At 36.2% G+C, this 141543-nt stretch overlaps 11 protein-coding genes, 1 long non-coding RNA gene and 4 other non-coding genes across 24 annotated transcripts; 10 read left to right on the top strand and 6 right to left on the bottom strand.

Annotated features, from left to right (window-relative positions):
• Window positions 1-6301: 6301 nt before the first annotated feature.
• On the bottom strand, window positions 6302-9435 carry LOC140012954 (uncharacterized). The gene is made up of 2 exons (XR_011819985.1): window positions 8999-9435; window positions 6302-6839 (listed from the first exon to the last, which is right to left on the bottom strand). It is a non-coding gene; the product is annotated as an uncharacterized lncRNA (long non-coding RNA).
• A 7408-nt stretch (window positions 9436-16843) lies between these two features.
• LOC140013004 (uncharacterized) lies at window positions 16844-22075 on the top strand. The gene is made up of 5 exons (XM_072061864.1): window positions 16844-18608; window positions 18783-19275; window positions 19723-19985; window positions 20541-20608; window positions 20984-22075. Exons 1-5 carry the CDS (start codon window positions 16844-16846, stop codon window positions 22073-22075), a joined length of 3681 nt encoding a protein of 1226 aa, XP_071917965.1.
• On the bottom strand, window positions 17216-17322 carry LOC140013143 (small nucleolar RNA R71). The gene has a single exon (XR_011820213.1). It is a non-coding gene; the product is annotated as a small nucleolar RNA R71 (small nucleolar RNA).
• Window positions 22076-26579: 4504 nt separating the features above from the next.
• On the top strand, window positions 26580-31811 carry LOC140013003 (uncharacterized). The gene is made up of 5 exons (XM_072061863.1): window positions 26580-28344; window positions 28519-29011; window positions 29459-29721; window positions 30277-30344; window positions 30720-31811. The coding sequence occupies exons 1-5, from the start codon at window positions 26580-26582 to the stop codon at window positions 31809-31811; spliced, it is 3681 nt and encodes a 1226-aa protein (XP_071917964.1).
• On the bottom strand, window positions 26952-27058 carry LOC113705095 (small nucleolar RNA R71). Its single transcript, XR_003451743.1, has one exon. It is a non-coding gene; the product is annotated as a small nucleolar RNA R71 (small nucleolar RNA).
• A 12488-nt stretch (window positions 31812-44299) lies between the features above and the next one.
• On the top strand, window positions 44300-49762 carry LOC113703100 (protein NRT1/ PTR FAMILY 7.3). Its single transcript, XM_027224338.2, has 5 exons — window positions 44300-44442; window positions 44744-44861; window positions 47462-47679; window positions 47767-48329; window positions 48446-49762. Exons 1-5 carry the CDS (start codon window positions 44416-44418, stop codon window positions 49338-49340), a joined length of 1821 nt encoding a protein of 606 aa, XP_027080139.2. The 5' UTR covers window positions 44300-44415; the 3' UTR covers window positions 49341-49762.
• A 1945-nt stretch (window positions 49763-51707) lies between these two features.
• LOC113705051 (pyruvate kinase isozyme G, chloroplastic) lies at window positions 51708-62125 on the bottom strand. Its single transcript, XM_027226918.2, has 12 exons — window positions 61641-62125; window positions 60277-60528; window positions 58476-58641; window positions 58170-58304; window positions 57948-58058; window positions 57757-57845; window positions 56287-56349; window positions 55749-55924; window positions 54536-54638; window positions 53189-53337; window positions 52146-52254; window positions 51708-52069 (listed from the first exon to the last, which is right to left on the bottom strand). The coding sequence occupies exons 1-12, from the start codon at window positions 61911-61913 to the stop codon at window positions 51956-51958; spliced, it is 1740 nt and encodes a 579-aa protein (XP_027082719.2). The 5' UTR covers window positions 61914-62125; the 3' UTR covers window positions 51708-51955.
• Window positions 62126-71321: 9196 nt separating this feature from the next.
• LOC113705377 (tobamovirus multiplication protein 2B-like) lies at window positions 71322-75930 on the top strand. 7 transcript variants are annotated; one of them, XR_011820179.1, is made up of 7 exons: window positions 71322-71486; window positions 71683-71920; window positions 72898-72963; window positions 73052-73116; window positions 74055-74118; window positions 74369-74459; window positions 75418-75930. XR_011820179.1 is itself a non-coding variant. In XM_027227219.2 (6 exons), exons 1-6 carry the CDS (start codon window positions 71437-71439, stop codon window positions 75424-75426), a joined length of 519 nt encoding a protein of 172 aa, XP_027083020.1. In that variant the 5' UTR covers window positions 71326-71436; the 3' UTR covers window positions 75427-75930. The 7 variants fall into 7 exon arrangements, 5 of the variants coding, with proteins under 5 accessions (XP_027083023.1, XP_071918294.1, XP_027083020.1 ...); XR_011820180.1 differs by having other exon boundaries at window positions 71323-71486; window positions 73981-74118; XM_027227219.2 differs by lacking the exon at window positions 74055-74118 and having other exon boundaries at window positions 71326-71486.
• Window positions 75931-81287: 5357 nt separating this feature from the next.
• Window positions 81288-86811, top strand: LOC113704183 (ribose-phosphate pyrophosphokinase 1-like). The gene is made up of 8 exons (XM_027225906.2): window positions 81288-81739; window positions 82361-82525; window positions 82884-83132; window positions 83427-83570; window positions 83645-83812; window positions 84663-84732; window positions 85190-85271; window positions 85982-86811. The coding sequence occupies exons 1-8, from the start codon at window positions 81593-81595 to the stop codon at window positions 86160-86162; spliced, it is 1206 nt and encodes a 401-aa protein (XP_027081707.2). The 5' UTR covers window positions 81288-81592; the 3' UTR covers window positions 86163-86811.
• A 1352-nt stretch (window positions 86812-88163) lies between these two features.
• LOC113703223 (disease resistance protein RPM1-like) lies at window positions 88164-98148 on the top strand. Of its 3 annotated transcripts, XM_072061407.1 has the most exons (3): window positions 88164-88365; window positions 91761-93219; window positions 94574-98148. In XM_072061407.1, exon 3 carries the CDS (start codon window positions 95096-95098, stop codon window positions 97970-97972), a length of 2877 nt encoding a protein of 958 aa, XP_071917508.1. In that variant the 5' UTR covers window positions 88164-88365; window positions 91761-93219; window positions 94574-95095; the 3' UTR covers window positions 97973-98148. The 3 variants fall into 3 exon arrangements, with proteins under 3 accessions (XP_071917508.1, XP_071917510.1, XP_071917509.1); XM_072061409.1 differs by lacking the exons at window positions 88164-88365; window positions 91761-93219 and having other exon boundaries at window positions 94357-96700; window positions 96929-98148; XM_072061408.1 differs by lacking the exons at window positions 88164-88365; window positions 91761-93219 and having other exon boundaries at window positions 94363-94826; window positions 94965-98148.
• Window positions 88605-88693, top strand: LOC113705135 (small nucleolar RNA snoR14). The gene has a single exon (XR_003451783.1). It is a non-coding gene; the product is annotated as a small nucleolar RNA snoR14 (small nucleolar RNA).
• Window positions 88787-88883, top strand: LOC113705130 (small nucleolar RNA Z101). The gene has a single exon (XR_003451778.1). It is a non-coding gene; the product is annotated as a small nucleolar RNA Z101 (small nucleolar RNA).
• A 15829-nt stretch (window positions 98149-113977) lies between the features above and the next one.
• Window positions 113978-116851, top strand: LOC113703805 (disease resistance protein RPM1-like). Its single transcript, XM_027225286.1, has one exon. It carries the CDS (start codon window positions 113978-113980, stop codon window positions 116849-116851), a length of 2874 nt encoding a protein of 957 aa, XP_027081087.1.
• A 9961-nt stretch (window positions 116852-126812) lies between these two features.
• On the top strand, window positions 126813-127501 carry LOC140013001 (probable LRR receptor-like serine/threonine-protein kinase At3g47570). Its single transcript, XM_072061862.1, has 2 exons — window positions 126813-127028; window positions 127259-127501. Exons 1-2 carry the CDS (start codon window positions 126813-126815, stop codon window positions 127499-127501), a joined length of 459 nt encoding a protein of 152 aa, XP_071917963.1.
• A 994-nt stretch (window positions 127502-128495) lies between these two features.
• Window positions 128496-129048, bottom strand: LOC140004383 (protein SRG1-like). The gene is made up of 2 exons (XM_072061861.1): window positions 128731-129048; window positions 128496-128642 (listed from the first exon to the last, which is right to left on the bottom strand). Exons 1-2 carry the CDS (start codon window positions 129046-129048, stop codon window positions 128496-128498), a joined length of 465 nt encoding a protein of 154 aa, XP_071917962.1.
• A 156-nt stretch (window positions 129049-129204) lies between these two features.
• On the bottom strand, window positions 129205-130036 carry LOC113703803 (S-norcoclaurine synthase 1-like). The gene is made up of 3 exons (XM_072061860.1): window positions 129734-130036; window positions 129473-129610; window positions 129205-129312 (listed from the first exon to the last, which is right to left on the bottom strand). Exons 1-3 carry the CDS (start codon window positions 130034-130036, stop codon window positions 129205-129207), a joined length of 549 nt encoding a protein of 182 aa, XP_071917961.1.
• Window positions 130037-141543: the final 11507 nt, after the last annotated feature.

Raw genomic sequence — 141543 nt, 5'->3', positions numbered from 1 at the left:
AGAAACCGATTGTAGTAACCATATATGTGGAGATAAGAAGGCATTTTCTAAATTGGACAAATTATTCCGTAATACTGTCAAATTTGGTGATAACTCTACAATTTTTGTGATGAAAAAAGGAAGGGTAACTATTCAAACTAAAAAAAATTCTAGTCATACTATCACTGATGTTCATTTTGTTTCAAACTTAAAGACAAACTTACGTAGTGTGAGCCAATTGCTAGAAAAGGGATACGAGATTTCTATCAAATATGGAGTATGTCAGGTTCAAAATGCAAAGTTGAGTTTAATTGCTCAAGTTAAGATGATAGCAAATCGTATGTTCCCATTCTATTTACAGAACTCAACTCATTTATATTTCTCAGCAAAATCGAAAGATGTGGCTTTGTTATGGCATTTTTGTTATGGCACCTAAATTTTAGTAGATTAAAGACTTTGCAACAGAAAAATATGGTGGCTCGTCTACCTCAAATTACAATTCTTTCAGAAGTTTCTGAAAAGTGTGTCGTTGGCAAATAATATCGGGATAGCTTTTCCAAAGGAAAATCGTGGACAACAAAGAATGTATTGGAGTTGGTTCACTCTAATTTATGCAGACCTATAAATCCGTCATCTAATGATGAAAAATGTTATTTTATGACATTTATTGATAATTATAGTGTTTTTATGATATTTATTGATGATTATAGTCAAAAAATTTGGGTCTATTTTTTCCAGAAAAAATCTGAACCATTTTCAATTTTTAAAAATTTATGACTCTTGTCGAAAAGGAAGCAAGCAAATTCATAAAGATTCTTTGCATTGATCGTAGTGGAGAATTTAACTCACAAGAATTTGTAAATTGCCGTAAGGAATATGAAATTCAGAAGTAATTTACAGCAACTTATACGCCATAGTAGAATTGTGTTTCAGAAAGGAAGAGTCATATAATCTTGAACATGGTAAAAACCATTTTGAAAAGAAATGGTGTTCTAAAAATATTTTGACCTGAAACTATTAATTGGAGCATTCATAAACTAAATAGAAGTTTCACATTTGCTATTAAAAATATAACGCCTGAAGAAGTATGCAATGCATGGAAACCAATAGTGGATTAATCAGAATTTTGTATGCATTACCTATACTCATATTCCAGAACAAAAGAGGACAAAACTAAATAATAAGGGAAAGAAATGCATTTTTCTTAGTGTTAGTGATCAATCAAAGGTTTATAAGTTTTATAATTCTATTACAAAGAAAATTGTCATTAACCGAGATGTAATTTTTTATTAAAAAAAAAAAAGATTTTTACCATGGAATAGCAATGTTATTAAACAACAAATACCTACTAATTTCGATGGAATTGATGAAGAGAACAGACAACAATTGACAAAATAAATTCCATCAGATGTTCAGATAATATTCCAAGTTCCCAGACAGTAGCAGAAGATAAAGGACGGCTTCAACATATTAAAAAAAGACCTGTATGAATGATCGATTATGAAGTAACTGGAATTGACCAATCTGAGAACTCACTTACATACTTTGCTATATTTTTGGATTCTGATCCTACAGGTTTTGAAGAGGCTATCAAAGATTCAAAGTAACAAAAGGCAATGGATGAAGAAATTGCAACTATTGAATGAAACAACACATGGGAGTTAACTGATCTTTCCGAAGGATAAAAGTCAATTGGTGTCAAGTGGGTGTATAAAACGAAATTGAAGGAGAATGAAGAAATTGACAAGTACAAATCATGTTTAGTAGCTCAAGGCCATAAGCAAGAATTTGGAATGGATTATGGAGAAGTCTTTGCTCCAGTAACAAGGCATGACACGATCAGAATAGTGATAGTACTGGAAGCAAAACATTCATGGCCTATCTTTCAATTGAACGTGAAATCAGTATTTTTATTTGGTGATCTACAGAAACAGGTATTTATTAATCAATCTCCTGATTATGTGAAAGTTGGAAGTGAACATAAGGTATAGACAAACTAAAAAAGGCATTGTATAAATTAAAACAAGCCCCACGTGCTTGGTATATTCGTATAGATTTTTTTTTTTAAGGAGAGATTTAAAAAGTATCCATATGATTATACACTTTATATAAAGATTGAAGATGGAGGTAAATTACTCATTATTTGATTATATGTTGACGATTTTATTTTTATTGAAAATGATAGTGCCATATTTGAGAAATTTAAAAAATTTATGATGGCTGAATTTGATATATCTGACCTTGAAAAGATGCATTATTTTTTGAACATTGAAGTGTTGCAATCTGTTGCTGAAATTTTTGTCTCTCAAAGAAAATGTGTAAGAAATTTTGAACAGGTTTCGAATGAAGAATTATAATTTTGTTAATATGCCAGTTAAAATGGATTTAAAACTCATCAAAGAATCTAAAAAAAAGAGGGTTGATAGCACCCTTTACAAGCAAATTGTAGGAAATCTCATGTATTTGACAGACACAATGCCGGATATTATGCATGCAGTAAGTCTTATTAGTAGATACATGAAAAATCGAAGGGAGATATATCTTCTAACTACCAAAAGGATTCTTCGATACTTGCAGGGAACCATTGAATATGGATTGTTCTACAAGAATGATGAAAAATCAAATTTATTTGGTTTTACTGATAATGACCATGCAGACAATCTTGATGATAGAAAGAGTATGTTTGGTATATATTTATGATGAGTTCAGCTACTATTTCATGGTGTTGAAAAAAACAACCAATTATTACTTTATCAACAATTGAAACAGAGTACGTAATTGTAATGGTTTGTACCTATCAAGCAATTTGGTTAAAGAATGTCCTTCAAGAATTGCATTTTCAGCAAGAATGATCTACTATAATTTATTGTAACAATAGTTCTGTCATCAAACTCTCTAAAAATTCAGTTTTATATAGAAAAACTATGCACATAGTCATGAAGTTTCACTTTCTAACGGAGCTCACAAGAGATAGAATAATTGATTTTCTTTACTACAAAAGTGAATATCAGATTGCTGACATAATGACTAAGCCATTGAAGTTATCCACATTTCAAAAATTAAGAAAAGCTGCTTGGAATTTATGCAATTGATAAGTCCTATTAAACTGACTATTTGAAGAACTTTCAGTTTAAGAGAGAGATTGTTAGAAATATTTACTATTGTTAGTTAATCATGTTTGTTTGTTTTGTTCTACCTAATTGGTAGAGTTAGTGGAATAACTAGTGAAATTAGTGAAATTAGTGGAATAGCTAGTGGAGTTAGTGAAGTTAGTGGGATAGATAATGGAGTTGTTTTGAACTTTATAAATAGAGCAATTTCATATTGTGAGTTAAATATCAGCTTTACAAAGAAATAAACTCTAGTCCTTTACTTCTCTTATTATTTTTCTCAGTCATTGTAACAAAAACTAGAGAGGTAATCCAAAATCGAACTAATAGATTGGGAACAAAGATCATTAATCACTCCAATTACATTTAAATCCTTATATTGTTCCCTAATCATCGGTTATGAGGGTTAAGTTTGAGCATCAGTTTGATTCAATTAATGAATTACTCAAAATGGACATCCTTAATTATTGGTTCATAGGACATCCTCAACTATTGTTCTATGTTAGGCTATCAAGCTTGGATATTTAAACTAGAGGGGAAAAAAAAAGTTACAGAGGTCTACTAGCTGGTGTTGATTAACTATCATCGGACCAATTGTCAATTGTGGAATCTTCAATGAATTTTTAGGGAGATTTGGCTTTTAAGTTTAGAAAAAAAAAAAAGAATTGAAAAGAATTGTTTAATGTATAAATACCCTGTCATATATAGAGTGCTGGCGAATCGAGCTACTTGCAAGCGGTTCGGTCAAACCGCTCAAGCTCAGTTTGACCAAGTTCAAGTAATTCAATACAAAAATTAAATCGAGTTCGAGCCTGTCTCGGTGCTATTTGAGTGCTTGTCGAGTAGCTCGATTAATTTTATTATTTATATAATATATTTATTTTGATTATGAAATGACCAATACAGGTTTATGTTTTAAATAATTTACATGAAGTTTTGTATTTCAAGTTTTCAAGTATTCGAGTTTAATAAGGGTTGAGAATAGTATTAAACTTATCAAATCGAGTTCGAGCTTTAATTGCTCTTTGCTCAAGTCGAGTTGAGCTACATAAATTTTTGCTCATTCAAATCGAGTTCGAGTTTGAATAGACTTGCTTATCGTCAAATTCGAAATTGAATATAGCATTACCCGAGCTCGACTCGACTCATTATCACCCCTAGTCATACATACTCATACTGTACAAAAATGGAAAAACTTATTTACAAGTGTATAATGTTTGATGGTAAGTAGTTAAGCTTGGTATCCTTAGTTATGATTAGAGGCATCCCATTCCTCATCATTAGACATGTTAGTGATTAGGGTTTGGTTTAGATTACTGATTTAGATTTACACTCACTAAATTTATTCATATTCAAACTCTGATCCAAATCCTCACAATAGATAGAAAAAAGAACTAGATCGAAACTATCGTGAGCATGAATACTCAATGCCTATCCATACTACAATTTGATTAGTATGTTCAAATAATAAAATTAATATTCGACAATGTGCATTAAAAAAGTATGACTAATAATATGAAATCATATCAACCAATTATATTTTCTTGGATTATATGTATCTTGACTTTATCTAGACTCACGAATCAATTTTGATAGAATCTAATTTGAGCTTTAGGAGTAGGATGGTGATTTCACAGATGAATTCAAGGAACTGCTCCTCTCTCTTTATTTGAGAAAAATGTAGTTCTGGTACCCAAATTTTGACACATGAGTAGTTTTAATCCCCCAACTTTGGATAAAATAAATCTGATTCTCAAACTTTCAATGTTTGAGCACATTTAGTACCCTTGACAATTTTTTTTTTCCAAAATACTACCGAAAAGAGTCACATGATAGTAGCATGTCCAACAACTATTGCATAAAAAAAATGCCAAAGAAACGTAAAATATTTTTCTGACACTAAGTACCAAGAAAGATATTTTAAAAACTTTAATCATTTGCCCAACTCTAGTCATTTTATTCCTTTTCTCCTTCTTTTGCTGTATTTCATCTTCACCTTAGTGTCAGAAAAATATTTGACGTTGTTGTGGCATTTTTTATACAATATTTGCCGAACATATGACTATCACGTGAAAGTAATTTGGAAAAAAACCACTAGGGTTACTAATTGTGCTCAAATATTGAAAGTTTGGTAGTTCCCACAAGGCATACTCGCAGCTCGAAAACACCCACAAAGCACAAGACTGCGATACCATTGTCACCTCTTTACCAAGAACAGGCACAATTTGGCTGAAAGCATCAGCATATGCAATCGTAAACCGTAAAAATCTCGTGGGCATCGATTGCCAGAATCTCATCTCATCAGATCCTCATGCACTTGTGCCTATCTTTGAGTACAAGGTATACGGAACCAGCCAGCTTCCTGACTTCTCTGGTCTTCCATCTCCTCGACCTTTTACCACTCATGTTCCATATTCACTGTTGCCAGAATCCATCGAGAGCAGCAAGTGTCGAGTTGTCTATATTTGCCATAATCCAGGAGATAATTTTGTCTCCTTGTGGCGAATGCAAGAAAAATTAGGCCTAAATTGCTTGAAGACGCATTTGACATGTATTGCAAAGGAGTCATGGCATGTGGTCCATACTGGAAGCATGTGCTGGGATACCGGAAACAAAGCTTAGAGAATCCAGAAAAGGTAATGTTTATGAAGACATGAAAGAAAACATTATACCCCAATTGAAAAGACTAGCAGACTTCTAGGGCTTGCCATTTAGCTGGGAAGAGGAGAAAGCAGGTGTAATAGAAGAAATATCAAAGATCTGCAGTTCGATAACTTGGAGGAGTTTAAAGTGAGTGTAACGGACAATAAAAGCATAGAAATCTCAGAAATGGAAAGGTCGGTGATTGGATAAATCATCTCACACCATCCATGGTGAAGCAACTATCTAGAATAACTGAAGAGAAGCTAAGTGGAACAGGTCTGTCATTTAAGTTTAACCTCCAGGACAAGAGTGTAAAGGGTGACAACCTGAGTCCAAATTAACCCAGTAATTGATTGAATTGATCCTGAAAGATGATAATCTTTGCAAAGAAAAAAAAATCGTTTGAAAAGGATCAGCTAATCTGCTCTAATAGCATGTTGATTCACTATTATTTCGATGCCTAAGTGTAAAAACTCTCTCTGCTAAAGACACATATTGTCTTACTGATAGCTTTTGCAAATATTTACGTACTTTATGACCTGAGATGGGAATATAATAGAAATGAAGCATGGCCAAATCATCAACATTTTATTCATCAATAGTTCAGCAATATACCTCCTATATTTAGAAATTAAGAGAAAATTTTCATGTCTTACTTTCACAAAGAAGGAAAGGTTTCTGCCAGAGGAATCTGAAAGCATAACTTCACAAAGAGTTTACACACTGTACATTTCACACTGCAGAAGCATAGACCACACCACACACTATTTTGATAGGGCACACAAAGCAAAGCAAACTAAATAAGTTGTTTTAAACTATCAACCATGTCTCACATATGATCACAGCTAATCTCATGATGCCCATTGCATCTGATAATTCCAATATCTGGAGACCGGAGGTCAGAAATGGAGATCAGTTTGGACCTGAATTTGTCAGCTCCGTCACTGTTAGTTGCCACCACTTGGTGTCCAGTGTTCAAAGTTTCCACTACAACTGAACTGAGAATTGTATCTGGAACAGAGTACGAGATGGCAATAAGCGATTCACGTGCGACCTCCAAAGAAGCCTCCTTTTCCAGAGCACTGGGATCCATAAAAAGCAAATCTCCTGACAATGAAAGGTCCTCAGTAAAAAATGCCAAAAATCAAAACCACAAGATTTCCAAAATAGTTGTCAATTATCTTCTCCAACAACCCCCCCCCCCAAAAAAAAAAAAGTACAAAAATAAATTCTAGGAAAATTTGCTAACATATGACAGACAGGCATCATTAGAGAAAATATGCTTAGATAACAAAAATAAGTACCAGAAAGCAAATTGATAAACAGGGAACTTATCATTTAGTACATAGTCATGCAGTCAGACATCTTTGAGACATATATCTCAGAAGTTCAGAAAAACTAAACTCACATTTACTGCTCTAGTCAAGTCCCATCTGACAGGCAAATTAGAAAGCCAATACATATCAACAACAACTAATTTTCTCTTGCCAGAATTGACTTGATGTAATTACAGAGATGTAAGAGTAACAAACAAGTAGGATTCAACATGAAACACTTTCCGCAAAAGTCACATAAGTAAAAATAGGAATAATAAAGCCAGCACATGCTAAAAGAAAAGGAAAGAAATGAAAATTATAACCAATCTCTACTCAGGCACATAAAATTGTTCCAACTGAGATATGATTCTTGTACGAATCAACTCTCCACCTTTTACTCTCTTCAGCATCTATGATGCACCCTTGACTTCATTTGAAGTGTCACATAAAAATCCAGTACCAATAACAGAGCCGTTTCATGTCTGCAAATCATACAGCTAAGGAAAGAAAAGTCCAAGTAACATAGGTATGATCAAACTGGGCACTGGACGCAATTAGCGCGTGGTGGAATGGCAGTATCCAATATGAAAGATAAATCAATCACCTCAATACATATATCTAACTGTGCTATCTCTACCAAATATTGGAAGCAATCAAAATTTTTTGCCTTATAGGATGATTTTCACAAATTGGAAAACAACATTCTCTACTCCTAAGAAACTTGGAACCGAGCTTCAATTGAGCAAATCTTGCTACTAATATTTGTCAAAAGCAATTGATTATTGGGCTGATCATCATCGTCGTATAAACTAAGTTTGCAAGTAAAAAGAGTTACAGGATCCAGAAGGTAAGGATAAAGCATTAGCTACAGAAGATTTCAGCTCATCGGGACAAAGTCTGAAATCCTAAGTCAGAAGTATATGACTTCAACAGTATACTAGCAAGCAAAATTACATCCTTTTATCTGACAGAAAGAAGCCAAAGATACGATTGTGTTGAATGAAGATCTTGAAATACTTATTTATGAAAGAAAATACTGTTTAACTCTTATGGTTTCGATCGTTATCTCCCTTACAACTTATAACTTCTAGTCTTGCCCTACCACTCAACTCCGTCCTTATTTTTCCCAAACAGCTTCTGCATCGCAATTCCTCCTACTCTCACACTCATCATAGCTAACAGAAGCAAATGTTCCTGAAATCCTGCTAAAACATATCACCTGCACCTTCCATTACTCTTTAGAATTAAACAATATCCATTATTAATTTTATCTCCATATGTTCCAATAAATTACAGGACAACAAACACTCACTAAACTTGTTGATTTTCCCTAAACTAAATAAGTCAACTTTTTAATGATCTAATTAACAACTTAGATTTCAGCTAAGGCCGCTACAACAAATATCTCTATTAACAGCTAGTATTACACAAGCTGCACTCTTACTCTGCTTAAGACTTCTTCTTTATCATAATCTGTTCTGCAATTCACTGCAGTTTCAAGCATCTTGACCCACGCGTGTAAAAAATCCTTCGTCTGACAAACGGTGACGATTTATACAAGATTAATCCGTAAACAAAAAACACTTTATATCAATCTAAAAAAGCACTAACCTTCAAGAATCCTACACAACCTGCAAATTTTCCTGATTCGTTTCCTTATATTTTTCCAATAAATAATAACCCGCAACTGCTCAGCTGAAAAACAATCAACCACAAAACCCAATTTACAAGTTTTTAAGTTTCTGAATTTCCATCCACAGATTATCCATCTTATCACTATATCCATAAACAATTCTACAAATAAACCAAATATTGGCATCAAATTAAACAGATAAGCTCCAACATAGATCAGAAATCAAAATTCAAGCAAATTGAAACATAAATTTTTGTTCAATTCACAACAAAAACCCCGAGATTTGGGATAGGAAGTGGGAGACAGAGAGAACAGACCTTGTTGGAATTTGTTGCGGCCGTTCAAGAATTCTGAATTCTGAATCTGACGTGGCAATTTAGTCGCTTATGTAGGAGTTGGAAGTCAAGACTCGACAGCATTAAAACCCAACCCCGAACCGTCAACCGGCCGGTTTTCTGGTCTGGATTAGCTTCAAAAACCAAATAGCATCAATTTTACATTAAATTAGTTGAATCGTCCGATTCAACTACTAAACCATTGAACCGAAATGGTTTTGTGAGGTTTGGTTCAATATCCAACCTTAATTAAGTCGACAATTTTGAATTTGATCAACCAATCTCATTAATGACATTTCAAATTTAATATCTTACTAATTATCCATTCATAATTATCTCTAACTAATTAGACAATAACAATTATAGTCTTATTCTACTCATTTCTCTTGTCTCCTCCATAATTACATACTAACTCTTGTCTAACATTTATAACATAGGGTCTTTATAATGAGTGCCCACTGGATACTCGTTAAAATATATTGCGGGTGCTACATTTTTAGAAATGTAAGATTAATTAGAAAAAAATAAATACAAGGGAAGATAAGTAAAATTAAATAAGAAAAGTACATAAATGCAATAATAGGTCATAATTATTAGTATATATATATATATATGATAAGTTAGGTCAATTTTAGATTTGTTAACGAGTGCCTAATAGACACCCATTAAAAAAATTTTATAACATATACAACTGTATTATTTTTTCTTTTAATCTTGAATGCATTTCATTTATTTGTTAATGCCTTTTATATTTTTAATTTTTATCATATAAACTAGTGCTCATATAATTTAGGAAAATTACAAATACATGAAATAATATGATTTAAACCTCTAACTTATAAAGGCTATTTTTGAGTTTCAAACAAATAATACTATTTAGAAAAATAGAATGAGAATTGAAGTGATCATATTTAACAATATGACTTAAGTTTCTACAAATATCTAATTTTTTTTTTATATTTAATATTTATTAATAATATTTATAATGTAATTATGACATCACAAGTTAATAATGATAAGTCCAACGGTTGATCCAATGACCTTTGACCCATTCATTTTTGGGTTAATGAGTGGTCTGGGTTTTAGAACCTTGCTCAAGAGTCCAAGTTCCAACCGCTTCTGACCCTTCCCTCTCACATAATCAGAACTCATTGATGACGTATAGGATGATGAAATGGTACTTTGGAAAATAACATTTCGGTCTTAAATTTTCTCAATTTGCATTGCCCTCCTCATCCTATATGGTTATTGAAACATTGAGGACTCCCAAAGTTTCAATGTGAGCAAAAATTGGTCCTAATAGCACACTCGAGGTCTGTTACATGACAAAATTTTACTAGTAATATTTGTAGTATTAGTAGTTACTTGAAGGAATAATAATGTTAGTAATTAATAGTCATATTAGTAGTTAGTAACAGTATTAATAGCTAATGGTAACATCATTAGTCACTAGAAATATTGAAATTAGTAACAACATTTAGTATTACAAGGATTGATTTGGCTAGAAATTGACTAAAAAAAAATCAAAATTAGTTAAATTTTAGATATTTAATAAATTGAAATTTTGGGAAATCATATTCAATTGAATCAATGGTTCCTAATGAATATGATATTTAGTGGGCCAAATTCAATCGAAATTAAGAATTTGTACTAAAATTTCACTTTTTCAAAATCCATTCAATTAAAATGTAAGAGTCTCTCTCTCTCTATATATATATATATATATATATATATATATATATGAAAGTTCCTAATTTGATTACCTATTTTCTCTCTCTCCTAGGTGGCATGCCTAATTAGAAAGAATTGATGAGTAATTTGAATACTTGGATTTTACCCACATTTGTATCCAACTATTCTTAAACTAATTCTTTTTGTAATTTCTCTATCTTTTAACAACTTAATCATTTTAAATAAATTTTAATTATATTTTGTTATGGTTTTCTTCTCTCTTCTAACAAACTTTTATTTTTATTTATATATTTATTTAATTTAATTTATCCATACATATCATTTTTATGTGCTGTTGTTTTAATTGTTACTTTATTAAAGTTGCTAGAAACTTAATATTTGTTTATGGAGAAAATATGTTTTTTGCATCTTTGATTTTTAGTTGAATACACACATATAGTTTTAGGTTTTTAATCATATTAAAATTTAATGATTGATTCAAAAATTAATATGGTACCTGAACACTTAGATACATTAATTTGCTAAAACAAATATTCATGAATATGTAAGAATATTATTTTATTTTTAAAATTTATATAAAATCATAACTAATTCTAATATAAAAAGAAACCATGCTAATGCATGGATTAAAATGCTTGTTTAAATTGAATGTGGCCTTTTGGAAATCAAATTCAATTAAACCTAAGAGTTTCTATAGTGTTAATTTCATGAAATTTAATTTAGTTAAATTTAAGAGTCTGCACTAAATTCAACTTTCAACAAAAGAAATGTGGCTTTGGGAGTTTGACAGGATCTTATGGTTGACATTAATACTAGTAGCTAGTACTAGTTATATTAAAAACAGTCCCAATTACTTGTAATATAGGTAATATTTATAATTACTAGTAAAATTATCAATATGCAGTTGCTTGTAATGTTAATAATAGTAGTAATTAAAAGTAATATTCGTTTTTACTCGAAATATTAGCAGTATTAGTAGTGACTAGTAGCATTGGCAATTACTAATATATATTATTAGTTAATACTAAAATGAGTTATTACTAGTAACATTACGAATTATAAGGTTTGTTAGTAAATTACTAGTAACATTAGTCGTGTTCACTTAATTGACTTATAGAAAATCAAAGTTATATTAAACTTAAGAGGTTGTAAAGAATTTTCAGCAAAATATAGAAGTTTTTTTTACTGGTTATGATTTTTAGCAAATCAAATTTAGTTAAACTCAAGAGGTGGTACTCAATTTGACCTTAAGGAGGAAATCAACCTTAACTAAACTTAGAGATCCTAGAGTAAGGACGTGGTTTTTATGAGTTCGATAGTGTCTTAATATGAGTAGCTGCCATTACTACTAGCGTGATTACTAGTTATATTAGCAATAATAGTAAGTACTAGTCCAATGGCCATTACGTCAATTCGGTAGTCATAATAAAATTGTCTTGAAATGTTTGGGCTTTGGCAGCCAACAACCCACATATTCGAGCAGCTTAAAAACAATATCCAATGGCCTCAAGTTCGATAGTGTCACTTGAAATGTTCAATCGATTCTTTCTAGATCACTGATTTTTTTCTTTTTTTGTCGCAACGATAACATTTGTATAACCTACTCTAACCTAATTTAAGGGGAAGGGGAGCAACAGGAAATCCCGTCGGAGGAAGCCACTTGAAAGTGGCAGTCACAATTAAGTGGCAAGATGGGAGACAAGGGTTGAACGCTTAACCCCTCACCCCCATCAAGACTTGGTGGTATAACAGCCCAAGAGGTTGTTGGCAGATCACTGGTTTAATTAATGTTAAAATCTTTTAGGTTCAAAAGAAAACTTTAACCCTTTTTTTTTTTTGTAGGATAAGTGAACCGAGACCCCTCACTTCCCGCATATCACCTAACCCATCGCTTCTCGAAAACAAAACTTTAGAAACATAATGCTGAATGCAAAAGCTAGTGATTTTCCACTACCTTCAAATTTATGCATATTCAAAAGAAAAGTTATGTTGTACATCTGAGGAATGCGTATCTAGGAACTTAGGATTCATCTCTAACAATAATGTTTAGAGCTCCAACTTAGGGAGGTAACAACTTAACTCACGAAAGCATTTAGAAAAAAAAAATTGACCAAACCATTAAGAAAAGTAATATCCAATGGCCCCAAGTTCGATAGTGTCACTTCAAATGTTCAATCGATTCTTTCTAGATCACTGATTTTTTTTTTTTGTTGCAACGATAACATTTGTATAACCTATTCTATCCTAGTTTAAGGGGAAAGGGAGCCGACGGGATTTTCCATCGGAGGAAGCTACTTAAAAGTGGCAGTTACAATTAAGTGGCAAGGTGGGAGACAAGGGTTGAACGCTTAACCTCTCACCCCCATCAAGACTTGGTGGTACAACAGCCCAAGAGGTTGTTGGCAGATCATTGGTTTAATTAATGTTAAAATCTTTTAGGTTCAAAAGAGAACTTTAACCCCTTGTTTTTGTAGTATAAGTGAACCGAGACTCCTCACTTCCCGCATATCACCTAACCCATCCCTTCCCGAAAACAAAACTTTAGAAACATAATGCTGAATGCAAAAGCTAGTGATTTTCCACTACCTTCAAATTTATGCATATTCAAAAGAAAAGTTATGTTGTACATCTGAGGAATGCGTATCTAGGAACTTAGGATTTATCTCTAACAATAATGTTTAGAGCTCCAACTGAGGGAGGTAACAACTTAACTCACGAAAGCATTTAGAAAAAAAAAAATTGACCAAACCATTAAGCAAAGTAATATCCAATGGCCCCAAGTTCAATAGTGTAACTTGAAATGTTCAATCGATTCTTTCTAGATCACTGATTTTTTTTTTTTGTTGCAACGAAAACATTTGTATAACCTATTCTAGCCTAGTTTAAGGGGAAGGGGAGTCGACGGGAAATCCCGTCGGAAGAATCCACTTGAAAGTTACAGTCACAATTAAGTGGTAAGGTGGGAGACAAGGGTTGAACGCTTAACTCTCACCCCCATTAAGACATGGTGGTACAACATCCCAAGAGGTTGTTGACAGATCACTGGTTTAATTAATGTTAAAATCTTTTAGGTTCAAAAGAAAACTTTAACCCTTTTTTTTTTGTAGGATAAGTGAACCGAGACCCCTCACTTCCCGCACATCACCTAACCCATCGTTTCCCGAAAACAAAACTTTAGAAACATAATGCTGAATGCAAAAGCTGGTGATTTTCCACTACCTTCAAATTTATGCATATTCAAAAGAAAAGTTATGTTGTACATCTGAGGAATGCGTATCTAGGAACTTAGGATTTATCTCTAACAATAATGTTTAGAGTTCCAACTTAGGGAGGTAACAACTTAACTCACGAAAGCATTTAGAAAAAAAAAAATTGACCAAACCATTAAGAAAAGTTGGTCTTCTTGGGATTCAGCCCAACAAAATTTCCCTCCGATTAGAATGCTTCATATAGATACTAATGTAATCCCGCAGATGGACGACAGATCAATCTTTTTCTTTATTGTGCGATTTTTTTCGTTTGTTTTCTCTTCTATTGAAAGTAGATAATGAGTGGAGTATTCTTATCCTGCAATTTTATATACTGTGGAAACAGTCTTAACATACCTGACCTAAAGCATTATCTGCTCCTTGCGAATGACAAAAGAACATTCGGGTGCATATATATATCAATCAAGAACCCTGATAGATCATCTTTTTAATGTGCTAAAAACATTTAAAAAGAAGCACGGGATATTCGTAAAACCACTAATAAAGAAGCAAATGACTTGATTTGACTTATTAGTAAACCAAATTTGAACATTCTTATCAAGTCATACTCGATTCAAGTATCGAATAATTTAATTTATCTTTTAGTCACATTAAAAGTAACAAGACCTTTTTGATACGTAGAATGCAAACAAGAGAATTTCGGACGAACAATGTAGTATTTACGCAAAACGCAGGGGGGTAGAGTCTACCCCTCTACCCTGTGGAATAGTTATAGATGTTTCCCGCTTTTATGTATGACCAATATTGTTAAATTTCAAATTCTCATTATTACATTTTTCGTTTCATGTTTTTGCAATTGGCTAGTGATGTGAGATAGCTGTCCCTACGCCCTAGAAATACTCTTGAAAAACCTCACTGGCAAGAGGAACTCTAAATATTAGGGAGCTAAAGGAACTCTCAACCGACCGAACATACATTATATTGCCTCCAGGCACTATAATCATTTTTTCCTAGGTGATTAGGAATATATATATGTATATGTCAAGAAAGATTTTAAATTTGTACCATGCACAATCCTAATATTTAGAGAATTTAAAATGGATTCAAATAATTTTGTCCTTGAGCTTCATCTGTTTTACTGCATGGACAGTAGTGATAGGGTATTAATTGTTAGTAATTTTATCATTAATTTTCCTCTTTATCCGTGCCAAATATTGTTTTAATTGTCAATATATATTTATATTTGGTATTTGGATATAATTTCAGAAAGTGGAGCAGAAAAGTGCTAAAAGGGGACCTTCTTGAGAAGATTTCTCCACACGTGAAAGTTTCTAAAAGCTTTCCACAATCAGCCCAAATTGTGCAAACCAACGGAATTGCTGATGAAGAGTTGCCTTCCTATTATTAAGTCCTGGCAAGTCCACTAGCAATAAGAAATCAAAAGGAGAGAATTCTGCGGGGACCACGTAACATTGATTTAGAAAATGTGTTCTTATTGTGGGAGATATACTCATTAGTCAAGATGGACTTTGATGATGAAAGGAGCTTTTCCAATTTGATTCCTACGTCACTAGTTCTCTTAGGAAACTAGTGCTAAAGATAAAAGGAGGAAAAGGCACTAGAGGAGGGCTGGCAGAAGACATTAGATTAGTTTTCTCTCTACGGAGAGGAAGAGAGGTAGTTTTTGGTTCTCAGAGGAGTTCTTCCTTTCCTTGTTTGTAGTGTGCAACTTTGGTTCAAAGAGTCTACGGAGACTCAAGTTTCTTCCTAAATTCTTAGTTAGTTATTTATGTATTTGATTCCATTTAAATTGCGTGGGAATTTTCTTATGAGGCGTGGCTAATTTTCTCCTCTAGTCAAGGATCAACGCGAAGACGCAGTCCCAAATATCTGTGAGATCTAATTAATTTTACGTGTTCCTTAATTTATTAATATTTGCATGTTTTCTATTTTAATTTCCATGGGATTATTTTGTTAATTGGATATCAAGGGCCCGATGTGCAATTTGACTTATTAATCTCTTGTCAAATTAATCAATTAAATCCGTAATTGTTTAGTTGGTTAATATTAGTGACAACTAGTATTTTCACATACTAGGAGGACATGCAATCTGATTTAAATAACCCTCGTAGCGTGTTATTAATTTGGGTTAGGCTTTTCTAGTTTTTAATGCAATTAGGAAATTAATTCCTACGGTCGTACCTAGGAGTATTTCCTGGTTAGGGGTAATCAACGGTCGTACCTTGGTTATCAATAAATTAAGGAAAAGCTGGTCGTTAGATTTTATCGGCGACTATAACTAACCTATTAATAAAATTAAGTGAACCTTCTTTGCATCAATGATCGGATGAATGGACTGTGTCTGCGTAGTTGTATCCTTGGCTAGAATTTATTTATCATTTATTTAATTGCTATTTACAATTGTATTAATTAATTATTTATTTTTGGTTAATTATTTTTTAGTTAAATTGTTTAATTATTTACTTTTAATTTCATTTTGATAAAAATCCCCCGTGTCTCGAATTTAAAAAGAATCAAATTTTTTCCAGTCCCTGTGGATTCGACCCTACTCACTACTATACACAGAAAATTCATTTTTCTCGAGTAGGTATTTATTATTGCACAGGCTCGACACCTGTCAATTTTTGGCGCCGTTGCCGGGGACTGGCGTTAATTATTTGTTTCTTTTTAAGTTCATTTTTGTTCTAATTTTCTGGTATTTTTCTAGTTTATGCCTCGTTCTTCTCGTACAGGCGAATTAATTTTTGACCCTGAAGTAGAGAAGACCGCGCGTAGAACGAGGAAAGAAACCAGGCGGCTCAGAGAAGAGCAATACGGTATTGCACCTCAGGGACTTGATCCAGAGGTTGAGCCGACAAATTTGTCTGGTGACGATTCAAGTGATTCAGACCAAGAGGAAGTCACTATGGCAAATGCGCGAACACTAAGGGAGTTGGCTGCTCCTGATTTAAATCAGCAGCCCTTGTGCATTACTTTTCCACATTTAAATGATGACACTCCCTTTGAACTTAAATCTGGTCTAATTCATCTCTTGCCATCTTTTCATGGTCTACCAGGTGAGGAGCCCTACAAGCACTTGCAAGAGTTTGACGTCGTTTGCAACAGTATGAAGCCTCCGGGAATTACTGAAGAGCAAATAAAGATGAGGGCCTTCCCCTTCTCTTTGAAGGATTCCGCAAAAGACTGGCTCTACTACCTACCGCCTGGTAGTATCACCACGTGGGATCAACTGAAGAAAAAATTCTTGGACAAGTACTTTCCGGCATCTCGAGCTGCAAGCCTAAGGAAGGAGATATGTGGCATCAAACAACACCCAGGCGAGTCACTCTATGAGTACTGGGAGAGGTTTAAGAAACTGTGCACCAAATGCCCTCAGCATCAGATAAGTGAGCAACTGCTCATTCAATATTTCTATGAGGGGTTGCTTTTCAGGGACAGAAGCATAATCGATGCTGCAAGTGGAGGGGCATTGGTGAACAAAACCCCTCGAGGAGCATGGGAGTTGATTGAAGGGATGGCTGAGAACTCACAGCAGTTTGGTTCAAGAGAGGACATCCCGACGCGTAGGGTGAATGAGGTGGAAACGTCCTCTATCCAACAGCAGATCTCCGAATTAACATCTTTCGTAAGACAATTAGCTGTGGGGAGTAATTCACAAGTCAAAGTGTGTGGGGTGTGCACTGCCGTGGGTCATCCTACGGAAATGTGTCCACTGGTTCAAGAAGAAACTGCAGAACAGGTGAACATGGCTGGCCACGCGCCCGCGCCAAGAAAGCAGTACGACCCGTACTCAAACACCTACAATCCTGGTTGGAGGGATCACCCCAACCTTAGCTATGGAGGAAATAGGCAGTCTAACTTTGTGCCAAATAGACAGCAAGGGCACCAACAGCAGTATCATCCTCGCCTACCACCACCACCACCCCCTTCAAACTCAAGTCCGTCCATGGAAGAGATGATGAAGCAATTACTTGCTAATCAACAAAAGACGGATTCAGACCTGCAAAGCATGAGAAATCAACTGGGACAAGTGCAATCATTGCAAAATCAAATGAATCAAATGGCTATAACAATCAACCGTTTGGAGTCTCAAGTTCAAGGAAAGTTGCCATCTCAACCTGAGGCGAATCCAAAGAATGTAAGCGCAATGACCTTAAGGAGTGGGAAGGAAGTTCAAGGACCCGAACCCGTGATTCCTAAAGATAAGGACGAGGAACGGATTGAGAAAGAATTGGAAGAGGAGGGCACAGACAACAAAAATGCAAAGGTAACCTCGAACCCAATTCCTACAACTAAAACTAATCCACCTCCCTTTCCTAGCAGGTTAGAGAAACCAAAGAAGCAAGACAAGGAAAAAGAGGTCTTGGAGATTTTTCGCAAGGTGGAGATCAACATACCCCTGCTGGATGCGATTAAACAAGTACCCAGGTACGCAAAATTTTTGAGGGACTTGTGTGCCAACCGCAAGCGGTTGAAGGGGGATGAACGAGTTATAGTTGGGGAGAATGTTTCAGCAATTCTACAAAGGAAACTTCCACCAAAATGCGGAGATCCAGGTATGTTTACTATTCCTTGTAGGATAGGTAATACTTTGATTGGGAAGGCCATGTTAGACCTGGGAGCCTCAATTAATGTCATGCCAAAGTCCATTTATGCTTCCTTAAACTTAGGCCCTTTGAAAGAGACTGGGATACTAATTCAATTAGCTGACAGGACCAATGCATACCCTGACGGGTTGATTGAAGATGTTTTGGTAAAAATTAATGAATTGGTTTTTCCAGCTGATTTTTATGTGCTCGACATGGAGGATGAACACTCCCGTGATCCGTCACCTTTGTTGTTAGGTAGACCCTTTTTGAGCACAGCCCGAACCAAAATTGATGTTAATAAGGGTACTTTGTCTATGGAATTTAATGGTGAGATTGTTCACTTTAACGTCTTTGAGACCATGAAATATCCATCCGATTCAAATATTGGCTCTGTTTTCTCGGTAAATGTTATTGACCCTGCTATACAGGAGGTTTTTGAAATTGAAGGCAGGGATGAACTAGAGGTCGTCCTGACCAGGCACTTTGAATCCGAAACGACCTCTAGGGTAGAGTTGAGTGAAGAGCTTAAATGCGTGATTGGATCGTTGCAAACGTTACCAACCACGAAGACAAGGTATGATCTTGCACCGATTTTCATACCCGAACCTCACCAAAGGTTACTTCCATCTGTGGTGCAGGCACCTGTCTTGGAACTAAAACCACTGCCGAAACACCTAAAGTATGTATACTTAGGTGAAGGGGAGACACTTCCAGTGATCATCTCCGCGGGTTTATCAAAGGTTCAAGAAGAGAAACTACTTCGAGTTCTTAGGGAACATAAGCAGGCGATAGGATGGACCATCGCCGACATCAAGGGAATTAGCCCTGCGGTGTGTATGCACCGAATTCGACTCGAGGAGAATGCTAAACCCGTACGGCAAGCTCAACGGAGATTAAATCCTCTCATGATGGAGGTCGTAAAGAAAGAGATTTTAAAACTGCTGGACGTTGGAATTATATTTGCAATATCAGATAGCCCGTGGGTAAGTCCAGTACAGGTGGTCCCGAAGAAGGCAGGGGTGACAGTGGAATCAAACCAAGAGGGTGAGCTCGTACCAATTCGAAAGCCCACCGGATGGCGACAGTGTATCGATTACCGAAAGCTAAATGCCGTCACGAAAAAGGACCATTTTCCCCTCCCTTTCATTGACCAGATGGTGGAGCGATTAGCATGTCGAGCTTACTATTGTTTCTTGGATGGATTTTCAGGTTATTTTCAAATTGCCATCGCACCCGAGGACCAAGAGAAGACTACTTTCACCTGCCCATTTGGAACATTTGCATACCGAAGGATGCCATTTGGATTGTGTAATGCACCTGCTACCTTTCAAAGATGCATGGTAAGTATCTTTTCAGAATATGTTGAGAAGATTATTGAGGTTTTCATGGACGATTTTAGTGTATATGGTGAAAGTTTTGAAAACTGTCTAGATAACCTGAAATTGATCTTAGTAAGGTGTATAGAAACTAATCTCGTGCTTAATTGGGAAAAATGTCATTTTATGGTTGAACACGGGATAGTTTTGGGTCATGTTGTATCATCTACAGGTATTGAGGTTGATAAGGCAAAAATAGATGTTATATCTACTTTACCTTACCCAGCGAGTGTGCGGGAAGTTCGTTCTTTCTTGGGTCACGCAGGTTTCTATAGAAGATTCATCAAGGATTTCTCAAAAATTGGAGCACCCTTGTTCCAACTTTTGCAAAAAGATGTATCCTTCGAATTTGATGAAACATGTAAGGGGGCATTCAATAAGTTAAAGGAGTTATTGATCACCTCACCTATTATCCAACCCCCTGACTGGAACCTCCCATTCGAGATCATGTGCGACGCCAGTGACTATGCAGTTGGTGCGGTATTGGGTCAAAGAGTAGGAAAAGCAGCTCATGCTATCTACTACGCATCTCGAGCCTTGAACGGAGCTCAATTGAACTATTCAACCACCGAAAAGGAGCTTTTAGCAGTTGTTTTTGCCTTAGAAAAATTTCGGTCTTATTTACTTGGTGCTAAAGTTATTATTTTTTCTGATCATGCAGCTTTGCGGTATTTGTTGACCAAAAAAGAGGCAAAACCGCGATTGATACGGTGGATATTATTGCTACAGGAGTTCAACCTGGAGATCCGAGATAAGAAAGGGGCGGAGAATCTGGTAGCAGATCACTTGAGTCGAGTACAAGTCGTCGAAGATGACATCCCATTGAGAGAAGCATTCCCCGAGGAGCATTTATTTTCCATTAACTCATCTTTGCCTTGGTATGCAGATACTGTTAATTTTCTAGTCACTGACAAATTTCCTACAGGATGGCCTAAGGCAAAGAGAGACAAGTTGAGAAGCGATGCAAAGTTCTACATTTTGGATGATCCTTACCTCTGGAAGCGGGGTGCTGATCAAATCATCCGTAGATGTGTAAGTGAATTTGAATTTCAATCTATTCTAGCCTATTGTCACTCTTTTGCATGTGGAGGTCACTTTGGACCGAAGAGAACGGCTCGCAAGGTGCTAGAGAGTGGATTCTATTGGCCAACTCTATTCAAGGATGCCTACTCATTTTGTAAGTCATGTGATAAGTGTCAAAGAGTGGGTAATATCTCTCGTAGGGATCAAATGACTCAAACCCCAATGATTTTTGTTGAAATTTTTGACGTTTGGGGCATTGATTTTATGGGTCCTTTTCCTTCTTCCTTTGGTTTTTTTTATATATTGCTTGCTGTAGATTATGTTTCGAAGTGGGTAGAAGCAAAGGCCACCCGCACTAATGATTCCAAAGTGGTTGCAGAATTCGTTAAGTCTAATATTTTTGTTCGTTTTGGGATGCCGCGAGCAATTGTAAGTGATCGGGGTACTCATTTCTGCAACAAAACGATCGCTGCAATTTTCAGGAGGTACGGTGTCTTGCACAAAGTCTCCACTTCTTACCATCCTCAGACAAACGGTCAGGCGGAGGCATCGAACCGAGAGATCAAGTCAATTTTGGAGAAGATGGTTCGACCCGATAGGAAGGATTGGAGTATAAGACTTGAAGATGCCTTGTGGGCATATAGAACGGCGTACAAGACGCCAATCGACATGTCCCCTTACCGTTTGGTATTTGGGAAGCCATGCCACCTCCCTGTCGAGTTCGAGCATAGAGCATTTTGGGCAGTCAAGCAATGCAACATGGATATCGAAGAGGGCGGAATTCAAAGAAAACTGCAGTTACAAGAATTGGAGGAGATTCGCAATGAAGCCTACGAGAATGCTGTGATTTATAAGGAGAAAAACAAGATTTTTCATGACCAGCAGGTCTCTAGGAAGACATTTGAATGTGGACAAAAAGTTCTACTGTATCACTCCAAATTGAAGTTATTTCCAGGTAAGCTACGTTCTCGTTGGATTGGTCCCTTTGTGGTAACTAATGTCTTTGATTATGGTGCAGTGGAGATCCAGAGTCTAAGGACAGAGAAGAAATTTGTGGTGAATGGACATCGTCTTAAGCCGTATTATGAAGGGGTTCCAGTTGAGCGGGTAGAGATGATGCATTTGGAGGACCCAATTTGCTTAGTTTAAGCAAATTACGGGTTATGTCTAGCCAAAGACACTAAAGAAAGGCGCTAGTTTGGGAGGCAACCCGAATATTAGTCTTGTTATTTCTAGTTGTTCTTCTTTTGCATTGGGTCATTTACTCGTTGGGTAGTATCTGTATTAATATTTCCTTCACTGCAATCAGGAAGACCAATCTTGGCGTGCCCGCGCGGTGTTTGAGTTTTCTGAGACCAGAGGACGAAGACCAATCTTGGCGTGCCCGCGCGGTGTTTGAGTTTTCTGAGACCAGAGGACGAAGACCAATCTTGGCATGCCCGCGCGGTGTTTGAGTTTTCTGAGACCAGAGGACGAAGACCAATCTTGGCGTGCCCGCGCGGTGTTGGACGACCCAAACCATGTTTTTGCAATAAAAAAAAAAAAAAAAAAAACCAACTTTTATTATTATTATTATTATTATTACTATTCCTATTCTTATGAGTATTATTATTATTATTCTTATTATTCCTATCTTTAACAGAAAAAGAAAAGATTATTTTCTTTCTATAAAAAAATAAAAATAAAAAAAAATAAAAAAAAATATATAAAAAAAAAATTAAATAAAAAAAAAAAATTTTTCCTCTTCTCTTTTCTTTTTCTTCTTACCTTCTTTTCTTCTTTCTTTCTTCTTTTCTTCCCCGCTGCTTGCCCTTTTTCCCCCTTTTCTTTTCTTCTTCATTCGCCGCCGCCAGAAGCTCCGCTGACCCACGGCAGCTGCGGCAACTGGCTCGCGCGCCGCTCCTCCCTGCCACTCGTCGACGCTGCCCACGCCGGACGCCGCTGCCGCAGGCGCCACCCCCCCCCAGCTCTTCTCGCCGCTGCCTCGGCTCTCCTCGCCAAGGGTGACCACCAGCTCATCTCACCTCCTTCACCCTTGTCATAGCCACCGCCTCCAAAATTCGCCTGAAGCCCCGAAAGCCGCGCACCACCAGATCCAGCTGCCGGAAACTCTTCTCTCTCACAGCCAGCACCTTCATCGCACCACTGGCTTCGTATGCACGTTCCTGTCTCAATCTCTTTCTATTTTTTTTTTTTATTTTCTTATTTTATTATTGCAGTATGTTTTTATTATTTTTAGTACAGTACGTTTTTGAAAATTTTGCGCGTTTGGACTACCTGACATTTCTATTCCTCCTTAGTTGGGTACTTCTGTGTTACTTTGCTTGTTTCTTTTTACTTTGCTTGATTTTTATTTATTTAGTAGATTGACTTGTGGTTAGTCGTGTGATTTTTAGAATTGAATGTCCAATCGTTAATCATTATATATATATATATATTTTAGGTCGAATTGTGTTTAATCTGCTGTACTTTGTGTCTAACTGTGGGTAATTTGCTACAGTTGTTTGTTCAATTGGGAGGTGCCTTTAACACTTAAATTTACTTATTGAAGTAGATTGCCTTCAATTGCCTTAAATGAGAGCCTTTTGTCTGTTTGCATTTCAATTACTACATTGATTGGGGTGATTTTGAGGTACATTATTATTACATTTAGATAAGTTTGGAACCACGAGTGTTTATTGATTGCATTTGTTATAAGTGTTGAGATATCTGTATAACTTGTGAGTGAATGAAGTGTGCATTTTGTTCATTGAATTGATTTTTCATTTGTTAGTGCTTTGAATTTCTTGTTTCCATTATTCGTTAGCAACTGTTGTCTATTGTGGTTTGGAGTGCAATTTGGAAAGAATGGTGAAACCACGATCCCGACCCTTTGACCTCCGCTCCGCCTCCTCCAACTACGAGTGCTAATAGCTGGCACAAGATTCAGGGGAGTTTCGTTGTCCTTCTTCTTATTTTTACTGTTTCATTATCACATTGAGGGCAATGTGTGATTTAAGTGTGGGGGGGATTTGGATTTAGTTTTGATTGGTGTTTCTTTAATTTGCTGCCTTTCTTACTAGTGTTTTGATGAATAAATATGGCAATTCATTCGTTTATTGCTGGTTGTGATTTATCTTATGAATTTTGTTTAAGTGGCAAGTAAAAGTATGTTATCTTGGTGAATACCATGAGTTTTATGACTTGGTGCAAATTGTGGTTAAATTGTTTAGGCAATATAAATATTTTACTAGCAATTGTTGTGTGAATTGGGCAATTTTTAATCTTAGTTCTCCATATTAGGAGATGATGTGGGTCATGATCTTTAATTATATGGTATTCTGATGCCTTAATTGTGGTTAATAATGACTCTACTCCGCTAGTGCCGTCACCCAGTAATCGGGAGTCTTCACCACAAGTGTCGACTCTCGCGTCAAAAAGTGGCGATATCTATGAGTAGTTAGTCCTGAAGCTGTGAAAAGTTGAGTAACTGGGCTCTTTCATCTAAAAATGTCAGAGTTCACGTCAAAAGACTTGAATAGCTTGGGACTGAGCATTTATTCATTTAAAAAAAAAAAGAAAAGAAAAGAAAATAATAAGTAAGCTTATGATCATGTTGGCCTGCCGATCCTTGTTCTTCAATGTTGAGATTTTGATTTTCAGTTGACCCAATTGCTAACTTTTGCTAGTTTAATATTTTAATTTCTTAGACGAGTTAGCCATGAATTGGACGAGTCTATGATTTCAGGAGCTAACCGGGAGAAATATGTTTTGACACTTAGCCACTAAAACTTGATTTTGGGATAAGCGTAGCTTGGCAGTAAATGAAATGAGAGTTAGCCATTGTTGAGTTTAGTGTTCCCATACTTGAGGACAAGCATGATTTAAGTGTGGGGGGAATTGATAGGGTATTAATTGTTAGTAATTTTATCATTAATTTTCCTCTTTATCCGTGCCAAATATTGTTTTAATTGTCAATATATATTTATATTTGGTATTTGGATATAATTTCAGAAAGTGGAGCAGAAAAGTGCTAAAAGGGGACCTTCTTGAGAAGATTTCTCCACACGTGAAAGTTTCTAAAAGCTTTCCACAATCAGCCCAAATTGTGCAAACCAACGGAATTGCTGATGAAGAGTTGCCTTCCTATTATTAAGTCCTGGCAAGTCCACTAGCAATAAGAAATCAAAAGGAGAGAATTCTGCGGGGACCACGTAACATTGATTTAGAAAATGTGTTCTTATTGTGGGAGATATACTCATTAGTCAAGATGGACTTTGATGATGAAAGGAGCTTTTCCAATTTGATTCCTACGTCACTAGTTCTCTTAGGAAACTAGTGCTAAAGATAAAAGGAGGAAAAGGCACTAGAGGAGGGCTGGCAGAAGACATTAGATTAGTTTTCTCTCTACGGAGAGGAAGAGAGGTAGTTTTTGGTTTTCAGAGGAGTTCTTCCTTTCCTTGTTTGTAGTGTGCAACTTTGGTTCAAAGAGTCTACGGAGACTCAAGTTTCTTCCTAAATTCTTAGTTAGTTATTTATGTATTTGATTCCATTTAAATTGCGTGGGAATTTTCTTATGAGGCGTGGCTAATTTTCTCCTTTAGTCAAGGATCAACGCGAAGACGCAGTCCCAAATATCTGTGAGATCTAATTAATTTTACGTGTTCCTTAATTTATTAATATTTGCATGTTTTCTATTTTAATTTCCATGGGATTATTTTGTTAATTGGATATCAAGGGCCCGATGTGCAATTTGACTTATTAATCTCTTGTCAAATTAATCAATTAAATCCGTAATTGTTTAGTTGGTTAATATTAGTGACAACTAGTATTTTCACATACTAGGAGGACATGCAATCTGATTTAAATAACCCTCGTAGCGTGTTATTAATTTGGGTTAGGCTTTTCTAGTTTTTAATGCAATTAGGAAATTAATTCCTACGGTCGTACCTAGGAGTATTTCCTGGTTAGGGGTAATCAACGGTCGTACCTTGGTTATCAATAAATTAAGGAAAAGCTGGTCGTTAGATTTTATCGGCGACTATAACTAACCTATTAATAAAATTAAGTGAACCTTCTTTGCATCAATGATCGGATGAATGGACTGTGTCTGCGTAGTTGTATCCTTGGCTAGAATTTATTTATCATTTATTTAATTGCTATTTACAATTGTATTAATTAATTATTTATTTTTGGTTAATTATTTTTTAGTTAAATTGTTTAATTATTTACTTTTAATTTCATTTTGATAAAAATCCCCCGTGTCTCGAATTTAAAAAGAATCAAATTTTTTCCAGTCCCTGTGGATTCGACCCTACTCACTACTATACACAGAAAATTCATTTTTCTCGAGTAGGTATTTATTATTGCACAGGCTCGACACCTGTCAATTTTTGGCGCCGTTGCCGGGGACTGGCGTTAATTATTTGTTTCTTTTTAAGTTCATTTTTGTTCTAATTTTCTGGTATTTTTCTAGTTTATGCCTCGTTCTTCTCGTACAGGCGAATTAATTTTTGACCCTGAAGTAGAGAAGACCGCGCGTAGAACGAGGAAAGAAACCAGGCGGCTCAGAGAAGAGCAATACGGTATTGCACCTCAGGGACTTGATCCAGAGGTTGAGCCGACAAATTTGTCTGGTGACGATTCAAGTGATTCAGACCAAGAGGAAGTCACTATGGCAAATGCGCGAACACTAAGGGAGTTGGCTGCTCCTGATTTAAATCAGCAGCCCTTGTGCATTACTTTTCCACATTTAAATGATGACACTCCCTTTGAACTTAAATCTGGTCTAATTCATCTCTTGCCATCTTTTCATGGTCTACCAGGTGAGGAGCCCTACAAGCACTTGCAAGAGTTTGACGTCGTTTGCAACAGTATGAAGCCTCCGGGAATTACTGAAGAGCAAATAAAGATGAGGGCCTTCCCCTTCTCTTTGAAGGATTCCGCAAAAGACTGGCTCTACTACCTACCGCCTGGTAGTATCACCACGTGGGATCAACTGAAGAAAAAATTCTTGGACAAGTACTTTCCGGCATCTCGAGCTGCAAGCCTAAGGAAGGAGATATGTGGCATCAAACAACACCCAGGCGAGTCACTCTATGAGTACTGGGAGAGGTTTAAGAAACTGTGCACCAAATGCCCTCAGCATCAGATAAGTGAGCAACTGCTCATTCAATATTTCTATGAGGGGTTGCTTTTCAGGGACAGAAGCATAATCGATGCTGCAAGTGGAGGGGCATTGGTGAACAAAACCCCTCGAGGAGCATGGGAGTTGATTGAAGGGATGGCTGAGAACTCACAGCAGTTTGGTTCAAGAGAGGACATCCCGACGCGTAGGGTGAATGAGGTGGAAACGTCCTCTATCCAACAGCAGATCTCCGAATTAACATCTTTCGTAAGACAATTAGCTGTGGGGAGTAATTCACAAGTCAAAGTGTGTGGGGTGTGCACTGCCGTGGGTCATCCTACGGAAATGTGTCCACTGGTTCAAGAAGAAACTGCAGAACAGGTGAACATGGCTGGCCACGCGCCCGCGCCAAGAAAGCAGTACGACCCGTACTCAAACACCTACAATCCTGCTTGGAGGGATCACCCCAACCTTAGCTATGGAGGAAATAGGCAGTCTAACTTTGTGCCAAATAGACAGCAAGGGCACCAACAGCAGTATCATCCTCGCCTACCACCACCACCACCCCCTTCAAACTCAAGTCCGTCCATGGAAGAGATGATGAAGCAATTACTTGCTAATCAACAAAAGACGGATTCAGACCTGCAAAGCATGAGAAATCAACTGGGACAAGTGCAATCATTGCAAAATCAAATGAATCAAATGGCTATAACAATCAACCGTTTGGAGTCTCAAGTTCAAGGAAAGTTGCCATCTCAACCTGAGGCGAATCCAAAGAATGTAAGCGCAATGACCTTAAGGAGTGGGAAGGAAGTTCAAGGACCCGAACCCGTGATTCCTAAAGATAAGGACGAGGAACGGATTGAGAAAGAATTGGAAGAGGAGGGCACAGACAACAAAAATGCAAAGGTAACCTCGAACCCAATTCCTACAACTAAAACTAATCCACCTCCCTTTCCTAGCAGGTTAGAGAAACCAAAGAAGCAAGACAAGGAAAAAGAGGTCTTGGAGATTTTTCGCAAGGTGGAGATCAACATACCCCTGCTGGATGCGATTAAACAAGTACCCAGGTACGCAAAATTTTTGAGGGACTTGTGTGCCAACCGCAAGCGGTTGAAGGGGGATGAACGAGTTATAGTTGGGGAGAATGTTTCAGCAATTCTACAAAGGAAACTTCCACCAAAATGCGGAGATCCAGGTATGTTTACTATTCCTTGTAGGATAGGTAATACTTTGATTGGGAAGGCCATGTTAGACCTGGGAGCCTCAATTAATGTCATGCCAAAGTCCATTTATGCTTCCTTAAACTTAGGCCCTTTGAAAGAGACTGGGATACTAATTCAATTAGCTGACAGGACCAATGCATACCCTGACGGGTTGATTGAAGATGTTTTGGTAAAAATTAATGAATTGGTTTTTCCAGCTGATTTTTATGTGCTCGACATGGAGGATGAACACTCCCGTGATCCGTCACCTTTGTTGTTAGGTAGACCCTTTTTGAGCACAGCCCGAACCAAAATTGATGTTAATAAGGGTACTTTGTCTATGGAATTTAATGGTGAGATTGTTCACTTTAACGTCTTTGAGACCATGAAATATCCATCCGATTCAAATATTGGCTCTGTTTTCTCGGTAAATGTTATTGACCCTGCTATACAGGAGGTTTTTGAAATTGAAGGCAGGGATGAACTAGAGGTCGTCCTGACCAGGCACTTTGAATCCGAAACGACCTCTAGGGTAGAGTTGAGTGAAGAGCTTAAATGCGTGATTGGATCGTTGCAAACGTTACCAACCACGAAGACAAGGTATGATCTTGCACCGATTTTCATACCCGAACCTCACCAAAGGTTACTTCCATCTGTGGTGCAGGCACCTGTCTTGGAACTAAAACCACTGCCGAAACACCTAAAGTATGTATACTTAGGTGAAGGGGAGACACTTCCAGTGATCATCTCCGCGGGTTTATCAAAGGTTCAAGAAGAGAAACTACTTCGAGTTCTTAGGGAACATAAGCAGGCGATAGGATGGACCATCGCCGACATCAAGGGAATTAGCCCTGCGGTGTGTATGCACCGAATTCGACTCGAGGAGAATGCTAAACCCGTACGGCAAGCTCAACGGAGATTAAATCCTCTCATGATGGAGGTCGTAAAGAAAGAGATTTTAAAACTGCTGGACGTTGGAATTATATTTGCAATATCAGATAGCCCGTGGGTAAGTCCAGTACAGGTGGTCCCGAAGAAGGCAGGGGTGACAGTGGAATCAAACCAAGAGGGTGAGCTCGTACCAATTCGAAAGCCCACCGGATGGCGACAGTGTATCGATTACCGAAAGCTAAATGCCGTCACGAAAAAGGACCATTTTCCCCTCCCTTTCATTGACCAGATGGTGGAGCGATTAGCATGTCGAGCTTACTATTGTTTCTTGGATGGATTTTCAGGTTATTTTCAAATTGCCATCGCACCCGAGGACCAAGAGAAGACTACTTTCACCTGCCCATTTGGAACATTTGCATACCGAAGGATGCCATTTGGATTGTGTAATGCACCTGCTACCTTTCAAAGATGCATGGTAAGTATCTTTTCAGAATATGTTGAGAAGATTATTGAGGTTTTCATGGACGATTTTAGTGTATATGGTGAAAGTTTTGAAAACTGTCTAGATAACCTGAAATTGATCTTAGTAAGGTGTATAGAAACTAATCTCGTGCTTAATTGGGAAAAATGTCATTTTATGGTTGAACACGGGATAGTTTTGGGTCATGTTGTATCATCTACAGGTATTGAGGTTGATAAGGCAAAAATAGATGTTATATCTACTTTACCTTACCCAGCGAGTGTGCGGGAAGTTCGTTCTTTCTTGGGTCACGCAGGTTTCTATAGAAGATTCATCAAGGATTTCTCAAAAATTGGAGCACCCTTGTTCCAACTTTTGCAAAAAGATGTATCCTTCGAATTTGATGAAACATGTAAGGGGGCATTCAATAAGTTAAAGGAGTTATTGATCACCTCACCTATTATCCAACCCCCTGACTGGAACCTCCCATTCGAGATCATGTGCGACGCCAGTGACTATGCAGTTGGTGCGGTATTGGGTCAAAGAGTAGGAAAAGCAGCTCATGCTATCTACTACGCATCTCGAGCCTTGAACGGAGCTCAATTGAACTATTCAACCACCGAAAAGGAGCTTTTAGCAGTTGTTTTTGCCTTAGAAAAATTTCGGTCTTATTTACTTGGTGCTAAAGTTATTATTTTTTCTGATCATGCAGCTTTGCGGTATTTGTTGACCAAAAAAGAGGCAAAACCGCGATTGATACGGTGGATATTATTGCTACAGGAGTTCAACCTGGAGATCCGAGATAAGAAAGGGGCGGAGAATCTGGTAGCAGATCACTTGAGTCGAGTACAAGTCGTCGAAGATGACATCCCATTGAGAGAAGCATTCCCCGAGGAGCATTTATTTTCCATTAACTCATCTTTGCCTTGGTATGCAGATACTGTTAATTTTCTAGTCACTGACAAATTTCCTACAGGATGGCCTAAGGCAAAGAGAGACAAGTTGAGAAGCGATGCAAAGTTCTACATTTTGGATGATCCTTACCTCTGGAAGCGGGGTGCTGATCAAATCATCCGTAGATGTGTAAGTGAATTTGAATTTCAATCTATTCTAGCCTATTGTCACTCTTTTGCATGTGGAGGTCACTTTGGACCGAAGAGAACGGCTCGCAAGGTGCTAGAGAGTGGATTCTATTGGCCAACTCTATTCAAGGATGCCTACTCATTTTGTAAGTCATGTGATAAGTGTCAAAGAGTGGGTAATATCTCTCGTAGGGATCAAATGACTCAAACCCCAATGATTTTTGTTGAAATTTTTGACGTTTGGGGCATTGATTTTATGGGTCCTTTTCCTTCTTCCTTTGGTTTTTTTTATATATTGCTTGCTGTAGATTATGTTTCGAAGTGGGTAGAAGCAAAGGCCACCCGCACTAATGATTCCAAAGTGGTTGCAGAATTCGTTAAGTCTAATATTTTTGTTCGTTTTGGGATGCCGCGAGCAATTGTAAGTGATCGGGGTACTCATTTCTGCAACAAAACGATCGCTGCAATTTTCAGGAGGTACGGTGTCTTGCACAAAGTCTCCACTTCTTACCATCCTCAGACAAACGGTCAGGCGGAGGCATCGAACCGAGAGATCAAGTCAATTTTGGAGAAGATGGTTCGACCCGATAGGAAGGATTGGAGTATAAGACTTGAAGATGCCTTGTGGGCATATAGAACGGCGTACAAGACGCCAATCGACATGTCCCCTTACCGTTTGGTATTTGGGAAGCCATGCCACCTCCCTGTCGAGTTCGAGCATAGAGCATTTTGGGCAGTCAAGCAATGCAACATGGATATCGAAGAGGGCGGAATTCAAAGAAAACTGCAGTTACAAGAATTGGAGGAGATTCGCAATGAAGCCTACGAGAATGCTGTGATTTATAAGGAGAAAAACAAGATTTTTCATGACCAGCAGGTCTCTAGGAAGACATTTGAATGTGGACAAAAAGTTCTACTGTATCACTCCAAATTGAAGTTATTTCCAGGTAAGCTACGTTCTCGTTGGATTGGTCCCTTTGTGGTAACTAATGTCTTTGATTATGGTGCAGTGGAGATCCAGAGTCTAAGGACAGAGAAGAAATTTGTGGTGAATGGACATCGTCTTAAGCCGTATTATGAAGGGGTTCCAGTTGAGCGGGTAGAGATGATGCATTTGGAGGACCCAATTTGCTTAGTTTAAGCAAATTACGGGTTATGTCTAGCCAAAGACACTAAAGAAAGGCGCTAGTTTGGGAGGCAACCCGAATATTAGTCTTGTTATTTCTAGTTGTTCTTCTTTTGCATTGGGTCATTTACTCGTTGGGTAGTATCTGTATTAATATTTCCTTCACTGCAATCAGGAAGACCAATCTTGGCGTGCCCGCGCGGTGTTTGAGTTTTCTGAGACCAGAGGACGAAGACCAATCTTGGCGTGCCCGCGCGGTGTTTGAGTTTTCTGAGACCAGAGGACGAAGACCAATCTTGGCATGCCCGCGCGGTGTTTGAGTTTTCTGAGACCAGAGGACGAAGACCAATCTTGGCGTGCCCGCGCGGTGTTGGACGACCCAAACCATGTTTTTGCAATAAAAAAAAAAAAAAAAAAAACCAACTTTTATTATTATTATTATTATTATTACTATTCCTATTCTTATGAGTATTATTATTATTATTCTTATTATTCCTATCTTTAACAGAAAAAGAAAAGATTATTTTCTTTCTATAAAAAAAAAAATAAAAAAAAATAAAAAAAAATATATAAAAAAAAATTAAATAAAAAAAAAAAATTTTCCTCTTCTCTTTTCTTTTTCTTCTTACCTTCTTTTCTTCTTTCTTTCTTCTTTTCTTCCCCGCTGCTTGCCCTTTTTCCCCCTTTTCTTTTCTTCTTCATTCGCCGCCGCCAGAAGCTCCGCTGACCCACGGCAGCTGCGGCAACTGGCTCGCGCGCCGCTCCTCCCTGCCACTCGTCGACGCTGCCCACGCCGGACGCCGCTGCCGCAGGCGCCACCCCCCCCAGCTCTTCTCGCCGCTGCCTCGGCTCTCCTCGCCAAGGGTGACCACCAGCTCATCTCACCTCCTTCACCCTTGTCATAGCCACCGCCTCCAAAATTCGCCTGAAGCCCCGAAAGCCGCGCACCACCAGATCCAGCTGCCGGAAACTCTTCTCTCTCACAGCCACCACCTTCATCGCACCACTGGCTTCGTATGCACGTTCCTGTCTCAATCTCTTTCTATTTTTTTTTTTATTTTCTTATTTTATTATTGCAGTATGTTTTTATTATTTTTAGTACAGTACGTTTTTGAAAATTTTGCGTGTTTGGACTACCTGACATTTCTATTCCTCCTTAGTTGGGTACTTCTGTGTTACTTTGCTTGTTTCTTTTTACTTTGCTTGATTTTTATTTATTTAGTAGATTGACTTGTGGTTAGTCGTGTGATTTTTAGAATTGAATGTCCAATCGTTAATCATTATATATATATATATATTTTAGGTCGAATTGTGTTTAATCTGCTGTACTTTGTGTCTAACTGTGGGTAATTTGCTACAGTTGTTTGTTCAATTGGGAGGTGCCTTTAACACTTAAATTTACTTATTGAAGTAGATTGCCTTCAATTGCCTTAAATGAGAGCCTTTTGTCTGTTTGCATTTCAATTACTACATTGATTGGGGTGATTTTGAGGTACATTATTATTACATTTAGATAAGTTTGGAACCACGAGTGTTTATTGATTGCATTTGTTATAAGTGTTGAGATATCTGTATAACTTGTGAGTGAATGAAGTGTGCATTTTGTTCATTGAATTGATTTTTCATTTGTTAGTGCTTTGAATTTCTTGTTTCCATTATTCGTTAGCAACTGTTGTCTATTGTGGTTTGGAGTGCAATTTGGAAAGAATGGTGAAACCACGATCCCGACCCTTTGACCTCCGCTCCGCCTCCTCCAACTACGAGTGCTAATAGCTGGCACAAGATTCAGGGGAGTTTCGTTGTCCTTCTTCTTATTTTTACTGTTTCATTATCACATTGAGGGCAATGTGTGATTTAAGTGTGGGGGGGATTTGGATTTAGTTTTGATTGGTGTTTCTTTAATTTGCTGCCTTTCTTACTAGTGTTTTGATGAATAAATATGGCAATTCATTCGTTTATTGCTGGTTGTGATTTATCTTATGAATTTTGTTTAAGTGGCAAGTAAAAGTATGTTATCTTGGTGAATACCATGAGTTTTATGACTTGGTGCAAATTGTGGTTAAATTGTTTAGGCAATATAAATATTTTACTAGCAATTGTTGTGTGAATTGGGCAATTTTTAATCTTAGTTCTCCATATTAGGAGATGATGTGGGTCATGATCTTTAATTATATGGTATTCTGATGCCTTAATTGTGGTTAATAATGACTCTACTCCGCTAGTGCCGTCACCCAGTAATCGGGAGTCTTCACCACAAGTGTCGACTCTCGCGTCAAAAAGTGGCGATATCTATGAGTAGTTAGTCCTGAAGCTGTGAAAAGTTGAGTAACTGGGCTCTTTCATCTAAAAATGTCAGAGTTCACGTCAAAAGACTTGAATAGCTTGGGACTGAGCATTTATTCATTTAAAAAAAAAAAGAAAAGAAAAGAAAATAATAAGTAAGCTTATGATCATGTTGGCCTGCCGATCCTTGTTCTTCAATGTTGAGATTTTGATTTTCAGTTGACCCAATTGCTAACTTTTGCTAGTTTAATATTTTAATTTCTTAGACGAGTTAGCCATGAATTGGACGAGTCTATGATTTCAGGAGCTAACCGGGAGAAATATGTTTTGACACTTAGCCACTAAAACTTGATTTTGGGATAAGCGTAGCTTGGCAGTAAATGAAATGAGAGTTAGCCATTGTTGAGTTTAGTGTTCCCATACTTGAGGACAAGCATGATTTAAGTGTGGGGGGAATTGATAGGGTATTAATTGTTAGTAATTTTATCATTAATTTTCCTCTTTATCCGTGCCAAATATTGTTTTAATTGTCAATATATATTTATATTTGGTATTTGGATATAATTTCAGAAAGTGGAGCAGAAAAGTGCTAAAAGGGGACCTTCTTGAGAAGATTTCTCCACACGTGAAAGTTTCTAAAAGCTTTCCACAATCAGCCCAAATTGTGCAAACCAACGGAATTGCTGATGAAGAGTTGCCTTCCTATTATTAAGTCCTGGCAAGTCCACTAGCAATAAGAAATCAAAAGGAGAGAATTCTGCGGGGACCACGTAACATTGATTTAGAAAATGTGTTCTTATTGTGGGAGATATACTCATTAGTCAAGATGGACTTTGATGATGAAAGGAGCTTTTCCAATTTGATTCCTACGTCACTAGTTCTCTTAGGAAACTAGTGCTAAAGATAAAAGGAGGAAAAGGCACTAGAGGAGGGCTGGCAGAAGACATTAGATTAGTTTTCTCTCTACGGAGAGGAAGAGAGGTAGTTTTTGGTTTTCAGAGGAGTTCTTCCTTTCCTTGTTTGTAGTGTGCAACTTTGGTTCAAAGAGTCTACGGAGACTCAAGTTTCTTCCTAAATTCTTAGTTAGTTATTTATGTATTTGATTCCATTTAAATTGCGTGGGAATTTTCTTATGAGGCGTGGCTAATTTTCTCCTCTAGTCAAGGATCAACGCGAAGACGCAGTCCCAAATATCTGTGAGATCTAATTAATTTTACGTGTTCCTTAATTTATTAATATTTGCATGTTTTCTATTTTAATTTCCATGGGATTATTTTGTTAATTGGATATCAAGGGCCCGATGTGCAATTTGACTTATTAATCTCTTGTCAAATTAATCAATTAAATCCGTAATTGTTTAGTTGGTTAATATTAGTGACAACTAGTATTTTCACATACTAGGAGGACATGCAATCTGATTTAAATAACCCTCGTAGCGTGTTATTAATTTGGGTTAGGCTTTTCTAGTTTTTAATGCAATTAGGAAATTAATTCCTACGGTCGTACCTAGGAGTATTTCCTGGTTAGGGGTAATCAACGGTCGTACCTTGGTTATCAATAAATTAAGGAAAAGCTGGTCGTTAGATTTTATCGGCGACTATAACTAACCTATTAATAAAATTAAGTGAACCTTCTTTGCATCAATGATCGGATGAATGGACTGTGTCTGCGTAGTTGTATCCTTGGCTAGAATTTATTTATCATTTATTTAATTGCTATTTACAATTGTATTAATTAATTATTTATTTTTGGTTAATTATTTTTTAGTTAAATTGTTTAATTATTTACTTTTAATTTCATTTTGATAAAAATCCCCCGTGTCTCGAATTTAAAAAGAATCAAATTTTTTCCAGTCCCTGTGGATTCGACCCTACTCACTACTATACACAGAAAATTCATTTTTCTCGAGTAGGTATTTATTATTGCACAGGCTCGACACCTGTCAATTTTTGGCGCCGTTGCCGGGGACTGGCGTTAATTATTTGTTTCTTTTTAAGTTCATTTTTGTTCTAATTTTCTGGTATTTTTCTAGTTTATGCCTCGTTCTTCTCGTACAGGCGAATTAATTTTTGACCCTGAAGTAGAGAAGACCGCGCGTAGAACGAGGAAAGAAACCAGGCGGTGGCCTAGCCTCAGAGAGTGACAAGAATCTAAAGTGAGGAATATTATTCCCTTACGTTATAGACCCTAATAGAAGGTATTTGCAAAGCATCCAGAGTCATAGTAGCTTTTGCAGAAGGTGGGAGCACAGACACGGAATGGAAGAACGTATCCGTAGATAGATCAAGCGCGGCTAGTTTGTCAGCGACGGAATTTGCCTCACGGAAAATATGGGCAAGAGATGCCTTGGCCAAAGCCAGGGATCGCCTCACCCGACACAGAATGTTACATAAGGGCCACGAGGCCGTGGCATTGGAGTTTGCCAGTTGGACCAGAGCCTACGAATCCGTTTTCACCTGAAAAGATACCACATTTCTCCGGAGTCACAGCTGTAGTCCATGAAGCTAAGATAGGCACTCGGCCATAAGCACCCCCTTCCTTCCCGAGCACCTTAAAGAACTTAGAGTGCAAAACCGTGTTCCATTAAAGCAAATTCAGGCATCAAATTAGCAGGGCTAGCTATTTCATCTAACCAGTAACTCAGCAGCTTACCAGTTACCACTACAAAGAAGAAGTCAAAGATTTATGATTTTTTTGTTTATTGGAAAACATCATCATAAATCCACCTTCCAAGCTATTATCGTATTTTTCCCATACTGACATAACATCCTCAAACTACATAATATTTATTTGGTCTTGTTTTAGTAATTTCGAACGTAAGAGTTTCTTGCTCAAAGGGCTGCAAAAGCAGTATTACTATGCTAATCATATTAGTAGGAATAATAAGAAGAGGAATGAGGAGAAGTACGTTTCATTGCCAAATAAAAATTTTGAGGGATTTGCTTTCAAATACTGTAATCGTGAAGGACTAATTATTGACACTTATTAGTCTTTGACAAATTCCGTCATTTCTCCAAATTATATTAAAATCATTAGATACTAACATTAAAACCTTCTTGAAAAAAAAAATCTTTTCAACAAGAAAGGGATAGGATTTAAGAAGCGAAAAGGTGCACAGATATTTGAACTAACGTTAAAACCTTCTCTATGAGTTTTGGATGAAACTTGGATGTCAAACAACAATTGATCTCATGAGCAAGCAAAAATATATGGCAAAAGTTGTAGGATTAAAACATGCAGTTCTTCAATCAAGATGAAAGTTGAGGAGGCAAGATGTTTGGAGTACAGGATAGTCTAAATCTGGATTTCTGAAAATTCACGTTGAAATAATTTCCTCTCTTGGAGAAGTCGGAATATTAGAAATTAGGAAAAATAAAGCCAATTGCCAATAGGGAGTTTAACTGGCATATTTGGACATTTTATCAATGAATTTTTGCCCAAAAAGATAAAGTATTATATGTATAATAGCTTTTCATATCAGTAAAAGTTTTAATTGTCCTACAAAAAAGAGGAAAGAAAAAGGTCTGAGCACCTATTTTAAAGTGGTTTTGTATCGTCATAACAAATTAAGAATTAAGAATATTGATACTCTAATGTCCACCCTGGTAATTGTCGCATCATGACCTAAATTTGTGTAATCATTGGACTCATCCGTGGACTTTGAACTTCTAACATTGATTACTTTGACAAAACATGTGGATACTATGTCAGGAAAATTCACAACCCAGCTGCACCAGTGGATGCTGAAAATTTTCTTTATTTTTCTTTCTTTTATTCCTTCTAATAGATTTTGCATCACGCTAGACCCTTATAGTAAAAAGTTCAACTCCTTGTAGACTACAAAATTAATGTTATCCTTAGCTAAAATTGCAAAAAGAATTTGAGAGCTTGCTGATCATTCTTGAACTTCATGACGACAGAATCCATGGAAAAATGTACTGAGGACTTCATCCAACAAAGTTGGCTGGAGATTTTTATGTAATATAGAGAGAAAGAAGACAGAGAAAAATGCTAAAGAACAAAGGGGACGTGGTCACTTTGCTTCTTTTATGGATGTACAAAAGCAAGTATGCTGATTTATCAAAGGCGTGCGCAGTCTATTTAGCACTAAATCCACTACTAAACTAGCTTCAAGCAATACATTTTACACATGGAGGGATGTTATTTAGTCAAGTAGCTCCTACTAAAATGGCAATTACATACTAGTGGTCCTCAATTAATTGCTGAAAATAAGATCAAATGGTAATGGAGTGGGATACTGTTTATAGTGGCTCACACGACCCCAGCGATCCCCACAATCACGTCTTATGATACATAAGCTGAAATCTTTTCATTCCCTCACCATGATAACTACTTGCATGACATAATGAACCATTAATGCGAAAAAGGAAGATGATAATTTGCTTTTGGACTTCTATTAACCGATTCATAAATCCTACTGTTTCCATCATTATAACCGGATTGAAATCTTATAGTCAAATTAGTGTATCTAATAGATCACCACCATAGCCAAAATTTGAGGGTTTTGATAGCACATTCTAGTAGTTGGACGTGTGTTTTATGAATTCGTGATAAGTTGCTAGGAATATTTAGATGGTTTATAGCATGCAAGAAAATGGAGAATGGAACATAATTCCTTGAGGTTAAAAGTTGATACAGGAGAAATGACCTAACTTATTCAAACAGACAGACAGAAAATGTAACTTTGGATGGCTCCACCATCAAGAAACGAAACAGCCAATGAGCCCTTGCCAGTGTGCTCGTGAATATGGAAGAAAATTGGTCATTGTCTGCCTGGGTCAGGTGAATGACAAATCAAGTTGGGATGAATCGAATTGCTTAATACTTTCAATGCAACAAACTGATGCTGACAATTTTTGTAAATAGAAACAGAAGTGGGATCTGACTCGTGAGTGCAAAGGCGAATTTCATTATATAAAACTTTGCTTGTAGACATGCGCAGGTGCTAAGATGGGTCCTTAGGATACATACCAAATCATTCATGTATCAATTTTTGTAACTGTACATTTTTAGTAGCTTATCATTATTTAACTCCTGCTTGGTGTATTATGAGTAAGTAAATCCAATTGGGTTCCCATTCAATTCACTATAGATGATAAGTTAGCGCGCGGGACTCAATACGAGCAATTGCATTTCAGAGTCACAATTAGGTGAGTTTTAAGGGAAAAAAGTGAGTGGGGAATGCAACTTCCTAACTCAATTAGGTCCTTCTGTTTCTAGACAGCCCAAGAAAATTGAAATCTAAACCCCCTCCTCCCCCACGTTCCTCCCAACCCACCCAAACAACCCTACATTATATTGAAGGGAAGTACAGAAAATGACATGTGATCATGTTATAGATTTGTATCCCTTTTGGGGTTAAGCCCCAAATGACCTAATTAGAAATCCAACCTGCATTAATGAACCCTCAAGGGATAACTAAAAAAACTACAAGCATCAAATATTCAAAAAATAAAAATAAAAAGCTGCTCAAATTAAGAAAATTTCTCCATACGGCCACTAGGCCACGCCCTAGAGCAAGATTGCTGGTAGACGATGTTTACACGTTAATTTGATTACTCTTGGCTTGTCTGTATCTCCGTGTAATGGGGGGTGACGACCCTGGCCACACACGAGTGGTACTAGTCTCTCTTTTCTCTTTCATCCAATATCTCCTCTCTAATTTCTGTCTGTCTTTCTTTCTAGGGCATATGCTGGTCCATACGAAAAAATACACTAGTCCAGTTCCTGGTAACAAACAATTTCTGTGTAGCTTTCAAGGAAATAAAGTGTCCAATAGTCTTCAATTTAAGGTTAAATAGTGGTATATAAAGAAAGTGATGAAGGAGGATTGTATGGTCAAATTTTTAGTGATCATGAGAAGCAGATCTCACCATCACAACATGCAATAATTTTCTCTAGAAGAGGACAAATTTGGTGACATTTGGTTGGTTGATCAAGTGAAAATGACCGCACCGATCCACCAAATGCTCCTGTAGGATCTAAATCTTGAATGCATCAGATTGAGAATGCATACACGAATTTGTTTTGTCAAAGAGGGGATGTATCCTCAGGGAGTAAGACAAAGCTGCAGAAACCGAGTTGGTTTGTAATTGGTATAAAAAGGGATTGAAAGAAATCCCATCTTTAAATACAAAAAAAAACCCCCCAAAAAGAAGTGGAATTGCTTGCTTGCTGCAGAATTTCAAACTAACTATGACTTGCTATTTAATTCTGACCAATACTGTTAATAGTTGTGAAGTCCATATGCCAAATGGCATACCTTATCCAACGTTAAATAGTTGTGAAGTGCCACATGTAGAATGGCATACCATTTGGAGAAATCTAGGTCACTGCAAATAGTAATTTTAGAAGAACACTCAACCAGTAAATAAATTAGATCACAAATTTAGGAGCCAAAAAAAAAAAAAATTTCTCAGGTACTCCTTCCTTACCAAAGGTTTGTTTCTTTTTTCCTTGTGAACTGATTATAGCTAGGTTTACTGTTTTGATTTTCATCTTTGCAATATTGGGTGGTCAAAATTTAAAAATGGTTGAACGAATCATAGCTAGGTTTAGTGTTTCAAAATTTTCGATTACACCATTCAGAAACGGTTGAATTGGCAGCTGTTACCATCCACTCCCTCATACTGATGTGTCTTACTGCTTCAATCTATAAATTTTTCCTCCCTTTTCTATGCTGTACAATCAGGATAGACATGCACCAGAAAATGCTGCTAACTGTTATTGCACAGAAAAGAGGAATTCCAAAACTAAAACAGTGCAGTTCATCCCGAGTTGGAAAAGTGTCGCCTCCAAAACCAGTATAGCCCAAGCAGACTCTTCAATTATTAGTTTCTTTGGAAGTGGATTGTTAATTTAACACTTAACATCTTGGATGTATGGTCAATTTGGTTAATAGTAATAATGGTATTTCCATTTAATTTGCATGCCATTGGCCTTGTCTTCATTACTCCTTTAGCTAAGATGAAGACCTATATTGATTTGAAGCTCAATTTACCTTGCAGGCTAGGCAATCCATCCAAGTGTTCCAGAAATCGTACTCTCATTTATTTTTATCTAGTGTACTTTTCCTCTTTTTGCTTTATGTTTCAATATTTTTTAGGGTCTCTATCCAAAATTTAAAAAACCAAAGGGAATTTGTTAGGGTCATCAAAACATCCATTTTAGTGGCTGAATGACGTTTAGAGTATATGCTAATTGTGATACCAACCATTTGATGATTCCTTTTCCATATTACTGTGATTTTGCACAATAAAACTGTTACTACAGCTATTTCACTGCAAAAATTCATTTATTAATCAACTTCCTATTTATATTTTATATAGTTCTAGATAATGAGGTTTCAAAGGAAATCAATAAAAATTGAAACTCGTCATCTTTGTTTTCCCAATCTATCATACAAGCAACTAAATTAAATTGCATCAAGCTGCGATGACATTTTATTTCTTATCATCCAGGAAAATAAATTGTGGTGAGGCATTAATCAGTGTGACTTCTACCAAGATTCTTGCATATGCATACACAGGGTTTCTAAATTTCTAGACTGATAGGAGAATCAATGAAAATATTCAAGTCGAAGATTCACAAATAATGACTGGTATTGATATATATGAGGTCTGCATCTTCGAAAATAAGCATAAAAAGTCACTTATGGTAGATAGCAATAAAAAGGAACATGAAAATGCACGTCTAAGATGGATGAAACTAACACATATATATTACTCTGTCAAGGAAAACATGAGGTAAACCTAATTTACTAGCATATTTTATAGAGGATGCAACATATATGTGTGTAACATTAGTTTTCTTGCATCATCATATATCACTCACTGCTTTTTTTTTTTAATATCATTACGTATTTTCATGACCATGTGATTCTTAAATATATTAAACAGTAGACATTTAAGTTGAGTGTACATGCATATTTTGAATAGAATCCACTAACAGAAAGCGATCGAAAATTATGATATTCTTAAACGATAAATAAAAATATGGGAATCTTAAAAATCAAGGAAATGGATAATTCTTTAGCTTATTTCTATCATTTAAATCGTACGCCGTTTACTGTAGAATTTTCCTTTTGAATGTGGCTAATCAAAGACGCACTATTTTGATGTGTTTTCGTTTCTTCCAACTGATTAATTATGTTTTTTAATGGAACAAAATGCAGTAAATCTTATATAAACCTTACAAATACCTGAGTCATGCGTCCTTTATTAATTAATCACCCGAGAAATTTCTCTTTCTTTCAAATTTCTTTGCTCCTAGTTTGAAGAGTAAAATTGAAGTTTTAGATAGGTCATAGGTACAAGACATGGATAATCAGCGCCAGTCTCATGTATTAAAAAATGTGGGATTTAGATTAATCCTAATCATGGAATTAGGACATGTTCTTTTAGGATTGTCCTGCAGATAACTTCAAATTCGGCAAATAATTATGTGATGCTTTATGCTTCTCCCAAGCCTAATACTCGCACACGCAAAGAACACCTTAAATGGGACTGGACGTTTCATACTCGGAAAAAAAAACAAAAGAAAAACAAAAAAGTGAGAGGGATATATAGAGAGAAATTTGTTTCGAAAATTAACTTTCTTTACAAATCCAACTATATTGAATCGAATCAAGACTGATTCAGCTATAACAACTATGCTATCTTTTTTCCCCTGAATGCTCTTTCTTTTGAGGGAAAAAAAAATATATAGATACTAGTACCTTTCTCAGTATAAAGAATGACAATCACAAATAAGGGAAAAAAATTTACTTATCATGTTTGTCATGAACTAGTTATGTATGCAGTGCATTTTAGTATCAAAACCAAATTAACAAAGAAAACTATCTTCACTAAATGATATACGACACAAGGATTAAAGGTTTCCAGATAACTTGTATTTTGCTGCTAGAAATAGGAAATGTAGAGCATATAGTGTCAGAATATGCGGGAGACAAAAAAATTTGGTAAAATAGGTATAAAACCCTGAAAGATTGTGCTCTTTGTTTACTCTTGTCAACATTCACTCGACTCTCATCTTTAGTTTCAGATGCTTGTTTCCACCCAGGGAGTAAAAGATACCATAATTTTCAAGAAATGAAACCTACAAATCTAGAAAATTTTTGGTACCTTCTCTGTTCTTTTTCTTTTCTTCCCCCCCCCCCCCCTCTTTGATGAAACGAGAGTTTGTGGCATCTTTAGTTGTGCTAAATGCTCCTATTATTAGCCGACTGGTTCAAGAATGTCAAACAAAAGTGTTCTAGAGCATAGAAGGTGATGATAATTGATGCATTTATTCCATTAGATAACTTCAATTATGAATAGCTAGAATCACTTCTTATTCTACCATGAGATGAGATTATGGACAGTTTTATTACAATCATGAATACCTTTTTCCTCCTAGTTGTTGATATCCAAATGGGCATGCATATGAGCAGGTATATATCTTGCTTGCCGTCATGGACTGATCACCTTTGGAATCCCATCTTATTACTAGTTTGATCTTTTGTTATCTTTGGCAAATAATAAATGGTTTGAGAAAGGTAGAAATAATCTTCTGCAATTTGAGTAAACCTTTGCTCCAAAAGGTCAAACTTGGGTAAATCTTTGGTCCTCTCACGTATTTCCAATTCAAAAATATCAATATGCATAATATAGCTTAAGTACAAAATTTTTCAATTAGATATTTATGAAGCCCTAATAATCAAACTTGGGAATTTGTGGTTACTTATTAAGTCACAGTAAGTATAGGGACGAAAGAAAGTAATGGCTTATGTAAATTAAGGATCACAAGGATGATCTCATCATTCTGGTTACAAAGAGAATAATAAAAAAATGCACAAAACTTTTATCATCTTTCTTTGAATTTAACCTCAGCCTCAAAATGGCTAAAGGGACCTCCAAAATGTCATGTCACAAATCTCACTTTTCTACCAACGCCTCTCAAAAACCTCAGCCAAGATTTAATAGGGATTGTCCAATGTCAAAATCCATTTTAGCCAAATGTGAGACAGCATAAATATTTCGAAGGACCCCATTTGAGAAAAAAAAAAAAAAACTCCCATCATTTTCAATATTCAAACAAGTAGTACATAATTGTAACATGTTTTGGAATTCTGGCAATCTGGTTGTCTTCCCATTTTTCATCATCTAATCTCGACCGTCCATATCTTTCCTCATTTTCTATATATAACCCACCCCCCTACATCTCCCTTTTAATCCCAACCTTTCCTGTATCCATTTTGTTCATCTTCCAATACCAACTAATTTCTCTCTTCCATCAACTTAGATTGTAGCTACCAAAATTTCCTCTCTCCTCATCAATGGCTTCTTTTCAAGTTTCTAAAGAGGTCAGTCATGATCTTCACTGCTCCACCTTCTATGTTCCTCCCCATTTTGAAGAGAAATCTAGATCACGAAGACACAAATTTCCATTCTCACACACACACTGTCACGACACAAGCACACACACACACACACAAATATATTTCTTAGCTTGTCTCAGTTTCTCTATGGATCCTCATTTAAGTCATGGAGCCTCATTTGAGCCATGGATAAGTTTATCCATGGCGCCTTATTTAAGCCTTACTTTTGCTTCACATGCAAGAAGCAAAATACAGAAAAATGACATGCATGGACTAATTTTTGCAGGAGAAGCTGAAAGAAAATCAAGAAGAAAGGTACACTCTTGATGGTACTGTTGATATGCATGGCAGGCCAGCAATCCGGGGCAAGACTGGAAGATGGATTGCTGGAAATATCATTCTCTGTAAGCACAGAAAAGCCCTGCAATCCAATTCTTTCTTCTTTTCGGAAAAATAAAATAAAGATATGTTTGTGATATTGTACACTCCTTATCTGTTTTTTTAGTAATATGATATGCTATTGTGTGTATCCCTATCTGTAAACAAATATGTGAACATTGTCTTTTCCGTCCACCTCTCTAGTTTGCAGTACTGTTGTATTTTAGGAGTATAATATTTGTATGGTTTGCAATTTTAGATTTTCTTTTGAAATGGGTTTTTGGGAATTCTAAAGTTTTCGACGTCTGACAAAGTGACCGCCGCCTCAGAATCAGTACAGAGGTCATGATACCAAAAACTCACCATTTTCAAGAATGCCCAACTATTGTCCACCCACACACTCGAAGAAATTAATTATTGTTAATTACTTCTCAATCCGTATTTAATTTACCCTTTTTTATATAATCAAACAAAACATTTGAATTGTGCATCCTTTTCTTGATCAGACCTCAAAACCTTTAAATCATCACATTGATAACATCCCATCTCTTTTTGGTTTAGTACCTACACATCCCTCAAAAATTGAAGACAGTGTTTCTACCTATAAAGCCAAAGAGAAAAAATAATTAAGGAAAGGGAAGAAGAAGAGGAGGAGGAAAGGATAGTTTCCATCTGAGCAAGAAGTTAATTTCCTTTTTATTGTGTGGAAAACCTTTTTTTCACGGGGTGTTTGGAGGTGGAGAAATGGAGATATCCCTCACTATCTTTGAAAATGACAAAGAAGGTTAACAGAGGAACGTGTAACTTTTCCCTAGTGAAAGAAACAGCCAAAATCCAAGTGTCAAGGGCGTCTTGTAATCTGTTGGGATCCTCTGAGATATCCAGCTATGGTAGACGCAAAAGCAGTAAAAGGAACCCATGAAAATTAATTCTTGCTGGAAATTGGAGCTACCAAAATCATCTGCTACATGACATACACAAAAATGGGGAGAGAGAGAGAGATAGAGATCTATTGTGGGGTGTGGAAACGCATCCAGAAATTGTAGTTGATGACACTACTGTAACTTAAGACTTTTGTGACACGTTGTCACTGAAACTCCCTGCATGAATTGGGCGGTCTTCCAGGTGTCACTGCTGTAGAATTTTCTTGTAGGTTGGGTCCTCTTGATGCTGATCTGGGATTTTCTTTAGTTCAGTATTGATAATGCTGATGTTATTTGATTACGCCATCTCTCTTTTTCTTTTTCTTTTTCTTTTTTTAATTACCAATCTTCAGTTTTTGTAGTTCTTGAACAATAAGTCCAGCCATACTAAGGGGAAGGGAAGAAAAAAAAAACTAACATTAAAAAAAAATAATAAAAGGAAAGGAGGGCTCAAGCCGGAAGTTCTTGTATATGTCAGCAGGTCCGAGGCCGAATCTGTAAAGTAATGAATGAATTAGAAAATGGAAATATAATATACCCTTTTGTCATCAAAATTTTATGTGGGATAGTTAGTTGTTGATGACAGCTTTCGAGTCATCTGCATGTACGAAAAACGTCTCAGACTTGATAGCTAACTTGTCCAAGCTTCTTTGGTTAGCATACCTCAGTCAATAGTTATGGGTTCAATCACGAGATTTTTGAGGTTGAGACTGCCAACTGAACAAACAAGGTTTTGAGGCAAAGTAGGATTACATTACCAGCATGACTGGCTTTACAGAGACATTGAACATCTAGAATGACGAGATACTAGTGAAGAAATTAAAGAGAGTGAACCTTTTTAAAACAGAACTATCCAAATGGTGGAACCAGATAGTGAATTCCTAAGCTTGACTTCTAGTTGTGAAGACAGCATTTTTCTGGTTCTCCATTTCTGCTACGTTAGGAGCAAGCTGCTAATGGCTTCTCAATTTGCAAATGAAAGTTTATGCTGCACATGAATCATTAATGACATGGATATTTCTTGTCTATCATTGTAATACGCATATTAGACAATCATAAACCAACAGTTGAACCATCATGCATGTGCACATGCTCTAATTATTCCCCATCAAAACCATGCTGAGCCACTGGATAAGTTTCATTAAACTGTAGTACCTCTTTCTGATCAGCGTTTAACATTTAGCCTGTCAATCAGTCTGTGAAGTCTCTCTATAGCAGGTATATAGTTGCAAGGTTGCTGACCATTGTTTCTTATTTCAGTAGTGGATTGCTATCTCAACACGTATGGTATTTGAAAAGAAAATTTAGATTCATATCTCAGATGTCTTCCTAACTGGAGTTTTCCGTTTCCCAAAAAGATCTTACTACTAAATTCAGAAGTGTGTGTCAATAATATGTCATATAACGTAGCAATTACTGTCTGCCCGGAACTTGCTAGGAAAAGCAGCTGTTGAAAAGTAAGGATAAATAATGAATGTAGAATGGAACTTGATTGATAATATTTATTATGTTCTCATTTTCAGCATTAACAACAAAAGAACTGTTCATTTAGTACATCTATTATAACATCCGGAATATTTGGCAAAATCATGACAATGAGCATGTTGTTATGCTACATGCATATCTAATAATTCTCTTAGACCTCACAGCATGTCAAGTCTCTAACCCTTCTACATTTCTGTTTTACTGACTCACTTTCATAGTAAACCAAGGTCTGGCTACTCTAGCATTCTTTGGTGTTGGGGTCAACTTGGTTCTCTTCCTTACAAGAGTCCTGCAACAAAACAATGCTGATGCTGCCAACAGTGTCAGCAAATGGACTGGAACTGTTTACATCTTCTCTCTCGTTGGAGCTTTCCTCAGCGACTCTTACTGGGGAAGATACAGAACCTGTGCCATCTTCCAGGTTATCTTTGTCATTGTAAGTATTCTCACATCATGCTTCTAAAATGTACAAGGCTTTTACAACCTAGAGCACTCTAATGGCATCTACTCTACTATGTTTCAGGGTTTGGCAGCTCTATCACTATCATCACACCTTTTCTTGATGAAACCTAAAGGGTGTGGAGATGAGACAACCGCTTGTGCACAACACTCAAGCTGGGAGATTGGTCTATTTTACATCTCCATCTACCTGGTCGCCTTAGGAAATGGAGGGTACCAACCGAACATTGCTACCTTTGGTGCTGACCAATTTGATGAAGAGGATCCAAAAGAAGGGCATTCCAAAGTTGCCTTCTTCAGCTATTTCTACCTGGCTTTAAACCTTGGCTCACTCTTCTCAAACACCATTTTGGGCTACTATGAGAATTCAGGAATGTGGGCAATAGGGTTTTGGGCATCTACTGCATTTGCCTTGGCAGCATTGGTACTCTTCCTCGCAGGCACCACAAGATACAGGCATTTCAGACCCTGTGGAAATCCTATTTCCAGGTTTACCCAAGTAATAGTAGCAGCAATAAGGAACTGGAGAGTGGAGGGGCCACAAAGTGATTATGAATTATTTGAAGTTGAAGGAAAGGAAAGTTCTGTAACTGGTTCGAGAAAGATGCTCCACACCCATGGTTTCAAGTAAGTTCTAAAAGCTTTTGATGCCCAATAGAAGCCAATCTAAATACAAGTCTGCTCCTAGCTTTATAGAATTTGTTTGATCAAATCCTAAGTCAAGATTGCCTTGTGTACCACAGGTTCTTGGATAGAGCTGCATTCATTGCTTCAAGAGATTTCAACGAGAAACAGGGATATTATAACCGGTGGCGTCTATGCCCTATTTCTCAAGTTGAAGAAGTTAAGTGCATACTGAGACTATTGCCAATTTGGCTATGCACTATAATTTATTCAGTGGTATTTACTCAGATGGCATCCATATTTGTTGAGCAAGGTGCAGCCATGAAAACAAAGATGTGGAACTTCGAGATCCCTCCTGCAAGCATGTCTAGCTTTGACATACTGAGCGTGGCAGTTGTCATATTTTTCTACAGGAGAGTCCTCGATCCAATGGTAACCAAGATTAAGAAGAGTGGTGCTAAAGACCTCACTGAGACTAAAGATTCCAAAGGGCTCACAGAGCTTCAAAGGATGGGGATTGGATACGTAATAGCAGTAATGGCAATGCTTTCGGCAGGAATTGTGGAGAATTATAGGCGAAAATATGCTAGAATAGATTGCACAAACTGTGAAGGCTCAAGCTCATTGAGCATCGTCTGGCAGGTGCCTCAATATGCTTTAATAGGTGCTTCAGAAGTTTTCATGTACGTAGGCCAACTGGAGTTCTTTAACGATCAAGCTCCTGATGGGCTTAAAAGCTTTGGCAGTGCACTTTGCATGACCTCAATTTCCCTGGGAAACTATGTTAGCAGCTTGATAGTGAGCATGGTCATGAGAATATCTGCCAGAGATGACATGCCTGGTTGGATCCCAATAAACCTTAACAACGGTCATTTAGACAGGTTTTACTTCCTCTTGGCTGGTCTAACCATAATAGATTTGGCAGTCTACATGGCCTGTGCTAAGTGGTACAAGAGTGCCAAGATTGAAGGGAAGTATGTGGAAGACACTGAGAAAGAGGACTGTGGAGTTTGATGCCAGTGACAAATATAATGCCTTACAGGCATCCAATGGTAAAATTATCTAAATAAGACTGGGAAATTGTGGTCGCAACAGAAGTTTTGTACAGATTTTGTCATCCATTAGGTCTCAGACCCCGAATGGCCTTCTCACCATTGCCCTCACAGCACCCAGGCTATTTGATTCTTGAAAGCCTAGCTCATTGAAGTTTTAGTTAGCCCATAGGGCATCCAGGGAGATTGTTTATGTGCTAGTTAGGGGTCTTTCAGAGAGTCACATGAAAAATACCGGTATTTCTTGTCCTATTTTACTGGTCTCCTAAAGACCATAAATCTTGAGTCCAACCTGAGTCAGTCGGTCTACGGTTCAGAGAAACATTTATGTACAATGTAGTAGACAACTAGTCTATGGATGCCAGTACAGAAATGTTTCTTGCACATCTCTTATGCCAGGTGATAATCAAGCAGCCAAGTCTGCACCATGTAAAGTAGAAATGGAGAAGAAATGAACAATACACTGACTGCCAAGAGGTCAAAACAAGCAGGAAGTTGTAGTTCAATATTCTCTAAGAACTAGATGGCTAAAATATCTTCTACCAATAGTTTTACATAACATGCATAAAAGAGTAGAGGGTCATCACTCAAAGTATAGTCAGATACAAACAATTTGTTGCTACTTAGTTTTCTCAGGTTACTGGTGAATCTGTTAATGGTGGTCATATACATACATAAATAGCAGATGTGATCACACAATTACTGTCAGATTTTCAGGCTAAAATGCTCAAAACTAAGAAGCAGTTTAAAGTGGTGGAGGCTTCGCACTACCATCAGATTTTTTATGCTGCTTGCGAACAAACCAAGAAAAGTAGCATTATCAATTAAAAGCATTCCATTCTAAGTAACTCCACGAAATCTACCTGGAAGCTATACATGCCCTTTGCATTAAGGCTAGCTTGACCTATTTTGCAGCATCACCTTATGCAGGGCAAGACTGAGAAATGAGGACCATGTTCAGAATGACGGGCTAAAAACTGAGAAATGTAAAATCTCAAAATAAAAATAAAGAATGTGAAATGCATAGACATAGAAGGGCAGGACAATATGTTGAAAAGGGAAGCAAGACGAAACGCATGGAAGAAACGACAACAGTGCAATATAAATTGTTGGAGAAGAGAAGACAAAGGAAACAAAAGAAGAAAGTGCTCTATTTAGTTCTCAAGGACAAGGTGCAAATTATTTTAATTGATGCCACATTTAAGCTATTACTTTTGACATTTTGATGCACCTATGAGCAGTCGAGGATAACTTAGAGAGTGTGTGCAATGTAGGCAAGAAAATGAGAGGATGAGATCTTGCACTAGAAAGAAAAGAGCGGAAAGTATTACCCATAAAGGCGCAGAAAAGGAAGGCTATATTAGTTGTGTGGAAAGATAAGAGAAATGAAAGCAAAACAAAAATTCAACGCCACATTTTTTTATGCAAAGGACAAGGTTAATGTTGCTAATTTATGAAATCCATTAGTTAGCCCCTTTCCTTTCTTTTAGTCCATTACCTACTCTTCTTTACTCTCTTCCCCTCAGATGCAATAATGCAAACATGATGGATGCAATACGTCAAAGTTTACATGATGGATGCAAATGTAAGAAGAAAGTGAGCAGGTGCATATAAAAGGGTTTGGTAGTTTTGATGAAGATCTAGAAGGATGAGCATGAGTAACTTAGCTCCATTTTCCATGTTAAAACATTTCCACAGACTGCAGACGTCCTCATCTTTTACCTTTTTGATTCTTAGGATCACATATTGCCACGATCATGAAGCTCGGAATAACTAGATGTAAAAGATTTGGCAACAACACAAGGAACTGGTCCACATGATTCCAAGCAGTTGATGTGCGAAAAGCATCGCATTTAGCTCAGAAACTTCAATCAATATGCATGGTATAAGAAATATGATGAACAACCCCAGATAAACTCCGTATGCCCTAAATCTAGAAAATTGTTACTTTTCTCATTGAGGAAACTACTCATGAACCATCAGATTACCTCTTTCTAAACTATTCATAAAAATTGATCCCCATTTACCTATGCATGATATGCTCAGAAAAAATATGGACCTCTCTCTCTCTCTCTCTCTCTCTCTCTCTCTCTCTCTCTCGGGAGGACTGATCCTTCACTTCCTGCCACGGAATGTTACATGGCTCATCTCATGACTCATTGAGGATGGAAGCTGGGCGAGATTACGTGAAGGTCCCCAGTAATGAACATTTAAATAAGAAGACAAAGTCTACCATTTGGTGCTGAAGTTCTACAGAACTATGGTAAAGCAGTATGCTTGAAGGAAATTTTCAACGTGAAAAGACGGATTTAGACAATAAAAACCAAAAGAACAAAACCCATTTAAAGGTTCCAGAATCATATAACTATTGCAAATGATAGGACAATGGATTTGTAAACCAGCACATATAAGAGCAACAAAACTCTGTTTCTTTTAGAAGCTTAGAAGCTTCACTAATTTTACAGTAGTAAGAAAAACTCGTACGACAAAAGCCACAAAGAAAGAAACAGAAAACTGCAATCTCGATGTTTAACTATCCAATATACTCTCTATTCAACAAATTGAAAAATACATGAATTAACCTTGGACTTTACGAACTTGAATATGATGAGTAGATTCCCGACGCCAGATTGGCTGCGCTCCACTTTGGACAAGAGTAACAAATTCTCCCTCCTTCATCAGGTTCTTAATCTAAAATAGGGAATCAAATGAAGTTAGTGATAGTCAAGCAGATTTGAATTCATAAATAGGGAGAAAAGTAACAAACCAATAGAAGTTTCAATGCTCGAGAAAAGGTCTCTTCTGCATCATCTGTAAATTCCATATCTATGGGCATCACACCTTGATAAAGACCCAACCGTTGCTTCACCCTCTCACTGACCAGGAGAAAGAATGCATTGACAATCAGCATAAAACTGTTTACCATACCTAAAGAGAAGGACCAAAATAGCTAGGAAAAAAGTCATCCAACGATAATTTACAGCTTATGCAATGATTGATTAAAAATCAACTCAGTGCTTGATTAGATCGGCTTAATACTTGCTCAAAGATTGCCCATATTGGTTTCTCTCCTTTCCAAATATTTGAGTTTTGAAAGAACTAAGGAACTACAACTCCAGCAAAATAACCAGAATCTGATTCTAGCATTAGCATAACAAGGAATGGCAAGAAGATAGAAATTTGGTTTTGAATTATTCAATATCATCCCTCCTACAAGACTTTCTCTCACTCGGTACCCCCCCCCCCGGGTCTCCTTCTACTTGGGTATGAGGAATGCTAGGTGGATGCATCTTAAGTAGAAGAGTTGTTTCTTCAACATGGACTACTGACATCCCATGTCACAAGCATAACGCTGTTACTATGCCAGAGCAATACCAGCTGACTGTGCAGTATCAGCATAATATTCTATGTGATTAAAAGAGTTAGCTTTTCTAATTACTTTGAACATATAGAAAGACTTGCTTATTAGGTATTAGACACACACAGAAAGAGAGAGAAGAGAGAGGAGAGACGGACATTTTCCCTACAAGCTTATAAGCTTATGATAACATATATCACACAGTTCTGACCATCCTCAAGAAGTGCAAACAACAAACCAGAATGACAAATTCCTGTGAAAACAATCCTTTTGACTATTCACCTCTACTGTGCTTTTGACAGAAAAAATCCTAAGCACTTCTTCTCTGTGCTGTTTCTGGCTTTTCCTTCTTTCAGTTATGCATGATAACACTCTGTAATCTTGTAATAATCAAGAGCACTGAACACAGACTGGAGATGTTTATCAAATAAATGAAGTGCATTGCAACTTACTTATTTGTGAAAGCAAATATTATTGAGGAAGGCCGATAATGACTTAAAAGAATAGCCATGGACCCTGTTCTTGTAAAAACAATGATTGGGGTAGCAAGTGTATTAGCCATTGTGGTTGCATGAAAAGCAAACATTTCTCCCATATGGCCCTGCAAAAAGATGTTCATGCAGTGCTCAAGTTAGTAAATAAACCATATAGCTGGACTGCAATTCTCTAACCAATTTATCTTTTTTCAATTTTCCCAAGTTGCAATCCTGCGTAGAAAAACCATGGCTCATGGGCCTCACAAGTTCCATTTCAGTCCAATTGAGGCTAAAATGGTAATTTTATACACCACAATCTTACTCATTTATACCCGGTCTATATTCATTTACACCATGCCTCCATTTATTTACACCTCAAGGGCAAACTAGTTTGAACTGGAGCTTGTGAGGCCCCTGATACAAAAACCACAGTATAACAAGAGCCACCATCTTAGAATGCTTATCGCAGAGGGAGAATGCGAGCAAGGGAATGAAAAAGTGGGTGATAACAACAGTTTCCAAAAAGTACTTTAGTCAACAGCAAGCCTACAAAGGGAAAAAACAAGTTATATATCTAAAATAGGTTTCATTTACAGGATTTGTTCTAACTACAAGAATCTATGTCTAAACATAGATGATAAAGATGCTAACAATAATGTCTAAAAATAGATGATAAACACGCTTACATTATCCAAGCACAAATCTGTATGTACCAATGCATGAAGAAGGAGCAGTGTATAAAAGAGAAGTTGAAGAGAGGATAAAACTAGTATGAAGTAGCTATATATTAGTCACATATTGCTTGCAAAATGTTTCTTAATCCTAGTTAGACCCATCTTATATGATCTCGGATATTTTCTTTGTTCTTTCCAAACATCAGGCTTCAAAATTAGGCAGACTGAAGCTGTATATGAGTTCTTGTAGCATCAGAGATGTGCTACAAATATCTTCACAAAACTTTGTACAAGATGGTAAAAGTCTCGTTACTTTTGAAGTTACTCTTAACCATCCAATTAATGCCATAAGCTCTATTTTGACAAACTTACATATCCTACCTAGCACTTAACTTAGTAATCCTTCATGAAATGACTTATTTGCAGAACCATATTATAAAGGACTAATTATCAAAAAGAAAGCCAAAAGTCAAATAGCACAGGCTACAAAGTCTAAAGACTGGCAAATTAAACACAGAAACAGATTTGTAGCTTTAAAGCTCTTGGTGAAATCCATGCTTGACTTCATCCATATTTGAAAAGGTAGTACTATATTCAATACCCAGACAAAACTCAAGGAACATAAGATCAAATCATAATCCTCACGCACCTTGTATGCAGAAGATTGACTTGGAGGAGCTATACTGGTTAGTAGGCTTGACTCGGTCCTTAGTGCCACAGTATGCATTACTTTAACAGCCTTCAATGGATATCTTGAAAGTTTTGGATTGAAAAACCAAGTATCAATACGTGAACTTAAATCATACTTACATATGATCTGCTAAAAAGAAAATTAGCACAACCATGCACAGAATAGAACTTCTAAGCACTTCAATTCATCACGAAGATTGAAAATCAGTTAGACCAGATTAACAACACTACATATAGGAATGGGGTTACTTTTAGTATATGTCAAAATGTCTCCATAAACTTACAGGATATACTCCATTTTGGAGACAGTCTACTATAATCAATGTCAGGAAAACTATTTCAACTGCTCAAGTAAAAACACTTTTTGTCCATACTTGTTAGCTAAACTAAGGATTTCAACAGACACGAAGTGAACAGAAGGTGAATTCTAGAAACACTAAACTTCTTAGCTCTACACTTGCAACCAGTGGAACTGCATAATTATTGCAACCAACTGAAAATAACATATAATGATGGTAAGGCTCAAAATATTAAAACTGACACATTCCGACATGTAACCACTTTTTCTGGCACCAACGTGCAGCTACTTTTAGTATGTAACTATCGACCTAAGTCTTCCTTCAAAATACAGCTCTCTAGCAGCTCATTTGCAAATGCTTTACCTTCAAGTGAGATACTGATATTTTCACAAAGAAAGTGAGAAAATTCTCTTGGCACATACTTGTAATAACAAAGACTCATCCTAGTAAAGAAAACCCTTAATGAATTGATAAAAACAATTTCCTTCCAAATGTGTAGAAAGAAAGACAATGGAAGTCTTGCTCAATAGCATGTTAAAGAATAGGATTGCATCAAATTAACCAACACAGCAGATATCATTGATGATGAAATGGTTAAACAGGCATTTTCCATAAATTTGTCCCTCTATATTTAGAACTTAAACATGAACTACGAGCCAACATAATTATAATAAGTTGTCGCCAGCATTCACAGGCAAAACCTTGGGGGAGAATACAAAACCACCTAAGTCAACATTGATTGGACCCACCCTATGTCTTAATACCAATTATAAGTTGCAAGCCAAATGAAAAGACAGAAAAAACTTAAGAGGCCAATATTCAAATGATGGCAGTTCCCAATCACAAGTGAGTTGGCGAACAAGTAGAACATACTTTCCATGAGCAGTTTCTCCTGAAAGCATTACTGCATCAGCACCCCCTCTCACTGCAATGGCTATATCTGAAACTTCAGCCCTTGTTGGGGTTGGGTGATCAATCATGCTTTCCAGCATATTAGTTGCTACAATCACCGGTTTCTGCATGCTGCGACACCTTTTAATAATGTCCTCCTATTACAAAACAGCATAGCAAGGAGATTATTTTAATAGTGGTCGCCCTAAAAGGTAATGGACAGCAATAGTTTCTGGTAATACCAATTTGTCAATACAAAAGGTATCAAGTGATTTTTTTTTGGGGGGGGGGGGGGGGGGAGGTTGGTTAATCGGCAAATAAAACCAAATGTAAACACAATTCAGACACATCTTGGCCTCATTCCTTGTGCTTGTTAAATTACCATTAGCCTACCACCATGTCTAATTTTTATCAGTGGAAAAGAATAGATAATAAGACTTGCAGTATGGCTCAGCAATATATATATTTTAATTTTACATGAGTAACAGAAAAAGCCTGGAACAAAAAGCAAGACAGGTACCTGCAACAGAGGGACTTCCTCAATTGGAAGTTCAGCTCCAAGGTCGCCACGGGCCACCATTGCCTATCATTGATCATAGAATTCATAGAATTGTTTGATAATTGCTGTAACTAGAGTTTAACAACTTATTTGTACAACTGCAAGGGATTTTATCAGTCTAACAACTTCTACAAACCTGTGCACATTGCACAAATCATCCAGCACTACACAATTACAACATGCATATGTGTGTGTGTGTATTTATACATAGGTGTCCACAAAGAGGGGGGGGGGGGGAAGAGAATAGGCAGCATTTGTTAACCAAAAAGTTATATGGGCCTATTCACAAGATATTTCTAGAATGAGGAAGATCTTTTCACAGGATGCATGGCTTCTTAGGATTTTTATAGGGTGTCATAGGCTTGACAAATTAAAACCACCTACACCATTGCAAGGTTAAGGCACCGTAGTAAGTGCAGGAGCCCCATCAGTTCCATAGGCCATTTTGACAGAAGAAAAACAATAACAGAAAAGAATATCACCAGTTGATCTTTTTACCCATACAAAAAAAGCATCTTTTAAAAGTGGTCTCAGCCTCTTTGGTATGTCAACTTTTGAAATTAGAATCAAATGGCTATCAAAGGTACGTTATTCTTATTTTCGCACTCATTACTGCATGCATGAAACACTGGACATTGAAGCAAGGGGTAAAACAAAAAAGGTTAGGATGCAGTTTTTGGAGGAGGGACTATTAACAAGAAGACGAAAGAGCTGAAAAGAATTTGTGGTAATATCTACAGATAGGTAGACATTTCAATCCTTTAAAATTGATTGAATGTTAAGAGGGAAGTTAAAAGCTAGTCTATCTGGTTAATACAAACTCAAGTTTCAAGTTGCCATGCAAGACAATCAACAGTGACTGCACCAAATGATTGAGCCAACCACAAGTCCCTTTTCTGTCCGAAAGAGTAATTAATGGAGTTCAAGATAGAAACAGTTTTGAGAGAAGGTAATAGACTAGCACTCAATAGATTAAAGATACATCCATTCTCCAATCATAACATTCATAAGCAACCCCCCTTCAAGCCATTTAAATTAATTAATTCATATTGGGTTCATCTATTGTTTTATAGCTGACATCCACGAAATAAGCACATCAAAAAACAATAAGAGAGAAAAATTGAATGTAGCTATCACAAACTCTCTTTTGAGAGATTGTGCATGTTTTCTTTCCTAAATGAAGCTATAAGTTTCCATACTTAAAACCTTCCTTGATTTATCTTTTCTCTGAATTCTTCATTTATTAGACATATAAAGCCATTAATACATATGACTCTAGGGCCAACACACAAAATATGAAAAGCAATAAGAACGAACTAGGCATATCCTTTTATAGTTGTTAAGGAAGTAAACAGTAAATAAAGAAAAGAAGGAAAATTAGAGAACCACACATCAGAAGTATAAATGAATTAGTTAAGAAATTTAAATTACCCCATCAGATGCAGTAAGGATAGAATGAAGATTTGGTATAGAGTCGGCACTTTCAATCTTCACAATGACATGAATATCAGCATTGCAGCCTGCAAAAAGATTTTTCAATGGTCAGATGAACCCAAGAAAAAATGAAATTATATTTAATGAACTTCAATCTTATAATAGAATGAGACCAAGAGACACCTTACTTTTAAGATAATCTTTCAATTCATGGACCACCTTTGCATCCTTCACAAAAGAAACAGCATAGAAATCAACTTGGTTATCCACACCAAACTTGATATCTTCCCAGTCTTTGTCTACACAGATTACGGTGTGAGGGAGTCATTGAGAAGCAACCTTTTCGGATAATGGAAGCATGATAAAAGAATTTTTTTCATAGGTGGAATGTAGTATAGAAGACATGAAACCTGTTATTGAAGGTAGAGTTGCACTTTTCCCACGCACATTTAAATGTCTTCTTGATTTCAGCTCTCCACCATCAACTACTTCACATTTTACTAAATCCTTTGTCTTTAATTTCACTGCTAATGACATCATTCCCCCTAAAAAAGATGAATGCTTGTCAACATTTACCATGCAAATGAAATTAACTGCCAAAACGGAGTAAGCATATACAACAAATCCTAGGGGTGAGCACAGTGAATTGTACAGTATTATTCGTAAGCATAAATGAGAAAAGCAACAGCAATTGACTAAAAGAGGGAGATAGTTACCATCAACTAGTAGTATATCCCCAACCTCCACATCATTTATAAAGTCATCATAGTTAACACTAACAGTATTTTCCGTTGAAACTCCTCTTTTAATGGTGAAATTAAACTCTTGTCCCTCTTTGAGGAGGATTGGCTGCGGCACATCTCCGCTTCTGACCTCAGGTCCCTATGTTAAAATAACAACAAAAATAAAATATGCTTCAGTAAACACACTACAAAGAATATAGAGGAGAGAGAAGTTGCCAGTCAGTAAATAGATGGATCAAACAGAACTTTTAAAGAACATTCGGATGTTAGCTTAAACAAGTAGGTGGTCCAAAAAGTACCTGAGAATTCATGAGCTGTCCCTTGTAATTTCATTTTCTGTGCTCTTGAATTCTTATAAACAAACAACAAAGCTTCTATATGGAAGACTAAATTTGGTACTATAAAGGAAACGTCATTGCAGGGAGCAGCAAAGAGGTAAGTGACAAAATACCAGCAATGCATTCTTAGAAACAAATAATTTTGCAGATAAAATGAATGTTTAAGTGATTGATTAAGATACTACTTATTTTTGTGCAAAACCTGGCAAAATGAAGAGGTACTATGACTCATGATAATGACAATCACACTTGGGAGATGGCACAAAGAAAAGGCTCTCAGCTTCCTACTGACTTCATCGAGCAATCAGGATTCAACTATAATGTCTTTGACACATACAACACTTGAGCAGACAGTAGAATCCTAAACGTACAAATTTAATTGCCAAGAAAAGCATGCCTTCTAGTTTCAGTCCTGGTCAATTGGAAGATGGTGATTATGCTAATGCTTATTTTCATGCAAAACCTGGCAATACGAAGAGTACTAGGACTCATGATAATGACAATCACGTTTGGAAGATGATGCAAAACAAAGGCTCTCAGCTTCCTACTGAATTCATCCACCAATCAGGATTCAACTATAGCACATTTGACACACAGACCAAACAGTAGAATCCTAAATACAAATTTAATTGCCAAGAAAAGCATGCCTTCTATTTTCAGTGCTGGTCAATTGAGCTATCTGGTTGAAAAAGTCAAAATAAGGATGCACTTTTGTGGAGGATAGATTAGAAATAAAGACTACAAAGAGGTCTTCGCAAAAAGTGTCCGCTCCATGGTTAACAGTTGGTTTTAGTGATTCCTGTACATTAAAGTTTAACCATCACCAAATTATTAGACATGAATTTTCCACATAACACGCATAGGTAATGATCATGTTAGTTAAAGCCAGACAATAAACATAGTCATGCCAACTTTGTTCGTTGCAATTATCCTTGTTTATGTTCACAATCACATATGCAGAACAGCCAATGACTTTAGATAGCTCAAATGCACCAACAGGACAAACAGTCCCATATGTGCTTTTGGTAGGAGTATAAAGTCCACAACAAAGTAAAAAGAAGGAATCTAATGAAGTAAACAAAGAAGTAACCACGAACTAAAAGTGCTGGTCAACATAATCACGACTTGAATTGATGATTAAGAGAACATCAGGCCAATTTTCCGTACTTCTGATTCTCTTGAAATAAGATCCCATCAATGAACCAAAATCATTTAGGTCAAAACTTACTCAGCATCGTGGCAAAAACCAATGCCAACTATACAAGTCATACAGAAAACTACAAAACCATATGAATGCATATGCATCTAAACAAGGAACTACATTCAGATTCTTTCACAACATCTAGAGAATATATAGGAGATGTTCATTGAATGTGATGTTGTGAACAAAACAATTCCTCTAGTATTTAAATTCTTGTAAACATAAAGAGACATACCTTGGTGTCCAGCATAATTGATATAACCTTGCTATCAAACTGAGCATTGTACTCCTTAACCAGATCAATTGTTTTTTGATGAGATGCATGGTCCCCATGCGACATATTTAAACGGGCTACGTTCATTCCTGTTTCTGCCAGTTTCCAGATCATTTCACGAGAACTTGTTGAAGGACCAATCGTGCATACTATCTTTGTTTTTCTCCAAGGATTAGCATCCATTGTTGTCTGGTCCAAAGCAAAATCTCTAGACTGAAAAGAACTTCAACTTACTCAAAGTGAAGAATGTAATGTAGTTCAGAATTACACATGTAGTAACATGCAAACTTCGATGATAAACAGAGACAATTTCTAGCACTTTGCAGGAGATTTGCTCAAGCAAGAACAAGTAAAAGAACCACATAAGGTAGTCTGATAATTGAAGCCCTGTTTCCAGCAAAATTTTGCACAGGAATCTAAAACAGTTTACCAGCAAATGTTTTTCTTTTTCCATAAATTTTAAAAATTACTGCAACATTGTACCGTTTCCTCACATACATTTCTTCTACTGCATACACTGAAATCAACCTCCAACTCATGATAATCAATATATGAAGGTCACTGTGTACCTATAAAAACTCTCAGAGTCTAGATTTGTAGTAACATGGTTTGTTTTAGATGCACAATTACCAGATGAACACTCCTACCTAGTTCCACAATAAATGAACACAAAATTTTTAAATCTTACCAACCTATATGTCAATGACTGCTAAGTGGCAACCTGAGATTTTTACAAAATCACCATAAAGTTAATGCAGATAAACTTCTATAGTGCCAACATCAAAATTCACTATATTGAGACTAAGCTGTCCACACAAATCCTCTTTCCATACTTCCACAATAAAGGCCCATATTTCTTTGTTAAGTCAAAAGGAACCATATCTCTTTCAGGTATTTTGTAGCATCCCACCATGTCCATTCATTCCACCACATATGAGTGATAATTACTGATATCACTCTCTGTAACAAAATGAATGCTCGCTGATAATTAGTGACATCACTCTTTCTGACAAAATGAATTCTGACTAAGCCGAATCTAAAAACATCTCGCATATTTCTTCACATCTCATAAATATGCCTTACTTATGAAAACAAAATCTTCTATAAATGCTACCTTTACATGTGATGCACAGATAATACAAATTTACTACTTCCACTCACTAAAAGATCTTATTTTCATCTATCAGAAAACAAAAAACGAACATGGAGTAAAAACATCCATTTACTGCAATTCCTCCAAAACAAAAACAGCAACAATAACCAAACATACAGAGATATACTTGTAAATAAAATAAAAAGAGGAGCTTTAATGAGGGGCTACTTACCAGAGTGGTTGCAGGGCCATTTAAAGAGGGGAAGTTGTTGTTATTAGTACCACTACTATTGCTTTTATTAGCAGATTGAATCCGCTCCGAGGATTTAACAGCAAGAATCTTTGTTCGAGCAAGTATTTTTCTTCCACCTTTTAGTCCAGAAGAGCTGAAGAACAAGTCATTAACGTTCTTGACCGACGCAAAACGGTCCGATACAGCCCGATTTGTATCGGATTTCAACCAAGACATCCCATTTCCACCACTTGGTAACGGAATCGTCGCCATTAATTACCTAAAACTAACCACCTCTGGCGAAAACTAAAAACAACCCTTTCGAGATAATAAAAAACAAGAACAGCCCACGAAAAGAAACAGAGCAAAGAGCTTCTTGATTGCGTTTTCAACTCAAATGGAGCCAAGACAGAGTTACTGAAGAAGGAAGTGTGTGTTGTGTGTGTTTTTGTAAATGTTGAGAAAAAAGTAGCCTTGTGTGTTGTGTGGTTAATTACGCCCGAAAAGGAAGGGGGAAAAGGCAAGGGGACGGGGGACACGAGGAGGAGAGCAAGTTTCGTTGAACAAAAAAAAACAAAATAACAGAGCCTGGGCAGTTGGACTTGGACATGCATGCTTTTTTTTATTTTTTTTATTTTTTGATTGGCTGCAGAGAAGAGAAGATCACCCCCACTCGTGGCGCCATGCGCGTGGTCTTCCAACTTTTGGTCTTTTCTTGCCTTGCTTGTAGTATTAGCTAGCGTGATACTAGTGACAATTTTGTGGCCACCAAAACCTTTTTTGGCAGTAAGTCGGGGATTCGAACTCCACCTATAGTGAAAAAAATTTAAAAGACATGTAAAAACACCCTTTATCTAGTCATACATGTATATCTGCTAGCCCGGAAAAAAAATATTAATGACAATTTAAGAGTGTAACCGAGTTATAAAAGGATTAATTTCACTTTGTACCCTTCAATTGTATCCAAATCTGACTTTATCATCTAACCTTTAAAGTGAGACAGTTTAATGATCCTCGCTTTATGTAAAATCTTTGACAAAAAGGAGACGAATTTTATGCTTATGTTAGAAAAAATTTTATATTTTAGGAACTAATGTGAAATAAATTTTAATTTTAGGGACTAAAAGAGGATAGATTTTATACTTTAGAAACTAAAGCATCTCTCTTTAAAGTTTAAGGACCAAAGTAAAGTTTCGAATATAGTTGAAGGGTGCAAAATAACATTAACCCTTGAAAAAACATATTATCAGACGAGTGGTGACAAAAAAACATATAAATATTTAGATTGTGAGTTTTTCAATAAAAAATTAAAAATATTTTCTTGACATATTTTTAATTATTTTTTACTTCACATATATCATATCGCTAGTATATTTGTTAAAAAATATTACCAAAAACTCAAATACAAACCAAAGTTTCTAAAAGAATGAAATGCATACCTTTTACAATTTTAAGCATGGTTTCATTCTTAATTAACTAGTTTCAACATTGTATATCCATTAACTTAATTATTACTTAAGTCCAAGTTCGAAAGCATTTCTACACATTGAGTTTGTGTAGGATTTCAGTCATTTAGGAAAGGTTTGCACATCTATTAATCCACGGTTGAATAAACGATTGAGGTTTAGATTTTGCACCTAGCAAAACCATGTAGGACTCGGTTTTATTAAGTTAAAGGATGATAGTATTCATCCATATTTGATTTGACTAATTGAGAAACCAATTTTGGACTAGTCATGACAAGTTTAAGTTGATCATGAACCTATTTAGTTAACTATTAAGATACCATGCTTTTCAAGAAAAGTCCGCTAATGAAATCTTATATAATGGAACGTGACGTTTGTGAGGAGAATTACATCAAGTCACATGGTAAATATGTAAAGAATTCTAAGTGGTTGGTCCCTGAACTAAAAATTGACCTTTTTGCGTCACTTGGAAGTTTATGAGGTAATAATATGTCAACCTAATGAGGGGCAACATTTTCGATAATTTATGCAGTGTTTGATTGGATCATTAGGGTTCCAATTTACGTGAACGGTAAATAACTTGAACGGTTTGGAAGGGAGAATTGGATTGGATGATAATTGATAAACTGAAGAGATTGTAAGTAGTAGGTTTTAAACAAATACTAAAATAAATAAAAGTACCAATTAAGTTGCATTAATGAACACACATCTCATATATGCAATCATATTGTCTTTTCCATTAAAGAACTAAAAGAATAAAAAGAGAAGAAAAAAGTCGAAATCTAAAATAAAAATTAACAATTATACTTTCACTATAAAGGGAAAAAAAAAAGAAAAGAGTTTCATAATCATCATAGCACATACTTTCGTGATTATAAAGGTCGCAGTTAACCATAAATATCACATCTAAACTGTAGACTCAACTCAAAATTGTCAATTTCACTTTTTTTTTTATCAGTGTTCACGTAGTAATTCTTTCTTATTCATACTTGGTAGACTTAGTTTTTAAAAATTTAATAATTCAGATTGTGTCACATCAGTGTAGCTCAAGATCATTGAATTTTTTAAAATCGGATCTACCCAAATTTTGAACACTCTTTTATTTGTACAATCAAAAATCAGAAAATATTCATGTACAATAATTTGAATGAGAGAAAAACAAGTCACACAAACAACAAAAGGCAAAGCAAGTAGCGCACGAGGGACCGGTAAGCCACGGCCCGAGTTTAAAAAATCAGGGACTGCCTCCCTCCTGTATTTATATCAGCTGAACATGTCTGGCTGCTGATATATTGTATTAGCAATCAACAATGTCCCACAAGTGACATTTTGGACTATGACATGATGATATTGACTACTCCCATTATTTAATTTGTCCCCTGCTTGCCACATCTAATAAGTCCAGTCACTAGTAGTACTAAAGAACAGAAGCCAAGAATGGATAGGGACAATGTCCATCTGGCAAATATCTCAAGGGTTCATAGTTTTGTGTTCTTTTTATTTTAACAAAATATTTGAATGAATCAGGACATGTTTCGAATCATAGTTTGCTTTCGGGATTTTATCAATCATTTATCAATACGATTTTCACATTAACAACAAAATTCGATTTTTTCATGAAAAAATGATTCATTCTTTTATCAATTGAGCTAATTTATGTTGATGCTTTCTATGTATTTGCTGCGATCTGCTATGAGGATTTTATCAATCATTTATCAATACAATCTTCGCTTCAACAACGAAATTCGACATTTTCATGAAAAAGTGATCCATCCTTTTATCGACTGAGCCAATTTGTATTGACGCTTCCAATGCATTTGCTACGAATCTGCTATGGTTTCATTTGAATAGAATAACAATAAAATACTACTGATTAAGTAAATAATGGCAATTGCTCGCATACCAATATTGGCAGGCATAGGATCCATTGGTATATTACTAATTTTAGTTAGTTGATTCTTTCTGTCGCTGGGATATCCTCTCAAACAGTGCACGTGCTTTGCTTCAACTGGATACCTGTGGCTGGTTTCACTTTGAGTTTGACATGTTGAAAATTTCGGTACGGAGTAAAAATGTTGGACAGCCGAAAGTTGAATTTGTCTAAAAGGATGTTCAATATTGGAGGGCCTTTCCAATTTAGAAAAGCAAAGTTCTTGTAATGAGAAATCAACGCAATTTGTACATTTGTCCTTGTTTTGAATATGCGTACGCGTGCTAAATAAGGCTTTGTTTGTAGTGTATTTTTCTGGATTTTTTGTAAAAAAAAATTATTGTAGCGATTTGATATATATGAGGTAAAAAAGTGATTGAAAAATGCGTTCACAGAAAACGTAACAATTTCTTTGAAAAATTGCAATCCAAATGCAAAATTTTTTAGACATTGTTGCAAAAAACCTCTAATAAACAACTCAATGTTGTGAAATTAATGCTAATCTATATTTGATTGGTAGTGATGTGTAGTAATTGTACATTGAATTATAAACAAATAGAACAATATTAAAAGTAGACAAAAAAATAGAGAGAAATTTATACTTTTATTCACTAGTTTATTCAGAGTTTTCAAGGTTACAAATGAAATTAAAGATGATCCCTATTTATACGTAATACAAGACCAAAAATACATGTACCACCGTTAATATGGATTCATAAATTTATTACTTCAAACACATAAATTGAAAGAAAATCTATCAATTTATTATTGAACCTTATAGGAGGATGACTATTTCAATGCATGTGTTAAAAAGACTTCATTAATTTCATAACACTCAAATAATTTCATGAGATGCAAACTTAGATGCATTGAGTAACATGTCATTGGAAAACACAAAATTAATCAAAGATTTTAATTTAATTTCCACTATTCATTTATGCGCATGCATGCATGTTGAGGTTTGACTACCGCGCACCTTAAAGACACGTAAGTAAGTGGAACCTCTATTTTTAAATTTTCAAAATAAATAAATAAATGAAGCATGTAGAAAGGAGGAATAAATGTGAATGAATAAATTAAAAAGATGAAAAGTGCGTGCATTGAGCATTATAAAATCAAATTTAAAGCACATGGGAAGGAGATTTTTGCGTTTCATTTTTTATACATTTTGATATTTCGAGGTCTTCAAATTTTGTGTATAGTACTTAGTTAATAGTTATTAGATTTTAAGAAAATAAAAAAAATTAAATTATGATAATTATGAAAAGGAAATAGCAATATAATAAAAAGTGGAACATAAATCTGTTGCACAAAAATGACTTGATGACTACTTCCAATTTTGCTTCATTAGCTCTCATATCTTCCAGACTTAATTATCAGTAATTCATTTTTTAAATAATGTGCATGAAGTAGCCAACCCTAAACAACATTATACATGGGCTTAAATATAAATTTAAGGAGATCCAAGTCCTTGTTTGAATTGAAATTTTTCAAAATTTTTTTTTTTATATTTTTTCAATCATTTTTTAACCTTATATCCTTCAAATCACGAATCCGAACAGAAACTAAAGCCTCTCTTTTAATGAATTAGTAGTCCATCGAGCCCAAAACATGAAATTCAAGAAAAGCCCATAGGCATGTTGTACTATTCATCTTTAATCCTGTCTCTGAATCTCTGTCATACAAGAAAGTTCTTGAATGGATGTGGACCTCAAATCTGATTAGTTCCGAGAAAGTTATCTTTATCTTCTTCTTGTTTTTATGACTCATTCTACCGTGAACCCCAATACCCCCCAGAACAGAGAGACAAAAGGCAAGCTGCATGTGGCAGTAGACTAAGCAAACTGATCAGAGATGAAGTTTTCTCTTATTAAGCTCCAAGATAATCAGCACCAGCTACAACAGCAACAACCACAGCAGAACAACCAAATCCACTCACTCCTGTTCAGGGCTAAAATCCCTGTAACCATTTTCAAGCTTCCTTTTCTCTCTGGATTATCTACCACCACTCATCACCCTTCTGACCTTTCCCTTTCACTTTCCACCCACTTTCCATCTGGCCCCACTCTCAAACTCTCCTACTCCACCAGCAGCAGCACCACCGCCACCACTGCCTCGACTTCCACCACCACCCCACCACCACCTTTTACTCTTACTCTTAAATCAGGCATAGGCCAATATGGCTCCCCAAACGAATCCCCCCTTATTATCTCTGCTAACTTCTCTTTCTCCCCTAACAATCCCACTTCTAATCCTACCTTTTCTATTCTATTCAAACCTCGACTGGGCTCTTTCAGTTTGAGAAAATCCACCTTCTCCAACACACCTAGTAGCCCAAGTGGGAAGATTAATGGGGAAGCTAGTTCATTTGGGTTTGTTCCTTTGGAGAGGCCAGTAAATTTGAAGGATTTTTCTCTCGAAAATAAGGGTAAAGATTCAATCTTTAAGGGAATTTCAATGATGGCAAGGACAGAAATGCCATTGGCTAAAAGGGTTTTGATGACTCTCAGGTGGGGTGTGAATTTTCCTGATGATTTCAGTAAGCAATTGCCTTATATGGCTGTCAATAAGATTGGGATTGAGAGGGTTGATCGGGTTAAAGAAGTGGAAGGAGGGAAACAGAAGAGAAGTGAGGGAAGTGTTGGTGGTGATTCGGAATTGTTGAAAGGAATGTGCCTTTGGATGAAGAGGGAATTGGATATGCTGCAGAGGGAGAATAGAGAAATGAAGCACAACTTGGAAGAAATGAGATTGGGGCCCTCGGGGAAGAATGGTGGTAGTAGTGGTGCTCTGGGTGAGACTAATAGGAAGAAAACGATTCCTGTGGTTGAAGAATCAAGTGGTTTTGAGCAGTGGAGAAGCAAGAAGAATGGCGGGGAAGAGAATTCAAAGAAAGAGGTTAAGAAGAATGGTAATAGGTTGAGTGATGTGGAGAGTGAATTGGAGAGAGCTATTAAAGCTGCCTCCTCTTCTTGAGGTTCGAGTTGATGCAAGTTTTTGACTTGTGTACTTTTTGGGTTTTTTTTAGCTTTCGATGTATATTAAGCCTGAAGCTCTTGAAGCTTGATGCAAATTGGCCTCTAATATCTCTGCACTGGTATAAAGTAGTTTGCTTGATAATTCTTGGACAATCAAAGTTTCTTGATGAATTTCTTTTGCCCATTTCAATATTTGAAGAACTCTGCATTTGTTTAGTTATTTGCTTTTTGTGCCCCTTCATTATGATTGAATTTTCATTGAGTAATGTGATAGAGTGGAGTTATGCATGCTTTGTCAACTTCTTTAGCTATTCATTCACAAAGTCACTGCTTTGGTGGAGGGTGTCACTTGGTATCCTGGTAGGGTGGTTGAAGTAGTTGGGTGTTATGGAGATTGTAACTTATCTGAACTTGACATAGATGACTTATGAAGGGACGATAACCCATACAACACAAACAAGACAGTTATTGTTTATTGATAATCATACCATGCCATGACTTAAGCCTTCCTAAGCATACTTTAGCAGTTCTATCTAGTGTAGGTTTAACTTGTTTATTGTCCCTATTTTGATACTTTTTTCTGTTTCTTGTAAAATGGAATGTAAATTTGATAACTTAATTGAAGTATTTTGAAATTAGTTTTATGTCGATGTCTTGTGTGATGAGCTATCATTCGATGGCTTGTGTGATGAGCTATCATTAACTCACAAGGATTAGGTGGAGGCTACTGTAACTGGCATGTAAACAATTTTGTCTAGATAATGGGCAGGAGTATTTATTTCCAGTGCCTTATGGTTTTAGATTATCTATATTCAGATTTATGTCAAACTCATCTCTAGATTATGCGTGCCAATCTAAATTGTTTTAAGGGGCAAAGGAATTTTGTAGTTGTGGAAGTCAAAAGAGAAACCAAAAATTTAGTGTAAGAGTAAGTGCCAGAAAGCAACGCTATTATGTGCCTAGTGAGCAGTATTTTTTTTTTGTTTCAAATTATGAAATGGACTCAATTTGATGCGCATGTATTTTCAGGTTTCTGTTTGCTATGAATATGAACTGATGAATTCCTTAGATAGCAAAAGATTTCATCAAGAGTTGATTTTGCTTTCTTCTATGATTTCTCTTGTTTTTTTTAAACTCAATCTGTTAATTTGCTCTCTCTTGATAGAAACTGTTTTGACCTTTGTCCTTGTGGTGTACTTTTGAAGTACGAAACAAGACCATCTTGTTGTGTATCAATTAACTACCGAGTGGTTCATCATCTTAGATTTTGAAGCACATTCATCACTTATGTGGGTGCTGTGCTGATAATAACTGGACCCAGCACCTTTTCCCTTATGTGGATTCTGTGCTGATAATAGCTGTAAATACTTTTGTCTTTTCTAATATTTTGTGGGAATGTCTGCACATCCCCCCAATCCCTCCCCCCCCCCCCCCCCCCCCCCCCCCCCCCCAAAACCCAAAAAAAACCAAAAAATAAAACCCCAAATTTACATTCTGTGTGTGTCTTTATGCCCCAGGCAACATTCCGTAAACATCAGAAATCTCTTTCTTCAAGTCTGCACAACTCTTCTGTGGATATTTATGTCCATACTCATGATTCTATGTTAAATTTGTGTACAGGCTGACAGGAAATTGATTTTGGTGTTTGGATCATCCCTCCAAGCATTCACGAAATATAATACCACTGCATTTGAAACATTTCCTGTTAGTTGCATCTACTTGGCCAGTAGCTCTGATAGAATATGCCTTTTGCACTCCGGATTGCTTTCATGGTTGTGTATGCCACTCACATCTTGATCATCCTCCTCTAGAAATGTTGGGTTCATCCTGTCAGCTTAGCAGCTAAATTCACTTGATTGCTGCTCGGCTCCTCGTATGCACTCAATATTGACACAAAGGCATCCTCTAACAAGGGTTGCATCCTCTAACAGGGGTTTTCTCTTACTGTATCCAGGCATTAGCATTGTTTTTCGTTTACAGCCTCGTTGTGTTAGCAATACTGAACCCTGCTTCCCCCTTCTTCTGTGTGTTTAGGCAAGCTTTTATCTCTGCTTTGCTTGACTCTGAATTTGGGCATATAAAAGTTTGTCAATAAGTAGCACAGGCGCATTTGCAGGATCTTTTCTTGTTGAAGGGCTTCAGGATGTGATGTGGCTCTTGCGAATCAGAAAATTCTGAGCATTTTATGCTTTGGAGGCACTCTAATAATAAAATCAATTCAACAGGATTCAATTTTGCTGCGTTGAATCAGATGAGCTGGATATTGGAAGACCCTGTGCATTTTATGCTTTGAGGTGTGCGCACACTGATAATTAAATCAAATTCAAGAGGATGCAGTTTTGCTGCATTGAATCAGATGAGCTTGATGTTTAGCATTCTAAAGAACTAGCATCAGAGTTCCAAGAATGGTATGCTGATAAAGAGCTACTACTCACAAGGCTTCAACTTCATGATATAATCGCAATTCTTGAATTCTAAATCAATTCAAGAATGCTACTTATGTTGATTAAGAGCTACTTATAAGGCTTATATATTTCATGATATATGACCATTCTGCGATCTCGATATTTCAGTTGTTTGGACTCCATATTTCCAGAAGAATTCCTTTTAACTTTTCCAGCCTCAAAATCTGCAATTTTGAGAATAGCACAAAGTGTCATCTAAATCATAATGCCCGAGTGCAACTGTTCTTTTTTCTTTGGGTAAAATACCAAAAATCTCCTCGTGATTTGTTAAATGTTGAATTTAACTCTCTTTGATTTGGAAACTTATAGCTTCCTGTGGTTTCAACTAAATTGAAAATTGGACGAAATGTATCTAATCTAATGATTATACGTGAAATGTTAATATTGTCCTTATATAAATGAACTTTTTATGGTTTGTTAAATGGTCAATTTAATTCTTTTTTATTTGAAAAATTAAACTATAATTTCCTGCAGTTTCCATTAAATTAAAAATTGAATTGAAAGCATATGATCTAACGGTTGTACGTAAAATATCGATATTGCTCTTATTATACATGAGATGCTTTCTGTTCAATTTTCAATTTAATTGAAATACAGGAAGTTATAGTGTAGATTTTAAATCAGAGAGAGTTAAATTGAATATTTGTCAGATCAAAGGAAGTTTTTTTTTGTATTTTACCCTTTTTATTTCTAACAAATAAATGCAATTAATAATAGAATTTCTTTTCCTCAAGCTCGTTCTTGATTCCAATCTTGGGCGTGGTACAAGAATATAATCAACTCGTTACATAAGAGAATTTCCTTTAATATTTAAGACCAAAAACTAAATATAGCCAACAAATTGAAAAAACACACACACACAGAATTAAGATTTAACTTGACAGTTTTCGCCCTTACTGTAGCTTTTAACGAACCGAAACAAGAAATATTTGGTTATGCTTTTCCATTCTTGCATGGATGGTGGATTTTGTGAAGAAACTACAAATTAAACATAGAAAATCTTCATGGTAGTTCTCTTTTTCAAAATTTTTGTTTGGTATCCGACAGTATGGATTTTCCCCCCCTTGTTTCCAGATATTGAACTCTACCAATCTCTTCCTCAAAAAAAAAAAAAAAAAATCTACAAATCTCCAGAAAACAATTCGTTTAAATACTATTGGTTTCTTCGTCTTTACACAATTTTACATACCAGATTGCCAACAGGGTTGAAGAAGCAGAGTACAGGAGAATCCCCATATCAACCTCAATATCATCATCAAAGTCCAAGAAGAAGATGGCCACATCAACATCTACTGCAGCTTCTTCTGGGACTAGCAATGGCAGCAGCAGCTGCTGCAGCAGAGAAGGGTCAGCAAAATCCATAGCGGCTGATCAAATTTCCCAGGCCATTCAATCCACTTCCAATCTCCTCCACCTCATGCTTCAGTCTTCCCCTGCTCAGGCACCTCTCTCTCTCTCTTTCTCCCCCACTCTTTTCTTTTTCAGGTCTGTCTGCAACGTTTATTTTTTTGAATGATTATATAGCATATATGTAACATTCCGGAAGGTTTTGCATAATCTGTTATTGTGCGTCTCTGAACTTATTGCACTTTTTTTGTGGAATTATACAGTGTCTTTGCAAATATAAACGGATTGTGGATTAGGATGATTAGGTTATCTTCCTTTATTCAATTTGGGGTTTTTTTTAGGCTTTTAGAATTCTTATACGTCAAGAGTATTTGAATTACTGTTTTATTCAATAGATTGTTAGGGTAATTTTTAAAAGATGCTCAAATATTAGTAAGATGATGGTCTTAGTTAGGACTGTCCAAGGCGTTTGTACTTTAAATTCGAGTTCTCTCACTTTTCCTTACATAGAAGTTAAATGTTATTAAAAATGGCAACTTTAGCAATATTAGTGCTAAAGTTTATGTAGTGTAAGGTTATAGACGTCTATCCGATGCTGTTCACATTTATATGAGGAGTGTTCTATGCATAAAAAGATGGGAATTTTTTGCTCTTTCATTTCGAGTGTCAAACATTGATTTTAGTATCTGTTAATACAAACATGTACACACTCTCTCTTCCTCGTCAGGTCACTGGGATTTCCTTGTGGTAAAGGAGTGTTGCATGATATAAATCTCATATATTTACAGGTGGAAGTAGTAGGTTTAGCCTGATGAAAATATTAATCTGCAGTTGTTGTGTTGGTACTACAAACTTATATATTGGTCACACTTCTCAGTTTAGATTACACATCATTTATTTACTTTTCTGAATACTATCTCATGACATCATACAAGAGGACATATTTCTCTGCATAAATTTCAGTTGTCTTTCTTAAGGATAATTACAAGACTATTGTATTGAATTCAAGTACCAACCTTTGGTATGCCTTGAAACTCAAAGTGGAGGGAGATATAAATGGTGTATATGCAGGCTGAGTTACTGAAGCTTCCAAGAAGCCTTTTGGCGAAGACACCTACTATAAAAAACACAGAGTTGGTATGCATGCCTCCTGCAATTGTGGATTCTCAGTAAGAAGACTCTGGAAAAGCTGGTATACTGAGCTATTGTTGTCTACTTCTTGCAGGTATTGGAACAGATGCCTCATGTAATTTCATCATTGGATGCGCATGTGGATAATTCTTTACAGAGGTTGGGTTCCTGCCTCTATTTTCTAAGAGATCCTTTATTTTTTGCACAACATTGTGCTTATCATGTGTCTTGTCTTTGCACTGTACTTTTTATTAGTTGTTATTATTACCTTTTAGCCTCAGTTGTGGCTAGATTAGTTTTGTAGCTTACTCTGAGTTGTGATGTTTCTATTATGTCAGTTATTTATATTCTCCAGTAGCATCTCTAAGTTCAAAGATTGGTTCAAATAGAAATCCAAGTCCACTTACTGTTGCCTTGGATGTGAGATAAATACATTTTTTGTGCCAACCCACAAAAGACTCGAGGTGTTAGTAAGAATTAACATTTCCTGAGGCATATTGCCTTGGAAGTGAGACAAATATCAGGTATTGAAAATGGAAGTTTCTTGTGTCCTGTGGTTTGAGGCACAGGACGAATGGAATTTAATAAATGGGATTTTAATTAGCTATTAAGTTAGCTAATAACTGCCTAGACACACATAAAATGATTAGACCACTGCTTGTGTCTGAGTAAAAATGCAAAGGTAAAGATTATTACATGTAAATAACATGTTATTTTTTTGATGAAGGGATCCCAGTAGACTGTGTATTTCGTACCTTAGTATATTTTTATATATTTATTCTTACATTATAGTCGTTAAGATTTTTCTCCTGTTCTTTCTGCTGAGATGAGCCACATCTCTGTAGAGCTACTTGTTTTGAGTTGCATTGCTCCATTAAGGATGAAATACCTTGCTATGCAGCTTTATTTGAGATGCTTGGTAGTTTTTTAAACTTGTCCTAAGTTGTGCTATCCAGTAATATGAAGTGTAATGTGCAATGAGTGCTTGATGTGAACTTCCCTGCAAATTTGTTGAGTATTAAGGTGGCCGGCCATTCCAAAATTGTGTTAATTGGGGTCCCTCAATTCAAGAATTCAAATGGAAAACCCTTCTGCAGTTTAAAGGGAATCTTGGGGATATCTACATCTTCTGCAGTTTCAAAGGAACCCCTATTCTAAGAGGTCATTGCTCCTAGAATTGTACCTCCCTAAATGCCTTTTCTATCATATTCAGTTTGTTTACTATGGGACATATTGACAACAACCTGACATAGATTACTCTAGAACATGAATATTTCAAGCTTTTCGATGTCAGTGGTTGAGGACATAAAAAACCAGTGACAGAACTTTTTTTCTGCTAGAATTTGTTTGCATCGTGTAGCTTTTTCTTCTTTACGAATGTCTTGCCTCATTTGGAAGTCACATTTTGCAGTGTTCCACATCTGAAAACTGTCATCCAGTTACTTTCGAATATTGAAAGCTGCCAGCTTAAATCTTTATCCAAGGTTCAACTGGAACAAGAGGTACTTGAACCTAGTCTCACTCTCCCTCTGTGTATGTGTACGTGTCTGTGCATGTCTATGCGCACGCACACACATATTTGTCTGTCTCTCCATGTTTGGCATGCATCTGTTTGTATATCTCATTTATATTGCTGAGCTGACAGCAATAACCACTATAAAATTGGAAATTCCTCTTGTACATCTTGTTGATTGTATGTGGATATTTATGTTCTTTCACTTCCTTTTGACTTCTAATTATGCTTTGCAAATATTGGCATATGCTATACATTTCATTTCATACAATCATATGTTTTCAGTCATGTATGATTCATGCATAGAGATTGAAAAGATGCTCTAATCGGAGATATTCTTTGAGTAATAAATTGAGAATGTTGTGTGTTGATTCCTGTCTAAACATCAGTGTTGATTCAGAAGTTTAGTAGTTATTCACCTGAAAAAGATATGAATTAAGTTTGTGGATGCAGCCATTCCCACTTGAGTTGAATGTAACAGTTATCCGGAGTAAATATGCTCATGCAATATTTTTCACTTCATGGAACCCCTTTGTTGCATTACTTATTTTGTCAATTTACGTGACGGCATTTTCTTGAGAATTCGACCTGAAATTGCTCCAATTTCAGAATGAAATTGGTTCCTTGTACAGAACTAACAGAATGAAATTTGTTCTAGAATGAATATGAGTTGGCCTCATACTGAAGCTAGACGATAGTTTCAGAATCATGCCGATTTTGTTGGCATTTTGGTATAATAATCACTACAATGGGGTAGTCAGTTAGGGGATCGAATACGCTCGTACTTTAAGTTTGAACTAAAGGAGTCTCTCAACCCTAACATGTTCTTGTCATGCATGTAGATTAAATTATACTAGTATTTTTTTTCCGGCTGTTATTTCTATCTCCTAGTTTATGTGTTTCTGTTATGGTCCTGTATGTTATGCTCTGTTTGTTCAAATTTCCAGGGATGGTAGGTGGTTGAAACCTTCTGATTCCAGCTTCCTTCGAGAGCACTTGTGAATTTGCCCTAGATGAAGATAGACTATTAGTTCTTTGAAAAGCTCTGCACCCTCCCTGACTTTGTGCCCCATTGTTTTGTCAGAAAATTGAAACATCAGAGCAACCTCAAGAATCAGGCTAAAGAACCATGAAAGTCGCTTAAGGGGCCTAAAGGGTACAAAGCAAGTCAATGCTACAAGGTTGAGCCATCAAGAACCACCCCAATTTTCCGAGTCAAAGACTATAAGCTTGGGCCATCATGAACCGTCCAACATTCAAATTCACACTAGTTTGTGGCACACAAGCAATCTTGTCTTAGTTCTGTTTGAATTTTGCTTCTCTTATGTAAAATGGTATAACCCTGTAAAGTTGTATTGCTTACTATTCCAAGTTCCGTTCAGAGGAACTGTGTGGCTGCCTGCATCCCTTGTACTCTGAGGGTGATCAACGAGAAAGAAATTAAAGGGTTTGTTTGGATATCTCAATTATCTCAAATAATATTTCGCTTGCATCATAGACACATTTTTCAACTCACCTTTTTATATTTCCAACCACCTTTTTATCTCACATACATCACATCATAAAAAGTGCTACGGTAATTATTCCAAATAATATTTCAAATAATAAACTATCCAAACACATTTTATTTGGATTTTTCAAACAAGGAGAATTATTTCCAAAGCATGGACCATACTGAGAACTAAATCAACGTGCTACGGCATTATTGTGCCCTAATGTCGACATGAATTCTTGCAGCCTCGTCCACGTTTTGTTGTTTTTTATCATTGGTTCATTCAATGCATGCAAGCAGGGGTGGCCGGTGGGGCATATTTTGCTTTGATTCCACGACTCACGTAATTTCGTGGAAAGGAAACCAAAATTTTTCTACCTTCTTTAACTTCTTCGTCTTCTTCTTTTTTTCTTCTACTTTTCATTTTCTTTTCTCATATACGTCACCGTCCACCGCCGCCCACGGCAAGTGCCAGATGTCTTTGCTTCGTGTGTCTTTGGTGTGGAATTTTTAGTAGACACCAATGTGACAGATAGGACTTTGTTTGGCGACTATTATGTGATTCACGTCAATGAATGAGGAAAAAAAAAGAATAGATTTAACATTTGCAGTATATATAGTTTAGAGAAATGCAATTTCTAAAAAAGAAAATAAAATACCAACACGTGTTTCTCACCGTCTGTCTATAAATTGCAAAACAACTGTGTTTGGACAGGCATTTTTCGTCAAAAAATTGTTACGTTTTTCGTGAGCACATTTCCCTATCACCTTTTAACCTCACATACATCAAATCGCTACAGTAATTTTTCTACAAAAAATCCAGAAAAATGCAATCCAAAAGCAACCTTAATCTTTTTATTCCCCGTTGCCTGAAATTTTCTTTTGGGATTTTTAAAAATTATTATCTTGCTTCAAAACAAATTTGCATTTCTTTTCTGTCTACTTAGATGTTATTCCACGTCCGGTAGGACTTTTAAAGCAATGACCTATAGGGACTTTTACCTTAGCTTATATGGTAAAAGGGTTTGAGATGTTATGGCCTACAGTCTGGCCTCACCTTTCAATACAATTATTTGCATGTTTGGATTGTAGTGATATATATTGTTTTGAGATATCCAGCAAATTATTCAATACAATTAGCTGCATCCGTCAAGGATTTAAGATGATTTTCTGCATTTACCAATCCCGAAACTTTTCATACATAGGCACAATCTAGTAATGTGCGCTTTCTTGAATTTGTGCCCGTTTGAATTGCCATTTTTAAGAGTTTTTTTAGAAAAAAAATGTACTACGACGATTTGATATATGTAAAATAAAAAAATAATTAAAAAATATATTCATGAAAAATATAAAAAAAAATTTCTGAAAAAATATATTCTGAACAAGCGATTTTGTCATGCAATGGCCGGAGAATAGACAGTATAATGTAAAAACCCAAAAAGGAATTCCTCCAGAACCTTTGGCCCACATCAACGATTCACTACTTTTCTTGTCTTGCATGAAGGTTCTCGTATTGGTGCTAAAATTTGACCGAATTTATCGAGGGTGGTAGTCAAAGTTCAATGGCTTCTTTCTCCTTTTTCGGCTGTGATTAATTCTAGACTAGAGAATCTCTCAAGTCATTATTCGTTGATTTTTGACTCAAAGCTCCCAACGAACTTTTGGAGTTTAATTTCATACTAAGTCTTCAAATTACCAAAAATTTCAATTGAACATCATAAAGTTAGTGAGTTTCAATTTGGCCCTCTAGCAAAAAAAAAATTTGTTCCAATTCTCCCTACAAACAAGAAATACGGTTTAAATTTGACCTTCTATTACAGTATTCATTGCAATTTAAGATCTTAACTATTACATGACTTGCCTTTAACTAAGCATTTAATTCAAATATAAATAAATTGTCTATCTTATTGAAATGGAAATTCGGTACTTTAAGTTCACGATTCTTGTACTCTTAAGCAAAGGTAACAAGTCAGATTACTAAAGGGACTATAACATTTTTTGTAAGTGGTAATTAGGCAGTGAGAGCTTCTCCCTCTATTTCCAAATATTTTCAAACATTTCAAACATTTTAAGATTTCTTCAAATTTCTTCAAGCATAGTTCTCAGCCGCTTTAACCTAAATCTTTCCATGTATTCTTGAGTATGTTTTCTTAGATAAGATTCCTAACTAGTGATTATCTTAGGCCTTTTATAGTTTAGGATATAGATAGATTTCTGTGTATAGCTTATAAGCTTTAAATAATGGGTCTGAATCTTCACTGATCGAGAATAGTTTGAATCTATAGTTTATTCAACTTCATTACTTGGATTTCTGTGCCAGCTTCTAATGAAGGAACCTGAAAAGAAGGAAAAGACGATAGAAAACAAGAATAAGGGATCTAAGAATATTTGTAAGGGGAATTGGTGGACAACAACAATTAGATAAGGGAGTTGAAAGTGAAAAATGAATAAGTAAGAGGTGGTCATGATGGCGGAAGGGATGGGTTAGACGATAGAAAACAAGAATAAGGGATCTAAGAATATTTGTAAGGGGAATTGGTGGACAACAACAATTAGATAAGGGAGTTGAAAGTGAAAAATGAATAAGTAAGAGGTGGTCATGATGGCGGAAGGGATGGGTTGGATGGTAGGGGGAGGGAGTGTAAGCAAGAGATTTCGGGTTCGAGTCCTTCTACTTACACTAAAAAAAAAAAAAAAGTGAAGTGGTCATGATAACTAGAGTTGTAAACGAGTCGAATCGAACCGAGTATCTCATGTTTGAACTCTGTTCGTTAAGCGATTCGAACAACGTTCGTGTTCGTTCCTTAATTTTCGAACTCCAAACCTGTGTTCGTGTTCGACTCATTAAGTAAAGTTCATATTCGAGTTCGTGTTCGTGTTTGGCTCATTTAACATAAACGAGCCGTTCGCGAACATGCTTGAATCCAAATTATTTTAAGCCTTAAATATGCCATACAAATCATTAATCATTCTAAAAAATAATTAAAGTACTAAGTGATTAAATTCTATTATTCATTAACTATATAACTAACATTAACATAAAAATAACAAATAAAACCCTCCAAGTATAAAAGTCTAGCCATAAAATTAATCCTAAAATTTGTCAAATGATAATTATATCCATGTTCGCGAACGTTCGTTAAAACTCGCGAATGTGCTCGTATTTGCGAACGTTCGTTAAAATTTGCGAACATGCTCGTGTTCGCTCGATTACTAATCGAACAAAAAAATTCGTTCGAATTCAGTTTGTTTAAGGTTTCGAACGAGTCTTTCACGAACATGAACGTGTCGAAACGAACCAACCTACCTAACAGTTCGATTCATTTAACAGCTCTAATGATAACTATGAGAATGAAATACTGGTTGATCCATCATACCCAGATAGATATTACGGATAGAAAAACGATAGACATGCCAATGAGTCATGATTTATAAGCTAACGAGCTAATAACATCAGGATGGATGGAGAAAGAATAAGCAAATAACAAGGCAGTTAATAGAGAGAAGCAGTAGAAAGGAGCTAGCAGGACAAAGCAGGAGAGAAAACCGCCACGACCTATCTAAACCTATTCTAAAGATAATATAGGAATATGGAAGAGGAAAATCAAAACACAAGATAGTGAGAGACTTCAAACATTGATGAGGGTAAGGATTATAAGAAAAGTAAAACAAAACGGCAATGGACTGAAACCAACAAAGAAACCATGGTGGAGGTAGCCAAACAAAATTAGCAACTAAGTTTCCAATGATGGCTTTAGTATGGAATTGTCGAGGTGCCAAAGCCCCTTGATAGTTTTCCAACTTAAAGAGGTAATTAGACTCCATTCCCCACACTTTTTATATGTAATGTTAGTGTATCATGGAAATGGAAAAGCCTTTAAAGCAGTAATGGCTAATTGAGGAAGGTACGTTGATGAAAATTGGGGATGGAAAGACAATGCAAATATGGAATGACAAATGACTGAAGAACGTTCTTAATAGTAAGGTCAGATCACATCCAAAAAGGACAACAACGGGTACATTAAAGTTAATGAGCAGATAATTGGAGGTAAATTGGGATATAGGTAGGCTGATAAGAGTGCTTTATAGAAGAAGATGTTAGTAGTATACTGAAAATTTCACTAAGTCTGTAAGGTGGAATGGACAGAAGAGTATGGCAAAATGACTCAAAAGGAATTTATACTGTCAAATCCAAATATGTAGAAGCTAAAAAGAAAGAGATGAGTAAGGAAGAAAATCAGAATTAATGCAGCAAATTTGGAAAGGGCAATAGAGTAAAGATATGCCCAATACTGATAATTGGATGTTTCTATAGGGATTGAATGCTAAATACAAAAAAAAAATACTTGCATCAAATATTAACAGTTAATGAAATAGTGTTTAAGAGGACAGGAAAAGGAGACTCTATGGGTAAATGCTGTGGGAAGCAATTAGAAGTAATAGAACACATGTTGTTTTTCTATATAAAGGCTCAAATGGTATGGAAGATGGCTCCAATTCAATATGATGAACTAAACTCGTATAGAGATGATTTTTGAAAGTGGTGGGAAAACCTAAAAGAAGTAACAGAAAGGAAAGATGGGAAGAATCACATAATTCTCACTATGAATATATATTTTGGAATATCTGAAAAGCGAGCCTTGTTTGGACAGCTATTTTCCAAAGAAAAATTGGTACGTTTTCCGTGAATACATTTCCCAATCACCATTTTACCTCACATATATCAAATTGCTACAGTAATTTTTCTACAAAAAATTTAGAAAAATATAATCCAAACACAACCAAAATTAGTATTTACAATAAATCACAAAAGGAACACAGATCCACAATAAGGAAGTCCTTGACAGAACGGGATGAATAAGAATACCATACAAAAAGAGGAATAAAATGAATAAAGAGATAGAACAGAGGATATGCAATGAACAGAGGCCAATCATCGAAGGCATCATAGCTATGAATTGTAGATTCCAATGTATCTCTCTTACTCATGTTAAGAGATTAGGAAACAATGTTAGGGTAGTAACTCAAATTATGAAATTATTATTCCAATTAATATCAAGTTATTGTCGTTTATAAAAAAATATATTAGGCATCATATCGTGGCTTAGACTTTAAGCAGTAGTTGGAATTTGTAAATCATACTGGAGAACAAATCAAAACCAAATTTTGTTTTTAAAGCAGCAAATTAGAATTTCTGTAAAACAATGGGTAAATTGAACTATTAAATTTCTTCGAAGGACCAAGATGAAATAAGCCCTTGCGTTTAACCTTCTCAAGGACTCGAAAGTCATATACTACTACTACTACTAACTGGTAGGTGTTCCCTCGAATTCGCTTCCCATTGGACCCACAAAACCAAAGGCACATACGACTGTGATCTCTAACGGAACGCTGTCGTTTCACAGCCATCCGCCAATTTCCCCACAGAAAACGTGACCCTACTCGCTCAAGTCCTCCCAAGGCCACAGCTGCCAAAGCAAACAGCAGCCCCCGCCACTCCATCCATACAAAGCGGACAACGCCTCCTCCACCTCCAAAACCAAACTCGTCAGAAAAACAAGAACAAAGGGTGCACACACTCACGCACCAGAAACACAACAAAACACACTTGCACATTAATATTAATATTAATGGCTTCTTTGGTTCTACCATCTCCGACGTCGTCTTCGACCTCCACTGCACCATCATCTACATCTTCCTCATCATCTTCTATCTTTTGTGGCCGCAGAAGCCTCGCTGCCAAGCCTCTCTCAGCCGCAAACGCTCCGTACGCCGTCGTAGGATTCACAAACACTCTCACCACCCTTTTGTTTTACGAATTATTTCCACGTCGATTATGCATTTTTTACTCTGTGTATATGTTTGTTTTGGACAAAGTTCGTTTATTTCTATGTGGGTTTTTCATAAAAATGGATTTTGATAGTTGAATTTTGGGAATTTTCATTCTTGGAAGTTTCTGCGGTGGGTTTTGTTTTTTGGTTTGTTCTATGTGCCATAAAAATCACAGCTTTTTATTTTGGTGTTTTTAGAGTTTTGTTTATGTTAAGGTTTCGGAGATGATGTTGGCATTGGACGATGTGTGGAGTTATTTTCATTATTTTTAATTGATTTTTTTCCGTTTAAGGAAAGTGGTGTTTTCATGTTTTTTTTTTAATTGGGAAACTCTAGTGGTTACTGTAGATTGAAAAGTTCCCACCTTTATCTAAGGTGAAACTGTTTACTTGAGTATTTTACTGTTGGATGAAAAGGCAGCAAAGCGTTGATGTATTTTCAAAGTGGGCCCTTTTTATAAGGAATTTTGTGGATTTTTGAAATATCCCATGTACAGAGAGTTCCCTTGCCAGTGTGCAGTGAATGCTATGATTTGATTGGATTAATGTTTGTGTGTCTTGTATTAGAAATGTGAAATCACTCAACCATTGAATGGAAGGCCTTGTGTGCCAATCATAAATGATCAAGTCCTCCCAAAATTCTTGCAATCAAAGCGCCTGCAGAAGGCGGTTGATAGAAATGAAACCAGGCTGAAAATATTTTCTGGGACCGCTAATCCTGCTCTTTCTCAGGTAAACTTCACTTATTCAGTTTGAACAGAAAGTTCATGTTTTTAGTTAATTTGTTGATAACTCAACGTTAGAGGTCTCATTAAACTGGAAATCTCTTCCTGAGGCATTTTCAAGCATAATATGCTCGTCTGGCTCTATCCACTATTTTTATTTGACTTGATAATGTGGAGAAGCAGCTGTTGATCTTTTATGTCTACAACCTTGCTTCCCATTGTATGCTATGTTATTTTCTTCCTGATTTAGAATCTAAGTTTCAGCGAGAAAATCCCTGATGCAGTACCATTTTTTTCCACAGTTTTGTTGCATTTATTTGTTATACTTCTTACTACACTAATGCACTGCCATTTTTTTTTCCTAGGAAATTGCTTGGTACATGGGCCTCAACCTGGGAAAAGTTAATATCAAGAGGTTTGCTGATGGTGAAATTTATGTTCAGTTGCAAGAGAGTGTTAGAGGCTGTGATGTGTTCTTAGTCCAAGCCACCTGCCCTCCAGCCAATGAGAATCTTATGGAGCTTTTGGTGATGATAGATGCTTGTCGAAGAGCTTCAGCCAAAAACATCACGGCAGTGATTCCATACTTTGGATATGCTAGAGCAGATAGAAAGGCAAGCTATTTAAGTTTATTTTTTGCATAACTGGCCTAGTTGAAGCGTCTGTGTCTTCTGACATGAGAGGTTAAAAATTTTTGTGGTCACCTATAAAACTTAGTAGCGCTAAAAGTTTAAGGATGAATTGAAGGAACTAAGGTAAAGGTAGGTGAAAGAGCGAGACAGAAGGGGGGCGTAGCCGATGAGAAAAGGAAACTTGGTCCAGTTGTTCTGGGAAGTCTGGGAGTCCAGTATGCTTGCATTTTGATCTTTGTTTGGTTGTTATCTTATCATTGTTTTCTTCATCTTCAGACACAAGGTCGAGAGTCTATTGCTGCCAAATTAGTAGCAAACCTTATCACTGAAGCAGGTGCAGACCGTGTTCTTGCTTGTGATCTTCACTCAGGGCAATCAATGGGTTACTTTGATATACCAGTGGACCATGTGTACTGTCAGGTAGGAGTTTTGGACTATAATTTGCTAAACATGTTATATAAACTGATGATCAAATGTTTGTTTCCTGTATACAGCCTGTCATTCTTGATTACCTTGCTAGCAAGGAGGTTTCTTCGAATGATTTAGTTGTGGTCTCACCTGATGTTGGAGGAGTTGCTAGAGCCCGTGCTTTTGCTAAAAAGTTATCTGATGCACCTTTAGCAATTGTTGATAAAAGGCGACACGGCCACAATGTGGCTGAGGTAGTTCACTAGCTGGATCTCTGGTTGGATTTTTACCGTCGTTTACTTTTTTCCTGGTACACTTTGTGGGGTCTATGTATTTCTGCCATACTTCATTAATACATAATGGGAACCTATAAATGATCAGGTCAGAAATCTGCACTGCACTTGTATGTCTTGGACAGCTAAATATTATTCTGGTTTTTAGCTGCAGGGGAAGCTTATACCATTATGCTTCAGTTGTCTAACCTTATGAGTACTTTACCTTCCCATTGGTTAGGATTCTACATATGCTAGGTGCACAATTGAAACCCTATTTTTCTTGATACATAACATCTGATAAGAGATTTCAGGATCTGCAGCACAAAGAAAAGCAATGGTTTTTGAATATGTTAATCACATATTCTTCTTACATGTTTCAAATTTTATTTTTGCTCCTGGATATGATAGTTAAGCAATCTCTTCTTAACAAATTCAAAGTTTTATTTCCAAAGTTTCATAATCATCACACTCGAACTTTCCTGGCATAACAAAGAGTACTTAAGGTCTAAAAGTTTTCTCTAGCTATATTATCTACACACAAAGTAGTAAGCAGGAATGAACTGATGTTGCTCACATCATTCAAGGACTTATTTTCTATATATTTGGCTATTCCAATGCTGCTTTCCAGGCATCACAAAACTAGCATTCAATCCATGTAACAAAGCAATGTCTAACCTTCCTTTGTGTGGTCCAATTCAAACAATTTAATAGTAATCTTGGCAATTAAGATTATGTTCCTGAAGGAATAAATTTATGGAACTTTCTTCCTGAACTTTGTGATTCTCCTGTCATATTTTTGTGTTCTTGATTTTTCCATTTGCATATCCAGGTAATGAATTTGATTGGTGATGTTAAAGGGAAAGTTGCTGTTATGGTGGATGATATGATTGATACAGCAGGTTGGATATCATTAATTACTCGTAACGATGCAGAACTTGTCAGTGATTAAGTGCAATGCTAAAGAAAGGTGGAAGAATAATTGTGGCATGTTCTTCATGCTTGCTGGAATCATCACATCATTGACAAAGCACCTATAAACTACATTTTGAAAGATAACATCATCTATATTCAGCCTTTTGCGTTTGATGTTAGAAGCAAATTTACATAATCTCTGTTTTTAATATCATTTAGATTCAGTTATGAAATTGGAGGTCTAAGTTAATTAGCAACTTTCTCTCACATTTTGGATTTTTTTTTAATTTATTCTAACATAAAGTTATCTTTTCTGGTTTTTAATCTTGTTTTGCTATTTGAAGCATCTTTCTGATTCTATAGTACCAATTAGTAGGTCATGTAGTTTTTTTTTGTGCCATGTAGATCTTGACAATTAACCTAGTAGCTGATGGTTGGTTTCAGGGACCATTGCAAAAGGAGCAGCTCTTTTGCATGATGAAGGGGCAAGGGAAGTGTATGCATGCTGCACTCATGCAGTCTTCAGGTGATATTAGCTTACTGTCCCTTTTTTTCACTCTATATCCTTGTTTGCTAATTCTCGTACAAACATGTTTTGTTGTCCAGCAACATCGGATCCAAATAGTTTGTACTGGCCTAGTATGTTCATACTTTTATTCTAATGGATCACACACTGCAGCACTTTTTCCCACCATTTTGTCATAACTTTCTTGTTTCTTTTTGTATTTTTTGTTTTGGCCTGGGGGGGGGGGGTGTTGTTTGGCCCAATTTGCTGCGTTATTCGGCAAATGAGATCTTAATTACATTGTCAACACCGGCTTCCAGACCATCACTTTTCTTTTTTCAAGAAAAAAACCTGCTTCAGTTCTTAGCATTCTCTAATCAGTTGGAGCTTCTTTCTTCATCTTCTTTAGCTATCATACAATTAGCCTGCCTATAATACTGGACAATCCTGTGGGCTTGAGAATACGTTTGACCGAGTTCTCAGCATATCTGTTCTTCATTGCCTATGGCCAGATCACCAATTTGTCATGTAAATATCAACTATTTGAAGTTTATGTGCATATACATTCATGTTGAACTCTGTTTGGTTAATGTGGTTCCCGTCTGTGTCAGATTTCTTTAACCCTTAGTTCCATGTGAACTTTGTGGTAGCAGAACACATGTTTATAGTTCCCTATTTTTTCATGTATGCATCCAATTATAGATCACCAGATTGATGATGTTTCTCTACAGCCCACCTGCAGTTGAGAGGTTGTCAAGTGGCCTGTTTCAAGAAGTTATAGTTACAAACACAATTCCAGCAATTGAGAAGAATTATTTCCCGCAGTTAACTGTACTTTCAGTTGCAAACCTGTTGGGTGAGACCATTTGGCGCGTTCATGATGACTGTTCTGTGAGTAGCATATTTCAGTGAACTAGAAGACAATAAGAAGATAGTTAATTCTTGATAAGAGCTTACTGAACTGAGGGTAGTTGAAAATTTAGCATTCTCTCTCTCTTTTACTCAGACATCATTGCACATGCTTTACCATGAACCTCTCCTCCCATTCTTTTGGGTTAATCTTTATCCGGCCATGCAAAACCCCACCAACCATTGCCATACTTTTTAACTAAAATTCCCCGCCGACAACTCTTTGGTGGACGTTGGTTGATAGCGATATCAGTTTTAAGTTTGATATAGCTAATTTCCTTCTTTATTGCCCCCTGCTTCTTTTTCTTTTTGTTCGTCTGCCCTCCTGGAGAAAATTGATGCTGATGTTGATGATAAATATGTAGCCTGAGCAGATTGGCAAACATAGCCTACTCAAATCCGCCTTATCTAGAAAATTGAGACAATGCAGCAAATGCTTAAGAGTAGAACTAGCATTTCATCTGGATGCTTTTATAGACTTTGAAACTTGTTTAAGCTCATCAGTTTACTTGTAATTTCCTTTGCCTGACATCCACTGTCCCCATGGAGGTGGAGGTCTAGCTGCTATAGTGCTATGTTAGGCTGCTGTACTATGATCCTATGATGTCTCTGGGTCCCTTTACAGTTATAAAATATAGAACCCATTGGTGCATCTTTCATGAAGCTCTATTAGCATTTCATCTTGTTTTTAGATGATCAAAAAGCTGTGGGAATCCTTGCATAGATTTTTATTTGTACCGTTTTTGGTGGTCAGATGCTAAGTGACTAGTTTCCAGGATAAATTGTCCTATATTATATAGGACCAAATAATTTCAGGGACTAAATAGTGGCTCTTGAGGGCCATGCAGGAAGCAAGTCCAACAAAGGAAAAGCACAAAATTGTTGAAGTGCCCTTTCTTTTGGTCGTCTTCCAATTTAACCTCCTGATCTTATAATTTTGCACATTCAGGACAATAGATGGTATTAGAAAATTGGACAAATAAGCATACGCTTATCGATAAGTTCTTGAAATTGGCAAATGAAACGTTACTTGCAGTCACATTCTACTAGCATAAGCAGCAGGGAGGCAATATGAAGTGGACTAATCTTTTATTATTCTAGATATAAAAAAAAAAAAATGAGGAAAGCAAAAATTATCATAAATTTCCCTGTGTGAGTTCAATTGTCAATTTTGAAATCCAAACCCTCAAATGGCTCAAAGGAGGAGAGTTGTTCCATAGTTAAAAAAAAAAAGTCAAAAAAAAAATTCAATAATTTATCAAAATAATTTCAATAACAAATGAGTTTTAACTTAGTAATACTAAAGTCGTTCTCAGAGAAAGAGAGTCATTTCGTAAAAAAGAAAAAAAAAGAAAAAAGTAGTTTCACTGACAAAAGAATGATCTTGTCCTGTTTCGCATTCCAACTACAGAAACAGAGGTACAGTCTCCCATTAGAAAGGAACTAAATGCATTCCAAATTATTTAAGGAACTCCTCCAAATCTTTGGTAAAAATAACTTAATTACACAATAAAGGAACTAAGGATGCATTTGATAAAATTGAGGTTGAAAACTGAATTTGAATCCATTGAGTAAAATTTGATAAATTTGAATATATATCACATTAAATGGTTATAACTCAATAACTTATCACTTATTTTTTAGATCAAATTTTATTTAAAAAATTCAGTGTTGCTTAATTAATTTAAATATTATATTTTTGAATATCAAACGCATTTAAACATATTATTAAAATTTAAAACCATTAACGTTAAATGCTGAATTGGATTGAATTCATTAATTTTTAAATGTTGAATTGAATTATCAACCTTAAATGTTGCATTGAATTATCAAACAAATATTGAACTAGAACATCAAACGAAGCGAAAGAGACAATTATCCCGAATTATCTAAGGAATCCATTCAAATATTCGATACAAGAAAAATATATGCCATTTTTTCCATTTAAATTACATATAGTATAAGTATAAATAAAAACAAAAGGTCGAAAAAGAAATATATATCATGTTTTTTAAGTCTTTCAAAAGTACGGTTTAGGTTTAGGCGGCGTGCAGAAGAAGATGCTAGGGTTTCGCCGCCTCCTACAGTCACAAGCTATTGCCTATAAATATCCAATCCTGCAGCCACCGATTCAACTCAAATCAGCTCAGCTCGGCTCAGATGCGTAGGGTTTTAGATAGTTTTCACCTTTCAATCGCAAACTCGAGTAAGTGCTCTTTCCTCTTTTGATTACTCGCCGCAATTTTCAGTAGATTGCAGTGACGAGCTCATAATTCGGGCCGGAGACCACGACGATGTCGTTTGTCTATGACGGCAACCTAATTCCTCTAAGAAGTTCTGAGCACTTGCTGAGTATTAAGCGGTTGTATACACATAAAAGTTTCGATTTTTATCATCAAACCTTTTTTTTTGTTTCTAATTAAAATTTGGGGATTTAAAGAAAGAGCGAGGGGATGATAGAATTCATAAGTCTGTCAATCCACTGAATAATAATCCTCTGATGTTAACTATGAATCCCGACAGGTTCTGATCGCCTTTCTATATTTCCTATGAAGTTTTTTCTTTATTTTTTTTCTTATCGTGAATTCGGGTTTTTTTCAAAATTTATTTAGGTTTCAAATTAATTTTTGGGGCAAAGGATGAATCTCATGTATACAAATGGGTAATTTGCGTCTGAATAGCTCTACATTGATGCTAAATCACCTTGGAGACCTGATGCCCTTTTCTATAATATGTTTTTTTAATCCTTTTTTCTATTGGATAATTTGTTTGATTTCTCGTTTGATTGCATTTTCTCTGGTCGCCAAAAAAAAAATTGCATTCCGTCAAAACAAATTTTTTTTTGGGGTGGGTTGTGGGGGGGGGGGTGTTTTTTTTTTTTTCTTGACTTAAATTGTACCAATTTTTGTTCTGTTGATTTTATCAAATTTGGAGAATGCCAGCATCTAAATGGTTATCTGTCTCTGGTTTTTATTAGGAGGAATTGATACATTGAGTGGGAAAAAGAACATTGGTGTGTAACTTCAATTCAATTCTCTTTATCAGATATCTAGTAGGCCTCTATATTTGATTCAACAATATAATTTCTACAAAATGTGTCAGAAACACAATACTATGCTTTTGCAATTTGCACTTTGTGGGTGTAAAAGGTGAGAATTGAGTCTTAATTCACAAGATTACTCATCCACCTGAGCAATAAAAGTACAATGCTAATTTAAGTGTACAATTCTCATTATCAGATATCATTTAAGTGTACAATTCTCCACAACCATGATTTTAGATATAGTAATTTCCTAAATAAAAGCGCGTAGGATTAATAGATTTCTTAAAAAAAAAAATACACGCACTAAACCTTCTACAGACAATAACTTATTGTAAAAAACTAATTATATATTTATATTTTTGAGATAAGCACACATGTAGATTGTGCCAAAAGCATTAGTGATTCTAGCATCTATGGAGAGTTAAATTATGCTCACAAATGGTAGGATCAAAGGAAGATTGTGGGTAAAGACACTTAAGAGTTACATTATGCTCACAACTGGTAGGATGGATGCAAATCGAATGAAAACTGAAGGGCATTTCAACTAAAAATTGTAGGATCAATACAAATTGAATACATCCTAACGAATACGAACTAGTAGAAAATACCAAGATTTAATGAGATCTGAATTTAGAATTCTAGTTCCTGGAACTTTAGCTTTAGTTAACTGGGAAGTATGGATAGGCATTCGTGCTCTTTTTTTTCTTGGTTTCAAACGTGAACAGATTCGATAGGACCCGAAATGCTGATCTTACTTAACATTTGAGATGCAGTTAAGTTATACTCATCTTTTGTTCGTCCATAAAGAAGTGCGAAAGTCGGCAGTCACGCTTCACATTCTGTTGCCCAAAAAAAAAAAGAGATTGCATTCCGTCAAAACAAATATTTTTTTGGGGGGCGTGGGGGGGGGGGGTGATGTGGGGAGCTTTTTTTTTTTTTTTTTTTTCAAAAAAAAAAAAATTGCATTTTCAAGAATTCTTCAGTATTACTTTCCTCTTGCAGTTCTGTTCCTGCATTTTTCGATGGCTTGCTTAGCCAACATGGAAACCAATATTGTCATCAATCTGCTCTTGTTGCTTTGAAAGAGCACATATTGTCAGACCCCTACCCAGTCCTGGAAGACTACCGGACTGCTAATACTTGTGTTTGTGATTGGATTGGAGTTACTTGTGGCACCCAACATCATAGAGTAACCGCTTTAAACATATCATTCATGGGTTTGAAAGGCAGCATTCCTCGCCATCTGAGGAACTTGTCTTTTCTTTATTTCTTTGGACCTTAGTGGTAACAATTACCTGGGCAATCAACCTGGAGATCTGTCCCGTTTGCGATGCCTGTGGTTTATGAACTTTAAGCTCAACAACTTACACTGGAGATAATCCGTCATGGTTTGGTTCCTTTCCCGAACTTAAATTTTTGTCAATTAGAAATAACAGCAATAACAGATGTTGGGTCTATACCATCATCCATTTTCAACATTTCAACGTTGGAAATTATTATTGCTCTCTCAGGAAATAACTTACCTGGTAATCTTCCTCCAGACATGCAATGATCTTCCGAGTCTCGGAGGGCTTTATTTAACTTCAAATGAGTTAAATGGCCAGTTGCCATCAAATTTAACTGCTTGTTCAGTAATTCAAATATGTCATTGTCATCAAATGAATTTAGCGGACATACACCATGGGAATATGGAACTTTGAATAAGCTGGAGGGTTTGTATCTTGCCCGGAACAGTTTAATAGCTGGCTTCCATTTGGAGGGAAATTCACTTTCCTCCGCTGCGGGCTTGTTTGGCAAACAAGTTTTTTTGTCAAGTTTATCTGTCACAAATTTTTTAAAAACTTTGACTACAGTAATCTTAAAAAATTTATCAAAGTAAACTTCAAAATATTCAAAAAAAAAAATACATTTCAAAAATTTTTAAAAATTTTTTTACAGTAAGTCATAGTAAAGTTTTAGACAAACACTCAAAAAATTCACTTACCAAACATCCTGGAAAACTCATAGCTGGCTTTCATTTGATTCAGAACTGTCATTTTTGCTTTGAGGAGAAAAAAGGACCCGGGGGGGGGGGGGGGGGGGGGGGGGGGGGGGAATGTCCTGAGTTGCTTTGAGCTGGAAAACTTGGTCAGACACCATTGCTTTATTCCTTGTTAAATAATTCGACATCAAATTTGCTTTTGCACGATGCTTCGACATCATTGCCCATGTGGTCTTTCCTCTTTAACTACTTAAACACAGAGGCAGGTTTATACCAAAAATTTGGTCAGACACCGTATTGGAGTGGTTTGCTCCTAGAGTTGCTTTGATTTTGTTCCAAGGGGAAAACCAAAAAAAAAAAAAACGCAGAAATTAGTTCCATAGAAGGAGGAGGTTATAGATGTCGGCAGGAGGAGCAGAAGACCCTGTTGTAGTTTTATTTCTTCGTCAATGAAATCAATAATGTTGATAGAGTGCAGTTTAGTCGGTCTTCTCACGTGCTTTTCCTATTTATTTGGACTAAATACTGCACTAATCGGTGGATTTTACTGAGATTTTGTGTTCTATGCGAATTGCAGCATTTAGGGGCAAAAGGCGCTGGAAAATTAACTTTTGAAGCCTTCCTGTCAGTTAGATGTGGGCACGCCTAAGTATGATGTCCAAAGCCGGATTTGCGGGATTGTTGGCCACGTGCAAACTTCCAAATATTTGGAGATTCCTTCGCGGGTGACAATTCTGGAACAATGCTGACTTAGCCAATTTGCACGTGAAGAGTCATTTGGCAACGTGAAGAGTCATTTGGCAACAAGACTTCAATTGGATTTCAATTGATTGGGTTCCTTCTTTGACTAAACGTGCTGACCCACAAAAGCAGGAAGACTACTGGGTCTCTTTTGGAGACAGCCGCACGAGGACTCTATAAATACAATCCCTTCGCTGGCTTCAGGGGAGCGCTCTCTCGTTCTCTCTCTCTCGGAGAGCCTTTTGGTCTTTTGGCCAATCTTTTGTTCCCTTCAGTTTTTCTCTTATCAAACACTAAGGCGGCTATTATTTTTATTCTTGCACAGCTGGTTCTCCATAATGGAGAACTAGCTTCTCAATTCTAGTCAAGGGGACAACTGAAGATTTGGTTCAACAATTACTGTGAGATCTAATTTATTTTAATTGCTTCCTTAATTTATTGGTATTTATATGTTTCCTGCTTTTAATTGCTATAGCTCGTGTGAGTGATTGAGTAGATGCGCAATATTTAATTATTCACATAGGCTATTTTGCTAAATAGGGGTAATTGAATCCGTAATTGTTCGTTATCTCTATCTCAGTAGCAACTGGTGTAATTGGGTTTATGTCAGGGAAACATACGATCTAACTTAAACAAACCCTCGTAGCGTGTTTGTTAGTTAGGATTGAACTTTTCTAATTATTAATGCAATCTAGAAATTAAATCCTACGGTCGTACCTAGGATTGTTTTTGGGTTAGAGAAATAGTTAACGGTCGTACCTTAACTATCGAGAAAGTAAGGAAAGGTTGGTTGTTTATCGCGTGTATAACAACTATAACCACTCTAGTAATAAATGTTGGAATTATCTTTGAATCAATGATCAGTGCGTGAACCATTTCTGAAGTGTATCATTGGCTAGAGTTTCTCTAAGTTATTTCTTCTAATTAATTATTTTCTGCATTTAATTTCTTTAGTTAGCATTTAATCCAAGAACCCCCCATACTTTGGATTCTAGAAGAAACGAATTATCCCCAGTCCCTGTGGATTCGACCCTACTCACCGCTATATACAAAATCTGTATTTTTCTCGAGTAGGTACTTATTATTGCACAGGTTCGACACCAGTCAATTTTTTATAATGTCCAGTCCAACCGCGTTTTAACTTTATTCCTTCTGCTTGTAAAGAACCCACAGTTGAAAGATGCTCCTCCATCTTTATCCGACTAAAGGACCCACAGTTGAAAGGTCTTGAAGACTGATCACCCCACCAATTGCACGGACTTCTTAGTAGCTTCCATGATTTTGTATTGTAGCAGGTAAGGTAGCTTCGTCTTTCAGACCAATTTATTGAAATGAATTCCTAACAAAATTTTAGGAATGGGTTCAAAAAAGTATAGGAAAAACACTTAAGCACGGTAAACCTAGAAGCTAAAATGAATTGTAAACAAAATTTGGTTAAAAATCCACAAGAAAATATGTGACTCTTAAAAAAAGGAAAACGGCTCATGGCTATCTACATGAAAATGACAGGTGCGAAGTGTAGCAAGTTGAAATAAATCAAAAAATGACAAAAAAATTGAAATTAAATGAAGGTAGGAGACTCATTTCTTTTGAATAACAATACAAAAGGATGCCAAGCATCTTGGATGTTGGAAATTTTACTTTTTATTATTTTTTTCAACATTAAGAATAGCACTATTCTATACTAACAGGGACCGAATTGAATTACACAAGCAGCATCATCTAAACTATATTGATGCCTTGACATATCATCTAGATTTTTTTAATTATAGGTCGTGGGATTTGAATTCCTGACCATTAACCCGATTCTTGTGCGTAGTTTTTAGATCTTTAATTTACTTTGTATGATCTTTTGACTTATGAAGTTATGAGTAGGATAACACTAGTTTTCTTAATTAAGAATGATTTTTTTTCAAAAAAAATGGAAAAAATATAGCTGCATACTAGAGTGAAAGAGAAAAAGAGGGCTTACATAGTCGTGTGGCATCATTTTTCATCTCTATTAATGTGCTTGGGCAAATATTGATAAACAAAGTAAAACATTTCTACTCAAATATTTGAATTAGTCTATGTCTAGATAATATGTTTGAACATTAAAAAAAATGTATTTACATACTTTTTGTGTATGTTTTAATGTGGATACAGAGATACAAATGTCATTATGTAATTAGGATTAAAGTTAACAAAAATTAGTCCTCTGAAATCATTTACAATAATTGGAAAATAAAGTTAGTTTCCAAACTACTATAGTTTTAGGTTGTATAAAAATTTATTAGACATATTATGTTAGTTTTTAGACTTACAAGACATTTTATTTTTCAATTTCCAATCAAAAGATATATAAGATTATCAAATAATAGTTGATACACAAGTAATGAGACTAAAAAAATTCAAGTGATACTCAATGATTCCCTTTATTAATTGATTGTTTTGAGATACCACACTTTAGAGCAATATTGTGTTTTATTTGGAATATTTTTACTGTAGCACTTTTTGTGATGTGATGTGTGTGAGGTAAAAAAGTAATTGGGAAGATAAAAAGGTGTATTGAAAATTGTAATGATGATGTAAGCAGATAAAATTGAAGAAATAAAACACAATCCAAACAAACCCGTTTGACACGAATATCACCAAAATAAATAATTGCAGAGTGGAAGGAAGGAAAATGCCAGCAGAAATTAGTCAGCAGAAGGGGCAAAACATTTTGCAGTAGTTTTATTTCTTCGTTAAAAGAAATCAAGAACGTCCAGTCCAACCGCGTTTTAACTTTATTCCTTCCCCTCGTAAAGAACCCACAGTTGAAAGATGCTCCTTTATCTTTATCCCACCAAAGGACCCACAGTTGAAAGAAGGTCCCGAAGGCATGTGCAAACACAGTCTTCTTAATAGCTTCCATGATTTTGTAAGGCAGCTTCGTCTTTCACTATCTTCTCGTCTTCAATTTCCGTCATATTTCTTGCTTTAGTTTCTTCTAATTGGTTAATTCTTCCTTTTTCTGTTTGACGCGGTTTGTCTTTGTGATAAATACTGCACCATATAGCATCGAAGTTCATCAGCTTATGAATCCATAGCCTCCTCTTCCTTCTTCCTTTCAAGATACTACAAGTGGGCTGTCCTATAAACCAGAAGCCGCCTTCCCCAACGTTCTTAAGTTAGAAAGAAAGACTGAAAATGGCAGAAACAGTTCTCTCTTTTGTGCTGGATCAACTCTCAACTTTTCTGCGCGAGGAGGGACGACTATTGGGAGGGCTTCGGCAAGAGGTTCAATTCATCATGGATGAGTTGGAGCAAATGAGAGCTTTCCTGCGAGAGGCAGAAGCAAAAGAAGAAGATGCTCAACCCACGCTCCAACAATGGATCAAGCAAGTGCGAGATGCTGCTTATGACACTGAGGACATTCTCGATGAATTTGTAGCTCGCTTTGCTCGGCATCGCGCAACAGGATTCTACGGCTCTGTTCGGAGAATTTTCAGCTCCATCAAGAATTTGAGAGCTCGTCATCGAGTTGCTAGCGAAATACAAAGCATCAAGTCCCGAATCAAAAGTATTTCTGAAGCTCATCAAAGATACCAATCCGAATATGGTATCTCTGCCCCAGCGTCCAACTCACTTTCGGCTGTGAACACCACAACCTGGCGCTATAGCAGAGATGACGCACTGCTTGTGGAAGAAGCTAAATTGGTTGGCATTGACCAGCCCAAGAAACGTCTTATTTCTGAGCTCCTCGAAGAGGATGATCACCAACTGAAAGTTGTTTCAGTGGTTGGTATGGGAGGACTCGGCAAAACTACCCTAGTGAAAAAAGTCCACGAGGATCCTGAAGTCAGAAGGCATTTCCCAGTTCGTGCTTGGGTAACTGTCTCTCAAACATGTGACTTTCAGTACCTCCTGAAAGACTTGATTCGGCAGTTACACGAGGAAGGGAAGAAACCAGTCCCACAATCGATAGAGTCTATGACCGCCACTGGGCTGAAAAAAATTGTCAAAGATTTTCTTCAACAAGCTGGAAGGTATGCAATTGTTTTTGATGACGTATGGGACGTGGAATTTTGGAATACCATCAAATTTGCACTGCCCGAGAGTAGCCACGGCAACCGTGTCATGCTAACAACTCGGAAAGCTGATGTAGCCTCTGCCTCTTGTACAGAATCTCTAGGTTATCTCCACAGAATGGAGTCACTGTCCTTTGAAGATTCGTGGACCCTGTTTTGTAACAAGATCTTTAAGGGAAATAGTTGCCCTGGCCATTTGATGGATGTTGCCAAAGGTGTATTGGATAAATGTGAGGGCTTGCCCCTTGCGATTCTTGCAATCAGTGGGCTTTTGGCTTTGAAAGATGTAAACAGAACAGAGGAATGGGAGACGGTTCGACGCAGTCTTGGAGGTGAATTAGAAGGCACTGGTAAGCTGGACAGAGTTAAAAAGATTCTCTCTCTTAGTTATAATGATTTGCCTTGGCATCTAAAGGCATGCTTGTTGTATTTAAGCATCTACCCAGAGGATTATAAAATAGGATGCGGAAGACTCATTAATTTGTGGATTGCTGAAAGGTTTGTAGAATGGAGAGAAGGAATGAGTATTGAAGATGTAGCTTGGGGTTATCTCAGTGAACTCGTCAGTAGAAACCTAATTCAAGTGACCTGTGTGTTTTACGAAGGAATACCCTACACTTGTCGAATCCATGACCTATTGAGAGCAGTTATTCTTCTCAAGTCAAGGGAACAAAACTTGGTCACAGTCATTGATGGACAACCAACGATGTGGCCGTCCGACAAGGTACGCCGTCTAGTACTCCGTAGTAGTAGCAGTAACAACACCCAGCACCACCAACAAAGACGAAGTTATTGCTTTGACCACCTTCGGTCATTCTTTACAATTGGATCCCCGAACCCACTCCTGTCTAGAATGTTGTTATCTGAAATTTCAAGGAGTAGTAAGCTGTTAAAGGTTTTGGAACTGGATAGTCAAGTGGAAATACCAAATGAGATTTTCAACTTGTTTCAGCTCAAGCATCTGGACCTATCCTGTACGAGAGTGGAGAGAATCCCGAAAGCCATTGGAAAGCTTCAACATTTGGAGTATCTGGATTTGGGTAACACCAGAGTTAGGGAATTACCCTTGGAAATCCTAAAGCTGCAACAGCTTCGAGTTCTCAGAGTATATCAACAAGTTGATACTTCAGATGATGATTATGGATATCATGGATTTAAAGCTCCCTCGAATATGGGAGGGCTTCTTGCCCTAGAAGTATTAAACTGCATAGATGCAAGTAGTGGATCTACAATAGTTAAGGAGATAGGAAAGCTGACCCAATTAAGAGAGCTATATATTACAAAGTTAAGAAGCGAAGATGGAAAGGAGCTCTGCTCCTCCCTTGCCAACCTCACCAGTCTTCGGGAATTAAGTGTTGATTCAATTGGAAAAGGTGATGATTTTGAGATAATCGATTTAAATCATCCTTCTCTTTCTTCTTCTTCTTTGTTTCTTCAATCTCTTCGTACGCTGTTTATGTGTGGCCGCTTAGAAAAGATGCCACAATGGGTAGCTCGTCTTCACGGCTTGGTAAGAATAGATTTGGACTGGAGCAGGTTAAGGGGTGAGGAGGATCCGCTTGAATCCCTCCAACATTTGCCCAATTTGGGTGAAATTAATTTCTGTGGATCTTACCAGGGAGAAGGATTGTGCTTCAAAGCTGGAGGGTTCCTAAAGCTGAAGGAGTTGCACTTAAAGAGAATGGAAGGGTTGAGATGGATGAGAGTGGAGGAGGGTGCATTGCCTCGTCTCCAAAAACTATTTCTGGAACAACTTCCATTACTAGAGGAGTTACCTGTGGGTATTCAGCACTTGAGCCAACTTCAAGAGCTAACTTTGTATGAGATGAGTTCTCAATTGAGAGGGAAGCTGTTGGAGAATCAGAAGGAAGAAAGTGAAGATTACAGAAGAATCGCACACATTCCTGAAATTCTCATTGGTTACTACACAGATGATAGGAAATGGAGAGACCGCTGGCTGTGGGCGGAGAAGAAGAAAACATATAATCTTTCCTAACAAGCAGCAGCAGCAGCAATAGCAACCGTGGCTTCCCTTTCTCTGGTTGTGGAATGTAGACGACATTGCATCTTTTTCTTTTTTTTTTTCTGTATTTTACCTTATTTATTGTATACTACATTGTGTATATTGTGTGATGTTGTTAACGACTTGATGTACTGTATTTTACTCTCTTATTTTTTTTTTTTTTTGTTTCTTGATCTTTTCTATAATTGATTTCGCAAACGATCAAGAAGTAGGCAGGTTAGAAATGTATTGGCAATATGCAAACCCAATTTGGTTTATCCTTACTTCTGTTTGTACAAACCTACATTAACAATAGTGTTAAAGTGAGAGTTAGTCCCCAGCTGGATAATAAATAGCAGGTCCTACCAAATTTCTTCTAGGATAATCTTTTTGCACTGAGATTAAAATTAAAAATTTCTTCTATTATTGGTAATCAAAATTAAAAATTACACATTTACACCTATATTTAACAATCATTTTCTTCATCTCCAATTATTATATGTGTTAAAATTATCTCCAATTATTATATTCTTATGCATGATAATTAAAGCTAACTATATATTAAGAAATACGAATATTCATTTTGTTAGAAGTCACTCTAAACTTGTTAGTACTAAATCCTGACAAATTCTTCTTACGGGAAGACTCTTGACTCGTAATTGGCTTCTAAATTGCGTATTCCAATTGGCTTCTAAATTGCCAGTTTAAAGAATCTTTGTTGCGCAAAAAATAGAGGATAGATTCCCATGACGAATGGGAAATTCTGTAAGCAGAGGAGCTTGACGAACAAGGCTAGCCTTCAACATCATTTGGATACTGTGTATAATATTACTGCAGAAGTGGGAAAGATTATTGTGATACTGTGTATTATCCATTGTCTACCTGAGAGATGTTGGAGTCGTAGGCCAGAATCTCATATTTCTTTGAGAAACTGGCAATGCGCAGAGGAAGAGCATGTCCCCCCTGTCAAGCTTTTGATCCTCTGATACCACAAATATTTGACCATATCCTTCAACATCATTTGGCAGTCGTGCATAGGCCATCTTCTGTTGTAATGGTAGCTTGAAAAAGTCCTCTGTCACCAACTTCATTTTCTCAATTTCTGTGGTTGTGCTCATTCGTAGAAACTTCATCAAGCATTATTTCAGGCCTGATGCATCGATGGGGGATTTCTCCACAGGGAGAGAACCACCAAGGCCCCTTCCTGTTTTGGCCATCTCAGTTTCCATTGATAGCGGTGTCTCAGATATCAAATTGGACCTCTTATATATAGCTATCTCATTTGTGTCACACATTTCAGTTTTTATGCCTTGTTGTTTGCCTGATCTTGTGAGATTTTAGTGCTAATGCTTCTGTTAACTCAATGACAATACACCTAGATGCTCAGAAGGAGAAGATCAGCCGGCCGTCGCACTGAAAATTTGAAGGAATGACAAATTGCTAACTGCTAATTCAGTAGTTGGCCAGCGAATTTGAAATTCCTTTCACATTTTCACAGATGCTTCACAACATGTAAGAGATTTCGGATTTCTGAGTAATTTGTAATCTAAACACCCTTAGAAACATGTAAGATGATTAATCCAATAAACGTAATAAAATCCTGTATCAAGATTGTCATTCCTTCTGCTTAGTTCAATGTGATTAATTCATTAGTAATCATACAATTGATAAATATAAGTTGCTCAATGACTATCATAAAAGAATTTAAGGCCAGTGGCACATCTCATTTCATTTTAGTAGTTACAGATTCTTTAGTAAAGAATTTGTGTTGCTAATTACTAATTACCGTGCCACCATCACAAATGTGCAATATTACAATGTTAACATTGGTAAATAGCTAGGCGAGAAGACAAAAGAGATTAACATTGTCTTCTCTTTTGAAAGAGATTAAAAGAGATTGCAATATTACTATCTCTTTTGTCTTCTCGCCTAGCTATTTAGTATTGCCTTCTGGGCAGATAGAAAATGCATGGGCATCTGCCACTTGACAGCTTGGTGCTAAGGCTCGGCGGCGGCATCTCTATCTCTTTTGTCTTCTCGCCTAGCTATTTTTAACATTGTAATATCGCACAGGGGAGCATGGGCCATAAATGACTTATGCTAATAAATTTACTTATGCTAATAATCATTTTTAGCAGTGAAGTGGAACTCGCATTCATTTCCATCTAGTGTAATTAATTAAAAAATTAAAAGATGAGAATTATGCCGGCAACCATGAACGATTGGTTGGCTTTTTGTTTGATTATTGTAAGGGTCAGCAAATGTTTAAGTTCTACTGCGTTAAAAACCAGAATATGGAGAGGGAATTTCTAATCAACTTCCTTCTTCGAAATTGAGGAATCTAATTTTTAATAGATAAGATTTGAATCCTTGTATTCCTTGACAGATTCCTCTCTATTTGAGTGCGACATCATTAGGCCAAAAGAAAAAGATAATAACAAGAGTAATAAAGTAAAACCTCATGTAGCCAGAAAAGCATTGCAATTATCTATATATCTACCATTAATTTGCAAAAGAGATGGGCGGCGGGTTTAACGGTGCGCTAGTAGGTGGAAAACACAACTCTTTTGACATTTGAGGGTGATTTATAGATTTCTCGGTTCCTTTCTGCATTTCATTCATAATTTTCTATTCTTTTCCAAATTTGGCTACTCTCCTGTATTCCTTGATAGAATAAAAGCAAATTACACCAAATGTCATTAAATTACTCACTTGTACTAATTTTGGTTACCAAATTAATTTCTTAGACGAAAATATCACTAAACTAACCAAATTATATGTTTTTGATCATTCTATCTAATTCCACCGTCAAAAAAAAAAGAAAAAGAATGACCATCACATGATCTGCACATGTAAGGTTTGAAGGACAAAATCATCTAAAAATTTTAAGTGGACCAAAGAAGGCACAATGGTCAACTGTTTAATTCACAGTATGAAATAACACAAGACACATATGTCATGATATATCTTGTTTAGTATTGTAGATCATTGTTGTTAGCATTAATGCATGTGATACGGTAGGTAAATGATTAGAGGTATGCGGATTTAATTATGCCTCTATCTTCCACAATTTACTCCAAAACAAGTAGAGCACAATCGCTAGTGCGGGCTGCTATTTAGAAAAAATAACGTTAAAAAGATCACTTTTTCCACATAAATAAACAAATGTTCATTCCAATCAAGTGTGTTCACACTAATAAATAACCATAATCATATTGCAAATGACTGAATGAGACTGGTAGAGAACAGCAGTTTGCTATCGCAAAAGGTTCTTTCACACTGGAATGAGCTCCGACAGCATTCAACTCTCACATTTCACATCTAACGTGCTTAAAATACAAGCATTATTGTCATCGATAAGCTGGCTCCCCCTCATCATTGTCATCTTTGCATTATTTCGCTGCCTGGAACCCCACAATTGCCTCAGCGGAGTCTTACTCAGCTCCACCCACTTGCCGATTCCCGTCTATAAAATATGGTGTATTATTGCACAAATTGGCTTCCTCGTAAGTTCAGGGCATCTTGTGATTAATTTACTGATCTCCATCAATATGGTTTCTGGCTCTTCCGTCCTAAAGGACGCTTTCAAGGATGATGCCAGCCACTCTACCTATCATTGACTTTTATTGATCACCATGGTGTACTTTGTTAATTACAAAGATTCATCTATATAGTGTACATAATAGTGTACATAATTTCCCGTAAAGAAGAAAGAAGGAAAATAGAAACACAAAATTATGATTTGGCTTTGTCGACCGTATCTAACTTTTCCTTTACATTACAGTAAACTAAATGACTAATTAGATAGGATACGACGATTCTAATTGGTAAAATAAGCCGCCTTTCATCCCATCTAGTAATAGCAAGGGCAATGGTGGTTAACTACATTGTTGTGGATGAAAAAAAAAAGAGGGAAAAAAGAAAGAAGTTGGTTACTGTGGTGCCATATTTATAATAGGTTGTTGATAAATTTTATTCAACTCCGTACGATTACATGTGATCTTGTTTTGTAATTTGAGCTCAATCAAGTCATTAGTAGTTAATTGGAACCCCAATTGTTATGTCGGTGCAGGCTAGCTGGCTCAATAAAAACTTTTGAAGTTTATTGAATTACTAGTTTAAAACACTTGGGCCAAGTAATTAGTAGCTCATGGATCCTAAGTTTATTTTCAATTTTCTTCTCGATATGCTGATTTATGCTTCTATCTTCCACAATTTTCACACTTATATGAGCTGTTATTAACCAAGAAAAAAAAAGCTTTGGAGGTGGGATGCCTTTCACTTGACCATTATTTTAACATCAGAAAGTTAATTTATTGGGTTTAATTTGTTGTTCTCCTTTTCTTTTGGAATGCCATGGTTGACGATCCCTCGAATCTATGTCTAATGTTTCTCAAGGCATTTTATTTATTTTTATTCAATTTTGTGGTTGCCTCGTTGGTTTTGCGGATATCGCCTTAGACTGGATAACAAATATGCCTTTCTGTGCAAATATTTATCATATATATATATATATATATATATATATATATATATAGATTAAATGCACAGTGTGATTTGGTGTTTTAGTGATTTAGTTTTTGCTTTTCAGTAATACCCTCGTATAATTAAATAATGAAGCGTGTCTTAAATTCAAATGCGAATTGGGTGAGGGATATTTATAGATATTAATGTGGACGTAATTATTGTCTTTTAAAATTTAGTATTCTAACTGGAAAGGAATTCAAAACAAAGTTAAACAAAAAAAGAAAAGGGAAACCATATTGTAAAGCAAAGTTAAAGCCAAAAAAAGGAGAACCATATATTGTAAAAGGAAATTGAAGAAGTATTTCTACTTTATTAGTTATTGTAAAAATTAGTTTTTGCTTTCCAACATTAACCCTCGCATAACATATTAAGGCTAGTTCCAAATTTGAATGACTTGTGTAATGTCATTGTTAAGTTTTATTTTAAAAAGAGAACTATATTACATTTTTCTTACGAAATATAGTTAGATTTGGAATGAAATTACTTAATTAAACATAGCTTCTACCAAATAACGTAATGCTACTTAATCTTATTCTACTAGATTCTGGATATAACATAAGGGATAACAAATCCTAATTTGATTTTTACTTGCAAAAGAAAACAAATTTTTTGACAGTAGCGGAAGCCGGAAAAAAGCTACTTCATATTACATTGAATAATGCTTATATGTCAAATTAAAGTAAATATAGCAAATAAAACATAGGAATTTCTAAAAAGAAGCCATGAATCTAATATTTGGAAGTTATTAACCGATAAAAAAAAATAATAATAATACCTGGCAATTCACGAAAATTGTTTTCACAAATTATATACTTTTTAAACAGAAACTCAAATTTGTTATCATATACGCCTCAAGCTAAGAAATTTATTTGCTAGGATGAAAGTAAGACTAACTATTTCATAGACGTTTGTCATCAACTAGTATAAGATTCTAGCTTATAAGATGCTCTGATCACATTCCGACCAAATCAATTATCATTTGTTTGTGTAGTACTTTCTTGCAAGCATACAAGCTATTGGTTCCTAAGTTTTGCTCTTTTCACAGATATTTGTGACTATTAACATATACCAAACCTTCTTCTGGTCATTAATCACGTGGCTGTTAGAGTACATGATAGTACAGAGTGGAAAGCATTGCTCATCCAATTGTTTTCCTTTTTTAGTGGTCAACATCAAGTCTTTTGTGAGATTTGCGAAAATGTTCATCCTCAACTCTGTCACTATTATTGTCGACAATGTGATCAGACCTTTTCATCCTTATTCCACTTTTAACATGTTTCTTTTTGTGTTAATTTTTAGTTATTGTTTCTTTCAAATTGGTATTATGGATCAAATGATGAAAATAAGTTGTATAATGGAATTTCATTTGATGATAAAAAATTTAAGCCGTCAAAAGGAAAAAAACAAAAGAGTTTGTAAATCTAATGAGCTGAAACCTATCAATGTCTAGAACACCGACTGATTGGAAGCCAAATCTTTTAGTGTAATCACCCTTTAGTGGAAATTCTTGGTGGAACGAAAGAAGTAAAACAAAGTAAGCACTTAAGTGTGCATTTTGAGTGATTTAAATATGTTTTATCATTTAGTTTTAATGTGTTTTATTTAATTTTATAACTAATTAACTAGGTTTCTAGTGAATTATGTATTTTGTGGTTCAAAGTATAATACTTGTATTTCTATGTGTTCAAATGATGAACACTTCATGTTTTTGTAGTTTTAATGATTCAATTATCAAATGTAACGAATTGAGAAGATATTTGGATGATTTTTGATGATTTAAAGTTATTTAAAAAGAATATGAATGCAAAATATTCAAAAGATAAAATGCAATCAAGTATAAAAGAAGAAATGTTTGACAGTTTTGACAACTTTTGGTATTTTGGCTATTTCTTGAGTTAGAAGCATCAGATTGATATGATTCTTAAGCCATTTGAAGCTAACACATAGCTTCACATTTCATACATTGAAATCCATTTCTTGAGTTTTCTTAGTCAAAAAGTTGAAACACAGTCAACCATTTATGTTGTCAAAAGCTGAAACAAGGAATTGATCAGTCAAGAGTATTTTGGTTATTTCTCAATCTACAGAGAACAAAATTACATGATTCTTGATGCATTGAAAAACTAACTCAAAGGGCTGCAACTTTCGTGTTTGTACAAGAGCTAGTTCAGCCTCTATCATCCAGAAAATATCAGTTAAAATTGGCGCAAAAATAGAACAATGTTGAAAACTAATTAGAAAAATGCAAACCTGCAAGGGAGGCAATACGTGAGTACATTATGCGACCTCAACCCCTATTTTGAGGGTGTGTATTCACATTTTGGTTGCTTAACAGCCGGAACTAGTTGTACTTTTGTTGGGTGTCAAACCAGCAAAAATAAAATTCCTACTCTTAAGTCACGAATTAAGTCCACTATGGTACTGGAGCAGGGACTTAGGCTGTGCAATGGGTTACTAGCTTCACCCTGGTGCCAGAGTTTGCTTGATCCGATATACCAAAGTGTATTAATTACGTGAAAGACAAAATTCGAATATAGCAGCGAGCAGGGTCGAATCCACAGGGACTTGGGAATTTATTTTGAATGAATGTAACATTAAATAAAAATGGGGGAAGTTGATATGGAACTGTCTAATTTAATTGCTCAAATTAAAAATATAAAGTAAATTGACGGAAGGAAAATCTCTAGTCAAAGGTATAATCTCCACTTATGGTTCGAATCACTGATCACAGATGCAGAGATAAAATCTTTCATTTACAAATAAACTGGTTATGGTTGTCAACAAGCTCTGACAACCTGCCTAACCTTCCTGATTTGATAACCACAACAAGCTCTGTAGTTATTGCCCTAGCCAATTAAGCAGTCCTAAACACGCTCTTAGGATTTAACCTATTGACAGCATTAATCATTAGACTGGCCACCAATTATAACCAACAAACACACACGCTCGGTTTATTTAGGCTATATCATATATTTCCGCAACAACGACTCAAAAGTTTCTACTACAATTGAATCATATCACTTGCCACATGCACTAAAATTACCCAACAATTACGGATTGAGCACTCTTAGATGGCTGTTAATTACTCACACAATTAAACAGTGATCAAGTATTTAATTGCAAGAAATAATCATATGCATAAGTGAACAGGAAATATATAAATACTTGCAAATTAAAGAACGTAGGGAAATCAATTCGATCTCACAGTTTTGTCGAACCAAAGCTTCGATTTAACCTCTGACTAGATGAAGAAATTAGCCACTCCTCATAGTTGAATTGCAGCCAAAAGTACTGGATTGCAAAGGCATTGCGTTTTTACTAGAAAGCAAGAAATAAAAGATGTTTTTCCCGTTGGGGAATATTGTCGAACACCTGGCATGTGTCAGAGGCCAGTCCAGAGAAAGGAAACTAGAACTAAACTAAAAAGCTAAACTAGAGGTGTCCTTTTGCTTCTGTACGTCCTCTCCTTAAAAAGCCAAAAGTCAGATGACTCAAAGCTCTCTCCGGTGGTCCCCACACATGTGGACAAAGTCTCCAAAATTACTTCTTCTTCCAAGTCTCTCTACGTTCCTTTCTTTTAAGAGCCCAAATGACTTATAGCTTTGTGGTCCCCACCAATCCAAGGCCTAAGGATTGAAGCCCTTAGAAGTCTCCATATTCTCCATAAAGTCCCTCCTTTTTGGTAGTTTTCTGCTTCATTCCTGAAATTAAGTCCCGATACCAAATATGAGTAAATATCAGCAATTAACACAATATTTGTCAGGGATAGAAGGGAAAATTAATAATAAAAATACCAACAATTAACACCCTATCAACTTTAACTTGCAGTTCTTTCCTATTATTTTTGGATCAATTTTCTGAATGAAATTCAGTTGGAAAGTGCAAGAAGCATCTTGGAAATTTACTGAGCATAAGACAAGAATCGAAGATAGATTTTCTAAAAAGGAGATGAAGCAAAATAGAGTACCATTAATTTACTGGTTAATTAATTCTATCATGAAATCTGGGGCTTGAAGAATACAAAAAGTACTCAGTAATCATAAAAATTAAAGTCTGACTTTGGATTTTACCAAGTCAATAAGGGATATTATTGACAGAAGCATCAAACTTGATCTTACAGAATATGTATGTTTTTAATTTTTTTTCTAGTAGGAGAAGAATGAGCTTTAAGAAGTTGGGAGGGGGTGTGGGGATTTGAATGTAAGACCTCTAATTCCTAGGGCCTTAACCATAGAATTTGTGTTGACATAATAATTAAAATTTAGGAAAAATGACCTATTTCATCCTTCACATTTTACAAAAATATTCTTTTTATCCTTCACTTTTAAAATGAAGCAAATTCATTCTTAACATTTAAAAATTGAATCTATTATATTCCTGAACCCAATTTTTAATCTGAATCAAACCATCTAATAACAAATTTTTGGAATATAATTGATAAATCACTTGGTCAATTCCATCATATTCACATGTCATTTATTGAACCAGAAAAAAAAATTAAAAATTTATAATATAAAAGGCCGTTTTTTGTCTTGGAACAATAGAGTTTCTTTTTTGGATAAATCTTTTCATACACCGTTAGTATATACACTTGTGAGTCTAGATATATAACATATATACAAACTTTAAATTTAAATTGAAATGATGTGGTAGGCATCTAGACCTATCAATATATGTATAATGAGGGACAAATTTGAGGCGGTTTTAATGCTTGATACAGATGTGTAACAGATGTTAGTGGGCAGTCAAGTCGGCAGAGCCGGAAGTTATCTGCTCGGTTTAAATTGTTGTTAGCTTCAATAAGATGGCATAGTTTGGAGGAAGAGGCCCCATAATTTTGTTTATTGTTTTCCTGAAGCACGATAATGGAATGTACTCTTCGAGATCATAAGATGATGTAGGAACGGAAATTAGTCTGCTGAATTATATATTCCATGGACTCAGCAACACCTGTATCCTGTGTTTCGATTTTGGTGACGGATTTGTTTGTTTTTTTGCTTCAGATGGGTGACTTGCTCTTTTTACGTTTTCAGGTTGGACACAGTTCCATTTAAACCTTTTTCTCAGGCTAAAATAGAGTCACAAATCTCCCTTTGGTTTAAATATGCCGCAATTTTAACGTCTGAATATGGTTAGAGGCCTGGGGTGCTCCCTTGGGAGGACAAGGTGCACGAATGAAATGCCAACCACCCTTGTACGAACAAAAAAAAAAAAGGTTGAGATATGAGTGAGGGACAAATTTTTAAATTTGTTTTGTTTTAAAAGTGAGGGATAAAAAGAATATTTTTATGAAATATAATAAATAAAACTGGTCATTAGCCCTAAAATTTAATTGAAATAAATTTTCTTTTGAGAGGAGCTCAATTTAGAAAACTGTTGGAGGATGATCTTTTGAAATTAAATAAGAATATAAAAGAAAGTTCCCTTAATATCAAGAAAGCTCTCCATTTTTTTTCCATTCAAAATAGAAGACAACATATATATGCATCCCTGTAAGTGAAGGTCCTATATTCAAATTCCTCTTTCTCTACTCATATTTCTTAAATCTTATCCCTTTCTTGCTAATAAAAAATAACAAAAAATGCATATACCTATTTTATATTTTAAGGATGCAGAACATTAATTATGAAAGAAAAGAAAGTAGAGTTTTCCTTTTCCTCCCAAGCACCTTTCTAAATTAATCTTACTCGAATAGAATAGTATATATATAATATTTCTCTAGGCTACATAGAAGCCTTTTGAATTCTTTTTAAGGTAATTCATATACCACTGACTTTTAAGTTTTACTCTAGCAAGACCAATTTATTGAAATAAATTCCTAACAAAATTTTAGGAATGGGTTCAAAAAACTAATGAAGTATAGTAAAAAAACACTTTAGCACGATAAACCTGGAAGCTTAGTTAAAAAAAAAAAAAAGAAAGAAAGTTTCCATATGAAGATTGCATTTTTCGTCATTTTTCATGAAAAAATTACTGTAGCGATTTGATATATGTGACGGAAAAAGGTGATAGAAAAATGTGATCACGGAAAACAACAATATTTTCCGACGGAAACAAGCAATCCAAACAAGATCTAATATTGTGACTCTTAAGAAAAAGAAAACGGTTCATGGCTATCCACATGAAAGCGACAGGTGCGAAGTGTAACAAGTTGAAATAAATCAAAAAATGACAAAAAAGTGAAATTAAATGATAAACTCATTTGTTTTCAATAACAATACAAAAGGATGCCAAACATCTTGGATGTTGGAAGTTTTTTGTTTGGACAATGAACTTATTTCAAATAATATTTCGCTTGCATCATAAACACATTTTTTCACCCACTTTTTTATATTTCCAACCAACTTTTTATCTAACATACATTACATCACAAAAAGTGCTTGACAGGTGCCGAACCTGTACAATAATAAATACCTACTCGAGAAAAATACAGATTTTGTATATAGCGGTGAGTAGGGTCGAATCCACAGGGACTGGGGATAATTCGTTTCTTCTAGAGTCCAGAGTATGGGAGGTTCTTGGATTAAATGCTAACTAAATAAATTAAGTGCAGAAAATAATTGATTAAAAGAAATAATTAAGAGAAACTCTAGCCAAGGGTACACTTCCGAAATGGTTCAGGCACTGATCATTGATTCACAGATAATTCCACATTTATTAATAGATTAGTTATAGTTGCCATGCACGCGATAAATAACCAACCTTTCCTTACTTTCTCGATAGTTAAGGTACGACTGTTAACTATTTCTCTAACCCAAAAACAACCCTAGGTACGACCGTAGGGTTTAATTTCTAGATTGCATTAATAATTAGAAAGACCCAATCCTAACTAACAAACACGCTACGAGGGTTTTGATAGGGTGTTAATTGTTGGTATTTTTATTATTAATTTTCCCTTCTATCCCTGACAAATATTGTGTTAATTGCTGATATTTACTCATATTTGGTATTTGGAATCAATTTCAGGAATGAAGCAGAAAACTACCAAAAAGGAGGGACTTTGTGAAAAATATGGAGACTTCTAAGGGTTTCAATCCTTGGGCCCTTGAATTGGTGGGGGACCACAAGTTAGTGAAAGGCATTTGGTCATTTGGGCTTCAAAGAAAGCAACGTAGAGAGACTTGGAACAAGAAGTACTTAGGAGGCTTTGTCCACATGTGTGGGGACCACCTAGATAGCTTTTAGTCATCTTTCTTTTGTTGCTTTAAAAGGGGGACAACGTACAGAAGCAAGGGATATCCAAGGGCTTTAGTTTTAGTTTTTTAGTTTAGTTCTAGTTTTCTTTCTTTGGACTGGCCTCTGACACACGCCAGGTATTCGACAATATTTCCCAACGGGGAGATTTTCTCATGAGGCGTGGTTAAGCTTTTCTAGGCAAGGGGACAACTAAAGATTTGGTTCAACAATTACTGTGAGATCTAATTTATTTTAATTGCTTCCTTAATTTATTGGTATTTATATGTTTCCTGCTTTTAATTGTTATAGCTCGTGTGAGTGATTGAATAGATGTGCAATATTTAATTATTCATATAGGCTATTTTGCTAAATAGGGGTAATTGAATCCGTAATTGTTCGTTATCCCTATCTCAGTAGCAACTGGCGTAATTGGGTTTATGACAGGGGAACATACGATCTAACTTAAACAAACCCTCGTAGCGTGTTTGTTAGTTAGGATTGGGCCTTTCTAATTATTAATGCAATCTAGAAATTAAATCCTACGGTCGTACCTAGGGTTGTTTTTGGGTTAGAGAAATAGTTAACGGTCGTACCTTAGCTATCGAGAAATTAAGGAAGGGTTGGTTGTTTATCGCGTGCATGACAACTATAACTAATCTATTAATAAATGTGGAATTATCTGTGAATCAATGATCAGTGCCTGAACCATTTCTGAAGTGTACCCTTGGCTAGAGTTTCCCCAATCATTTCTTTTAATTAATTATTTTCTGCAATTAATTTATTTAGTTAGCATTTAATCCAGAACCCCCCATACTTTGGACTCTAGAAGAAACAAATTATCCCCAGTCCCTGTGGATTCGACCCTACTCACCGCTATATACAAAATTTGTATTTTTCTCGAGTAGGTATTTATTATTGCACAGGTTCGACACCTGTCAATTTTTGGCGCCGTTGCCGGGGACTGGTGTCAGATTAATTTGTTTCTTTTTGAGTTCACCTTGTTCTCATTTTTAATTTATTTTTCTCTTATTTTTTTTATATAGTTTATGGCTGCTAACATTCCATATTTTGATGATAGACTGGACTTTGTTCTTGAATGGGGTTATGAGACTCATGTTTTTCCTAATGATCAATGGGCTGTTGCAAATTGTGGAACTTATTTTAACTCAGGTTATTCAACTGACATATGCCCCGCATTTCAAGATAATCTAAGTGCTCCAATTGATACTTTTGGAGATTTTTCACCCCAATATCAAACGCAGCATGACCCTTATTCAAACGGGTATGATCAAGGATGGTGGGATAATTCCAATTTTGATTATGCGACCGGGCCAATGGATTTTCAACAGCAAGAGTCTCAGCAACCATCCTCCGTGTCAGGCATGTCTCTTGAAGAAATGATGGAATTACTAATTGCTAATACAAATCGATTTCATCAGGAGACACAAGCGAGCCTAAATTGATTTCATCAGGAGACACAAGCGAGCCTTCGTGACCTGGCGGATCAAATACGTCAATTGACATCCAGGATAGAGCGATTGGCTCCTCAAATGGAAGAATTGCCCGCACAAACCAATATCAATCTTGAGGAAGATGAGAGTGCAATTATCCCGCCAAATGACATGGAACTGCAAGAGTTTCAAGAAAACGGATTTAAAGATGCAGTTGAAAAGGAAGCTGAAGTGCAAGAAATGAGACTCCAAGATCAACTCGTTCAACTGAATGAATCCAACAATTTTGAATTTCATGACAGGAATAAGTTAAGAGTGGAGATGGCAAAATATCTTGAACCAATGAATGCAAGTGAGGGAGGAGTGAATGAAGAATGTAAATTATCATCGACTCGTTTGGCGCCATTCACTAGTCCATGGAAGCCCGTAGCTCGTATGCTCAAGGATTATTCTATTTACGAGGGTTATCAGGACTATATAGAGGATGAAGCAGTAAGACGAGCCACAAGATTTTATCCTCCATGAGCAAAACATGATAATGTCTAGCCAAAGACATTAAAGAAAGGCGCTCCTTGGGATGCAACCCAATTGTTCCTTTTAATTGTTTGTTCATTTTCGTGTGGTAGTTTAGATGTATTCTCCTTGAATTCGACTGATTTTGGGTTTCAATTTTCGTTTTTGCTGATTTATAGGTGCCCTTCAGTCATGACGCGCCTGCGTGGTGATGTGCAGAAAGCTCACGATCAGAAACTTCTGGGAGCTCTCTTGCCCTCATGACGCGCCCGCGTCACGTTCGCGGGAAAGGTAAGGATTCAAAAGAAAAAAAAATCGAATAAACATTTCTTATCACCGTAGCTTTAGTTTCCAAATTTCAAAAAAAAAAAAAAAATATTTAAAAAGTCGAAATCAATTTCCAAAAAAAAAAAAAAAGAACGAAAAATTATTTCCGTGGCTCAAAGAGCCTCATAATTGGAAGAAAAAAAAAAGAAACATTTTTGAAAAAAAAAAACAGCAATTTCTCTCTTTTTCTTTTTCTTCTTTTCTTTTCTTTCTTTTCTTTCTTTTTCTTTCTTTCTTTCTTCTTCTTCTTTCTTTCTTCCTTCTCCCCTGTTCCTCTGTGTCGTCCGAAGCAGCGGCCCGCCGCCACAGCCCTCCCTTTCCTCTCTTCCGCACGCACCCAGCCTGCCACGGACGCTGCTCAGCCCGTCGTCCTCTGTGCCCGCCGCCATCTCGCGCGCGGCTCTCCGCATCCCAGCTCTCCGCTGTCGCCCGCAGCTCACAGCAGTCCACGGCTGAAGCTCCCTCGCCCATCGCACAACCACTCCAGCCCGCCGCACAACCATTTTTGTAGTTTTCTGTTTCACTTCCTGAAATTGAGTCCAATACCAAATATAAGTAAATATTAATAATTAAAACAATATTTGGCAAGGATAAAGGGGAAAATTAACAATAAAATAACCAACAATTAACACCCTATCAGTGCTACAGTATTTATTCCAAATAATACCCTATCCAAACAATTTATTTTTTAATATTTTTTTCAACATTAAGAATAGCACTATTCTATACTAACAGGGACCGAATTGAATTAAATGAGCAGTATCATCTAAACTATATAGATGCCTTGACACATCATCTAGAATTTTTTAAATATAGGTTGTGGGATTTGAATTCCTGACATATAATCCGATTCTTGTGTAGTGTTTAGATCTTTAATTTACTTTGCATGATCTTTTGACTTATGAAGTTATGAGTAGGATAATGCTAATTTTCTTAATTAAGAATGATTTTTTCAAAAAAAAATGAAGAAGACGAAAATAAAATAGCTGCGTACAAGAGTGAAAGAGAAAAAGAGGGCTTACATACTCATGTAGCATTATTTTTTCGTCTCTATTAATATGCTTGGACTAATATTGATTAACAAAGTAAAACATCTCTACTCCAATATTTGAATTAGTCCGTGTCTAGATAATATATTGAACATAAAAAAATATGTTTACATAGTTTTTGTGTATGTTTTAATGAGGATACAGAGATACAAATGTCATTATGTAATTAGGATTAAAGTTTACAAAAATTAGTCCTCTGAAATCATTTACAATAATTGAAAAATAAAGTTAGTTTCCAAACTAATATAGTTTTAGGTCGTATAAAAATTTATTAGACATATTAGGTCAGTTTTTACACTTACAAGGAATTTTATTTTTCAATTCCCAATCAAAAGATATATTAGATTATCAAATAATAGTTGATACGCAAGTAACGAGACTATAAAATTCGAGTGACACTCAATGGATTCCCTTCATTAATTGATTGTTTAGAGCAATGTGTTTGGCACGAATATCACCAAAATAAATAATTGCATAGTGGAGGGAAGGAAAATGCCAGCAGAGATTAGTCCGCAGAAGGGGCAAAACATTTTGCAGTAGTTTTTATTTCTTCGTTAGAAGAAATCAATAATGTCCAGTCCAACCGCGTTTTAACTTTATTCCTTCCCCTCGCGAAAGATGCTCCTTTATCTTTATCCCACCAAAGGACCCACAGTTGAAAGAAGGTCCCGAAGGCATGTGCAAACACAGTCTTCTTAATGGCTTCCATGATTTTATATTGTGGCAGGTAAGGCAGCTTCGTTTTTCACAATCATGTTTCTTGCTTAGTTTCTTCTAATTGGCTAATTCTTTCTGTTTCTTTTTGATATATACTGCACCAAATAGCATCGAAGTTCATCAGCTTATGAATCTATAGCCTCCTCTTCCTTCTTCCTTTCAAGATACTACAAGTGGACTGTCCTATAAACCAGAAGCCGCCTTCCCCGACATTCTTAAGTTAGAAAGAAAGACTGAAAATGGCAGAAACAGTTCTCTCTTTTGTGCTGGATCAAGTCTCAACTTTTCTGCGCGAGGAGGGACGACTATTGGGAGGGGTTCGGCAAGAGGTTCAATTCATCAGGGATGAGTTGGAGCAAATGAGAGCTTTCCTGCGAGAGACAGAAGCAAAAGAAGAAGATGCTCAACCCACGCTCCAACAATGGATCAAGCAAGTGCGAGATGCTGCTTATGACACTGAGGACATTCTTGATGACTTCGTAGCTCGCTTTGCTCGGCATCGCGCAACAGGATTCTACGGCTCTGTTCGGAGAATTTTCAGCTCCATCAAGAATTTGAGAGCTCGTCATCGAGTTGCTAGCGAAATACAAAGCATCAAATCCAGAATCAAAAGTATTTCTGAAGGCCATCAAAGATACCAATCCGAATATGGTATCTCCGCCCAAGCGTCCCACTCACTTTCTGCTGTGAACAACTCAACATGGCGCTATAACAGAGATGACGCACTGCTTGTGGAAGAAGCTAAATTAGTTGGCATTGACCAGCCCAAGAAACGTCTTATTTCTCAGCTCCTCGAAGGCGATGATCACCAACTGAAAGTTGTTTCAGTGGTTGGTATGGGCGGACTTGGCAAAACTACCCTAGTGAAAAAAGTCCATGAGGATCCTGAAGTCAGAAGGCATTTCCCAGTTCGTGCTTGGGCAACTGTCTCTCAAACATGTGACTTTCAGGATCTCCTAAAAGACTTGATTAGGCAGTTACACAAGGAAGGGAAGAAACCAGTCCCACAATCGATCGAGTCTTTGAATACCACCGAGCTGAAAGAATTTATCAAAGATTTTCTTCAACAAGCTGGAAGGTATGCAATTGTTTTTGATGATGTATGGGACGTGGAATTTTGGAATACCATCAAATTTGCTCTGCCCGAGAATAGCCGCGGCAACCGTGTCATGCTAACAACTCGAAAATCTGATGTAGCCTGTGCCTCTTCCATTGAATCTCGGGGTCTTGTCTACAGAATGGAGCCACTATCTATTGAGGATTCATGGACCCTGTTTTGCAACAAGATCTTTGACGGAGGTAACTGCCCTGGCCATTTGATGGATGTTGCCAAAGGTGTATTGGATAAATGTGAGGGCTTGCCCCTTGCGATTCTTGCAATCAGTGGGCTTTTGGCTTCGAAAGATGTAAACAGAACAGAGGAATGGGAGATGGTTCGACGCAGTCTTGGTGGTGAATTAGAAGGCACTGGTAAGCTAGACAGAGTTAGAAAGATACTCTCTCTTAGTTATGGTGATTTGCCTTGGCATCTAAAGGCATGTCTGTTGTACACAAGTATCTTCCCAGAGGATTACAAAATAAATTGCTATAGACTCATTAATTTGTGGATTGCTGAAAGGTTTGTCGAATGGAGAGAAGGAATGAGTATTGAAGATGTAGCCTTGCGTTATCTCAGTGAACTCATCAGCAGAAGCCTAATTCAAGTGACCCGTGTGTTTTATGAAGGATTTCCCGACACTTGTCGAATCCATGACCTATTGAGAGAAGTTATTCTTCTCAAGTCAAGGGAACAAAACATGGTCACAGTTACTACTGGGCAACCGGCGACGTGGCCATCCGAAAAGGTACGCCGTCTAGTAGTCCATAGTAGTAGCAATGACAACACCCAGCACCACCAACAAAGGCGAGATTATTACTTTGACCACCTTCGGTCTTTCGTTACTGTTGGATCCACGGATCCGCTACTATCCAAAATGTTATTATCTGAAGTTTTAGGGAGTAGCAAGTTGTTAAAGGTTTTGGATTTCCGTGGTCAAAACATAGAGGAGGAAATAACAAATGAGATTTTCAACTTGTTTCATCTCAAGCATCTAGACCTATGGGGTACAAGAGTGGAGAGAGTCCCGAAAGCCATTGGGAAACTTCAACATTTGGAGTATCTGAATTTGGGAAAAACCGGAGTTAGGGAATTACCTATTGAAATCATAAAGCTGCAAAAACTTCGTGTTCTCAGAGTATATCAACAAGTTGATACTTCAGATGATGATTATGGATATCATGGATTTAAAGCTCCCTCGAATATGGGAGGGCTTCTTGCCCTAGAAGTATTAGACAGCATAGATGCTAGTAGTGGATCCACAATAATTAAGGAGATAGGAAAGCTGACCCAATTAAGAGAGTTATCTATTACAAAGTTAAGAAGAGAAGATGGAAAGGAGCTCTGCTCCTCCCTTGCTAACCTCTCCAGTCTTCGGGAATTAAGCGTTACTTCAATTGGAAAAGGTGATGATCATGAGATAATTGATCTAAATCATCATCATCCTTCTTCTTCTTCGTCGTTTCTTCAATCTCTTCGTATGCTAATTTTGTGCGGCCGCTTAGAAAAGATGCCACAATGGGTAGCTCGTCTTCACGGCTTGGTAAGAATAGATTTGGACTGGAGCAGGTTAACGGGCGAGGAGGATCCGCTTGAATCCTTCCAACATTTGCCCAATTTGGGTGAAATTAATTTCTGCGGATCTTACCAGGGAGAAGGGTTGTGCTTCAAGGCTGGAGGGTTTCTAAAGCTGAAGGAGTTGCACCTAAAGAGAATGGAAGGGTTGAGATGGATGAGAGTAGAGGAGGGTGCATTGACTCGTCTCCATCAACTATTTCTGCAACAACTTCCATCACTGGAGGAATTACCATTGGGTATTCAGCACTTGAGCAATCTTCAACGGCTGATTTTGTCTGAGATGAGTTCTCAATTGAGAGAGAAACTGTTGGAGGATCAGAAGGAAGAAAGTGAAGATTACACAAGAATCGCACATATTCCTGAAATTTTCATTGGTTACTATACAGATGATAGGAAATGGAGACGCCACAACCTGTGGGTGGAGAGGAAGAAAACATAGCAGTAGCAGTCGTGGCTCCCTTTCTCTAGTTGTGGAGAACACTGCTTCCTCTCCTTTTGTTTTTTATTTTTTATTAGTAATTTTTCTTCCCTTCGATGTGCATGAGAAAGTTCATCATCTTCTGTGTTTTACATTCTTATTTATTGTATGTATAATGCGTGATGTTTTTTTAATGTACTGTAACAGAGTATTACTCTTTATCTTTGTGTTTTTTGATCTTTTCTATATTTTGTTTAGCAAATGATGAAGAGGTAGACATGTTAAAAGTGTATTAATAATATCTACAAGAAAATTTTTATTAAAATCTCCAGATAATAACTTTCAGATCTTGGTGAGAGAGAATACATAATCCCAATTTGTCCTCCCTTCTGCTTGTACAAACCCATCTGAACCGTAGAAAGGTTTAGCTAAACAATGACACCATTCCCAGCACACATTCCCAGCACTAAAACACCGGGTTGAGACGGATGAGAGTGGAGGAGGGTGCATTGCCTCGTTGACAGGTGCCGAACCTGTGCAATAATAATAAATAAAACCTAACTACCACCTGAAACAGTCAGTAATCAATTCGAGTACTGGAGCAGGGACTCTAGGTGTGCAATGGGTTACTTGATTCACCCTGTTCCCGAAGAGTTTGCTTAATCCGATATACCTGAATTAATTATTTAACTGAATTTCCTAACTAGTAGACAGTGGTAAGCAGGGTCGTCTCCTCAGGGACTGGAGAGATATTTGTTTCTTTTCAAATCAAGATTAATGGGGGGGGGGTGTTGATATCAAATGCCAACTGAACAAATCAAATGCAGAAAATAATTTATTAAAAGAAATAACTAAGAGAAACTCTAGCCAAGAGTGCACTTCAGAAATGGTTCATGCAACTGATCATCGAATCAAATATAATTCCAACATTTACTAATAGATTGGTTATAGTTGTCTCGCACGCGCTAAACAACCAACCCTTCCGTAATTTATCGATAGCTAAGGTACGACCGTTAGCTATTTCTCTAACCCAAAAACAACCCTAGGTACGACCGTAGGATTTAATTTCCAGATTGCATTAATAATTAGAAAGGCCCAATCCTAACCAATAAACACGCTACGAGGGTTTATTTAAGCTAGATCATATATTCCCCTGACATAAACCCAATTATACCAGTTGCTACTGGGATAAAGGTAACGAACAATTACGGATTCAATTACCCCTATATAGCAAAATAGCCTATGTGAATAATTAATTATTGCGCACTAACCAATCATACACAAGGCTATAGCAGTTAAGAGCAAGGAATATGTAAATATCAATAAATGAAGAAAACAATTAACAATGGTTTAGATCTCACAGTATTAATTGAACCAATTCATCAGTTGTTCCCTTGACTAGAGTTGGGAGGTTTAGTTCCCCATTGAGAGTAACTCACGCAATTCCATTGAAGGAAATTGCGTCAATGTTTTACAATGGAGGAACTACTCCGCGGACCAGAGCCAAGCGGCTGCGTTCTTTCTACTCCGCGGACCAGAGCCACTTCCTTTTCTTATTCCCTTCGCTCCCCAGTTATCACGTGAAATCCCTGGCTAAGTAGTAATCCCGCGGGATCCGTCCTTTTCCTCCTCTTCAAAGTCGGCTGGCCTTTTGTAGCCTTCTCTCCCTTCAATTTCGATCAAAGCAATATTGGAAGACAATTGCAATGGTCCCCACTTTTCCAAGGTCAACAACCGTGGCTTTTTCCTTAGTTTCCTAATGGAAAAATACTACCAAATAGAACTAGTTTCCTAAATAGCAAAATAAACCACAAAAGAAAGTATTTCAAGTTTCCTAATTCAACAATAAGACTAGTAATTAGAATTCAAGTCTTCCAAATCTTCCTCTAAAGCTGCCCAGAGTTTGAATCGAACTTGGAAATCGATCCCGAACGTGCTACCATCAAATTAATTGGAAGATTGCCCCTTTTTGTCACGTTTTGCTCTTTTTCCTACAATTTAGCACCATTAACCAAATATAAGTAGAATCCATCAATTAACGCAATATTTGGCTGAAATCAAGGGAAGAATAATTATAGATTTAGCGACAAATAATGACCTATCAATTTCCCCCACACCTAAACCATGCTTGTCCTCAAGCATGAGAACAACAAATCAAATAATCAAATTCAAACAATGGTATTATTCAAATCTTCTATTGCCAAAATACAATTAAAACACATGTCAAGTATTAGTGGCACTTTTCAAGAAATATCTCTCCAGTTAGTTTTGAAGATTAAGGACTCTTTCAATTTATGACTAACTAATCTAAGAATATAAAATATTCAACCAGCATCCATAAGCAAATGGTTCAACTATTAAGCAAAATCTCAACATTAAAATTCAGGGATTAGCGGGTTAACAATTCATTCAAACATTTCCATATTTCTCACTATTAGCACTTTTTTTCTAAAATATCCCCACACTTGAATGATGATTTTTTTTTTTTTTTTTTTAGTGGGAACGCTTAGTTTTTAGCCATTCAAGCGTTTTGACGCGAACTCCGACATTGGCCATATGAAGGAGCCCGGTTACTCAGCCATCATCGCTTAAAAATCACATACTCATAGCTATCGTCGCTTTTTGACGCAAAAGTCGACACTTGTGGTGAAGACTCCCGGTTACTAGGCAACGATACTAGCGGAGTATAGCCTAATACTATTCATAAATAAGCACCAAAAATAAAATTAAATACCACACAAACCCGTTTCATTTCTTAAACATGGAGAACTAAGATTAATAGCTGAACCAATTTGCACAAAAAATGCTAGACAAATATTTACAATACTTAAAAAAATTAACCAAAAAGTGCAAAAGTCACAAAGTCTCAAATATTCACTAAAGAGATACCCTTAAACTTAACCATGTCGTACTTAACACCTTAGAGTATAAAATCTTGGCAATAGAAAATTTTGAGACATCTAACCATCGTTTATCAGGAATAATCACAAATAAGCACAAAGATAAGCAAAAATTGGACAAAATTCGACAAAGTCAAACAAAAATTTCAACAAAAATGCCTACACTTGCACTTTTTCAATAAAATGCCAATATACTACTCCCCCCACACCTAAATCTTACATTGTCCCCAATGTAAGTAATAAAGAATAAAATTCAAAGCAAAAAGGGACAACGAAACTTCCCTGATCATCAAAAAGGGGGGGTTGTGGCACAATTGTAGGTGAGAGACAAAAGATATGTAGAGCTCGATGGCAAAACTGATGACGATAAAAGGTTGAACGGTGCAACGGTGGCAGTGGAATTTGAAGTCCTTTGGTTGCGGTCTTGTGGGTTAGACGTGGGCACGCCTAACCGCTCCCTAGTCTTTTGACCATCCGGCGAAAATTCTCGATCCGTTAGCGTGGCCACCTAGCGTGGGCACGTCTAACTGCTATAGAGTCCGCAGATCCTGAACGAAAATTTCTTTCCCTCAGGCGTGACCACCTGGCGTGGGCACGTCTAACTGCTATAGAGTCCGCAGATCTTGAGCGAAAATTTTTTTCATCAGGCGTGACCATCTAGCGTGGGCACGTCTAACTGCTATAGCGTCCGCAGAACAATTCTCAGAAATTGAATTCCGTCAGGCGTGACCACCTGGCGTGGGCACGTCTAACTGCCATTTTCCTGCCACCAAGCAACAAATCACTAAATGCAATTAACACTTAACAAAAACTCCAAAAATATAAGAAAACTAAAATAAAGAGCCTTGGGTTGCCTCCCAAGCAGCGCCTTTCTTTAATGTCTTTGGCTAGACATGCTATGCTTGTTCACGGAGGATAAAATCTTGTGGCTCGCTTCAATATTTCATCTTCAATGTGATCCTGGTAACCCTCATAGATGGAGTAATTCTTGAGCACACGAATTGCGGGCTTCCATGGACTAGTAAATGGTGCTAAACAAACAAGTGATGATCTTAAATCTTCACCCACTCCTCCATCACGAGCACTTATTGGTTCGAAATATTTTGCCATCATGACTCTTAACTTATTCCTGGCATGAAATTCAAAATCGTCTGGTATAATAAAATCAATCTCACTAACAGGAATTAAAGAATAAGAGTCAGGAAAATATTGATCAAGGAATGGAGGAGATGTCACCGCATTTGGAGATTGTTCACTGGATTCATTCACTTGAACCATTTGATGTTGGGGTCTCAATTCTTGCTCTTCAACTTTCTTTTCAACTACATCTTTAGATTCTTCTTCTTGAGACTCTTGCAGTACCATGTCATTCGTCAGGATAATTGCACTCTCATCTTCCTCATGGTCGATAATAGTCGGTGAGGGCAATTCTTCATAAACTGGAGAAATCAATTTGCTCGTTTTAAATGCCCATTCACGCCTTGTTTCTTTCATCTCTTTATTCATCCTTTGTGTCTCCTGTTGAAGTTGATGTACCTCCTGTTGAATTTGATGTGTCTCCTGTTGAATTTGATATGTGTTAGTAGCTATTAATTCAACTATTTCTTCAAGAGACATACCTGACATAGATGATGATTCTTGAGACTCATACTGCTGAAAATCCATTGGCCCTGTTGTATAATCATAACTGGAGTTATCCCACCATCCTTGATCATACCCGTTTGGATTAGGGTTATACCACGTTTGAGACGAGGGTGAAAAATCTCCATAATTATTGATTGGGACATTCAGATTATCTTGATATTCGGGGCACATACCGGTTGAATGATCCCTGGCATAACAAATTTTACAGGTTGCAGCAGCCATTCTTTTTTTAATAGAGTTTATTGCCTCTAAATATGCAAACTTAGAAAAACAATCAATTTCATTGCCTTCCCCGAAAACAAAATCCAGTATATCACCAAAATACGGAGTGTTAGAAGCCATAAACTATATAATAAAAAAAAATAAGAGAAAAATAAAGAAATAAAAATAAAAACAAGATGAACTCAAAAAAAAAAAAAAAAAATTAATCTGGCACCAGTCCCCGGCAACGGCGCCAAAAATTGACAGGTGCCGAACCTGTGCAATAATAATAAATAAAACCTAACTACCACCTGAAACAGTCAGTAATCAATTCGAGTACTGGAGCAGGGACTCTAGGTGTGCAATGGGTTACTTGATTCACCCTGTTCTCGAAGAGTTTGCTTAATCCGATATACCTGAATTAATTATTTAACTGAATTTCCTAACTAGTAGACAGTGGTAAGCAGGGTCGTCTCCTCAGGGACTGGAGAGATATTTGTTTCTTTTCAAATCAAGATTAATGGGGGGGTGTTGATATCAAATGCCAACTGAACAAATCAAATGCAGAAAATAATTTATTAAAAGAAATAACTAAGAGAAACTCTAGCCAAGGGTGCACTTCAGAAATGGTTCATGCAACTGATCATCGAATCAAATATAATTCCAACATTTACTAATAGATTGGTTATAGTTGTCTCGCACGCGCTAAACAACCAACCCTTCCGTAATTTATCGATAGCTAAGGTACGACCGTTAGCTATTTCTCTAACCCAAAAACAACCCTAGGTACGACCGTAGGATTTAATTTCCAGATTGCATTAATAATTAGAAAGGCCCAATCCTAACCAATAAACACGCTACGAGGGTTTATTTAAGCTAGATCATATATTCCCCTGACATAAACCCAATTATACCAGTTGCTACTGGGATAAAGGTAACGAACAATTACGGATTCAATTACCCCTATATAGCAAAATAGCCTATGTGAATAATTAATTATTGCGCACTAACCAATCATACACAAGGCTATAGCAGTTAAGAGCAAGGAATATGTAAATATCAATAAATGAAGAAAACAATTAACAATGGTTTAGATCTCACAGTATTAATTGAACCAATTCATCAGTTGTTCCCTTGACTAGAGTTGGGAGGTTTAGTTCCCCATTGAGAGTAACTCACGCAATTCCATTGAAGGAAATTGCGTCAATGTTTTACAATGGAGGAACTACTCCGCGGACCAGAGCCAAGCGGCTGCGTTCTTTCTACTCCGCGGACCAGAGCCACTTCCTTTTCTTATTCCCTTCGCTCCCCAGTTATCACGTGAAATCCCTGGCTAAGTAGTAATCCCGCGGGATCCGTCCTTTTCCTCCTCTTCAAAGTCGGCTGGCCTTTTGTAGCCTTCTCTCCCTTCAATTTCGATCAAAGCAATATTGGAAGACAATTGCAATGGTCCCCACTTTTCCAAGGTCAACAACCGTGGCTTTTTCCTTAGTTTCCTAATGGAAAAATACTACCAAATAGAACTAGTTTCCTAAATAGCAAAATAAACCACAAAAGAAAGTATTTCAAGTTTCCTAATTCAACAATAAGACTAGTAATTAGAATTCAAGTCTTCCAAATCTTCCTCTAAAGCTGCCCAGAGTTTGAATCGAACTTGGAAATCGATCCCGAACGTGCTACCATCAAATTAATTGGAAGATTGCCCCTTTTTGTCACGTTTTGCTCTTTTTCCTACAATTTAGCACCATTAACCAAATATAAGTAGAATCCATCAATTAACGCAATATTTGGCTGAAATCAAGGGAAGAATAATTATAGATTTAGCGACAAATAATGACCTATCACTCGTCTCCAAGACCTATTTCTGGAACAACTTCCATTACTGGAGGAATTACCTTTGGGTATTCAGCACTTGAGCCATCTTCAAGAGCTGACTTTGTATGAGATGAGCTCTCAATTGAGAGAGAAGCTGTTAGAGAATCAGAAGGAAGAAAGTGAAGATTACAGAAGAATCGCACACATTCCTGAAATTCTCATTGGTTACTACACAGATGATAGGAAATGGAGAGAGGACCAGCTATGGGAGAAGAAGGAGAAGAAGAAGAAGACATAATCATTCCTAGCAATAGCAGCCGCGGTGGCTGCACCCTTTCTCTAGTTTGTGGACAGCACTGCTTCCTCTATTTTGTATTTCTTTAGTTTGGACATCTTCTGTGTCTTGCCTTCTTATTTATTATCTGTATAATGAATGTGTGAGATTGTGAATATAAAGACAGCACTGCTTACTCTTTATCTTTTTGTTTCTTGATCTTTTCTACATTTGGTTTAGCAAACGATCAAGAGGTGGGGATGTTAGATGTGTATTAATAATATCTACCAAAAAATTTTCATTAAAAACTCCTCACTTCTGCTTTTAAATTTTGGTGAGAGATAATACGTTAACCCAATTTGGTTTGTCCTCACTTCTGCTTGCACAAACCTACATTAATAATGCTTTGTCTAGTAAATATAGCAAATGTTGGACATACATTCAAATTTATTATATGACTCCTTTTACCTAATAGGTATCCCCCAACCTGTTATTTCCTTCCCAAATTTGCCAATGTTTCAATTCACATTGCATACGATATGAGATCATTCATCATTGACTGGTATAATTACTTTGTGCTAATAAAACTACAATGTGTATCACTATTTCTTAAAAATTGCTCACCAAACAATTGACTTCTTAACCTGCTTACGGGTTCTATACCTAAACAACCTGATGGGTATGACGAGATGGCCACGGGGACCAATGCCTAGTTCCAATTTCGTGCATTAACTCAAGACTTTAGTTTTATTTGGCTAGTACAATCCCTCAAGAGATTGGTAATTTTTATAACCTAAAGCTATTAGCCATGGATTATAACCTCAGATTATAGGATCTATCCCAAGAGAAATCTGGAATTTGACTCGGCTTCAGCGGCTCTATCTTGGGCATAACAACTTGACAGGTGTGACAATTTACTGACTACTTCAAGAGAAATATTAATAAGTTTTGCTTTGCTAACGGAGATGGTGACAATTTGAACTCCTATGTATTTCTATCTACTCCCTCTCTTGTCAAGTTAAAAAATTAACAAAGCCAGTGTCACAGTCCATCCAGCATCTTTTATTGTTACAAACAGTTGATTATTCTGGTCCAACATATATATCCTCGCTTTATCTTGAATTTGGCAGGCACAAATACGCAAAAGCTTGGAGGTATTTTAAAGCTAATGCTGTTTAGTCTAGAGAATAACCAGATTGAAGGCTCTATACCAAGACATATTGGAAATTTGACTACACTTTATAGAACTATACCTTGGTGTAAACAATTTAACAGGTATGGCACTTGAGAATAGCAATCATGAGACAACTGAAACTTTCATGATCAAATAAACATGCTTCCGTTTGCAAATGATGTGTTTCTTCAGGATTGCGAAACATTCCATTTCAGGAGTTCTATCTGTTTTAATTTGGCAGGTGTAATTCCCTACGAGGTTGGAAACCTACAGACATTGGAGGTGTTGAACCTAAGATTTAACAGTTTAAAAGGTTCCATACCAACCAGGATCTTCAACATCTCAACTTTAAGAGTGCTTTCAATTGTTTCCAACAGTCTTTCAGGCAATCTTCCATCCGATATGGGTTTAGGTGTGCCTAATTTAGAAGAACTTTACCTTGCTCTAATAACCTCAGTGGACTATTGTATTGTACCTGACTCAATCTCAAACTCCTCTAAACTCACTCATGTAGAGTTTGCTCGAAACAGACTCACTCGTCCAATTTATATAGTCTTTGGGAATCTACAATTTCTTGAATGCTTAGTGCTGTTTGATAACAATTTAACAAATGAATCTTCATCGGCGGAGTTAAGCTTCTTCACTACGTTAACAGAATGCAGATACCTGAGAAAAATTTCAGTGGCTAATAACCCGTTAACTGGTATTCTTCCAGTTTCTATAGGAAACCTTTCTTCTTCTATAGAAAAGATTTATGCAGGTGGCTATAAAATGATGGGAAGAATTCCAAAAACTGTTGGCAATCTAAGCAATTTGAGAGTGCTAGGTCTACAAGAGAATCCCTTGTCTGGATCAATTCCAAGTACAGTCAAAGGGTTGCAAATGCTTCAAGGATTATCTATAGAGGGTTGCAAATGTTAGCGGAACTATCCCTGACAGTTTGTGTAGCTTACGGTACTTTAATTTATTACATCTGATTGGAAATCAATTCCAGCATGTTTAGGTAATCTTACTTCTCTCAGGTGTCTTTATCTAGCTTCCAACAGAATAACTCCTTATGTGCCTCACAGTTTGTGGAGCCTCAAAGATCTCTTGGGATTTATTCTGCCATCGAATTTCTTGACTGGCTCTCTACCTTTAGAGATTGGACAGGTGAAGGTTGCAACATGGATAGATTTGTCGTTGAATCAGTTCTCAAATAACATTCCTAGCAGAATTGGAGATTTAGAAAACTTGAATCATCTTTCTTTGGCATATAACAACTTTGAAGGTACAATTCCTGAGTCAATCAGTAACATGCTAAGTTTGGAATATTTAGACCTGTCACGAACACTTCAATCGCTCAGCTACTTCAATGTCTCTTTCAATTATTTACAGGAGCAATTCCATCTAACGGCCCTTTCAAGAATTTCACTAGTGAATCGTTTATCTCCAGTGATGCATTATGTGGATCATCTAGGTTTCATGTTCCAGCATGCCAAACTCCTTTAATTCACAGATCAAGGACAAAGGAAGTGCTTCGAACTACATTGATAGTGTTTGGAGTTTCAGCAATAATTGCTGGTGTATCCTTGGCATTTATTTTTCTTTTGATACGTAAAGAAGGAGAAGGTTCCTAATGGAACAAATTTGTTATCCTTGACAGCAAAAGGAAGGATTTCGTATTATGAACTCCTACAAGCAACCAATGGCTATGATGAAATCCACTTACTAGGAAGTTTTGGATCTGTTTACAAAGGGATTCTAGCTAATGGAATTTGTGTGGCGATAAAGGTGTTCAATTTACAGTTGGAATATTCATTCAAGAGTTTCACCAGAGAATGTGAAGTCTTACGCAGTCTTAGGCACAGAAATCTGACCAAAGTCATCGGTGTATGCTCTAATGATGACTTCAAGGGATTACTTCCCCAATGGGAGCCTTGACTTGAGAAGTGGTTGTATTCTTACAATAATTGCTTAAATATCATCCAAAGAATGAATGTGATGATAGATCTGGCATCTGCATTGGAGTATCTCCATCATACTTACTCAATTCCCGTTGTTCACTGTGATTTGAAGCCAAGTAATGTCCTTCTAAATGAAGATATGGTTGCCTGTGTGACTGATTTTGGTGCTGTAAAAATATTGACTGGTGGGGAGAACACTGCATACACCAATGACTCGAGCAACATTTGGCTATATTTGCAACAGGTAAAGCTCCAATTAATTTTTCTAATTTTTAAAAAAGACTTATATGCTCTAACTTGCATATCACCCGATATTTAACCGATCTACCGCAAGTCTGGAACGGATGTGGAACAATCGCGCCCGCGGCCCATAACGGCGAACCATGGTATCAACAGGATCTGACATTTATAGCTATGGAATCATGCTGATAGAAGTTTTCACTAGATTGAAGCCCATTGATGAAATGTTTTCAGACACGTCTAAGGAACTGGGTAAAAAGTTGTGCGCCAAATGCAGTATCTCAGGTAGTAGAAGCAAACTTGCTCAAGCCAGGCTATCAACACTTCGCTGAAAAGTTGGAGGGCATAACGTCTATTATGAGAGTAGCTATAGGTTGCACAGAGGATTCTCCCAGGGACAAGATGAATGCTATAGATGTTCTTGCAGCACTAAAGAAGATCAAAGTTCAACGTCTCACGTATTGTGGGGCAACCTAGAAAATTGTTTACCCAAACTAAGGAAATTCCTTTCTTAGAAATTGACATTATGTCCATTCTTAGAAATTGACTTCTTCCTCTGTGACAATTTTTTTCCCAGACTTCCTACGTCATCATACTCCGATACATGACCAAAAACTAGAACTAGGAAGTTACGTAAGCACCCATCTATTATTTTTCTTGATCTACTTGAACCTATTGGTTGGGTATGGCCCTCAACTTGGTTGAACCAATTGTGTAAGTCCTCCATCAGAGTGTGGAGCGATGAGACACATTACCTTGTCTCCTTGTGAGCATGACATCCTGATACATGCTGTTTAGTATCTCTGGTCCGTCCACCCCAAGATTCGTGACCATCACTTTAACAAGGGTAATGCAGACTTCAAGCAAGTCAAGTGAGTATTCATATCGTTCAGACAAATGCAAATCTAGCACACCACTATAGGTATATATAGAATTACAAACTTCCTAATATTGATACTTCATCCAGGAAACACGCTTGAATTTGGACAACTAAACGCCACCGCTTAATCGCGGATATAACCTTAGGAATCCAAGGTTGGTTTGATATCGTTCAGACATGCAATCTAGCGCACCACTGTAGTTACAAACTTCCTAATATTGATACTTCATCCAGGAAACACACTTGAATTTGGACAACTAAACACCACTGCCGATGTGACCTTAGGAATCTGACTTGTGTAGGCTAGTACTTACACCACTAAAGTATAAGGAAATCAACTAAGGACAACCGACCATAACATAAAAAAGCAAACAGATCAATAACATGCAACTAGAAACTTCCATGAAGGCATATTGGTAATTCATCAAGCTTGTTTTATGATGAAGATTAAAAAAAAAAAGTAATACTACTACTACAAGTGAAAATGTGCTGATTCTTTCACTTGTTTATCCTCATGTGATCCCATAAGCTTTTGCCATCAAGTTTGCTGCTCAGATACAGTCTGAGAAGGCTCTCGGTTTCTGTTGTTTTTTATTGTTCTCCAATTTCTTTGACAAGATCTGCTACAGGGCCAACTTTTGCTGTGAAATTTGTTCCGTGAAATGCAGTTATTGGAAGTCTTTCTTTGTGGAAATCCACGACAGCTCTATGCTCAATGCTGCGATATTCCCCATTGCTCTTTATTTGCACAAATCATCAAAGCACATCAACTCAATGATATCTATAGATGCTCAGTAAGTGGAAATTTGGTTTGGTGGTCAGTTACCTCCATAATATCACCGATATTGATGATGATTTCTCCAGGAATGGGTTTAATAGGAACCCATGTGTTGGTTTTCTTTATTTGCAGGCCTTGAACATCATTGACTTGAACTAACAAGGTCAGTCCTATTGCATCAGAGTGTGAAGTCTGGCCAATAACTTTGTCTGCTTGCTGGCAAGGTGGATAGTAATTCATTCTTATTCCTTGTGTGCCATCTTGATAGATGCTGCATAATTTTTCTGGGTCTACACCAAGATTCGCCCACATAAGTTTAAACAGGGTCATGCAAACCTCGTGCATTTGAAGTGAATATTCATCCATGGTTTCTCTGACATCATCAGAAATTTGAAATTAACATTGTGATGAATTTTTCTTACACAATTTTCAGGTTTTTGTCGCCTAAGTACAGTAATCCATGTAGCTTTCTAATGGAAGCAAAAGATGCTTCCTTTTAAAGAATCTTTGTTTTGCAATTGCTCAAAAAATAGAGGATAAATTCCCATGACGAACGGGAAATTCTGTAAGCAGAGGAGCTTGACGAACAAGGCTAGCCTTCAGAGAAAAGTTAAGAGCAGTATAATATTGCTGCAGAAGTGGGAAAAGATTGTGATACTGTGCATTATCCATTGTCTACCTGAAAGATGTTGGAGTCGTAGGCCAGATCTCATATTTCTATGAGAAACTGGCAATGCACGGAGGAAGAGCATGTCCCCCCAATCAAGCTTTTGACCATATCCTCTGATACCTCAAATATTTGACCATATCCTTCAACATCATTTGGTAGTTTTGCACAGGCCATCTTCTGCTGTAATGGCAGCTTAAAGAAGTCCTCCATCACCAACTTCATTTTCTCAACTACTGTGGTAGCCCCATGATTAATTAACTGTTCAAGATTGAGTCACGGGCTGTTAGTCGTTACTTTACTAGGAAAATTAAGCTGTGTATCTAATCATTACAAGTAGTACAATTAGGATTCTATATGTGAAGGATTCTCTTGATTTGTTACATGAATGAAACCCGAGTCTTTGCAAGCCCGATAAAGTTTTGCCATTTCATTCTGGTATCCTGAATGATCAGCTGCAAGCTTTCCCATGTCGATCACTGGAATCTGTGCTACCTCGTTCGTAGATACTTCATCAAGCATTATTTCAGGCCTGATGTATCGATGGGGGATTTCTTTAGAGCAATTAGAAGCTAGTTCTTGAACATTCTCCGCAGGGAGAGAAAAACCAAGGCCCCTTCCTGTTTTGGCCATCTCAGTTTCCATTGATATCAGTGTCCCAGATATCAAATTGGACCTCTTACACATTTCAGTTTTTATGCCTTGTTGTTTGCCTGATCTTGTGAGATTTTAGTGCTAATGCATCTATTAACTCAATGACAATACAGAAACTGGCATTTGTTTGCAGCTAGATGCTCAGATGGAGAAGATCAGCCGTCGCACTGAAAATTTGAAGGAATGACAAATTGCCAACTGCTAATTCAGTAGTTGGCCTGCGAATTTGAAATTTGATGAGGTGCCTTTCACATTTTCACAGATGCTTCACGACACGTAAGAGATTTCTGAGTAATTTGTAATCTAAACACCCTTAGAAACATGTGAGATGATTACTCCAATAAACGTAATAAAATCCTGTATCAACCTGGCCTAATTTCACTGCATTGTCATTCCTTCAGCTTATTGAATAATTACCCCGCCAAGATGCGTTGATGGAGTTCAATGTGATTAATTCATAAGTAATCATACAATTGATAAATAACAAGTTGCTCAATGACGATCGTAAAAGAATTTAAGGCCAGTGGCACATCTCACAATCATTTTAGTTGTTATAGATTCGCTAGTAAAGAATTTGTGTTGCAAATTACTAATTACCATGCCACCATCACCAACACTGATTGCAAAAGTGATTCAATATAATCTCCCTGGAAGAATTGAAAACTAACAAAATTCTAACGGAGAAGAAAGGAAGAGTTTGACTAATTAATTGTAGTTAGTAAGATAAGTGTGAGATTAATACCAATTTATTGACTAAGTACATATCGAATAACAGCAACTATAGTTGCAATGGTAGAAGACCATCATTATCAAACAATTATATCTCTTTCATCACACGTACACCCTAGTGTGTATGAGCCTAAAAGTTAAAGCTGTCATTTAATTTTAATGATAAATATGTGAAGGAAGAGCAACTAAATAAAGGCCCCCCAAAGTCATTTCACAAATACCGCAGCATCATCCACTTGTACACTCTTCTAAACCGATTGGCCCATCAAAATTTAAATGACTTAATTAACCCTCCAAAAGCAGATAAAATTTTGTGAACAGTACCCTCTAAAATTGCTTCTTGTTTATGTACAGGATTCATATTCACATAGACCAATTAGGCAACTTTGGATCCACCCCTTATTTGGAGCACTACCAATGACATGTTGTCAGCCTGTGCAATAATAAAAATCTGCTTAACTAAAGTTAATTTTTGTAAATAGTGGTAAGCAGGGTCGAATCTACAGGGATTGGGAGTAACTGTTTCTTTTCAAATTCACAATAATAAGGGAGTGTTTTTGTGCAGAAGATGATAATCAAAGAAATTCAAATAAAATCTAAAAAGTTACTAAAAATTAAATAACAATTTACTAATATCAATTGAGTGATAATTAAGGGTCTAGCCAAGAAATAACTTCAGCAATGGTTCACCTAATTGATCATCGATGCAAAGGTAATTCCAATTATTTACTAATAAATAGGTTATAACTACCAAATAAGCGATGGCAGTTAACCCCTCCTTACTGTGTCGGTGATTAAGGTACGCCCGTTAATCACTGCTCTAATTAATAAATAATTCTAGGTACGCTCATAAGATTTAATTCCCCAATTGCTTTACGTATTAGAGGAGCCCTATTCTAACCAAATAACGCACTACCAGGGTTATTTCAGATTAGCTCGCGTATTCCCCTGACACAAATCTAATCGTGCCAGTTGTCACTATTTCAAGGCAATTAAACAATTACGGATTTAAAAGCCCTAATTGACAATAGATTACCAAATTAACTAATTATCCGGATCCAAGACAATCAATTAATTTAAATAACCATAAGCATAGCAATCAAGGAACACGCGAATACCAATAAATAAAAGAAAAAGATTAAATTAAATCGATCTCACAATTTTTAGGTGAATCAAAGCATCTGTTATTGCTTGACTAGACAAAGGGTTTAGCTCATTGTTGATGAGAAAAACCCATACAAAACTGAAGTGATAGCCGCGACCATTATGTGGCAGGAGGAATCCACTACACATCACAAGGAAAAATCAAACGAAAAAGCTACAAGGAAATGATTCAATGCTTCAATGGCTCCTGACATCCGAGAAGACAAAAACTACTAAAGAAGCAAATGAAGGAAAAGTCAAAGCTAAAGCTCTAGAGTAGTGCTCCCCTCCAGCCATTTCTAATTTCTATCTAATAATCCTCTCCATGTGCGGCAGCTCCCATCTCTTTTAGAGGAAGACTTCGGCCGAATGATCAAAAAGGGCTTGCATCTCTTTTGTTCTCAAAAATGCCCCTGCATGCCTTCTATTTAAATTCTTTTCCGATGACTGTTAAATTGGCATTGGTTATGATATTTTCGATTTACTCTCTGAAATAAATGCAAATTATGAAAAGTGAGTAGAATTTGATAATTAATTCACATCGGGTCAGGTAATAGGGGAAGTTAATAATAAAATAAATGATAAAATTGCAACCTATCAATTTCCCCCACACCTAGACCATACTTGTCCTCAAGCATAAAAACGGTAAACAAACACCAAAATTTGCCAATGACTATTGCTCTATCTACCATATTGCCAAGATACCAAAAAAAATCATATATCAAGCACTAGTGATTAAAATCCGAGAAACATCACTCCGATTAGCTTCTAAACCACAAACTCCTTTAATTTCAGATTAACTAATCTAAGAAAAAGGAATGATCGCTCAACATTACCAGCAAATGGTCCAAATATTAACCAAAATCTCAACATTAAATCCATAAATCGGCAAGCTGATTTTTATCACACCCTAACACAACCTTCACTTTTTTTCACGTTTTTTTTCTATTTTTCACTTTTTTTGTTTCTATTTTTGTTTTTGTTTTTTTTTTTTACAATAATAGTAAAAGACTTAATCTCTATCTATTAGAGCCTTTTGACGCGAACTCTGACATTTGTCAGATGAAAGAGCCCGGTTGCTCAGCTTCTATCGCCACATGACCACATACTCATAGCAATTACTGCTTTTTGACGCGAGAATCGACACATTTGGTAAAAATTCCCCGTTACTTGATAGAAAAGACTAGCGGAGCACAGTTAACTCTTATTCTCAGCTAAATAACCCAAAAACTCAATATAACACAAAAATTAAAAGAAAATTTGCATCAGCTAGCCTCATTTTCAAACATGGAGAACTAAGGTTAATAACCGTACCAATTCACATGAAAATGCCAACAATCATTCCCTATGCCTAGGAAAGTTAAACAAAAATTATAAGAGTAAAACAATCATCGATATTCACCAAAGAGATGTTTTTAGATTCAACCACATTAATTTGATACACTTTTATAATTAAAACTTGACAATAGCAAAACTAGAGGCAACAATCCAACATCAAACTTTGGCAGTCAGAGGGGAGCTAGACAGATAAATGTCAAAAAAGTAACGAAAACTAGACAAATACCAAACTAAAAATAAAGAAAAAATATCAAAAAACTAAAAACTACTAAAAACTAAAAACTAGAAACACTGGCACCCCATCTAATCCCTCCCCCCCCACACCTAAATGACACATTGCCTATAATGTGACAAATAAACAGCAATAGGAAGAAGAAGGGCAACGGAACTTCCCTGAAATCGGGTCAAAGTGGTGGACGAGGCGGGACTTAGGGCGAAGGAGCGGCGGTGGCGCCTAAGGTGCGAGGGAGAAAGGGCATGGTGAGCGGCGGACGGCGGCGACGAGGGAAAAAGAGGAGCGGCGTGCGAGGTTGGAGAGAAGAAGGGTGGCAGCGTGCGAAGGAAAAGGGAATCGGGGAAGAAAAAAGACAGAAAAGAAAGAAAGAAAAGAAAAGAAAGATAAAGAAAAGAGAAAAACAAAAACAAAATAGTTATTTTGTTCGGTTTTTTTTTCATTTTTGAAGTTACGGTTAAACGAAATTTTTTTATTTAAATTTCTTTTTTGTATTATCATTAATAAAATTTATTTTCGAAATTCAAAATTAGAGGTTAAAAGGAAATCGAAATTTTTCTCGAGATTTGAATACTCATTTTTCCCGCGAACATGACGCGGGCACGTCAAGAAGGCAAGAAGTGAAGAGTTTCCTAGATGACTCGACGCGGGCACGTCATGAGGACAAGAACCCCTTCTGACGAATCTGATCATGAGATTTTCATGGAACTTGACGCGGGCACGTCAAGGGGATCGAAACCCTTTTTACTAAGCACCAGGAAATCGCACTATGCCACGCGCCCAGTTGATGCTGGCGCGTCATGTCAGAGGGATACCTACGAATCATCAAAAATGAAAATTGAAACCAGAAATCAGTCAAACTCAAGAAAAACATATTGAAACTAACAAACAAAACCGAACAAACAACTAAAAGAAATTGGGTTGCCTCCCAATGAGCGCATTTTTTTAATATCTTTGGTTAGACATTATCATGTTTGTTTAGAGAGGATAAAATCTTGTAACTCGTTTCAATACTTCATCCTCTATATAGTCCTGATAACCCTCGTAAATAGAGTAATTCTTGAGCACACGAGCTACAGTCTTCCATGGATTAGTAAATGGCGCTAAACAAGTCAACGATAATTTGAATTCTCCATTCACTCCTCCCTCACATGCATTTATTGGTCGAAAATATCTTGTCATCGTCACTCTTAATTTATTCCTGTTATGAAATTCAAGATTTTCTGGTATAATAAAGTCAGTTTCATTAATAGGGATTGAAGAATAAGAGTCAGGAGAATATTGATTAAGGAATGGAGGAGATGTCACCGCATTTGGAAATTGTTTACTGGATTCATTCACTTGGACGAGTTGATATTGGGGTCTCATTTCTTGCACTTCAACTTCCTTTTCAACTGCATCTTTAGATCCGTTTCCTTGAAACTCTTGCAGTTCCATGTCATTTGGTCGGATAATTGCACTCTCATCTTCTTCAAGGTTGATATTGGTTTGTGAGGGCAATTCTTTAAGGTGAGAAACTAATCACGTTAACCTGGATGTCAATAGATTTATTTGATCTGCCATCCCGGATATCAATAGTTGCACTTGATCCGCCATCGCTTGTGTCTCCTGCTGAGTTCGATATGTATTAGCAGCTAGTAATTCAATCATTTCTTCAAGAGATATACCTGACACGGGTGATGGTTGTTGAGATTCTTGCGGTTGAAAATCCATTGGCCCTGTCGCATAATTAAAATTAGAATTATCCCACCATCCTTGATCATACCTGTTTGAGTAAGGATCATATCACGTTTGAAATCGAGGTGAAAAATCTCCAAAAATATCAATTAGAGCACTTAGATTATCTTGAAATGAAGGGCATGTGTCGGTTGAATAACCTGAGATAAAATAAGTTTCACAATTTGCAACAGCCCATTGATCATTAGGAAAAACATGAGTCTCATAACCCCATTCAGGAATAAAGTCCAGTCTATCATCAAAATATGGAATGTTAGCAGCCATAAACTATATAAAAAAATAAGAAAAAAATAAATAAAAAAATAAAAATAAGATGAACTAAAAAATAAATAAATTAATCTGGCACCAATCCCCGGCAACGGCGCCAAAAATTGACAGGTTATCAGCCTATGCAATAATAAAAACCTGCTCAACTAAAGTTAATTTTTGTAAATAGTGGTAAGTAGGGTCGAATTCACAGGGATTGGGAGTAACTGTTTCTTTTCAAATTCACAGTAATAAGGGGGTGTTTTTGTGCAAAAGATGACAATCAAAAAAATTCAAATAAAATCTAAAAAGTTACTAAAATTAAATAACAATTTACTAATATCAAATGAGTGATAATTAAGGGTCTAACCAAGAAATAACTTCAACAATAGTTCACCTAATTGATCATCGATGCAAAGGTAATTCCAATTATTTACTAATAAATAGGTTATAACTACCAAACAAGCGATGGCAGTTAACCCCTCCTTACTGTGTCGGTGATTAAGGTACGCCCGTTAATCACTGCTCTAATTGAGAAATAATCTTAGGTACGCCCATAAGATTTAATTCCCCAATTGCCTTACGTATTAGAGAAGTTCTATTCTAATCAAATAACGCACTATCAGGGTTATTTCAGATTAGCCAGCATATTCCCCTGACATAAATCTAATCGTGTCAGTTGTCACTATTTCAAAACAATTAAATAATTACGGATTTAAAAGCCCTAATTGACAATAGATTACCAAATTAACTAATTATCTGGATCCAAAACAATCAATTAATTTAAATAACCATAAGCATAGCAATCAAGGAACATGCAAATACCAATAAATAAAAGAAAAAGATTAAATTAAATTGATCTCATAATTTTTAGACGAACCAAAGCATCCGTTGTTTCTTGACTAGACAAAGGGGGGGTTTAGCTCATTGTTGATGAGAAAAATCCATACAAAACTGAAGTGATAGCAGCGGCCATTATGTGGCAGGAGGAATCCACTACAGATCACAAGGAAAAAACAAACGAAAAAGCTACAGGGAAATGATTCAATGCTTCAATTGCTCCTGACATCCGAGAAGACAAAAACTACTAAGAAGCAAAGGAAGGAAAAGTCAAAGCTAAAGCTCTAGAGTAGTGCTCCCCACCTGCCATTTCTAATTTCTATCTAATAATCCTCTCCATGTGCGGCGGCTCCCATCTCTTTTAGAGGAAGACTTCGGCCGGATGACCAAAAAGGGCTTGCGTCTCTTTTGTTACAAAAAATGTCCCTGCATGCCTTCTGTTTGAATTCTTTTCTAATAACTGTTAAATTAGCATTGGTTATGGTATTTTCGATCTACTTCCTGAAATAAATACAAATTATGAAAAATTAGTAGAATCTGATAATTAATCCACATCGGGTCAGGTAATAGGGGAAGTTAATAATAAAATAAATGATAAAATTGCAACCTATCAACCAAATAGACAATACATTCTTAATTGCTAGTATTTTATTACTTATACGTGAAATAAGTTCAAAAAACTTGTATTTTAGATGCCAAATTTGCTAATTAATCAATCTGATATAACTGAATGACCAAAGATATGTATTTCTCATTCTAGAAAATGGGGATTCTGCTTTTTCCCTATCTATCCACCTTCACATTCTTTACCCAAAAAGAAAAAAGGGATGACTGAAGAATCGCAGGCATCACTGAATTTAGTATTGCTTTCTGGGCAGATAGAAAATGCGGAAACCTTTATGGTAGGAACCTGCCTATGGTAGGAATGCCGGCAGAGAGCGACACGTGTTGGGGGCAAAACAGTCCAAACGGAGACGTTAAATTGTTGGAGAGCGCGTGCATAAGGAATCAAGTAGAAGCGTGTACGGATGGAAGCAAACAGCAAACTGACTTCCGTACTATGTTATTGCAAGTCTTTCCTTTGTACCAAATATTTGGTGACCCCACTTCTTCCCCATAGCGTCTGAAGTAAGCTTCAACTTTGGCTTTCCATTATTGAAGTTCGGCTTCCACTATGGACCCGAATACCGGATGACACAATGTAACTACATTCATTTTATATTCATTTTTACATTACATATGCATGTCATTCTTTTTAGTGGTTGCACCTTATATTGGTGAACTATCTGCAGAAAAAAAATAAAATTTTAGACTATACTAAATTTGTTATACCAAATATGTTATTCTTATTATTGTATTATTTGTTACGCCACTTTTCTCATTTTGTTAGGTCTACATTAATGCAAGTTTAATTCTTATTATGTCTCGTGTATCAGAAAATACATATTATCTTATTGACGTTGATACGTCCAATAGGTAATCAAATTGATGCTAAAATTTTAGAATGAATAAGTTGCTTTTGTATAATGGTTGTAAAGGTTTCTTGAGACTTTATGAATTATTCTTCTTGCGTTTGCAAAAACAATTGCAGAAGATTTTTTGTAGTGGAAACGGAGTTAAAACTTGCTATAGGTTACTTTCCTGTATTTTAATTTTATCCTAAAGGGTAATTTGCTGTTCAACCTAATTTTATTCCAATTTTATCCAACTAGAAAATTAACTTATGAAAAATAGTGAAGTGGATAATTTATGGAGGCAAGCCGTAAATAGTGGGTGGTTAACTGTAAAACGCCTTTATATTTATTTTATTTCGATAAATAAATTTGTTTTTGAGAAAATGGGTACTCTTTCCTTATAATGCAGGAAAGCCATAAACAACGACTGTTTTATTAGAAAACGGGCTTATTTTCTTTTTTTTTTCGAAAAGAAAATTTGTTTTTGGAAAAATGAGTGTTAAAATAAATTTTCTTTTAATCCGATCAATAAATTTTATCTAGACATCCATACAAAAATTTATTTATCGGATAAAATAAAAATAAACCTGTTTTTGAATACAACACTAGCTCTTTATGGCTTTCCGCCATTATAAGAATAGAGTACACATTTTTCCATAAAAAAAATTTATGGATAAAATAAAATTCTGCATAAACCCATTTTCCAATAAAACACTAGCTCTTTATGACTTTCCTCCATTATAAGAACACAGTGCCCGTTTTTCTCATAAAAAATTTTATTTATCGGATCAAATAAAAATAAACCCGTTTTTCAATAAAACACTAGCTCTTTATGACTTTTTTCCATTATAAGAACAGCGTACCCATTTTTTTATAAATAAAAAATTTTATTTATCGGCTAAACTAAAAATAAACACATTTTTCTATAAAATACTAGCTCTTTTTGACTTTCCTCCATTATAAGAATAGAGTACCCATTTTTGCATACAAAAATTTTATTTATCGGATAAAATAAAAATAGATCCTTTTTAAATAAAACACTAGCTCTTTATGGCTTTCCTCCATTATAAGAACAGAGTACCCATTTTTCATAAACTAATTTATTTATTGGATAAAATAAAAATAAATCTATTTTTCAAAATAAGCACCAGCTACTTATAGCTTTCCTCCATAAATTATCTATTTTCTTAAGTTAATTTATTAGTTGGATATAATCAGAAAAAAAATTAGGTTCAACAGCAAATTACCCTTTACGATAAGATTGAAATACAGGAAAGTAACCTATAGCAAGTTTTAACTCCATTTCCAATACAAAAAATCTTCTGAAATTCTTTTTGCAAACGCAAGACACCTAATTCATAAAGTTTCAAGAAACCTTTACAACCGTTATGCAAAAGCAACTTATTCATTCTAAATTTTTACCATCAATTTGATTATCTGTTGCACGTATCCACCTGAATAGGATATTATGTATTTTCTGGGACACGAGACATAATAACAATTACACTTGTATTAATGTAGACCCAACAAAATGAGAGAAATAACGTAACAATTAATACACTAATAAAAATAACAGAGTTGGTATAACAAAATTAGTATAGTCCAGAATTATTTTTTTTCTGCAGATAGTTCATGAATATGAGATTGAACCACTAAAAAAGACATCTATATCTATCTATATCTATATAAATTTGAGAAAGAATTTTTAGCAACAAGCCTTCACACGTCTTCCCACTACCAATTCTATTTTTCTAGCATTTCACATTTAATTTAATTTATAAAATATATTTCTCTTAACTTTCACATCTACTCTTTACATTTGAAATTGTTAGTTACTTTTTAAAATCATTTCATTTCAAATTGTTGGTTAATATGCATGTTATCTTATTTGTACTTCAACCTATCACGTTTTCGATTACCTTGCGTTATTTATTATTCTACTCCAATTAAAACTTCTATAAGACCATAACAAGAGATAACAAATATGACATCCTTTCATGCTTTCTTATTAATTTAAATAAGTAAGATTATTTACACTATATTTTTGTTATTCACACTTCAATAATCATTTTGATCATATAGTTTTCATTCATTAGACTATATGATAAAACAAATGGTGGAATTACAAATAATAAAAAATGGAGTGCAAATAACATTTTTCTAAGTAAGAAGTGCCTTCCATACCTTTCTAATTTAAATAAGTAAGAAGTGGCTCCACTTATATAGGAATTTGGTTTGAAATTTATTAGTGGGAAGGTAAATAAAGAGAAAACATTACCAAACTTAGTAAAAGTAAAAAAGTAAATAATAATATTTTATCTTTTAACTTAGTAATCCTAAGTAAAATAGCAAAATTATACAGAAAACAAAAGGAAATAATGTCGTGGATTTAAAAAATCAAGAATGGTACCATTCATGAAATCTAAATTATGAAATCACTAAATAAAAAAAAGTACTACTGGCCTTTTAACGTGGAAATTTTTTTTTGATAAATATGATAATAACAACACCAATTCTACCAAAATTTTTTAAAAAAGTAACATTATAGTTTAAGAAAAAAATATAGAACATTCGACCCTAAAATACTACTTAATTTGTATATATCTAACCCAAATTTGACCCTGATTAGATTTGAATAAGAATGTAAAACCCAAACACTAAGGATAACTTTTGGTATCATTAATTATTTTATGTATTCTTATTACCGTCTTCATATGTAAATATGTATTTGCTATGTTAAATAAAAGTTATCTTTAATTAGTTGGCAATATCTAGGCAGACTTAGTCTTTCAAAACAATTGACTATTGTATTCATATTCATATAATAGGCAATATCCGAACCTGTGCTTTTACCTTGCAGCCGCGGACAACATGTTAACGTTGCATCTCCACGCGCAATTCCACGGCTTAACGTCTCCGTTTGCAATTCATCCACCTGCAACACGTGTCGACCTCTGGAGGCCTTCCTACCATAGGCACGGTCAACGCGTTCTTACCATAAAGGTATCCTAGAAAATGCATAGGCATCTGCCACTTGACAGCTAGGTGCTAAGGCTCGGCGGCGGCATCTCTATCTCTTTTGTCTTCTCGCCTAGCTATTTACCAACGTTAACATTGTGATATTGCACATGGGAGCATGGGCTATATATAACTTATGCTAATAAATTTTACTTCTGCTAATAATCTTTTTTAGTAGTGAAGTGGAACTCGCATTCATTTCCAGCTAGTGTAATTAATTAAAAAATTAAAAGATGAGAATTATGCAGGCAACCATGAACGATTGGTTGGCTTTTTGTTTGATTAATGTAAGGGTTAGCAAATGTTTAAGTTCTACTGTGTTAAAAGCCAGACTATGAAGAGGGGATCTCTAATCAACTTCTTTCTTTGAAATTAAGGAAACTAGTTTCTAATAGATAAGATTTGAATCCTTAACAAATTCCTTTTTATTTGAGTATGACATCATTTGACCAAAAGAAAAACATGATAATAAGAGTAATAAAGAGTAAAACCTCATTTAGCCAGAAAAGCATTGCAATTATCTATATATCTGCCATTCATTTGAAAAAGAGATGGGCGGCGGGTTAAAGGGTGCGCTAGTAGGTGGAAAACATGACTCTTTTGACATTTGAGGGTAATTTATAGATTTCTCGGTTCCTTTCTGTATTTCATTCATAATTTTATATTCCTTTCCAAATTTGGCTACCTGTATTCCTTGATAGAATAAAAGCAAATTACCAAATGTCATTAAATTACTCACTTGTACTAATTTTGGTTACCAAATTAATTTCTTAGCCGAAAACATCACTAAACTAATCAAATTG

This window comes from Coffea arabica, chromosome 8e (assembly GCF_036785885.1).
Source record: "Coffea arabica cultivar ET-39 chromosome 8e, Coffea Arabica ET-39 HiFi, whole genome shotgun sequence".
Taxonomy (NCBI): Eukaryota; Viridiplantae; Streptophyta; class Magnoliopsida; order Gentianales; family Rubiaceae; genus Coffea; species Coffea arabica.
Note: the sequence above shows the minus strand (reverse complement) of the source record. Positions and strands in the feature narration are given on the sequence as shown.

Excerpts from the sequence above, each read along its gene's own strand:
- LOC140013004 (XM_072061864.1), top strand. The coding sequence starts at position 16,844 with ATGGCAAATGCGCGAACACTAAGGGAGTTGGCTGCTCCTGATTTAAAT. Across the intron at positions 18,609-18,782 it reads TTATGCTTCCTTAAACTTAG|GTAGACCCTTTTTGAGCACA; the intron begins GCCCTTTGAAAG and ends CTTTGTTGTTAG. Across the intron at positions 19,986-20,540 it reads GAAATTGATCTTAGTAAGGT|TTATTATTTTTTCTGATCAT; the intron begins GTATAGAAACTA and ends TTGGTGCTAAAG.
- LOC140013003 (XM_072061863.1), top strand. The coding sequence starts at position 26,580 with ATGGCAAATGCGCGAACACTAAGGGAGTTGGCTGCTCCTGATTTAAAT. Across the intron at positions 29,012-29,458 it reads GGTTTATCAAAGGTTCAAGA|GGATGGATTTTCAGGTTATT; the intron begins AGAGAAACTACT and ends CTATTGTTTCTT. Across the intron at positions 30,345-30,719 it reads AAGAGGCAAAACCGCGATTG|GCATGTGGAGGTCACTTTGG; the intron begins ATACGGTGGATA and ends TGTCACTCTTTT.
- LOC113703100 (XM_027224338.2), top strand. The coding sequence starts at position 44,416 with ATGGCTTCTTTTCAAGTTTCTAAAGAG. Across the intron at positions 44,443-44,743 it reads CTTTTCAAGTTTCTAAAGAG|GAGAAGCTGAAAGAAAATCA; the intron begins GTCAGTCATGAT and ends TAATTTTTGCAG. Across the intron at positions 47,680-47,766 it reads TCCAGGTTATCTTTGTCATT|GGTTTGGCAGCTCTATCACT; the intron begins GTAAGTATTCTC and ends ACTATGTTTCAG.
- LOC113705051 (XM_027226918.2), bottom strand. The coding sequence starts at position 61,913 with ATGGCGACGATTCCGTTACCAAGTGGTGGAAATGGGATGTCTTGGTTG. Across the intron at positions 56,350-57,756 it reads TCCTTACTGCATCTGATGGG|GCAATGGTGGCCCGTGGCGA; the intron begins GTAATTTAAATT and ends GATCAATGATAG. Across the intron at positions 54,639-55,748 it reads GGAGAAACTGCTCATGGAAA|ATATCCATTGAAGGCTGTTA; the intron begins GTATGTTCTACT and ends AAAACTTTCAAG.
- LOC113705377 (XM_027227218.2), top strand. The coding sequence starts at position 71,437 with ATGGTGGATTTTGTGAAGAAACTACAAATTAAACATAGAAAATCTTCA. Across the intron at positions 72,964-73,051 it reads CTATAAAAAACACAGAGTTG|GTATTGGAACAGATGCCTCA; the intron begins GTATGCATGCCT and ends TACTTCTTGCAG. Across the intron at positions 74,460-75,554 it reads AGGTTCAACTGGAACAAGAG|AAAATTGAAACATCAGAGCA; the intron begins GTACTTGAACCT and ends TTGTTTTGTCAG.
- LOC113704183 (XM_027225906.2), top strand. The coding sequence starts at position 81,593 with ATGGCTTCTTTGGTTCTACCATCTCCGACGTCGTCTTCGACCTCCACT. Across the intron at positions 81,740-82,360 it reads CAAACGCTCCGTACGCCGTC|AAATGTGAAATCACTCAACC; the intron begins GTAGGATTCACA and ends GTCTTGTATTAG. Across the intron at positions 82,526-82,883 it reads CTAATCCTGCTCTTTCTCAG|GAAATTGCTTGGTACATGGG; the intron begins GTAAACTTCACT and ends TTTTTTTCCTAG.
- LOC113703223 (XM_072061407.1), top strand. The coding sequence starts at position 95,096 with ATGGCAGAAACAGTTCTCTCTTTTGTGCTGGATCAACTCTCAACTTTT.
- LOC113703805 (XM_027225286.1), top strand. The coding sequence starts at position 113,978 with ATGGCAGAAACAGTTCTCTCTTTTGTGCTGGATCAAGTCTCAACTTTT.
- LOC140013001 (XM_072061862.1), top strand. The coding sequence starts at position 126,813 with ATGAATGTGATGATAGATCTGGCATCTGCATTGGAGTATCTCCATCAT. Across the intron at positions 127,029-127,258 it reads TTTGGCTATATTTGCAACAG|ACACGTCTAAGGAACTGGGT; the intron begins GTAAAGCTCCAA and ends AAATGTTTTCAG.
- LOC140004383 (XM_072061861.1), bottom strand. The coding sequence starts at position 129,048 with ATGGATGAATATTCACTTCAAATGCACGAGGTTTGCATGACCCTGTTT. Across the intron at positions 128,643-128,730 it reads ATATCGGTGATATTATGGAG|AGCAATGGGGAATATCGCAG; the intron begins GTAACTGACCAC and ends GTGCAAATAAAG.
- LOC113703803 (XM_072061860.1), bottom strand. The coding sequence starts at position 130,036 with ATGTGTAAGAGGTCCAATTTGATATCTGGGACACTGATATCAATGGAA. Across the intron at positions 129,611-129,733 it reads AAGACTCGGGTTTCATTCAT|TTAATTAATCATGGGGCTAC; the intron begins GTAACAAATCAA and ends AATCTTGAACAG. Across the intron at positions 129,313-129,472 it reads GATATGGTCAAATATTTGAG|CAATATTATACTGCTCTTAA; the intron begins GTATCAGAGGAT and ends CCACTTCTGCAG.